The sequence below is a fragment of the Solea solea genome, chromosome 1 (assembly GCF_958295425.1).
Source record: "Solea solea chromosome 1, fSolSol10.1, whole genome shotgun sequence".
Taxonomy (NCBI): domain Eukaryota; kingdom Metazoa; phylum Chordata; class Actinopteri; order Pleuronectiformes; family Soleidae; genus Solea; species Solea solea.
Genome location: NC_081134.1, coordinates 30,126,931 through 30,271,109, shown reverse-complemented (window position 1 = coordinate 30,271,109; position 144,179 = coordinate 30,126,931). Strand labels below are relative to the sequence as shown.

Sequence of the window (144,179 nt, the reverse complement as noted above, 5' to 3'; positions counted from 1 at the left end):
CAGTTATTATAAGAGGTCGCATTGCAGATGTGTGTGTGTGTGTGTGTGTGTGAGTGAGTGAGTGTTAAATTATTGAGGCCAGGGATTGACACCTCACACCGGTCTGGAAACACTGCCATTGTGACAAGTTTTGCCAGTGACAGCCGCACTGGGAAACTTTGGTGATTTTCTTTTCTGTGCTTGATGAAATGATTCTGCCCGAGTTTGGTCTGCTCACATTCTACTCAGACATGATTGGTCAAATAACCTAAAAGACTTCACTTCTCCCGTCCCTGGTCGAAATAAAGAGAGACTGCAGTAGCAACAGACGCGGGGTTGCATCAATCAAACGTTGCACAGTACTCTGGAAGTGTCTGTATCAACGCTGCTGTGGTGTTTGTCAGCTGACGACCTGTGGAGAGGAGACCTGTCAAAGGGAATTTCAGGAGACGCTCCGTTACGGCACGACCGAGGGGAGGCCGTGTCATGTTTGAGGAATGCCGACAAAAACGCTGTTGTTGTTGTTCATAAAAAGGTCTCCTTCAGAAATAAATGGCCACAAAAAAGGCATTAAAAATTGTAAAGACACTCAGATAAAATAAGACCAAATTAAATGAATGGGTCTTAATTGCTGTTGAGTTTGTTGCTCTGGCATTTGACCCCCTTTTTTTTTTTTTTTCTTAAAAAGGTGATAATTTCACTCCCCACCCTTAATTATCAGATTGAGAGTTGGTAATTAAAACATCTGGACTTTTCACACATACATAAACACCACATGGGGACTGTAAATGACAGCAGAGGAGGAGGAAAAGCAGCGTTGATTGAATTGTCACTCTGCGTATTTCCTCTGTTTAAACAGATGACACCATTATTATTGTTTTTTTTTTATTGTTGGGTTTTTGTGTCTCACTTTTCCCCGCCGATACAAATCCATCACAGGGTTAGGTACCCTGTTTGCTGCAGCTCGTTCTACCTTTCCATTGCCCTTTTAAAGCCTGTCAAAATGGGCAGCGGGGAGACTGATCCCAATGATGGATAAATTAATCTCGACAACTTCCACATCAAAATCCCACGATCACAGGCACATGAAAGCCCAATGCGTGGTAATTTATGTGAGGGCTAAGCAAAGCTAAGAAAAACACAGTGCATTCATTATTCAGACATGCTGAATTGGTTAATCACGATGGCACACATCCATATCTGCCTTAATAATCTTGTACATAGCGTGTGTTATAATCAAAGTGTTTAGCAGGCGGACGCTTGTACGGTCGACGGTGCCGCTTTGCTTCTTCCCGCCGCGCGGTGGTGAAATATTTCCAATTAACGCGAGTTTCCCCCGTTTGAGTTGTCTGAATCAAACACCTGTTTCTTCCTCAAATTGGCTGCTGCGATCGCATCTGTCAGGAGGTTTGACGCGGACGCCGCCGTCGCTGATGGGATCCTGATGATGTATTAAAATCCAGCCTCACACGGCCGCACACGGAGCTAACAAGCAGTCTGTGACTGAGCAGTTCACACACCTGCACCGTGTATTGTTCTAGATCTTTGTTTTAGAGCTCTCCATCACTCTCCATTTAGTCTCCACAGGCATAGTTGTTACTAGTAGGTTGCTGGAAATGTGCGTGTGCGGGATTTTCTCCTGATGATTAATAACCAAAGCTGTTTAGTTCTTATTTTCACTGCTTTTATACATAAATACGTTGACATCCCATGTTTTCTCTATGACATCTTGCATGTTGTTGATGTAAATGCATCACAATATCCTACTTTTACAAGGAAAACAATACAATATTCGCAAATTACCTGCAATGGCCGGTGCAGATTTCATGTTTGCAGATCCATGTCTAAATTTGACATGGATTACAATTCTAATCCCATGTCCCATGACATTAAAGATTAATTTATTCGTACTGGTAATAATATAGTATTGTCAAATATTTTATAGAGTTGTAGAATTCTGGTACTTAGGCTCCATTAAATGGCTCAAAGGGTCCCTGGATTTAGCTTCAAGTTGGACGCTCCGCTCGGCTTTCTATAAACTCACCGCACTCTTTATAACGGAAGGACAAAAGAATTAGTGTTCAAGCCAAACCTGTGTGACAGACATAAATAAATAAATAGGAGACACAGCTTTTATTCATTGATTTTTCATCCAGCTTTTAATACAATTCACCCCCACATTTTAATGGAAGGGTTTGTCGAGCAATTTACGTCGTGGGCTGGATTTTAAATTTAACAAATAGGACACAAAGAGTGCAAGTCAGTGGAACATTGTCTCTGTCCTAGTCTTTATGGGAATATGTGTCACAGCAGCAGCAGCAGCAAGACAGACATAGATTAATTTTAAAATATGTCGACGACTCTGCTATCGTAAGGTTACTTCAAGGAAATGAAACAAAAGCCATGGCCCAGCCACCCTGGACTTTGTTGAATGGTGTGATAGAGCCTTATACTGCAGCTGAACAAAAGACATTGTTGGATTGGCTTCAGAAAAATGCCCCGGGCTCAGGAACCCACTGTCATAAAAGGGTCAGACCGTGTGGAGTGTGTGGAAAAATACAAATATCTTGGAACAACCACCGACAGTAAGATAACTTTAGAGGCAAACAGTGTATAAAAAGAGAAATCAGTATTTTTTTACTGGCTGAGAAAAGTGTCCTCTATTCACATCCATCCGTTGACCCTCTTATCGTTCATTTATTAAATGTATTTTTTTCTTTTAACTTGACGTCTTGGTACAGTAGCCAGAAGCCAACTCACTTCACTGCAAACCAAATCGGCCTTCGGGTATGACTAAAGTTTCCTTGACCTGAAAATCACATTAGCATGAGATGTCATTTTGTTTCCTCTCCAAGAAAACTAAAATTCAAGTGTAAGAGAGCTATAGTGAGAGTAATACACTTGAGCTACAAGATGAATTCAAGGAACCTCACAAATATCATTTGTGCTACAAAATCATTTCAAGTTGTTTGGTTTTGTATCATTTGAATAGTTATTGCACATTTCTGGAATAGACATGACTTTTAATGTGTAATAATGTGTAGTTTATATGGAGCAAGATCACCAGACGCTCGTTGTTATGTATGTAGACGTCAAAGCTGTCTTCATCAGCATTGTCTTAGGCTCATGTCCTGCTTCTACGATCGTACCCCTCTCTCATTCCTACATTTTAAAACTAAATGTTTTTCACATGTATAACAGCAAATAAGATTATGTGGAAAACAAACAGCTGCTCCTGTGTCTCTAAGCAGATGGCATGGCATGATCTCTGTTTCAGTTTAACTATAATTAAAGCCACTGCCCTCAAAACACCCTATACAATGTCTCCTCTTCTTCGTCCTTTCCTGGGATGTTTGAGGTCATTTGTGCAATTTGAACAATGGCTGTTTTCCATCAAAGTTTGTCTACGCCCACTTTTAAATCTGACTTCACGAGATTCACGTATACAGTATGAGCTGGAAGTCAGTCGATAAACACACACACACACTGATTCAGGTTGTTTTCTCACCTGATGAGGATCAGTTTGATTATTACAGCAACTGTATAATTATGTATCAGCATGGAAATAGTTTTTGATTAAAGCGGCGTTGATTGTGTCCATTTCCATCTGAATATCTAATTAGTGAGAGCTGATTTGTTGCGGTTTTCACTATAAATTCCCGAGAACAATAAGAGCCTCGGCTTTAAATTCATTTTCCGACCCCCACCTGGCTCACAGCCCTCTAATCAGAGGAGGACTGAGTTCACTGCGCTACTGAATTTCTGGACTCAAGAGGCCGACAGTTAGCCTTCCTGCCTCTCGACTCGATCTCCACCACATCTTCATTACCCATTGACTACAAAGGATTTTCTACTCTCTGGTGACTCACACCGCATGATCGCTCGCTCTTTCGTGGTCAGTGTTCCCCCTGCCCGTCCCTGTGCGAGTGTGTTTATGTCACAGCTTTATTGTCCTCATCGCTCATTAAAGCGCTCCCTCTGAGGGATGCGATGGCAATAAACACAGCAGCAGCCGTAGACAAAACGCTGGCCTTCCCACTGCCAGACACGGCGGTGATGGCGGGATCGATCGTCTCTGAGGCCCGGGGTGACGACCGCAGGCTCACTCATCACATCAGGCAGCTGATAACGTGGGAGGATGCAATTGTGGCTGCCTGAATGGGTTTTTAATTCATGCTTTTTATTGGAAGGACATGGTGGAATTGCCCTCCAGAAAATACCGACTGACCTTGGTTGCACGGAGGGGGGGGGGGGTGAAAGTTTCTTCCTCGACTCCTTTCCAATTCCCACAGAGCAGCTCGGGATGTACAGTAATTGTTTGCCTGGAACCACATTTACAGAATTGAAATTTTAGCTGCTGGCTCCACAGGGGTAGTGAGGAGGTGTGAGTGAACTCAGAAACAGTAAAAATGAAAGAAAAGAAAAAAAGAGAAACACAATGAAGGCAGATAGAGTGGGCCGGCCACTAATTGGAAAGTCTTTGGTTGGACTCCAGAAACACACTGAAGTGTCTTTGGGCAAGATATTAAACCACATTTCCCCTGATAATGCCAGCAGTGTATACATTGGGAGTGTTAGACCAAGCATTAGGTTTAGGTGCACCTGCTCTTTAACACAAATAACGCATTTAGGCGTGTAGACCAGGTCAAGATGAGCCATGCAAGGTCAAATCAAGCACAGGAATGAGGAGCAAAGGTCATTTGAGTGACCATGGTACGGTTGCTGGTGTCCGACAGGCTGATCTGGATTTTCATGCACAAAAATCACTGGATTTTACAGAGAATCCTGTTAATGGCAGGTCAGTGGCCACTTTATTAGGTACACATTGCTTTGAGTAGATGCTGAGACTAGAAAGGTATAAAAGAATATGAATGCAAACCTTTAAAAAAGGATTTTGTTGCATGTATAAATACAGGGAAAAATCAATCCGGAAAACCGTGCCAAAGAGGAGTCTGACATGTTGCCGCTGTGTTGACCTTTAATAAACTTTCCCCTATCGTTCTGACATGCTCACACCTTGTGTCAGCATGCAAAGTTATTTAAATTGGGTCCAAAGTTGCATTGAGAGGATTTCTCGAGGACCAGGACAACACTTTTTTTTTTACTAGACTGCAGGTTTACCAGCTGCTGTTAAGCCACAGCGAGGCTCTGAGGTAATTAAGGACCTATTTTAATTAAAGCTGTAGTAGGCGGGATGGCTTGAAAAAAAAAAAAAAGTTCTCATCTCAAGGCGGTTGTAAATTAATATTTAAGGAACAAGGCCACTTGTCCCAAGTCTGTCCCACCAGATGAGCATGGACCACCGCATATGCTCCATACATGACAACTGCAGTCTCTCTGATATGATCGATGTGATATGTTATACTGTACATATTTAGATTAACATAAAATGCCAATAATACACTTCAAAGGTAAATGGCTCAATGCATGAACAGCATGCTTAAACACTAATGCTTCTTTCTTCAAATATGAATGTTCCTTTTTAGATTGTATTGACTGCTATTGTTGGCCTTTGAGTGAAGTGTTACCAAAACTTTCCACATCTACATACAGTATATACTTATACTGTATGTAGATGTTTTGGAGGCACCCTTTCTCTTTGAACTGCCCTGGGACTGGTCAAAGTCTCCCATCAATGATCGTAGCTTCTCAGCCACAGCCCCTCTCACTTCTGGGGTCCCCCAAGGTTCCATCTCGGGCCCTATACACTTTTCCTTATATATACACACACTACTGCCACTAGGGTACATTTTTAAAAAACATAAAATCGCCTTTCGCTGCTTTGCAGATAATATTCAGATTTATTGTTCAGGCTCTGCTTGACTGTTTAACTGATGTCAAATCCTGGATGAACAGGAACTTTCAAAATCTGATGATGATAAAATGGAAATCATTATTTTTGGACACAAAGCCCCTGACTGTCCCTCTGGTCTTTTAGGCTCCTCTTTTCCTAACATCTAGTCATCAGTAAAAAACCTTAGTGTGACCTTTGACAATGCTTTTGAATTAGACAAAGTACAAGTACATATCTGTTAAACCACACAAATCAGCTCATATTTAAGGGAAGAGGAGCCAGGGAATATTAACTAAGTATTCTGCATCTATCCCTAAAAAAAAGAGGTATTTCTATTTGTAGCATCCGACAAGAAAGACTCCTCCTGAAAGAATCTGAAGGCAGTGATGATCTAAATCCCAGTGTAAGACTCCAAAATGAGATTATCTAACCCTTAAAAAGCCTTTTAAGGGAGTAGAGTCCAGATGCTTTTGCTTTCAGCACAATGTCACTCAGTAATTTGTTGACTCGTACCAGCAAGGACACAATGGAAATATACACGAGTGAAACTTGCAGCCGTTGCATAATCGTGAGTCGTGTGATTATGTATCTTCTCCAGCACGGTATAGCACAGTGGAATGGTGTATTCATAGCAGAACATAATTATGTAATTTTTAAATAATTAATTAACCAAAAAAATGATGCAACACATCATTTCACACAGTCCTTTAATGGCAAAGTCCCACTCAAAAAAAAAGAGACACTCCAGTGAGACGAACACAATTAGAAACCCTAGTCATCGTGTTTGCTGTCACTGCCCACAAGAAGAAGACATATGTGTGTTATCACCTGGAAGCCCAGATTAAGTTGCACAAAAAAATAAAGGTCTTTAGCCTGAAAAGAGCTTCTTTTGGTGCAGACATGGCGCTGCTGTGGAGTGAGCCAGCAACTAATTAATTACTGGTTTATCTTTCCAGCCACAAGCAACAGAGCACAGTCACTATTATTAGAATTTCTCCATTGTGTTGGGAAACAATCTTAACTTTTTCCTCCATCTTCTTACTGGCACGCTGAAGCAGAACTTCTACTAAAAGCTCCAGAATTTAACACAACTCAAAACAACGTGCGGTTTCACATTCTATTACATCACTAAAGCTTTTTTCTAGAAGAGATATGAACACTGGAAAATGTCCGTGGACACTTGGGTCTGAACATTTTCCAGAGTTCGTGTTTTCATGATTCATTTAAATTAGTAAGAGACACTCAATTCATAATTATCCAAGCGATGGTGCTAAGTGAATACTAATGGCCCTAATGGCACTAATTTTCCACTATGGTCCCAGCTCGACTTGCCACGGCACGGCCTGGATTAGGTAGGTTTTTCACTACAAAAATAGTACGTACTCAACGTGGGCGGAGCCATCACTGCACGGCTGCATGAAACTGCCGTGACTTTGTTTTACACACAAACGAGTGACTAGCGACTTGTACAGCAGTTGTTTCCAGTGTAACTGAATCATTAGAATCAGTTCATTGAAACTATTTGTTCAGTACTTCCTCCATGACCGGAGCACCTGCCGCTCGCTGTCGCTAAATACACCAGACTCCTCTGTTAAATATTGAGATTTTAGACATTTCCCTGGTAATTGTTGGAGATTCACCCACGTTTTTTTAGGATTGTTAAGTCTTTTGATCTACAGATCAGCTTGATTCTTGTGTCGGACGTCTCTACCCGTGCACTCTGACCAATCAGTGGCCGGCAGTCTCGTGATGTCACCTCAGCTCGCTTGAAACCTCTCCAGAGCAGGTCCTAAAAAAGTACCTGCTCCGGCACAAGTCCATGTGAAGCCCTGTGGACATGCTGGCTGCGTAACCAAACAATAATAGAACGGATATATTTTTTTTATTTGTTGTTTGAATCATGACTGAAAACAAAGAGACGCACCCAGTTGCTCCGCCCCCGCTCTGCTGTTGTATACACACAAACACTCCCTCAGTCAGGTCTGACAGTTTGGCCGGACAAAGCCATTTCTTAGCATACCACGAATGTCGCTGTCATTTCTGCTCACGCAAACCATTTTCCAAACATCTCAGCTGCCTCTGTACATTTAAAGAGTGCCGTCTTAATTGTCTGGAGGTGATTAAGCACTGTGAAAGACTTTCAAAATGCAGTCATCATGGCACATTCAAATTCAATCTACCAGCAGGCGGAGGGCTATTACAGCCAGCATGGATTTTGATTACTGATTATATGCTTTGATGACTTCAGACCTCTCGCCTGCACATTATACTCGGTACAACTGGGGTGGCTCAGTGGTTAAGACCGGTACCCTGTGTGCAGAAGCCATCATGGTCGCAAGTTTGACTCCACCCCTGTCTGATTGTACTCAATTCCATTGTAAGTCGCTTTGGATAAAAGTGTCTGCTAAATGACATGTAATGCATTACAATGCAGTCATTGTTGCCACTTCCTCATTCATCGGCTGGAGCAAAATCAAAGTTTTTGCGATAGTCCATTTAGGCCTCCCTTCCCTAATATGGGAGCAATCAAATCCTATGGTCCTGAGAAGCAGAGGGAAATTCAGATAGAAATGATCTAAGGAAAAAAAGGTTTGACAGGTAAATGTGATGATCACTGAGCTTATTACTTCGGATGCTGGCGCAACATAAACACAGCCATCATGGTCAGCTGTCGTCACACCATGGAGGGCAATAATTAAAAATAGATAAGTGGTTTTTTCACACTCCAAGAGTGTGCAATTCAAGTAACTCTCTCCAAGAGTCATTCTGTCAAAACGCCTCATTTAAGGACACATTTGATAAGCCCGACACGTCGACGCACACACGGACGCGGTTGCCCGTGTCAAAAAGGACTCTCACAATCGCAAAGTGTGTCAATTACATTATGATCTAATCGGGGGAGGAAGTGAGAGGATACCTTTCACTTGGCTCGATAACCTTCTTGGAAGGATACGCAGAGACGCGGCGTCTCGTATATCAGTCACATCGGGAACATGCTTCCCTCCAACTCTGTCGGTCATTGATGTGCTACAATGCGGAGGTCATGCTAATTCAAAATAACCCTCGTTCCTCTTCTCCAGTTTAAGGGTATTTGAGGCTGATTGTGATGGATGAAAGGAAAAGTGGACGATGACAAACGCCCCCGAATCGCATTGTACAGTATCTCAAGGAACTGTGGGTACTTGGGCAGATACCTTACTGTGCTATAGAGAGAAAAGAGGGATTTTTTTTTCTGTAGATCGAGGCCGCCAACACAGCCAGGCTCCAACCTCCAATAAGAAAGTGACCTATAATTATTGCCAATTTCTCCCGTCAGTGCGGACAATAAGTCCCAGTGACGGAAAGCTTGAAGGATCTATTGAAAGAATAGAGGTGGGTAATTATTTGCAGAAATGTGAATGCGTCCTAATCTCGTGTAATCTGCACTGCAGTGCTACACGGCGCTTTCTCTTTATCCCCCGGCTTTAGCGAGCCGCCGTATCGTGATGTCGGAACCACACAGAAACAGGGAATCGAGTGCGCGGAAGCTAATCCCATTTTTTTTTGCATTTAATTAGCCGCTACTTCGGAATCCTCAGTTCGCCCTGGCTGCAGAACTGTTAGCACTGCAAAAAAAAAAAAAAACACCTAAGAAGTCCAATACCGCTGTGGAGCACACACTCCCCGAGGGAGGAGGGCTAGGCTGAGCAATTGTTCATCTTCCTCACATACGCATCACATTAGCATATCTGGCTGCCTGCACAGACATTAAATGCAGGTGAAGCACAACCAGGGTATTAACACTTTGTTTATAACACAAAGGCACTGTGTGTGTGTGTGTGTGTGTGTGTGTGCATGCTCTTCCCCCTCACTTCATTTCCCACAGACAACACGAGGCAGTTTTGCTTCGCATATATGCATGTTTTTAATTGCTTTTCTCGAGTCCTAACATATCCTCTGTTTTACGGAGACATGCCGTCCTGAGGCCACAGAAAACAAGATCCATGTTTACGTGCCAGCGAGTCATGTTGACCTTTGTTGAAATCCGTTTTTTTAAAATGCCTTCATATACTGACAGCTTTCCCCAAACCAAGAGCATTTAGCCTGCGACACGGTAATGGTCTGTATTTGATGGCCACTCAAAACACTTTTACACTACTTCTTTATTAAAGCGCATCTAAATTCAGCACATTTCTGTCACATGATGTGGGAGAAATGTGTGAGTTAAGTCTCGAGTGAGGTGGCATGTCGATTTGGAAGATAACCGGTTGTACCACTGGAGCCATGGGTATAACATCAGTCTCATACCCCACCTGAACCCGTTTGGTCCAGATGGGGTTTGAGTTTAGGTCTGCTTTAGTGTTGTTGGCTCATTGTTAACGCATGAAAGATAGACGACTCTGATACAGGACTGAGCGTTATACTGGGATAGCATCAGTAAGATGATCTGTTGCACTTTTTTACTCCCCAAAATTGCTATTTTTTACTATTACAGACTCTAAATAAGAGTTTTTTTGTCCAGTAAGAAAAGTTGAAGGATGGGGACATTGTCAAATGGCCTCCTGCCCTCTAGTGGTTGTGAGGTGAAATACAACATAAAAACCACCGACAAAGATATTTGCATATCAATACAGTGCTCCAAAAAAAAAATCACAGCATACAATATTGTGATATTTTTTGTATATTGATACTAACTTGGGTTTGGTTACAGAAAAGTAAAATTCAATGTCTGTAATTGAACTTAAACCTCTTCAGTTTTTTACCGTCTGTCCGTCTTTTTGTATTTTCTTACTTATGTTTGTATGCAGAGCCAAAAACAACCTGATTTAATCTGGTCAGGTTGAACCTGGCCCTTCTCTTCGATTTGGAACATGAGCCACACTCTGTGTCCTGCAAGCAAATCGAGGAGAATCTTGAATGAATCTCCTTAAACTTAATCCAGTCCTTCACGTAACGACACAGGGAGGGAAATTCAGTTAGCTAGCTGTAAGATACCGTTCCAAAACAGCTTTTGTAGTCTTTTTTTGTGCATATTTCATACCTCCTTATTTGAATAAACCTGAAAAAGGGGGGGAGGAAGATTAAGACATGTTCACTATTTTTTCGACTCAGAATTGCAAACTACCTCTACAGACAACAAAAGGGCATTACAGATAGCAGTTTCATAGCATGGGTGGTTGTACATAGCCATCCAATTACTCAGCCAACAAAGTGAGGAAGAGCACTCAACTTGAGGAAGTTATTAATTCCGAGACCCAATTTGCAGGAGAGAGAGAGAGAGAGAGAGAGAGAGAAAAAAATTGGCTTGCAGACATCACGTCTGCTGAGAAGAGAGAAACAACTCCGCTGCTTCCCCTCTGCCTTCTCAAAAAACCAGCAAATATTCTTGATATAATCAGTGTGATTAGGCTATTTACAGTGGAAGGCAGAATTTACCAAGAGGGCTAAGCTGGGAACTTCTAATTAGCGGCGACACGCCTTAGCACATGGGCCGTGTGTGATAGCGGCCTGATTACTGCACCAATCCACACAGTTCAGTCAGGCTTCTCTAAAACCTGCTGCGTTCCATCACTTTTGACACTCACTTGATAATGCAATGAGTCATTTGTTCATTCACACTGCCTGCGAGCTCGTGTCAACACACACACACACACACACACACTCCTTCCTTCCTCACTTAAAGGTACAGTGTGTGTATATTGCTTGCATGTTGCTGCTGCTCCTCCGAAGTGTTTTAGAGAACTTAAGTTGCCTCCAGTTAGCATCACAACTTAAAATAAGGTGCAGTTTGTCCATTGTGGGATACTGTAACAGCTGACGTGACTCCTGACATACATGTAAGATATTAATTTAATCACACAATCAGGTGATTGTACACTTCTTAATCAAATTTTATTTGTTTCTGCCAAATTAAAGTCATTTCAGCTATATTAACCTTAAATCCTCATGCTGGGAATAATATACAACTCCTTATATGGACATCCATTTGTGTTTATAGTTCACATATTCAGGCTTTAAAAAACGTGTTTTTTTTCCGTCTTCTTATGTGTTGTTGAGTCAAAGTTATGATTCATTTTATATCACAATTTTTAGTCGGGATATAAAGTAGCAATAATTGTGCCGAAGTCACAAAATAGACGTGTTTTTCTTTTATATGTATTCATTAAAAACAAGCCAAGTGAACTTTGAATTGTGACATATTTCACAAATTCAATCTGATTTTAAACATTTTGAGTACTTTTTGCTCAGGTGTGTTTATATAATTGGTGAAAATTATTATATTTCTTCATCAGATTGCTCAAACAAAGGATGTAAGACACATTCTTGTATATACTGTATGTTTAATACATAGTAATGGAAAAAAGCAGCCGAAATGCTCTGTGTTGGGATTGTTTATTTTTTGAATATCTTGAATTCACCATATTCTATTTTTACTCATTTTACCTCATTTAACCTCCTTCAACACTTCGGGACAAGACAAGACGCTGGTTGTGCCCCTGAGCAAGGCACCCAAGGTTGGGTTAAAGGCACAGGTCAAATTTACTCTCATTAATTGGTGTTTGTGCAAAAAAAATTAAAAAAAATAACTAACTCACTCTCTCTTGATTTCTTACAGTTCTTTGTTGTTGTTTATAAATGTTTGAATTGAAACTGCTTTGTTTTGAGGCTTCAGGCTTGTACTGGGATCTGAAGGAGCAATTTTTGGATGTGAGGTAATAACTGAGAGCTTGTAAGAAGCGTGTTGCACCTCAGCAGATTGTCTCGGTGGATAGCGCTGCATAAAGAAAGACACAGTTGCTGTATTTTGTTGACGTTAGAGGGGAAAAATAGCAGCAGTTTTCAATCTTAATTTTGATTTTTGATGTTGTGTCCTGCATGTGGAGGTCAAATTAATCGTCAACTATTTAGATAATCGATTGATTGGTTTAAGTGATTTAAAAACCAGTTTCTCTGATTTTTCAGCTTCTTAAATGTGAACATTTTCTGGTTTGTTTGCTCCATAGGACAAAGAAATCATTCAAACTGAGTCATTTTGAGAACAAGAATTATCCACCATTACTCGACTAATCAAGAAAACAATCGCCAGATTAATAGACTATGTAAATATCCGTTAGCTGCATGAACACTGAAGCAGATTCTGCGTTTTCACACACTCTGGAGCATTGCGGCTGCGTTGCATCTCCCCCTTCCCTTGCTGCTCCCTCTTCTGTCAACATTATCCTTCCTTTCTCATTTTTCGCTTGGAGAAAGCGCACACACACACACAAAAAGAAGATTTAAACATTTCAGGAAGGATTAGTTTTTCAAGGCTGTTGTCAACCTGTCTGAAGAAAACGTTGGTGTCAGGAGGAAGAGAAAAAAAAGTGGATTGTATTAAAATCATGAGTAATAACCAGTCATCTGAACACACACACACACACACACACACACACAGAAGAACTGATTCCATTTTTCCTCTGCCTGAAAGAGACAGAGAGGATTTACTTACACCTGAAGTCTGCGTGTAATTTCATCTCGCGTGTGTGAGTGTGTCGTGTTGCGAGGGACGAATGCATGAAGATATGTGTCGGACATCATGGTAAACATTATCCACATACGTACATATACAAAGAGATTAATGACGTACCAGGCTTTTATTACTCTACAATACCTGCCTCTAATGTGGTTGCTGTCGCGACCTTGCTTGTATAGTATGTCCGTATAATGTGTGCACAATGCGTTTGTATAAATGTATTTGTATGCAAGGGATAACCAAGGTTTCTTTTGAGCATATATGAATGCTTTTACCTTTCACATGTCATTATTACTGCCTTTTAATCCCTCCTTCACTGACTGCATCTTGGGATATAATTTATCGTAAGTAAAGAGGCCGAATCAGAGCCAGGCGCAAACCCCAAAACACACAATTTTGGAGCCAGGAGAGACTTTGTGTCTTCCTGATTCTAATGAGGACAGATGATTATACTGTATGATGTCATCTTGAGGACGTGTCTTCAGAAATGGAGGCGGGGTCACGCTGTGTACATGCGTCAACAGCACAAACTCCCCAACGTCTACTGTTAAAACACGACATAGTAGTTTTTTTCCTTTTAATTGCGTCTTGTGAACCAAAATCAGTCCTAAATACCAGATATTCATTCATTCATTTGCATTTATATATTTTTTTTGTACATTAAAAGACCTGTATGCTCAATGAACTCTGGGAGACTTTCATCAACAGAAAATGCGTGTAGGTGTCATCGTTGTTAAAATCCAGTCTCCCATTGTTTTGTGAACAGCTGTTAGCAAACCTTGTTAAATCACCTTTTTCACTCTAAATGGGACCATAATTTATAAAATGGATGTCTGAAACTAGGGATTGAAATCATAAACTCCACAGGAAATTATAATCCAATTAAGAAAGAGTAACCCCTTGTTAAGAGTTGACCCCTTGTGGCCATTCCAGAGAATTCAGGTTTCAGGGATTAGCTTCACTTCCAAACCCGGACACTATGTTAATTATCTATAAAGTATATCTATATAAAGTATATATATATATATAAAAAAGGTACAATCTGGTCAAATCCAATAAACACCAGCGATCCTAAGACGATGACACGTAACGCTTAGGAGGTTTTCGTATCGTCAGACAAGACGCTAAAATAAATCGTCGGAAAGTCAAAAGCGACGTCATCTTTCAAACGGAAGGATGAAGGTCCGTTTCCCGGCTCCGCTATCTTTTAGTACACACACACCAATGTGCACCTGGCTGTATGAGCGCGTGAGTGAATGGATGAATGGCAAAGTGTAAAGTAACGCGGACCAAGACCACGTAATACCGACGTGATCGGCTCATCACCTGTGTGTGGAGACAAAGAGGTCAAACGTTGACATCTGAAACGCAGTATCAGCAACTACAGGCCTTAACTTTGTAACGTTTTTGTATTCAAATAATATTTTAATCATTGCTTACTGAATTGCAACCAAGGTTGAAGTAATTACACACGGCTAAATGGTTCCGCTGAATGAAAAATGTGGATTATTATTTATTTAATGTACTTCATGAAGAGAAAATTCGAATTTTTTTGCTAATGTGTGATTCACCCTGTGTATAACCAGTGGGTAAAAATAACCATTTGTGGTCAATGTACATTAAATTGCTCAATGGGGTGCATATTATTCAAAACCACAAGTACATACGTGAATATTTTGGTCATAGCAGCCTGTGCGTACACACACACACACACACGCACACACACCTCCGCACCCCCTTCATCTTGTCTGAATAACCTTATTGATCAGTTACACCGTGCGTGTCCTTGAGTATGGAGACAGAGATTCACCGTCTCGCCCACCTCTCAGCGCCGCAGCCTCTCCATCCATCAGCCACAGCGTGCATTCCCACCCAGGTATGCCATGTTTATCAATTACGCCTCAGATGGATAATGACTTATTTACAAAACCCAGTCACTGATGGTGGTGGTGGGGGGGGGTCCACGTTCATCCCAGATAAAGCAATTTGCCTTGATAGACCCTCACAAGCTGCTTGCGCATGCAAATGGCAGCATTCATTAACATGTGACTGCGTGGCACAGAGAGGCCATTACCACCAGACACTGGCTGCTATTACCAGACAGAAGGAAGTGAGATGAATAGACTCCTTTTCTTCACACTAGCCACGGTTGTTCTTGTTAATTTGGGGTCTTGCACGCGAGAGTGTCGCGTTTTTTGTTTTTTTTTTCTAACAAGCTCCGCCGCCGAGTTGTTAATTTGCCGGGGGCGTCCTTTTTGGCGTCCGTCCAGCGGACTGTGATGTTTGGACACTATGGTGAGCCACGCGTGGCGGGGGCGCTAGAAGTGCGAGCGCACACACGCAGCCGGTGTCACATGACACGAGCCCCACGAGACGCTTCCCCCAAGAAACTCAACGACTCATTAATCACGGCGCGTGCCGCGAGAGTGGGATGACAGGCGGTGAAGAGCGTACATGTTCAGAATCCACAGTGATGCAGCTCGAGTGCAAACAAGCCGGCGTCTGCTTGGCATCGTGAGCGCGATGCGGCGTTCGTTAGCATCGGGACGCGTCGTCGAGGAGGGTGGGATCAAGGAGTCATGCACTCACGACCAAACCAACCAGGAAAACCAAGCTACAATCACCTGAACGACAGAGATTGTCATTTTTGCCGGCACTAAAATGTCCTGATAGATTGTCCACTTCATCTCAGCCGTCTTTACGCAGCTACACGGTAGCAATACAGTTTTCAACAGATTAACTCCGCCATTAACCCTCATGATCCTGAAGAGAAAGAGCGAGCATTAGTCACTGATTGCATATACTGTAGTATAAAAGTTCTGTCTTCATTTACAGTCATTCACTGTCTACCACCTTTCCGTTCTCCAGCTGTGGTGCTTGTGCCACCAGTGGTACGCAAGCTGAATATAGCGTGGTATGTTCATTTTGACTGGAGTGCGTAGAAAAGATGAACTAATCACAAAAAGATAGTCATAAATTAAATAATAATAATAGAGTCACCTTATCTCTCGCTCCATCTCAATCTAATTTCACTATATCAATGTGTGAAGGATAATGGGAGGAAGAGGAGGATGATGAGAGCAAATTATTGCCTCCTGCATCTGATCATCACTGTAGATGCATTGTGTTTCACATATGGGTCATTCTAGAGCAGAGGTGTCAAACTGGCGGCCCATGGACCACGTGCGGCCCCCCTCAATCGATGACATGTGGCCCACCACTTATTATCATGCTATGATAAAAAAAAAACATTGGTCATGACCTTCTCATCCTTTAAACACAGCTTTTTATAATAGTAATTAGATATTTTTGGTTCTAATTATCACATTATATACTGTATGTATTACATATATATATATATAAGCTTGTTTGGTGTTTTAATTACAGTTGTCCATGTTATTATTTACTTTGTTTTTGATATAAATAGATTTATTTTGCATCATAGATGTCACTATTCTGAATTCTGCATGGTTCCATATCAGAACAAGTACTTTCACTTTGAAATTCAGTGAAATATCATCGTGTATATATTTATTACATCATAACGGGATAGTGTGTTGTCATTCTTTGTTTTTATATAAAATTGTTTTATAAACAGCCGTTTTTTCCTGGCCCCCCTCTTGACCAGACTAGATGCTCATGGCCACCCCCCCCAGGTCACATGTGTTTGACAGCACAGCAGCACAAAGTAAGGGCTTTACACTCAGCTGGTGACCGTGACTCATGAGGAGCCACAGACGAGGGACCCCTCCCCCAGGACGGACAGACCCCACAGTTGGTGTCACGAGTTGCTTGTTATTTCCCACTTTGAGGCTTTGTAATCCGTCTTGGTGGCAGGTTACAGGTTTTTGTCAGCAGGGGTGTGCCATAACAAATCTGACTGCGGCACCGCTAACTTTAGAGCTGCTGTCATTTACCTCCTCTGCTGCTGCTGCTGCTGCTGCTCAGGCTAATTAAGGCGGCATTAATCAAAAGTATGTTTGACCTTGGCTGATTTCCCTCTCTCTCAACCACAAGCTCAAAACTCACAAACAGTGAGGTTTTTAACATTTATTGTAATCACTCAACTGCCATTCTTAGAAATAAATCAATGCAGCTGAGCGAGGAGATTTTGCTGAAATACAGGATTAGTTGATTCATCATAAGCTGCTCGGAAACATGGTAAATGACAGTCGTTCCCTCCTCATATCCCCCACCCCCACCACCCCCACCACCACGCTGCATTTAATGCCAGAATATACAGTTACTGTAAAGTCAGCACCTGGAGGACTGTGCAGGTGGGGAGCCAGACAGCTTTGGCGGTGCAGGCAGGCAGGGTGATCAAGGACACCGAGGAAGAGGGAGGAGCGTGAGAGAGGAGGACGTGTTTGCATATAGGAGCGTCTTCACAGGAAGCCAGATGGTGTACACGCAGAAAAGAAGAGCCTGCAAAAACCAAACCAAAGGGAATAGACAACAGAAATGTTGTCAGAGAGTAAAATATGAAACATAATGAGGACAGATATTGAGTCGCTCAAGGTGCGGACGGGCCTCGAGCATCCGGAGAAAACAATGTCGCTATCGATGCGTTACGTTTACGTCGATTTAGTAACTAATGTTACTTTTAGAGGTCAATATTTTCCCAGGTGGCACTTTGGTGTAAAAAGTTTGAGAACCACTGCATGAGAGAAAAGAGGCTGCCCCCTAGTGGTGAGTTTAGTACACCACTTATTACTGCTCTCCACTGATGAGTTCAGGCGTCCTCAGCATTTCTTCACATCAGCGATAAGCAGTATTAGATATTATTGGAATCGATAATACTGCATATTGCTATATATATTTTGGGATGTAAGAGAAAAAAAAATAGAATGGTGAAACATCAGAGGGAAAACCAGAGCAGAGGGAGTTCAGGGGCTTGAGATAAAAGAGAGAATTGGTGTTCTCGAGAAGGTGACAGAGCCAGACCTTGTCACAGTGTGCAGATGTTACTTTGCACAAAAGGTCCCGGTCTCTCCTGATCTGGAACAGCTTGACTATGGGCTGCCACATCTCTCCACGGAGCGGTCAGCTGGTGCGAGCAAGAGAGAGAGACACGGATATAATGTGAGACGGGGCTGCGGCGAAATCCGCTAAAGGTCTAATGAGGCGTCGTGTTCCGACAAGCACACGTAAAGACAAAAACAATGGCACCTGTGCAGAGGTGGAACAGACTGTCGGAAATATTGAAGCGTGAAAACCTCTGCCCTTGAATATCAATAAGCATAGAATCAAAATAATAAAAAAAATACTCTTTAACATCCATCCTGAGCCGTCTAATCCCGTGATCGTTTGATGACACGAGTTGATGCTGTCATTTTCACAATGTTCTTTTTCACACCAATCAACACTCGTTGCCACAATATTAGCACTGATCACCACATGCTACACACAGTTAATTCATTTCCATTTTTCTTTTCTTAATTATCACTGATTATCACATTTATTTATGGCAGTTTTAGCCCCCCATATAAATTAGCCAGACAAGTACAAATGATATAATTAAATTGTAGCATAGAAATAATATATATATAAAAAAAAAAACTTTGGTGACATTTTTTCAAGTTTTGCATTCGCTAATTACATACATTTGGTAAAACTAGAACATATAAACAGAATCAACACTGTGTTTCCACCTGTAACTGTATTACCATGAATTTGTATGATGATTCACGAAATAAAAAAAAAATCCAAATCAAGCCCGCAAATTTAGTTTTCTGCTGCCATAAAAGAAACAGGGATGAGTTCAGGATTTGGCTTTCACGTGTATCTTCTTTATGTATTTGAATAAAGGGCTAGTGAAGCCAAATCTGATCTGATGTCATCAGAGAAGATGCATCCAAGTCCCATGTACGGTGGCCCTGAAGTGCAAAACAAACACAAAGCAGAAAAAGCTGACATCTAAAACTCCGGCCACCAAAGTAGATAAGAGGTTTAAGCTATAGAGCCTTTTATTGTCTATAAACATTTTAAGCTTAGCGAGAACGTTTACTTGTCAACGTGCTAGCCGGCCAGCAGGTAACTGTCATGCTCGGTTTGTCTTTCATTTTATTTTGAAAATACCTCTTGTTTTGATGTTTTCTTGTCCCTTGTCAGCGTGCACTTTACTTTTCCCCTCTTTGTTTACCCAAACCTAATTCACGTGTGTTTAACCCCGATTCCTGTATATTTAACCACACCCCCTTCCTTTGTCTTCGTTTGTCAAGTGCTTTACAAATAAAGTTGGATTGGATCATTTCAAAATATAAGTGCTTGTTTTATTATGAAACAATATTCACAATGAAAAAAACAACAACATATATATGATGCAAAATTAATCAATTAATTTAAAAAAAATAACAACGTACAGAAAGGACTTGTTACAACTTGATATTGTTTGGAGGGCCACATGAAATCGATTGGAGGGCCACATGTGGACCCCGGGCCGCAACTTTGAGACCACTGGTCTATAAGCTTCCTCATACATATGTGACAACACAAGTATGTATCTGCTAACGTTAGCTAACGCTAGTAGTCCGGACCGGGGATACGGGTTACGTCGTTAGCTTACTAGCGCTAACATTAACTCGTTTAAATTGTGTGAGAATGAGAACATTCTTTCTCCTGTCTGTCTGAACGCGAGCAGATCATTGAGGGAAACGTGTTAAAACCACATCTGAACATTGCCTGTGTGCGTATCACAGTGGTCCACTTGCAAAAAAAATTGAATATTATGAGCAGACTAAACTCACATCCTGCAGCTTTGTAATATTGGCAAACAAAAGCTGCTATTAGAGCATTAGGGTGTTTGGATTCACACAACTCAGCCCATCTGTATTTTCTTGTTTGCTGCCATGTGTGAGCAATATTATGGCCTGTGCTGCCAAGTGTTTTTGGTCATTGTATCACAATCCGGCTCCATTTTTTTTCTTTTTTTAAATGAAAAGAGAAGAGACATTTGTATGCTTCATGTTAGCAGATGAAAGGGCAGCGTTGGGGCTTGTGTGTGAAAATGGACATTCACACTCATGTTGTGCCATGTGGAGTTGTTCATTTGCAGGTCAAGGTTAAAACCCGCTCTAATGTGGTAGGCCCTCAGGTTAAACGGGACCTTGAACCAAGGACTTTACGCCAAAGACATTTTTAAAGTTGTCGGAGGTACAAATGCTGGAAAATTCACATTTGAACACCAGGGTTCTGCTCATTTTAAAAATATCAACCCAACTTTAAATAGATTTTAGATATACAGGAGGTGCAAAAGGTCTGCTCCTCTCCCTCAGATCATTTTGTTTTACATCACGCTGAAAAGGTCACCATTGCATCATTGATCAACAACACCGAACGTGCGATACCCATGCTTTGAAGAGGAGCTAATGTTAATCTGACATTTAAATTTGTCGACGTGCGTCTCATCGCCGAGCACACCTCGTGAATCCCCTTCCTTCAGATAAGCGCTAAATAATAACAATAATAACTTGGCCGCGCTCCAATGTTCTGCGATAAGGGGTGGATGGATGCTTCCAACGAAAACAAAAGAGGAACGGCGTGAAATTCATTATTTCCCTGTCCCTATCAAAGAGATCCTTATCGCAGGAATGTGAAAAACCTGGAGAGCGTGCGCCTACGAAAGGTGCACGGTGAAACGTGCTCCTGCATGCAGATCCCCGCCGTATGTGGGCGGTGTGATTTCTGCCAGCCGATGTGTGGGTGTGGGTGTGGGTGTGTGTGTGTGTGTGTGTGTGTGTGTGTGTAGGAACACAAATAACAGTGCAGGTAAACTATGTGTGATGAGTTCTGCCGTGTGATTTATATTATTCCTTTATCACATGTCAAGAAAGACAGCGGCGTGGCTGCAAAACGAGGAGAAATTTCTGCTTCCGGGTCGTATATTATGCAGTATATATCAAGCATGTGTGCGTATAAAGCATTCTAAATCATCAATAGTGCCGTATAATTATAGTATTAAGCACTTTATGAATAACAATCATGTCATTTTGATGCTGAAGTTTAATATGAACCCTTAGAACACAGAGCATTTTGCCTCCTTCTTTTCCTTTACTATGTTTAAACATTACAGTATATACAGAGGTTATAATAATGTGCAACATAGATTGTCTTATATAATTTTTTTTCAGCACAACCTAGAGGCAAAATGATGAAAAAATTGATAAATTTCACCAACTATATAAATAAACGGAGCTAAAAGTACTCGGTAATGTTTGGAAATAGGTCGTTTTTATGAACAAAAAGAAAAGAAAAAAATGGTCTAATTTACAGACTTCTGCACAATTATTGCTAATTTGTATCACGACTAAAAATGCAATATCAAACAAATCATAACTTTGACTCAACAACGCAGAAGATCAAAAAAAAAAAAAACCTGCATTTTTTTAAAGCCTGAATGTGACCTGTAAACAGGATGTCCATATAAGGAGTTGTGTATGATTCCCACGGCCGTGTGAGCACCAAGGATTAATGGTGAGCAAGATGCAATACTCACATGGACAGTAGGGGCAGTGTCGTGACCACGTACTCAACTCAACTTTATTTATAAAGCGCTTTAAAAACAGCCACTTCTGGAACAAATTGCTGTTCATAAATAATAATAATAATAATAATAATAATAATAAGTTATTGATTTACTCCAGTTCTCGAGTGTTTTTTGAACCTGCTCTTTTTGATACAATCGCTATACATGTTCTTTCTTATACCTTTTTAAGCTATGGAACAATGTGGCGCACCAGTTTATTATTATTATTAATTATGAGCCTATACTTGTGTTGTAATATGCGTTCAAATATATTTTATAGCAGTTGTCAAAAAGCTGACATAGTTATGGTTTAGGGCTCAGAGATCATGGAATATGCAAAGGTCATATTTTATTGAAATGCTTAAAGTTGTAATACATTTAATGTGATTATATAATTCACTGATTCAAGTGTCCACTGGGTTTTTTTAAGCCATTATTTCCTCATAATTGGAACAAATGAAACAAACTGCACAGATGTAGTTACAGTGTTTTCCTCCGTTTTCTCAGTGTATGGCCACAGATGGCCATATTTCTTGCGTGTCTCGTTCCATTTTCAAACGCACAGTGTGATCTGGGGTTTATTTACTTTCTCCAGGAGCCTCTAACAACATACTCCACTATGAACTGGCTGCGGGTGATCTCTCATGCCGTGATGATTCTGGCAACAGGGGCTCAAGTGATAAATGCTCCTCCACCGCCTCTCATCACAGCAGCACCATTAAGACGCTACAAGGTGCAAAGTGTGACCATAGGCCCTTTTTCCATTTACGTAAGTGCCGGGCGAGGAGTCACTACTGGTATTTTCAATTCTGCTGCGATGAGAGCCCATGGGTATTTGAACACATTAGTGCTTTAGAGGGGGAGGTCTAAGATGTTGCCATTCCACTGTGTTTGAACTCGGCAGAAGTGAGCTTTTCTTTTTCTGTAGTCCTCTCTCCTTGGATCAATTTTCTTTGTACGTATGCTAATATTCCTCAATGGCTCTGAACGCTGATGACTTCAAAGAGATGATGATGACGTGTAAAAAGGTAGAATACACACACACACACACACACACACACACACAGAGGTAAACTTGAAAAGCATATGAAACTATGTTTGATGTACGTAAGTTCATCAACGCAGGTGTCATTCACAGGGAACGGCAGTGTTTTAACTAGAGATAAACGTAGCGGCCTCACATGTCCTGTGTCCATGAGATGAAAAAGGATACCATGATATACAGTATCCACACCATGCCATACATGGACAGTAGGGGCAGTATAGTTCTTGTCAGGAGTTGTTGATTCCCCCTTTGAGAGAGTTTTCCATCCATCTGGATGAATATCTTGAAGTCTAAACCATTTCATTTCCTATAGCCGTCTTTCCCCCCCTCCCTTTATGGCTTTAATGCTTTTTGAAAAATTGTAAATCAGTCAGATTAGACCCAACACTGGAGGGAGGTTAAGGGACTGATACAGTATGCCCGTTATGGACTTGTGATTCGTTCTACTGCTGTGATCCCAGAGGTAACTCCAAGCTAATCTCCTCCACCATTATCACCATTACTGTCTACTACTGTATGCAAGGCACTATTATGTACAAGTACCCCATAACACCCCTGCTTCAAAACCATTGAACCAACTCTTTAAGGGAAAAAGGAAAAAGGAGCAGTTGGTCTGAAAAAGAACCACAAATACGAAAGTCATCCAACCCAACTAAAGTCTCTGTCCCGATTTAGTGCTCGTCCACATGGAAACAGAACTTTCCCTGTACAATCTTTCATTGTCCTTCTTGGTTTTCCATAAGGCATTGTTTCAAGATATGTCCCGTGAAAACCCCTAAATGTAATATACATGCCAGGATATTAAAAACAAAGGAGCATGTACATAAAGCTACAAACTCCAAATACTATAGGGTCATTGAGGTGCGCTGGCTGGCAAGAACAGGCAGCAAGGTGAGCAAAGGCTGCTGCTCAAGCAAAACAGGGGCAGTGGATGAGATGGGAGGGAGTTGAGAGAAGGAAGTTTTCTTGGAAGGAACTGTATGGAAGCATTTCACATCAACTTCATCTTGCGGGAAAAATATGTCCTGCCATCCAGTAACCTTAAACAATGGTACCGAGAAGACCTAACCCGCCCATCTCCAGTAAACCACAAACACATCCTGGTTGGCTGCAAGACCAGCCTGACTCAGTCGCCTGCAGAGGCCTTTTGGGACTCTCGATGAAAGGGGATGGACGCCACTCAAAATAGCATCCGTGGCACAGAAGGGCTAAAAAGATGAGGGGGGGCACATCTGGGGCACCAGGTGTTGCCGATGAGCCCTCTGGAAGTGTCGTGGGCCCGTCATCGAGACACCAGAGAAGGAGGGTAACCACCCAATGACCCCAATGAGGCCCTGAACCCTTAAAGGAGACATATTATACCCTATTTCTCCAAGTTAAAATAGTTCCCTCGTGTCCTAATGAACATGTCTATGACATGCTTTGGTCAAAACACCATAAGGATGAAGCACCATAGCAGTTCAATAACCCTGCCAAAAGTTTAATAACCCTGTGTGGTCCCTTTGCCTGTGTCTCATTTGCATGTAAACACACACCCACTTCTTCCAGGGGGTTTCTGATTTGTCCTTTTCACAGCACTCACTCGCTCAGCTCCTGTTCCCTCCGCTCCATTCCTCTCCCCCTCCCTCCACTAGTTCTCTGACAATATCAACATGGCAGCGTGCGCGGAAAACAGCCAGAGTGCCGTCACAGGAAGAGACGTCCAACACAAGGATCGAGCCGAACACTGCCAAACTGTAAATCCGTTAAAAACACTTAGGGACAGCACCGCTGATCGCCACCGCTGATTGCCAGCGGCGAGCTGCATAAACCTGCCGCTGTATGTGACTGTATCAGACTGAGTCTGTGCTCATGTCATGGAGGACGTTAATATTTTGAATTAGGACGTGTCAGAATGGTCAGTTATGAGCTCTATTTGACCTTTTCTTAAAAATGTGTGTGTTTGTACGTCGGTGAAATACGGTCGCTGACTAAATACAGCGACCGCTGGCCGCAGTCTAATGCGAAGTGGTGCGAACACACAAACACACGTTTGCTGACTTTATCCGGCACATTAGCTTCATATATAAAATCCTCTGAGGCTGGAAGTTTGTGTAAAACACTGTGCTCCACTGTGCAGCCACCAACAGCACACTTGTCCCTGCGCGTTGACATAATACCTCTCTTCCTCCCTCGCCTGCACTCTCGCATTTTATAGGGACAAGGTGGAGCTAAGGTGGAGCTAAGGTGGAGCTAGGGTGGAGCTAAGGTGGAGCTAAGGTGGAGCTCTCGAGGTAAACTCACTGGTGGGGTGGTAACATTTGCAGTGAAATGCGCATGCTGCCGTCATAAGCGCAGGGAATTCAACATTGCGTGTTTTATCGCCTGTACTTACACTAAGGGGACCACGAAAACATGACTGAGTATTCTTTTTCCACACTTTGGCGACTGGTAGGGCCTCCAGAGTCCCAAATATAAGTATTAAAATGGTTAAAAAGTTGATTTTGCATAATACGTCCCCTTTAAAGGTGACATAGAATGCTTGTATCACACATATATGTTAGTTATGGAGGTCTACTTACATATATTAACTTGTTTTCATGGTTAAAAACCTCCCAGTCGCTGCAAACGAGCCGATCAAAATATCTCCTCACTGACACTCTCGTCAGCCGCGCTGTTTCAGACCAAAATCACACCCCCAGAACGTGGACTGTGTTGTGATTGGCCAGCCAACGAGAGCTTTCCCACTGTCCTGTGATTGGCCAGGTACCTGGAAGTGACGTAATTGGTAGGCCAAATCTCAGATACACAGCTCCCCCTCTGGCACGGTGGATGCTCTGCATCTCAGCAGCTACAACGAGAGTAGTTCTTCTTCTTCTGCGGTTGAATGTACGCAACCGGATGTGCCCGGACTAGTGCCCGCACCAGGAGGCGCTACGGTGGTGAGAGGAGTGGTGAGGATTTCTGATGACGACATCAACATACGGAAGTGTCGATCCGCTTCGCAGAGCCCAGGAAAACAATACAACACTATTTTCTCAGCAGTGGCTGAACTGTTTGTTCTGAAACTTTAGGGTTTCATAAACGAGGTAATGACGCAGATACACACACAAACACAGCGTTAATTGGAGCTTCCGGTCTAGGTCGCCTTTAATGTCCCATAAACAGTACCCTGGCTCCTACCCTGGAAACCCTTCAGATGCCTGCTCCAACCCACCTCAGGAGTGCAAATCACTAAGGGATTGAGTCCTAAAACCGGAACAGAACAGAAATTGAGACTCTTCACTCAACTTGTAATTTGGTACGTTTGTTAACTTGGCACTTGGCAGCCTCAACACTGTGTCCGTTTGTCATGAAGAAGCTACAGTATAATTAAGAAAACTAGAGTCGTACAAATGCATTCACTGCACCACTTTGTATCTGCTTTTTGGGAAAAAAAAAAAAGACAATACCCACTTCAAAAAGAAGAAAAGGACCAATTTGTACTGAATATAAATATCAGAGGAAACACTCCAGTAAGTGCAGAGCCTCAGTGAAACATTATACATCCAAGCTTTACAGACCTACACTAAACTATTCTACTGGTTGAATAAACACAGTTTGTATTTCCGTGGTTTGATTGTTTCTCTGATGCATTTACCGAACCGTACGTACAGAACAGCCATCGCCGCTGAGCACCAGCTGTGAAAATGTGGATATTATTCATAAAGAGCAGATGGCGAAGGCATAGAATGCTACCAGTCTTACTTAATGAATGTTGGCGTTCATAAAGGAGTCGTGTTTATCGTGTTTTCCGCCCAAGGGGGGAAGTTTATCAATTTTCCAAAAGGAAACTGAACAAGACAAGCAAAATAAACGCGTGTAAACATTTACCGGTATCGGTTTCAGAGGGTGTGTGCGTGCACAAAGCATAGCTCACTTTACGTTTATTAGAAATGAGGGGAAAATGAGGTGAAATGTAATAAATCATCTATTCCGTTGAATCTTTTTTATCAATCTTGGTACAAATTATTAATACACAAATACGTTTGTTCTTGGCCTTCAAAAGTCTCAACATTTTAAATTTCCTCTTGCACCGTTTGGTTAAAGTCCATAATTATAAAGAGGTATTTACTCATTCATCTGCTGAATTGAAGAGCAGCTCAGTGTGGTGAGGAACATCAGATGGGGCGTTTTATGACATGTTCACAATCTAACAGGTGGAAATGTGTTTTTTTTTTCATTTTAAATGGGCTGTAAAAAAACATTTTAAACCCCTTTGCCCCCCCCCTCCCTCCCATCTATGAGCTATATTAAAAATCCTTCAAATAATCTGACACAACATAAAATTTTCTTTAACTTTCCCCAGTGTTTGGTCATATTGGGCGGCTTGTTATTGTCTGAAGATCCAACGATATCCTTCACACTAAGCACAGGAGCAATGAATTGGTAATACATTTGGTTTTCCAAGTCAAAAATGACTGCAATAGGAAATTAACAAGACCGTTCCCGCTGACTTTTAAATTCCCTACAGCTTATTTTTACCTTATTGCCTCACGACCAATATCCTCCACACTGAGCCCCTGAACAAATGCATATATTATCACCACGTTTATTGAATTCTAAGTGGTTCATTAAACTCATCGACTCCTTTAACCCTTTAATCCTTTAAAAATTGACCACCGTTTGCTCTAATCCGACCCGTTTATCTAAATATTGCTTTTCATCCTAAGGCCTCAAAATCTCAGGAGGATATCCGGAGATTTTACAGTTCCCTCCACAAGCTACCGAAAACATCAACTGTCAATCACCACTTTCAGTTCATGATGAGGTTTATTTTAAACTATGCAGGCTTTTTAGCCTAAATTAAAACAGCTTTGGAGTCATCGTGATGTCAAATGTCTTGTTGTCAGGAGATTGGGGGCCATAATCCAGCCTTGCAACATCAGGGCACACTCATATGAAACGGTTTATGGCTTCGTTTGAAAGTTCCATTAGACTTCTATACATCGCCCATTCCACACAGGTGGCTGGACTGAGCTGTATCCCAGTATGCAGGCCTGTATCTCCACGAGTTTGGTTCACACGCATTAACCTTGGACAGTTTTACAACATGTCTATGATAGAAGCCTGTAGGACAGTCCTGGATAAGGCTTGTTGAAGAACATACTTTCTGTATTGAATCATGTGCTGTATAGGATGAGGATGTTAGATGACCTTTTGCGGATGACACCCAGCTCTATGTCTCCACCAGGTCTTCTTCTACTGCTTAAAGGAAGTCCAATTCTGGAGATCTCTCTCTCTCTCCTCTTTGGTCTCACACACAAATCCCTCCAAAAGAGCCAACTGGTCCAAAACTCGGCAGCCCGCATCATCAGTAGAACCGCATCAAGGTGTGGTTCCATCATCTCACCACCAGGCCCGGTAAACAACACCTCATTTCAATCATAAGCCATGAAGAGAGTCCAAAATAAGACAGCACAGCCCCATGCCCGGAATGATTTGAATGTAACACAGGAAGTCCGTCTGACCAGACAAAGTTTTTTTCGCTGCAATATCAACTTTTGACGGAGAAACAAAAAGGTAAGAGGCAATTTACTTTCTTTACTCTTTGGCTTTAAGCTCCACGGTGCTTTGACGTACTGTATATCCCCAGAAGCCGTGGACTCTTCGCTTTCTCTCGATCTGTGTGGAGCGAGTTCTGGATAAAGTGTTGTCGCGTTGGATCCAGAAATGTGACGAGTGGGTTGACACAGCGGGTTGATATGTAGTAATTGAGTGGTTGTTTGAGCTGTGTTTGTCACATTTAAAATAGGTATTCCTCCGTGTTTAGTGCAGTATTGCGGACCTTCAGGGTTTAAAGGGCTACCTAGGTACTGGCCATAACCCTAACTATTTTCAAGGCAGTAATAGTGTTACTTTCGACATTCATCATTGCAAAAGCCGGCAAAAAACAAGCAGAGAAAATCTTTGTCAGAGGAAGTGACAAGTACCAAGCCAGGGGCCAAAAATTAGAAAATATCCGACTTTTTTTTCAGATTGCAGATTGCAGTTCCACTTAGCGTTGGTGTTTATAATAAACGGGTGAGATGATATCATGTTCTTCTAACAGATGGAAAACATTCCCATTAATGGCATCTTATTAAAAAAAAGGCATCCAAATCTCAACACTGATGAATTTTAATATCTTGTGCCTCGTACTTATTTCTCTCACATTGAATATTAAGTGTTGTGGCAGCCCTCCTCTCCCAAAGTCTAGATTTTTTTTTCCACATTAACTTCATTATGCTATGTGGTGAATGCTACAAATGTATGTTGTGTGGATTCATTTCAGGTTTGAAATGGTGAATAAAAGTCCTCAGGAAAATGACTTTGTGTGGGCTTTTATGAGCCGCCATTTCCCTGCTGATGTTCCCAAACATCTCTTGCTTTTTTCTTTTTTTTTATGCGAATGTTTCCGATGAAGGCAGGTGGCTCAGAGATATTTCCAGACTTTGTGTTGGCATTTCACTTCTCACATATTCAAACACTTTCCACCTTAATTTGCCTCTCTTTGGTCTGAATGGAGCGAGCGAGCGCGTGTGCTGCCTCCCCGCGTGTGCGTTTGATGGCACTCGATGAGGGATGAGTCGTCTCGCGTGTGGAGGATTCTGAGTGGGAGGCCTCCATCTTGCAGTGGAGGAACATCACGCAGCAGGGGAAAACGGCTCCACATCCTAATGAAGTAATCAAACCCAGCGGAGACGTTTATCACACAGCTGGAGGTCCAGTGAAAGGCAGCCAGATGTGCAGCGTGAAAAAAACCAAACATTTTAAGGCCATTTATACACGCACACTTTCATTTTCATAACATATTCACTTTAAAGAGGATAAAAACCTCAGCTATGTGTGCCCTTTTGTGTTGCTGCAAAGCAGGTATTGGAATGTTTTGAGAGCCGTTGTTGGAATATGAAATCAGGCTTTTGCTTCAGCATCAACTTCAACTTCAACGCCAAGTCATTTACAAAATCAGGTCCAAAAATAAGGTTTTGGTTAACTAGGGACACTAGAGTCGTTTTCACACCTAATAGTCTCCGCTAGACTCGCTACGATTGGGGGTTGCAAAATTCAGCAGGTCTGAGTTTCACACTTTCACACTTTCGTGAAACAAAACTTTTGAATAACGTATTTTGAATAAAGTCTTAAAAGTTAGGCCCGATTACAGCTCTAATGCTGGATGCCAACATGACCCACTTTCAGCTTGATAGAATAGGCATTTTCTGCTTGACCCATGATGTCACAGATATACAGTACTTAGGCCACCATTAGATTTGTTGTTTTAGCAAATGCTATAACAACAATAGAGGATCATTATTTCTATTTCACTTTACTGGAACACATCCAGAAAATATGTATGCAGTTTTTTGTTATTTAAAAAAAAAAGATCCTCTACAGGTATCAAGTATTTAGCGTGATCTACCCTTACACTTGAATAATAACACAGCTCTGTTAATACTGGAGTGGAACCTTAATTAATGTTACTGTCTTTGTCCTACTATTTCATTTAAAGAAAATTACGCCAGGTTTATTCAAGACATGCTTGAGCATTACATACATATGTTGCATGAGTGAAGCTGGCTAATATATAAGACCTGCTTTAAGTCGCATCACTTCATTCCAAATTCCAATGATCACAGAATTTGACAGACCAGAGCTGGTGGTGCCTAAAACTTTTGCAGTACTGTAGGTGACTGTTAGTCTGATGACCATGTCGAGTCCTCCGAGCCTCCATTCACGTCAAATTATTTAATTCTTAAACCTAGATTTTAACGTCTTCTTCTGTGTACCAATGCCTTCTTTCTTTCTGGGTGAAAACGTGGTGAACATGCACCATGAATCTACTCCCAGCTGCATTATCTGACACACATTTGATTCATTTCCGAACCCCTAACATCAGGTTTAAACATAGTGACTGAGACAGGATGGGCTGTTCACACCTAAGCGGCTCTATTTTCCCCCCCGTGGCGCACACACACACATTTTAAACACAACATTTAAATACATGGCACGCAGCTCTGGAGACTTGTTCTCTCTGCTGCCTTCAGTCATCTGAAGCTTCCACGTGCTCCTCCTTTTCAAGGGGAAGAGGGCGATCAGAGACAACCAGCAGCAGCTGTGTCGCTCAGCTCACCTGACGCTACATCTCCCCACACCTGCAGCAATCGCACCCACCGCTGCTAGTAACTCATAAATAAGTGCTATATCGTTTTATTTGTGCCTAGTTTATTAGTTATAATGACGGGGAGAGTGTGCAGCTTTGTGGCTGCACCAGATTTAGCTGTGGGCTAATGTTCCTGGTCAGGAAACAAAGAATAATCAAATATAATCCTCAAAAAAAAAAAATTAAAGTGTGACACATATTTTTTGCTTATTCAGCCATGAGAACATCATACATGGACCATATATGTTTATTTTAAAGTGATTTAAATTAGAGGCAAAGCCTCAGGGTTGGGGTTGAGTTGTGTGAACACAAACGAAATGTAAAGCTTTAGTTTGAGAATATTAAATGAGTTGTTTCCTTTTTGTACCCATTCTTGTTTTTGTGTGGTTGTACAAGAAGGAAATCTTGCCACTCATGCATGAAAATGCTAATAAAAGTGTTGTGATGCGGGGGGGTTTCATTTATTTGTTTACTCCTTCTCAAGCATCATATTAAATAAACGTCCCTCAGAGATTTGGCCGCGTCAGCTGGGACGAGACTGTGCTCTGAGGCGACGGAGACGGCGACGGCGCCGCAGCCTTCACATATTAGCTTTCGAGTAAGTGGGACAAAATGCAGCGCTGCCGTATGATTTCAATATGTCATCCAACACATGTGGGTCACAAACCATTTCCCCCGAGTGTTGGAGTCACAGAGCGGAGCGCGACGTACAACACACATGATGATGAAAATAATCTCGCTCACTCCTCCGCGGGGAAATCTTCCAACGAGCAGGAAAACTACAGTCTTCTTTCCTTCACTGTTTCCTTTCATATATATATATTTCTCCTTGACTACTTTCTTTTGCCTTTCATTCAGTTTTGGCAACAAAAATAGGAAGAAGAAAAAAAAGCTCAAAGAAATGAGACCTTGAAGTTGTTTGTGCGGCAAAAGAAGAGGGAAAAATGAAGCATTGAGGGGAAAGAAAATATGAGTTTGTAAACACTTTCGCTACCTGTTTGATGTTCCCTTTTAATCTCTTTTTTTTTTGCTCATTTTTGGAAACAGCGAAGAGTTGGAGTGTTAAACCTCCGTCCAACACACGAAGGGAACACGATCATCCCTCGAGGCTTTTCTCTCTTACATCGTCGTGAGACTGCAAAAAAACAGCGTTACCTCTGGCATGATGTTGCTTCTCCACGGATCTCCTTGCACTTCTCTGCAAATATCGCCATCTCAGCGCAAAAACACGGTCCATGCAGACGTTTGTCTTCATCAATAAGCCTGTTGCCAGCTGGGAAAACAGAGAAGTTCATTAATGATACACAAAAATGCCTCTAAAAAAAGTAAAAATAAAGTTTTAGTGTAGTTTAGTAGTATACTACATAGTTAGTACAAGGGGGAGAAGATAACCCTTTATTAGTTCCTTTTATGAGGAGCAAAGGTAGTGAAATGTCAAAACAAAACCTGTATCTTTCTGTTTTTCCACATTAGCAAGCAAAGTTTTCCCTAAAAAAAAAAAGGGCTTTTTATGAGATATTTTTCCAAAAAAAAAAAAAAAAGTACTACTTCAGCTCTATTTTCCCCTGAATTAGATATGAGCTATGACACAGCATGTCTGCTCATGTTTGGAATTGGGAATTTGAGAATTGACAAAAATCTGCCAAGTGCAACTAAATGCACTTTTCACAATTTGCATTTACTGCTATTTATAATAAAACGTTCTGAGTCATACTGGCTTACCTTACACCCTCCAGGTTTATGTATCTACATTATATGTATATATATATATATATATATATACATATACATATATGTATATATATATATATGTATATATATATACATATACATATACATATATGTATATATATATATGTATATATATATGTATATATATATATACATATATATATATGTATATATATATATATAAATGAACATGTGCCATGATGTCTCTTCCAGAGGGACTTGCCACCAATCAGAGAAAATGACAGGCAGCTGGTGGTGGAATCCATCCGGCTCACAGCTCCGCCCCCTTAATGACAGGGTGTGTGTGTGTGTGCTGCTCCTTGGGCTCGGCAGCCTGTTGTATCCTGCAGTCTCTCTCTCTTCTCACTGACTGGTCGGGTCCTGGGACACCAGGTGAAGGCAATCAACCGTTAACTAGCTGGCAGGACAAAAAACACACATCGCGCGCGTGTGTGTGCGTGTGTGCGCGTGCGTGTGTGCGCGCGCGAGAGAGAGAGTTTTGACAAAAATGTTTGTTTTCTCTGATTGTGTGTGTGTGTGTGTGTGTGTGTGTGTGTGTTGCTCAGTGAAGATCTCCAATGTCCTTTCACAGAGTTGCATTTTAGAGGGTTATTCCTCGACTGGAAGTGTGTGTTTTGTTTGTTATCCGGAGTGGGACTGTCCTCCTTTCACGTCAGTTTGAGGAAAAACTTTGGTCTATGGTGAGGGGGAGAAAAATAAATAAATAAATAAATCAAAGCGGGTTTATAAATAATCCGTCCCTCATTCAGCTGAATGTCAGAAACACTCATCGCCGTCTCCCCACAGACCTCATTATTATCCCCCCCCCCGCCCCCTTTTTTAATTTCCGATTTTTATTTCAAAGACAAACGAGTACACCTGGCATCTCCAGCAAACCTGTCAGTGGTGAACACGGGGAGACGTCTCCGCCTCTCCCCACCGGAGATAAATGGGCTCACAATCAAACCTTTTCTTTTTTTTCTTTTCCCATTCCAACTAGAATTCAAGGAGGACTCCTGTCTCATATCAGTGGTTTTTTGTTTTGTTTTTATTCATGCAAGCTAATGTGTGGCTGATGCAGAGGGAGGATCTCCCCGCTGTTTCTGAACGGGTCTGCAACACGGTCGTCCCTTTGCCCTCCACGCTCATGAGTTTGCCTATATATAAATTCACCATATATACGAGCGTTGTTCGTTTACGCTGCGTATAATCTGGCATGCTGCATCACAATTCACATGGCACCTATATTTATATTCCATGCATTGTTCACACCCGCTTCATCCGTTTAGCGATAATTACTGTTTCCATTCAAACAAGCAAGCTGTGAACAATACTGTGAATGTCTTTGCTGTTTTTATATTTAATCGGCCTGAAGCATAACAGAAAAGAGACTAAAGTAAAGTCAAATATGTCATAACTTTCTACCTCAGGCTGATAATAATAATAATAATAATAATGATGATAATATTAATAATAACTGAAACAGTTACTCTAATCGTTTTTTTTCATGATTTTAAAACAAGATTTCTGATCCAGCTTCTTAAATGTGACTATTCTTGGTTTCTTTGCTCCGTATGACAAAGAAATCATTGAAACTGAGTAATTTTGGTTTGTGGCCAGAACAAGACATTGGAGAACATCGTCATTTCCAGGTTTGACAAACACTGATCAATGTTGTCTGACATTTTATGGACCAAACAATCGGAGACGGCAGACTTCACCCCATTCACGCGACAAGCCTCTGGCGGCCTCTGTTGGTCGTAGTGGCAAGTGCGGAAGCCCAGACGGACACACAGAGCCACCAAAAACAATCCTTCGCTCCCATTCCGTGTGGGTGAAGTAATAATAATTTATCAAAGTGCTGAGCAGTCCAAGACTGGAGTAAAAGAAATAACAATTGATGAAAACAAATGAAAAATGAAACCAGATTATTATTTTTTCTCACTTCAGTCAGAATGCGGCCCTACATGAAGACAGGGTTTTGATGTAGCAGTGGTTCGCCTGTCCTGTTGTGCCTCTACGTGTCTGGATTAAACCGGTTGCTTAATAGAAAGCCATGTATGGATAAGGTTAATTCAAAGCTTATTTGGGGGGTAAAAAAAAAAAAAAAAGAAAAATAATCACCAATCTCTTAAGTGTTGTCTGCTGATTCCCTTTATGTAAAGTTTTAATGTCGCCACAAACCACAACAAGTGAAGTTATGGCTCCCCGGCCGTTCATTTAGATAACTGCCTGATTTTATTATAGTGTGGAATCGCTGCCCGGGGGTTTACACAAGGTGGCTGCAGAGTGTCGCGGACTCTCCTAGGACCAAAACATCTCCACGTTTTTTGCGTTATTTCTGGGTCATTTTCCTGTATCGAACGCGCATCTTATGGATATTCATGCAATTTTATTTCTGTAAAAGCATGTGCAGACCCCAGTTAAGTGAGTCCATTGGAGTCCTTTTTGCTCCGACCTCAAATAAATGCTCCTCGTTGAATTGTAAACCTGTAATCTTTCTTTTATTAGCGCAGAAATGTGTCCTTAAATATTGATTGCAAACGAGTGACTTTCAGGTGAGTGAAGTATACCAGAGAGGGAGGGGGGAGGAAAAAAAAAATCACTTATTCATTCCAAATGAATAATTCCTGGCTCAGCCTCAGGCTTTGAAACATCCATCAAACACCTGTGTAGATGTTGCTGATAATCCACTGTGTGAATTTACAGCATGTTTAATTCAAAGTTTACCTGACGACGGCCGCGCCAAGGAACTACTTTTGAGGAAGGCGTGGTGAGGAGGAGCTCTCGGGTTAAGTGAAAGGAACATTTGGTGTTAAGTCCCTTTTAAACACTAATTACACATGGACTCTCAAATTTTAAAACGACACATATTTGAGATCAGTGCAGTAAGATGTGATTTGTGTGTGTGTGGCTTGTTTCACACTAAATTATTTAACCTGTTTTGATTTGCGCCTGTCAGAACAGCGGGGAGAGAGTCTCTCGAGCGCTTTCGTGAATTGTTGATGCTTGTCTTGCACCCGGGAATCCACTTTGTGTTTGTTTGTGGCAAATAAGGTATGAACCACGCTCATTAGCAAAGAGAAGGGAAGTGACAATTGCTCACAGCTGCCGTCATTCATGAAACTCGCAGTTTTTCACATTTCATCTTTACCCTTTTAGGGCAGCCCGTAGCCAAGTGGAAAGGGAACTTGGCTTGTAACCGGAAGGGTCGCCGGTTCAGATCCCCACCCCGCCAAAAAGGGCTGGGGCAAGGTACCCAACCCCCAATGCTGCCCGGGCGCTACTCAGTGTGGCAGCCCACTGCTCCTAATTCTAGGATGGGTCAAATGCAGAGGAATACTTTCCCTAAGGGGATTAATAAAAATGTAATTCTTAAACACCGTTTGCACAAGCGCACTTTGTGTTGCCGTGACTACTTTGTGCTATCGGGGGAAAAACTCTGATGGTTTAGAAGTTGCACTTAAAAGCAAACGTGTGGTTATTACGGTAATTTCACTCGAGGCTGTTGAAGGAAGTCGGCGTCTTTGTCACCACAGAGGAGAGAGCTGGAAAAACACCGAATTTGGGACATTGAGACACAAACTCCAGCAAATTTAACATGCAAAATCTAGTGTTCATGTCAAACCACAACGTTGTACTACAAGTTATTCTAGAAAAATGGGCAAAAGCACTTAGTGACAGGACATTTTCTGGCCTTTTTTAAAAAAATTTAAATGGTTAAAATAAGCACAAAAAACGTCCAGATGGACATTTTGAGGCTTAGTCGTTTAAAGGGTTAAATGAACTGATCAAAACCATTGACATTTTAAAGGAGAAACATTCACAAGCTGATGCAAAAATGGGAGGAGATGAAGGGTAATGGTCAAGTTTGAAGGAAGTTGAGAAAACAGGGGTTTCAAATGTCGACATTTACTTTAACGGCTCGCTTTGATGCCAGAATATGCTGTAAAAACAACATTCACTTCAGTTTTTTTTAAATATTTAGTTCTATATTGTCACCCAAACTGCACTCACTTTATAAACAGGACAGAGCTACTACTGCGTCTGTTCGCCTCCATTCGTTTATAAACTCTGGAGAAAGTTTGCGATCAGTCTGCTCGCTTAAATGCCAACGTTACAGATCAAGAAATGAGTGGAAAACACAAAATCCTACAAAGAAATCAACAGAAAATGATGTGAATGGAAAGAAAAGTATGGGAATATAAAGGTAGCCAATAAACAAAATGATTAAAAGACGTTGTTTTATTACAATCCGAACTAAACGGGTACTGTAGGTCTCGAGTCTGCTTTCAGGAAAGGCTGTTCCACAGTCGTGGGCCACAGTTAAGGGTTCTTAATGGCTGATAATGGACTTTGTGATCCTTCTGATTTGCTTTTAAGATCTTTAAAAAGCAGCTGAATGCACCCAGGTGTCCTGTGAGGAGTGTTGATGAACGAAAATGAGAGAGAGGTCTGATTTTCCCTAGCAGCAGTGAAGATGTGTAAAAGCCTCAGAATGATGTAATTGTGTTCTGAGGAGACTCGTTTTTCAAAGCCAGCGTTCACAGACACCGTTTTTCCATAATGGCCTCAACAGCATCGGTGGGGGGGGGGGGGGAGAAAACCACTTACTTAAAGTTTAAAATTCAAACTTTTCTCTTCGCAAACAAACAAACAAAAACCTGCCGCTCCTCAAAAGTTTTGGGCTGAAACGACTTAATGATCCCAAAGCTCGGCATTTTGAAAGGAATTTTTGGGTCTCTTTTGATCTCCACTTCACCTCCGCGTTACTCTGGAGTCATGAACATTTTAGAATATGCAAAGCTTGCCCCCCCCCCCCATTAAGTCACACCACGTGAAGCCTTCAAACCTCCTTTAGAAGCTTCTGACCTCAAACGGTAGATGAAAAGCAAGAAGAAGAAGAAGCAGCTGCGTGTGTTGGCCCGACGGTTTTTAAAAATAATAATCATCATGAAAAAAGAAGAGTGGGGGGGAGAGGGGGGAGGAGAGAAACACACCTCAGTCTGCGATACACAAACAGAAATGCACATCCCTCCTTGACCTAATATGCAAACTGCAATTAGAGCTGTTTTGGTTGTTCTGTAAATACTCCGCTTGAAATGGGTCACATTCTTTTCTTTTTCTTTTTTCAAAAATAATCCATTCAGCCTCTTGACAAAAGATAAAAAAACCGTGGGAGCTGACACACACACACACACATCCCCTCGTACGACCTGTGAGCTATTACCCTCGCCTTATCTTTTGATAGATTGTGCCTACTATAGTGGTAGATTTTAATTTCTAATCCATGTAAACCTCAAGGTCTTACGATTCATCAACATTTCTTGGCTGAGTCTTGTTCTGTAAGCATCATGTATGTTTAATCACCCGCACGGTAAATAATTACCTCGAGTCAGGGATGGAAGAATTCCCCCCCTCACGTCCTCTCGCAGCGGATTTATCTTGTACACAAATTACCTGCCCGCAGATGAGATGAGAAGTGGCTGCTGCACAATGGATCGTTTAATGCAACCACTGAGGAAATGATGTCGACTTGGTGTCATCGGTGTGGAGCCATGTCACCGTGGGGTGGGGGCGGGGCGGGGGGGCGGGGGAAGTGCACAGACCACAGAATCGGCGTCTTCAAGTCGAATAGGATCCTTAATTACACGCGGTTATAAAAAAAGAACTGGTTCATCGTGCAGTTCGGTCGTCGAGTGGGAGCGAATGGATTCCTGCACCTGTCGGCTTGTGTTGAGGTTTTTAAAAATGAATTTGGTCCTTTTTTTAAAAAAAATAAATAAAAAATCATTGGAAAATAAAGCACGAAATGTAACTCTCTGAATCAGACATATTTAGGCTGTTGAGGAAAAATCCATAAACTAGGCCTAATTTGGCCCTGAAAACAAATATACCTCCATTCCTTGTATAATTCAAACAATTCTGACTCTTCATCTCAGAAATATAAAAAATAAAAAGTCCAGCTTGGAACAGAATATACTCAATTTTAGTCTGAGGAATTATCAGGATATGACTGGGAGTGAAGTATTGTTTTTAGTGTTTCTGCACTTGCCAATATGACCAACAGAGGCCGCCAGAGGCTTGTTACGTGAATGGGGTGAAGTCTGCCATCTCTGATTGGCTTGTTTATGCTGTATTGAACAGATTTAATGGTCTTTTTTTTTTTTTTTTTTTTTGTTCACATACACTTCCATAAAATGTTTTGCTTTAAAAACACCAGATACACATTAAAATGCAACGTAATACACTGATGCAATAAAACACGTAGATGTACTACTTAAAGTGCAGTAATTTAGGTGTTAAATGCTTCGACGAAATCTCTGGCATTTCATTTTTCATAGTTGACATTTTGACAAAAAAAAAAATCCATCTTGCCAAGTTTCAAAATTAGGATAATGGACAAAATAATAATAAAAATAAACTCTCTTGATGCTCTCCAGGGTGTGACTACAATTTCACAGAAACCAAAACAGTCATTTTTGAGTAAACCCAGTGTGAAAACATGACCTCCTGGGTGGATGTGGTGATTGCAGTGCACTGAAACGGGATAATTGCCGGTCTGCGTTTTTTTTCCCTTTTGTATCAAGAGCAACTACACACTTCTAATTTTTTTTCTTTTTTCTTCCCATCTCTACTCGTGTGCAAACGAATGTGGTTCCCCATGGCAACCGCACTAACGGGGTTTGTCAAAAGACTTCCCAGGCTAATATAAAATTAAAGATTTAGTTTTTTAATACATTTAAGTGGCTTGAAAGGCTTTAAACGTGGCAGGTTACTATTCACTAGTGCGTGCATTTGACAACTTTGGCAGTATTAGAAAAAGATTATTAATTAAGTATCTTGCTGAAAAAAAAAAAGCCGGTTCTGCCCCTTTTCACACAACTTGGCACCAACCGGATATTCCGTTCATCTGTCTGATTTGTGAAAATGCTCATTAAGTTTTAAAAAAAAATGAGTAGAAGTAGTTTTTGTGTAATCCTACTAAAAGCTAACAGACTAAAATGCTAGTGTGTGACATTTAGACAGGTTTCTGGACACCAAGAGGCGTAGAATCACTTTAAAATAAAGGTTGTCCGATACTTTGCATCCCAAAGTTTCTACAAACCAGCCGGAGTGTGGATTTCACCTTTTACTACGCAAGAGGAAAAAACATCCTTTCATGATACAAAGGCCACTGTAGTTTCCCTACATGAGTAGCAACGATGGAAGGGGGTGAGAAAAGTCAACATATTGGAGTCCCGCATTTGTTAAAACCTGCAGTCTCGCCACTAGATGTCACTAATTGTTACACACTGGGCTTTTAAAGGCAATGACCTCATTGCTCGATTTTAAAAACCCTAGCGTTGTTAGTGCAAGTGTCTGGTGCACACACCTACAGGATATGTTGTGCATCTAATTACCCTCGCACATGACCGGCATCGGCCTCGAAAGACGAGCGCACACACGCTCTACTGTCAGTGTTCTGGCAGTTACAGCAAAATAAATCAATAGCTTGCACTCTCAGCTCTAAGAGAATTATATAAGAAGTATGCTGAACGCCGGTCGACCGGGACTGTTATGAAACATGAAAAGTTTTAAAGAAGAATCGTTTTGTTCTTTAAGTCGTCCCCGCAGAGCGAGCTCTCGCCACCGCCACCCACATCCAGCAGCGTCGGCTCCATTACCTCGGCTGAATTGCATTACAGGAATCGTGAACGTTCCCATAACACTAAAAAAAAAAAAAAAACCTGTGTCCTGACGCGCATCATTTCTCCAGTGTCTGTTACTCCTGAATTAGTATGCAGTGCTGTAATCAAGACTGGGGTTTGCCGGCAGCATCTGAAACACTGCACACACGTACAGTGTCAGTGTTTTTTCCCCTTGTTGCAGAAAAGTGTCACGCACAAGCAAAACTAATGAACCAATGAGGAGAGAGAGAGAGAGCGGCTCAAATTGGAAATTTGACCTTGTGGGGGTGGAAAGTAAAAAACCCTGAGAAATTAAATCCGCGGTATGAACAAGACGAGATACATGACAACGCCTCATTGAGACGCGTTCAGAGTCAAACAAGCGGCACTTTACAACACTACATACATTTTGATCCAGAAGAAATGGGACTGAACCATCGAGGCATCCATTCTCTACCACTTTAGGGTCGCGGGGGGGGGGGGGGGGAGAACACCCCCCCCCCCCCCAAGCACAACTTGTCAGATCATTATTATATTATTATTATTATCATATACTGTGTCGATCAATCCGCCCGATTTCCTTCATCACAGCCTCCCGTAAACGGGCTGATTTGAGTCATAAATGACCATGAAAACAAACTCTGTGGTCAATACTGCATACATTCACATGGCTCCGCATCATCCTCTGCTCGGTGAATCACGAGGCACCTTTGGTAACGCCTCCCACCGCTATGATCCCCGACTACAGCACGCAGTGATCAATACTTGGGGGAAGAAGAAGACGAATGTACAATTCTCTCACATATCCACTCGTATGGATTTCAGGACTTTATTAAGCAATAAAAAATATACACCAAGGAAAATCTCATTTTTTTTCCTTTTCCCCCCATATTGTTGTTGGCCCATCTCCAAATCTGATTCAATACTTCCAGTTGAACGACCCATAATCCAAAGCGACAGATTGAAAAAAGGGGAGGAAAAAAAAAAAATATTGAGCGAGCGGTCTTTTTAGTTCAACAGTTGACGTTGCAAACCACCAGACCAATTTTTTGAAAGCATCGGTTTGTGTTTTTTATATTGTTGACTGGAAAAATTGAAAAACAGATTTGGTTTGAAACAGGAGTGAAAGCGCCACGATCTAGGCCGTCACTTCTGACTCTGCCTCTCCGTAGAGTTCTGCCAGTTTCTGGAACTCGGGCCCCCAGTCGTCCAGGTAGTTATAATCCTGCTCCGATTGTGTACCAGAGTCTAAAGGACTGATGGATCCCGTGGGTGAACCCTGACCCTCGTACGCGTAGGTCTGGAGAGAGTCATACGGCGGCACGCTGGTGTCCACGTCGGCCTCAAACAATCTCTGCTTGATGAACACTTGCACTTCCGCTTCGTCGAGCTCCACTGACGGACTCCGGTGGCTGCGCGGCGGTGGTGGTGGCAGCGGCGGCTGCTGCGTGCAGTGTTGCCTCGCCTCCGGGCGAACGTCCCGCCGGAACTTGAGCTCCTCTGCGGCGGCCGGGTTGCGGAGAGCTATGATGTCGAAGGCCTCAGTGTCCTCCTCGCCGCCGCCCTCGTCGTCGTAGGTGACCACGTTCTCTCTGATGTCCTCCTCGGAGATGATGAGGGGCTCTTTCTTGCTGCGCCTCAGTGTGATGAAGAGAACCACGATGGCTGGAAGACATGAGAAGAAAAATCTGACATGAAATTTTTAAACGGGCCCAAGATTTTTTGTTTTGTACGTAGATGAGATAAAATTAGAGATTCACTTCATCTTTCTTTGTCCCACACCAAGGAAATTCACGTGTTACAGCAGCGAAAAATGGTCAGAGGTGGGTGAGTGACCCTTGTTTGTATCAAGTACAAGATAAAGGGAAAGCTAATTACTTTATATAAAATTTAGAGGAAGCATTAGAAAGTCTATAAAAGGAAAATATTAATGTTTTCATGCTATGACCTGTCAATACGTGAAGTAAAATGCAGTGGCACAGAATTATTGCAGCATATATTTACCAGGATACAGGTGATGAAGATTTAGAATATTGACAGAATCTAACACTAAAACCCTCAATTTACTTTATTAGATATATTGCATTGCAACTTAAATTGTGTGTGTGTGTATATAAAATGCATTATTATACAATCTCTCTCTCTGTGTCCTCATCTTGCAGGTTGCAGGATCCAGATCCAGTTTTGACACTATTATCATCATTCGTATCATTACTATTAGGCTATAATTAAGGTTTATCAGTATAAATGTGTATCCAAAATCTCTCCTGCTGCTGCTTATATTATATTATACTTATACATTTTTTTTTTCTTTCACCCCAACCTGTCTTGGCAGATGGCCGCACATCAACTCAGCAGAACAACATCACCGCTGAATGGCATCACTTGATTCTATGCTAACACCGGTCACTGTGTACATCGCCCATGTTGTTGAATCTACAGCTCGTGGCACACAACCACATCGTGGTTCGTGAACAGGAAATGAACACGAGCCAGCTTTTATGTGCACATCTATCCAATTTTCCATCAGGACGCTCGCTACTAAAACTGTCCCGAGCGTCAGGGGGCGATGAATCAACAGCGGCATTAGCCGGTGTTAGCGCGCAGAGGCTGCGGCGGCTCTTTGGGAGTGCAAGCTGTTTTGAGATGATGACAATAATACGCGTTATCATCATTATCATTATCCCGCCTCATCCTGCATTAATGCAGCAGGCATATGGAGCCACGTCTCGTGTAATAATCACCTCATCTTTTAACGGAAGACGCGGGAAAACTGTGCCGTGACTTGCGCCACCACATCAAAGGAAATATGGGACATGATGCTGCAAAAAAAAAAAAAATCGATCTGCTGATGAGTGTGAGGAATCTGCTGCAACTGTTAATGAAACCACCAAGCCGAGTAATATTTGATGAGATCCTCTCGCTCGGAACTCGCTCCTACATGGCTAATGAGAGTTATGCTTCTTTGGGTTCATGATGACCTCTCTGCAAAGTTGTTAACACCAACATCCATTTAATAAAATGGTGTCAGCACTGAGGGAAGTACATTTATTTTTTTTTTTATTTTACGGCGGTGCAATATCTAAAAGGAAGTTCATTACGCCACATCAGCAGAGATGAGGAAGATAGATCAGCGTTCCCGCAGAGGGAGACGTCTGTATGCGTCGTAATGAAGTTGCACTAAATGTTGGCAGCGAGGGGGAAAAAAAAAGCAGATTAAAGTCAACATCCAACTGTTCCATTATATCTTCACTGTATAACCCCCGCAGATTTTAGCTCCAAGTGGACTTAAAACTAGAGATGTTCAGATACCATTTTTTCCCTCCCGATACCGATTCCGATACTTGTGCTGTGGGTATCGGCCAATACAGAGTACCGATACCAGTGTGTTATAAAAAAAATATATACATCATACTACGCCTGCATGACTGTGATGATTATCATTGGTGGTAAGGTTTGGCTCAGGTTAAACCCTCTGTAAAACATGAATGAATACAGCAAATGGACACCATTTATTTTTACCAGTGATATGTTATTTCGTTTTTCAGCTTGTACGTTTGTTTTGACTCTGGTCCAAACACCGCAGCACTGGCAGAGCTTCATGTTTCCATGACGACTGACCGGGAAAGGACGTGCGTGACATAGTTTTAACATGACTCCAAAATGAGTCTCTGAAGTAACGCTAAACTTTAAAAACAGAGGCATACATACGCAGGACACAGGTACGCTGGTTAGTTGTAACACTGCTCTTTTCGTTTAATAAACGGGCCGCTCCAGTTTGACTGTAGGCGCGCTAACGGAGCTAGCGCAGCTAACAACGCTAACGAAGCTAACTGGTAAATACTGCCAAACAGCCGACATGATAATAAATTACGTGGTATCGGATCGGTGCACGGACTCCAGTACTCGCCGATACCGGTATCGGAATCGGAACAACTCTACTTAAAACACGTTGTTTGCTGCCTCCGACACCTGGTCTCTGGTCTCCTGTCTCCGGGTTTTCTATTGTACACTCTCAGCTGTCAGCTGACCGGCCAACCGGTGAGCTAGCGACAGAAGGTTAATTTTAATATTGTTTGAAGTTGTTCACCTGTATTAAGAAGCCACAAATATCATATTCAAAACTCACTTTGTTTAAATACTTTTACTTTTGATACTTAAATACAGTAAATGTCAGGTACTTTAAGACTTTTACTCAAGAAATATTCTAAAAGGTGACTTTAACTTCTACCAAAGTCATTTTCTGGTAAGATACTTGTACTTTTACTCAAGTATCGCCTTCAAGTATTTTATTCAAGACTGGAAGGTGGTGGGGTAAGGGTGAAAGTTTCCCTCTACTTAACCACACAATCCTATTTTCTTTACACACGTGCTCTGGTGGCAGCTCTCAGCAGACTGTACGTCCATAAGTTCAAGCCTTAAAGTACACGCGCAGATTAAAGGTGCAACAAAATTGTTTGTGCAGCCGCCGAAGCCCGAGCTCCTCCGTCTCACTTGGTCGAGCGAGCGTGATCCAGTTCATACTGTGGAGGCATCGAATAAAACTGCAAAATATGTTCCAGCTCATCCAGATTTGTCACACCTGAGAATTCCAACCAGTGTCTGTGCATAAAGCTGTGTTTTTTTTTTTTTTTTTAAATCTAGTGCCTGGAATAAGGTGAGTTGGTCACTATGAGCAGAACGAATACATGTGGGAACTTAAAACGTCCTATTGAATAATACAAAGCAACACACTTGCAAATTCTTACTCGACTGTAGCCGACACTTGCCAGAGCTCATCAGCTCGGATTAGTATATTCCCATTCATTGTGCACACTTAATTGCACTGCACTCACTACATTAATGCTCCCTGAATGGTCCATTCAGGGTCATTTCATAAGCAAAGACTATTGTTCGCTGCAGTAGCCACTGCACAAATCTTATTTATGATCCAATCATTGAAGATTACAGTTGCACTCTAATCCAAATCTAATGTGTCTCATCCAAATAAGAGGCCGTCCCCAAGTGTTTTTTTTTGTTTTGTTTTTTTATGTTCTGTTCTGCATCACAAAACAAAATAAGTAAAGTTTTTCTAGGTCAAGACGAGAACAGAAATTTATGATAAAATTGCAAATTATATGAAAAACAACACGAGGGGGAAACAAACGGTGACAACTGCATTCTTTACTGTGATCAGTATCAATTTAATTAAATGCCATCCATCACCTGCAGTCACTTCTGAAATAACAGATGCGGTTTATATTTTTACAAATAACAGTCCCTGAAAAATGTTCTCCACACACAGTCAGACTGATGTTGGCAGTTTCCACTATACACTACTTTAAATTGGACAGAATCTAATGTGGACCTGCTGTGAAATATCATCCTCAGACTCGCCGAAATGTTCGAGGAAACATTTCCACACCCAGCAAATGTAATATTATGTACAATACGCTATAAATTCTACATCAACCAACTGCAGAAATGCCCAAATACACCTGTGTTATTCATGTCAATCCAGTGGAAAACATCTGTGCGATTTAGTTCAACACTACATTTGCATAACGGAACATTCCGTCTCATTTAGGCAAAGTGAAAACGGCCGACGTTATCAGTTTAGTGAGAGTCTCTGGTTTCTGCTGCGGGCTTAATTACGTCGGTGATAAAAACACGAACATTAATTGGGCAGAAGGGGAAAAAACGATCGGACGCAACAACAAATCACAGCGAGCAGAAAAGCCAAGCGTGAGTATAACAGACACTGATGTGCCACTTTAGTCTGAGTATCAACGCGCGAGTAGAAGACTTTTCTTCATGTTAAATGTTCATTTTAATCCAGAAGTGTGTTCATTTTGGATTTGGACACCCGTTTGTTTGTAAATATATCAATAAATGAATATAATCAAAAGTTTTGGGTCCTGGAGGAACTTGTGAACCTGAGCTACCATGCTGCTACCAATGTAAATTCAAAATGGCCGACTTCCTGTTGCGTTGAGGCCAGGGTTACGGTCGACTTTTTAGTTTGTCTTGGTCCATGACATCTTCCCACCAAGTTTCGGGAAGTTCGGTGGAACTCAATTTTGCCTGTTTTCACCTTGGGGGAGGACCTTGAGACCTTGAGACCTTGAGCAATGCACGGGTCCGGGCCTATGCCAATATCGCATTTTCTCCGGACCTGACCTCCATGCCAAGTTTCAAGAGTTTTTATGCACGTTAACGGCCTCAAAAATGACCGTAAAGCCACGGATATACTAATAATATGATAATAATCCGTGTCAGGAGCCATTTTGGCCCTAATAATAATAATAATAATAATAATAATAATACCTGTATAGAGGTAAGAAATATGTGTACACATCCTGTGATTAAAAAGGTAAACTTTCACGTAAATGACGGAAGTAAACTTTATCACTTAAGAAGAACCTTTTTCGATTAAACTTCGTTAAGTTTTAAAATGAGATTAAAAAGTAGCAGACTAAATGAAGTTCAATGTGGTGCACAAATTAAAAAAGCAGTTCACCTACTTTAAAATCAACTGTAATTGGGTTTTTTTTCTCCCTCCTCTTTCCTATTTGTATATGTAAAATTACTTTTAATACGACAAATTTCACTTTCCCACGACTCTGCCCCCGGTGATCTGCATTAAGCAAAACGCATTAAACCAAATTAAAGCAGGAATAAAACGCGTCTAGAATGCAGTTTTTTACAAATTCACACTGTTGGGTACAAAAAGAAAATCCCAGCGAAGCTCAATTGTTGCAGCAACTATTCTTTTCTCTTTTTTTTTGACTTTCCTGCATTGAGGACACAAGTCTGTCAGGAACCGCTCGACTCATTTGCATAAAAGATCTGTCATGAAACCACGTCCGCTGGACACGGAGGTCATTATACAGATGATCTGTCCAGATCACACGTCAAACAACGAGATCCTCACTAAATCTGGCAGAACGGAGAGAGAGAGAGAGAGAGAAATACCACGGGGAGAGAACAAAAGTCCCCAGAGGGCTTTTGACTGACTTTGCACTGCGGTTACTTATTGTGCATGTGACACCACCAGCGCACACACACAGACACACACACACACACACAATCAGCTTTTCCTTACACCTACTGTATGAGCAATGTAGGATTATGAAAAAATGACGCAGATAGGTCAAATAAATGCACTGGAATCTGATTTATTTTGACAGCTATGTGTCTCTCGGGGGGACGGGTTAGCAAACCACTGGCAGCTGAGTTGTGTGTCAAACGCCTCATTTGTAACTGGAAGTGTGAACCTGACGCAAAGGAGGTCTGAAATAAATACACTGTGTGTGTGTGTGTGTGTGTGTATATATAGATATATATCTGTGTGTGTATATCAGTGGCGATTGCTGAAAATGTCAAATATGTCCTGCGTTGTCTTTGCGTTTCAGAGCTAAACGTGCGCTAGAACGCGGTTAGAACGATTGTCACTAGTTCGTTGGGAAACGGCTGATTATCACCGATGACGGATCGTTTTTACGCGTTTTTTTTTTTTTTTTTTTCATAGCAGCTTGAACTGTTCTGTGATGACACATCATTGGTATTTTTGGACAAATGCAGCAAAAAATGTCACTTCCAGGTAAGCTTAGCTTCTCTCTGGGAGTCAGTGGCGCAGTGGGTGGGCGCGGATGCTGGGCTTCTGCACGATTGGAGGAACTGTCCGAAAGGGCGGAACCAGTTTTTGATTGACAGCGTTGCAGAGACCCTTTACTGCAAGGGTGGTCTGTAGACAAATAGCTGGTCGTTGCGTGTTATTTGCGGCAATATAGTAAATAAAAACACTATTATAGCATTTCAGTTTAACATAAATATTGTGAGGGCCACACGGTTGGTGTAGTGATTAGCACTGATTAGCAGTGTTTGCATGTTCTTCCCGTGTGTACATGGAGTTCTCTGGCTTCCTCCCACAGTCCAGAAACATGCAATATAGGGATTGGGTAACTCTAAATTGACTGTAGGTGACGTGTAGAGTGAAGCACCTCCCGCGACCCACATGTGGAGGATAAAGCGGTAGAATACGGATGGCTAAATATTGCGTTTTCTTGTTCTGTTGTTTGTTTTTCAGAATTTATGTAAGAATTTACATAAAGACAACAGGCCGTACTGCTCTGTCAGTTGCTATTACGCTCATCCACCACGGTCCTAACTGGGTGAGTGGCTCCAACAGATTCCACGAACGAGGACTTCTGAGACATCTCTGTCCTAGGAACCGCTATAGGATGCTGCTTAGAACCCTCAGGCTCCCGGGAGACACAAGCACTGCGAGTGGGGAATTTTACATAATGTACATGTATATGTGTGCGGTGAGCTTTTGTATCTACATGTTCATGTTCTCTCTCTCTCTCTCGCTCTCGCTCTGTCCTAACTAGGATAATGCCTGGTGCCGACGATTAAGCATTCGGAGCGCGTCTCTCACTCAAGCGCCAAACAGTGGTGATGGCCTTTTGTTCGCACTCAGCCAGAGGCTTTGTCGAGGCGGAGGCAGACAGCCAGTATGAATATGCATAACCTTCACGCGCTAATGTTCACAGACAATCGCTAAAGAGAGGGGAGAAAGGAGAGCAGTGACGCCGCAGAAGACATGTTACGAGGCAGTCCACGCGTTTCCGCCGCAGTTTTACGATCGCAGAGGAAGGAGTTTGGTTTGGAGTGCATTATATTTAAAGGTCCAGTGTGTAACAGTGTTTGTATGAGAGTACAATTTCTTTAAAATAAAATAGTTTGGTTTTTGAAGCCTCAGAATGAGCCTTCGATATGTACTAAAGGGAAGGGGTCTTGCTCTATGGAGGCGCCCTGTTTTCTACAGCATTTTCTATCGGAACTGTTTGCTGAAGTGCTGGAAAAATGGAGGGTTGAGTCGTTCATTTGTTGGATGTCACAAATTCTCACACATTTGGACCATGGGTCCGTTTTTGTCCAATAGGGACCAAAATCACTTGGATAGCGGTAAAATAAACACGTTAAATCCAATATGATCCAAAAACCTTAACATATTATGTAAACGGTTCACGTGAGTATGATATCGGTGGAAAATGTCTCCTTGGACACAAAGTTGATCAATTCAGCTTGTTTTATGTGACGCATAAAGTTAAATGTACATGTTAAAGTAACTGCGTGCGGTCACTTCCTAAACTGGCTGCCATAGTAACGAGGCATGCACGGTTTTGTGGGAGCTGCGGTGGCGGGGGCTGGCAACATAGAAAATAAGCCCCGTTGTGTGTTTTTTACTGTTTACATTTCTGACGGTGTGTGTGTGTGTTTCCTGTATTCGAGGTGCACAACACATCCGTCACACATGAAATCAACGAGAGCGGTTTCTGTGTTGGCTGTCACCACATTCCTCCACGCTTGTCCTCTGCTCCTGTAGTCACAACATACAATGTCAAACACTTGCCAGGCAGGAATGCGGGGGGGGGGAGGGAGAGGAGGGTTGAGGAGGAAGAGGAGGACGACGACTCTGCTGCATTGATATTAGGAGAGAACACTTAAAGCTGCAGTGCGTAACTTGGTTTATTGTTACTATTCTGCCTCTGTTTGGTCTTCGCGGACAGAAACGATGGAGCATCATTTGTACGACAGGTTCTTCATCTAGAGACCTGACTTGGAGGAGCGTTGATATGCATACAGCGGTAGCACCGGGGATCAAACCACGGCACTCCAACCTGTTTTGTGAGATGCAACAGCAACACTGAGCTAGTAAAGCATCTGCACACTGTGTATAATAATGGATGTGGCATCTCAGTCCTGCCGTGTAAGCTTTTGGAAGCAGAATATGCAAGCGGGCACCTATTTGGATGTTCGTGCGATTGACAGCCAGTATTGGCACTCGTGTGAAATGATTTATTTCCCATTTTCCTGTAAATGAGAACGTAATTGACAAAAGTTTTCCTAATCTTCCCCCGAAGAAGACCTGAAACTAGCGCATTTCTTCATAGACTTCCATTAAAACGTTGCTCTTTTTGCAACTAGTGGAGTCTGCTACAGTCAAGTATGCCTTACCTCCATCTGTCTTGACATAAAAACACATCACTTCCTGTGTGCAGTACAGGAATGTTGCTGTAACAGTGACACAAAATCTAAACGCGACGATGTGTAATGGACATTTGTTCCTATTTGAAATTATTCAATCAATTCATTTAAACTTGATTTATCAGGGACAATGCAGTGAGACATAGTGGACATTAAGTACTATGTATAAGTATATATACTTTTCTAGCTAGTTTGCACCTGTCTGGGCTTTTCAGAAATAAAGAGTATCACATGGACAGTAAAAATGACAATAATATAAGACGATATAAACACCAATGCACTACAGTTAAAACATTTGCTGATGTGTGCCCTCCCCAGGCACAGTGGGGTTACTCTCTGTATTCTTTCAGTTGCCGTCACCTCCTTCGTGACCCTGGAGTCTCACCATCTCCTTTCTAGTCACCTCTCCTTCTGTCTCTCTCTCTCTGTCCCTTCGTTGCCCTCTCCCCAACATTTACTGCTCTCATTCTGAATTCTCCTCACATGTCTATTCATCCCTCGCTCTCTCCCACCTCCTCTGCCCTTGTCCATCCCTCTCTGCTCCTCACTGTACATCTCCTCAATCCAAAGCCTTCAGGGCATTTGGCCCCCGGGCTGTTCAACCCATCACCCCCCCCCCACACACACACACACACAGAGGTTGGGCAGCAACTTACCCAGCAGGATGACGATACACAGCAGGATGGCGATCAAAGCCCCGGTGCTGAGTCCCGCCGAGGAGAGGAACGCCTCGCCTTGGCACATCCGGATCCTGCCGTGGCGCTGACACGGGCACACCCGCAGCGTCAGGGTGCTCGTGCCGCTCAGCGACGGCTCCCCGCCGTCCCACACCACGATCGGCAGCTCGTACAGCTCCTGGGTCAGGTGGTTGAAGCGCCTCCGCCTCCCGATGATGCTGGCTGTGCTGTCTATGATTTAAAAAATAAAAAAAATAAAAATAATAATGCTTTCTTTCATTGAAGCCTGCAATTACCTATTTATACAGACACTGTCAGATGAACTCGGAGAGAGAAAACATTTGCCACAATGAAAGGCTGCTGCTTCCACCGTAGCTGTGTCGCTAATTAATTTTGAAGGTGTTCATTTACTATTTCGGTGTGGAGCAGCTCACCTTGGCCTCTGCAGAAACGGCTCACTTCATGGAACATGTCATGCAGATGAAGTGGAAAAGGCTGACTCGACAGAGAAGGAGGGAAAACAAATAAACCAGGGCTCCTCGTGTTTGTATCTGTAACAAATGGCTTTGGTGAAATAAGCTTACTGTGTGTTTTATGCGCTCTTCAAAGTAGACGTTGATGAAAAAGACCAAGAACTGGATTTGCATCCTTCCAGACTGAGTGGTTTGTCAGGAGGGAAGGGTTTGTCAGGGAAACATTTACTGTTGTTATTTTATTAATGTTGGAGGCTCATAGACCATGTACTTAATGTAGTTTTCTAGCTGGCGAAGGAAATTTCATGTCAAACTTATGTGACACTGCACTGTAGAACTGACTGAAACGTGACTAAAACTAATAAGCGTTTTAGTCCAAAAGACTAAAACTAAGACTAAATCTAGAATGGCTTCCAAAAACAACACTGCACAGTACACCATCCAGAGAAACATCCATGGAAGAGAGGTGATGCTTGTCCATGAAAATAAACATCTTTACCACTACAGCACAGTTTCTCTTACTGCAAATTTGATTGGTCTTTGTATATTTGACTACTTATTAAACTATTCAATTTAATCAACACATTTAATTAAGATTTTCTGCAAAATGCAATAGCTTACAACATTTATCTTATTTGCTCTGTTTACATAGCAATGCTGAAACCTGTTGGTGATTTACTGGTACTACTGCCTTAACACTGACACTCTAAATAGTGTGACACTCACACTATAAGGATAATTTAATAGCATTTAATAGAGCCTTGTAGTAACGTATAAATATGGTAATAAAAATCAAAAAATAGTCTGATAGACTGTTTAATATACGACACATGACTTATTTTGGCATACAAAGAACCAACTCGTAACCAAAGACTACGCTATGTAAAATGTGAATTCACTTTTATTAGTAACTTTGGTAAGTTTCAGATTTCAATTCATAAATAACATCAATGGAGGGGGGCCCAAAAAATACAGTCTGCCTAGTATAGTCCATATATATATATATAGTCCATATTTTGTGAATTTCTCTGTGAGATGAATAAAGTATCTATCTATATATATATATATATATATATATATATAGGTCAACGTTAATCAATTGCAAGTACTATATACTAATACTACTACTACTACTATATACATATATATATATATATATATATATATATATATATATAATGAGCAGGCTCTGTAAAAATACTTAAAAATTGATTAACGTTGACCTGAATTCTTCAAAATAAACGTGGCCTCCTTGCATTGATGTGCAACTTGGCAACAGCCTGTGTTCTGCTTTACTTACGTCTTAATTATGAAACTTATGTAAGTTATTAATGTGTATATATATATATATGTGTGTGTATGTATGTATGTATGTATGTATGTATGTGTGTATACATATATATGTGTATGTATGTATGTATATATATATGTGTGTATGTATGTTTGTATGTATATATATATGTGTGTGTGTATATATGTATATAAGTATATGTATATGTATATATATATATGTGTTTGTGTATATATGTATATGTATATATGTATATGTATATGTATATGTATTTGTATATATATGAATACTGCATACTGCATGTGCTGAGTATGGACGAGAGAAAGTTTGCGTTATGACAAATCAAACTACACGGGTGGATGATTCACGTATAACCAGGATGACTAATTCCAGCCTACCTAGAAACAGGTGACATACTGCACACACACGCACACAGACACACACACACGCACACACACACACACACACTGATCTACACGGTATTTTAAGCTCCAAAAATGCTGAATCGTGCACAGGGCAAACCTTTTTTTATTTTTTCTTCCCACACCCAGCGTGTTTTAAAAAAAAATAAAATAAATCTCAGTCATGCTACTTTCACGCTGCTGCTCTGAGACCTCGCCTCCCACTCCAATCTCTCTGCTCCATCTCTGAATAATTATAATGATCGACAGTTGGAATGACAACGTGTACTTCAAGCTTTATTAAGTCAGACTCGCGGTTTCACTGCATCAGCAGGCGCGCGCGCGGCTTTCACGGGGAGAGTGAAGGATGCAAATAACGAGGGAGAGACGGGGGAGGCGGAGGAAGAGGGGGTGGAACTGTTTGTGTACATGTATTTGTTAACTCTTTAGGACCTCAAACACTGACCAGTCGTCCGAATTTCTGAGGAACTTGTCACGTTTAGGGCTAAGATTTGAATGTGGTGGTCATGGCTAAGGTGGCATTTACACGTCACCAAAAAGACGAGCAATTAGCATTAACTGTGCTTTAGTGACATTAGGTGACCGACGGGGGGGGGGGGGGAATGTGCTTTTAAGTGATTTTTCACAAATCACAAGCAAGCAAAATGTGAGAGAGTGTGTGTGTGTGTGTGTGTGTGTGTGTGTGTCTGCACGGCTTTGTGGAATTCCCAAAGCACTGGGTTCATTAGGCTAAAGCTGTCAGAGTGGAGCCACAGATGTGTCACAGGGACATCTTTGGGGTTGCCAAATACATTTGCATAACCCCCCCCCCCCCCCCAACATTTACAGTTTTCTGAAAAACATACTGTTGAAGCACGTCATACAACACAAATATATTTTATACTGTATCTTATGTCTTGGAAACATCTGGTTTACCTATGGAAAGTAAATACTGGAGTTCAATAAATGCCAAGTCTTGTCATGATTAATAATGTTTAAAAAGTATCTCAGCTAAAGAATGAACCACTACCTGACCTCACTTAATTTCGGCATGTCTGAATAGCTTTAAACTCTATATATCACAGCATATTCTTTTTCTCCTTTAGTGTTTTACAACAGTTGGCGTCCGCGGCGTTGCCTCCTTCTCAATTTAAATAACTCTTTTTCCTGAATCTCCTTTTTGCCTTTAACTTTAAAACTAGAAAATCCTATTTTCCCCCAAGCATACAGTTTTATACGTATAGTATAGCACTTTAAGGTATCAAATAAACCACTACTGACAGATGTGGAGAGAGAGGACGTGGGAACCGTTAGCCCTCCAGACTCGGAAGAGTCAGATTCTTGTATTTCAAATGTTCACAAGTTCATAAAACAGTCAAGCAAAACATCTTGTCATGTTTTTGTTTTTTTTTAAAGGGAAACAATTATAACTGCTGTCTGAAGGATCACATCCACTGGACATTAAAGTACTTATTTGTCCTGGATTACTCATCAGATTATCACAGATTATCTTGTTTTGTATGCAACCGGTGACCAAAGGCAGAGGTGTAACGAGTAAAAGAACCACTAAAATGATTGGGTCTACAAATGTACTCAAGTTAAAAGTAAAAACAGTAGCCTTTAAAATTTACTTTTTTTAACAGGGTTCTTTCTTGTGTTGTATTAAAAGGACAAGGGAACACAAATTTCACGTTAATTGTGTAAGTAATTAAAGGCAAACCTTTACAAATTAAAGTGGTGACAAAATAAAACATGTAAACACATAATGTATCAGTCAACCTGGGTCAAAGGTCAAAAATACTTTAACTTTCTCTTGTCGTCATCGGTCATTCACCTGTCCTCGTTGTTCACCTGTCCTCGTCATTCATCTATTTATCTTTTTTTAAATCTAGGCAGACTTATGTGATTTTAAACGTGGTGAAGTACAGTACTTCCAAAAAAGTAAAAAGAAAAATGACCATTTTAAAAAATACAAGTACACAAAAGCCTGCTCAGTTGCAGTAACACGAGTAAATGTAATTACCAAAGGTAATCTCTCTCTCTCTCTCTGCCAATATGGACACATTGATTTTTTTTCCTTTTCCAAGGATTCCTTGCAGCATAGGTGGTCCTTGAGCAGCTATATGTCCATAAGAAAATAAATCGGCACTAAACTGGGGGTTTTAACACATCTCTACATGCTTCACACGTGTGTGTTCATGCACTTAGCTGGATTCCCTGAGAACTCTGGTGTCACTGATGGGATTCAGCATGACTCTTGTCTCCACGTGCCGCCTATAGAGCGCCACATGCTGAGCGGCAGGATGGTTGGATACACTATACGCGCACTCACATTCACATTGCTTGTGTTTTTTATGTTTTTGGTTGTAATTACAGGTGGTTTAGGCATTTTAATTGATTCTTTATTCTTTATGTGTTATGTTGAAGTGCCATATTTAATTCCCTGTATCTTGTGTTGGTTATATTCTTTTTATTATTACATCCTTTTGCGAGCTCAAGGACGTTGACTAGCATTGACTGGTGCTAAGTGCAGCACGTGGTGGCAGGCACTCGACACTTCCTGCGACAGAAGAAGAAGAAGAAGCTATAGTTGTGTGTGTGTGTTTGCAGAGAAATGACGTGCATCGAAATTGGCCGAGCTGTGTCGACACGCAGTTTCCCTCCATTAGCATCTGCTGTCCGGCAGTTCAAAAACGCAAAATGCTGCCAAATACAGACAGGGTTTGGAAAACTGCACTGTTGATGACACGTGTGCCAAGATGCAGCCTGTAATTAGTCCACATTAGACTAAAAACCCCCTTTTAATTATTTAGTTGACCAAATGTTGTGCACCAAACGGAGCAGGGCTAATACCCACATACCACTACACCTTTAGGTGTTATTACCGAGTGGCTCTGAATATCGATTAAAGGCTCAGCGTTGTACAAATACTCAGGAATAATTTGGGCGTTTGCATGCAGAATCTCAAATTCAACGAGGATTAGTCCGACTCAGAAAGGCTTAGCTTAACTAATCAGATAGTCTGCTTTCTTTTCAGCACATTTACTCCACCACAGTATTATTGCACGTGTCCTTGATAAGGCTGTGATTTGTGTATTTGATGTAATTATGGGTTAGGGGGGGGCCGTGTGTGCGTCTGCACTCACAATCAAGGGCGAGTGGAGAGTGCTATTACCGCGGCTCTGACGTGGCACCTTAATGGTAGACGTACATGGTTGTTTTTTTTCCTCCTCTATAATCACCTGAATTCTGAAATGGAAAAAACTGGGATGTTTTTTCAGTGTTGTGTTAAAATGTGTCTCAATGTTTTTCTGCAGAAAGTCAATGTGAAGTGACTCACATTGACTTAAGCCCCTTTGCCGCCTATGGTCCCAGCTCGCCTCGCCTCTCCTCGGCACGGCACGGTTTAGGTTGGTTTTCCTATACGAAATGCTACCAACTCAACGTGGACGGAGTAAAGCAGTTGTGTTAGAAAATCAGTTCATGAAAACTAGTTCTTCTGTACGTCCTCCTCGACGACCGGAGCACAGACTCCGCCTCACACAATCACTGGACTGAAATACAGGATACAGTATTTAGGATCAGCAGTGCTCTCGCTAAATACACCAGACTCCTGTTAAATATTGAGATTTTAGACATTTGCCGGGTTATTGTTGGATGTTAACCCACGTTCTTTTAGGATTCTTAAGTCTTTTTAACTCATCTACAGTTTGGCATTGTTCGGCTTGATACTTGTGTCGGTCGTCTCTTCCTGCGACGTCACGCATAGTAAGAACCAGATACTATCGCTAGTGAAAAAGGCAAAATAACCGCGCCGTGCGGAGGCGGAAACATGGCATTACTTGTCGTGACCACGTCCAGTACAATTGGAGCTGCAGCTGCTGTTACTGGCACGTGCAGGCAGGTAGCCAGGTAGCTGCTCAGGCTGTGCTACCGTAACTTCCTCTTTCAATGTCGCACAATCAAGTTGGAGAGTTGCCAGGTTTGCGATCCTGATTAAAAAGGTGATTTGTAAAGTCCTCCTGAATGTTTTCGGCAGTCGAATCGACTTCTGAAGTCTCGCTTTACTCCCCCTCTGTGATGGGGTTTAATCGGCTGTGTTTAAACTAAGTTATCCACGGCAAAGAACTCTCTGTTGGACAAAATAAGTCTTATCGTGAAATGATTTGCTTTAATATCTGATTTTGCACATTGATTTTGCCATTTTATGTTTCAAAAGGTGGTTTACTTCGATTGCATTGACACTTGTTCAATTCCTAAATATCAATGGCAATTTATAAGACACCGTCCCCCCCGCGCCTACATCTACACTTCAATTTAGTCATCAATTTAGAGGACAGATCCTGTAAATTGGGGACTGGGAGTGGGGAAAACGTAGAGCTCTTGTCACCTGGACTTTACCTGAATAATAGACGATCTTGGCAAACACTTCGCTGTCAGACTGTGACACAGAGTTAAGTTTAGTAACACAGGCGGCCTCTCTTCACACGGATCAGCATTAGGGGACAATGAGCTGTTTAACACCCATTTGGAGTGAAGTGTGAATGACGTAAAACCTAATTAAATGTCTCGCATATCAATGACTTGACAGTTCTTCTTTTCGACGCGGCTGATTAACTGTAATATCATACGCTTCTCTGTGTGTGTGTGTGTGTGTGTGTGTGCGCGTTCACACTCGAAGACGGGAGACGCCTTAGAGGAAATCAATAGATCTATTTAAGGTGTGCGGTTTATTTACAGATCACAGCCATGCAGCGCTTTAATTGTCTTTTCTGGAAACAAATGGGCTTTTTGATTCTAAAGTGGAATAGTGTATATGTGACGTGTGGATTTGACCTGTATTTATTGCAGCGCTTTAATGTCAGCAGATGCAAAACGACAACAACCGTGATCTGATTTAGACGGTGAATCTGTGGTTACTTGATGGTAAATATCACTCACTTACTACACTGATCTGATAGTGTTTTTTTTTTTTTTTTGCCGGTCTCCATAAGAACACCGACTGTAACGAGATAATGGCTTTTAAAATAAAATCAGATATGTACTGTGAGAAGACAGAAAATCCCGACTTAATGGGTTCTCTCAAACGTCACGGTTATTGAATTACTCCGAGGGGGAAAAAAAATAGAGATTTTAACATAATATTGGTGTCCTGATCCAATTGTTGTGCTTCAAACTAAAATAGACCCGAGTTTAATGATCTCCTGTAAGCAAAGTGCAACTGAGGAGGAGAAGGAGGTTCACCGGAGAGTCGGATATGTGAGTAACTGGGAAGGTTTTTCATCAGTGGCACAACAGAGGGAGGTATTAGGTCCTGGCACGGAGCGGCGGTACCAACTGTTGCCGTGCTGGAACGAAGCTGCTTCAAGTGTGAAGAGCTTTACTTTAATTATCCGACACAGGATTCAGCAGCACGGTGTGCATTGTGTGGGTTTCCTCTCGCTCTCGAACACAGACGCAGTCGGACGGCGACACCTCTTGTGAGCACAAGTGTAAATGCAAGCGACGTGAACTGTGCATATAAATATAAATAAATATATATATATATAAAATTTAAGCGAAAAAACGTGTCTCTGTGATCGTCGGCGAAGGAAAGAAAATATCAAAGAAAAGTAAGAAAAACAGGACTTCAAATAGCAGGTCCTCAAAGGAGAAAATTGGACGGTGAAAACAGAGTTGCTTAATTAAAATTTCCATCCACTTTTGGTAACATAAAGAGGTAAAAGCAGCCACTTTTGTGCATCTTAGAAATGTTGTACTTTTCTATCTCTTTTATCTGAGGCTATTTTCATTCTCCTTTATTATTCCAGCACTTATTTCCAATCCCTCATGCTCAGCGTGATCCCTGTCAAAAATATGTAATTCCACGTATTGTTAAACGTATATTAAAGAGGTCAAATTAGATATATATTACCCGAAATGTGTATCATTTTGTATGTACTTCAGACAAGGGCCTTGCTTTACGGAGCTGCGTGTTTCCATGGCAGCTGGAAGGAACGGACTACCGACCCGACAAACGCAAAGGACGATAAATAACATTCGTTCTGACACTTTAAGTCCACGGCAGAGTTCCTGTATGTGTTTTCTAAAAGTAGGAGAGAGCCGAGGATTATATAAATACTGATTAAATAATTCTGTCTGTTTGTGCAGCTGCGTTTTCTGTGTTATTGTGACGTAAACGACTTGGGGGGGGGTAAAGAAAATGAGATAAACTCGAGTCTCGTTTGTCTGTTTCTGATCCTCCTCCTCCTTGTGGAAAATGTTGCACAAGCTGCCGTCTGTCTGTCTGTCTGTCTGTCTGTCTGTTTTTACCCCAATTCAGGACCACATGCCTCGTCTAACAGCAGGCTCGAGCGTGCCTCTGGCATTTAACTGCTCCAGTGGAGCAACTCTGCGGTCAGCAGAAGAAGTGAGAGGCTTTGCTGCCTCTTCTTTCCCCCGGACCAGCTAACCACCCGGGCTCTTGCTGTAAATCAGAACACGCTCTTGCTCTTTTCCTGGTTAAAGGGACCGGGGGAAAATACACGGGTCTCTTTGTGTGTTTGAGTGGTTTTCGGGTTTCAATACCACGTCTGTGTAAGCCCACAACGAGCACTATATGTCCTAATATGAATTATTTAGACTCCGTTTTCGTAAGCTCTTCTCCTCATCCCACGAGGTGGCTTTCATTGTGTACAAATCCCCTTTGTTTTTTTTTTTTGTTTTTTTAACATGATTAAAACATGAATCTGTATTTTCTATTTCCATGTCACGACACGTAATCGTCCCGTCCCACGTGGGGATTATTTCTCTGATACAGGGGGAAAAACAAGAGCCATTGAGATGGTACGCAGCAGGTGATAAAACCCAAATTGAAATGTACTACCCTACTCAAACAGCATGAATCAAATGACAAAATGGGAACAAAATAAAACTATTAATGCTGTAAGAAAGAAGGGTTTCGTTTTAGAATGCTTTGGGGAGATTTTGCAGCAGATGGCTTTGATTTATGTAATAAACAGAGGGAAATATCTTCAGATTTATCTTCTGGTTCTTTTAGTTTCAGACCAGTTCTCTCCTACCAACCTTTTACACAACAAGGAAGTACCACCGTCTGTAATGCACGATAAACATGCATGCATTAATGTATTCTATCTATAACTTTACCCAGGCCGCCCAATAACCACTTACAACACTTATATAAACGATTCTAAAGTCCCACAAACGTTATTATGACTGTGATTATGAAGCACAAACCAGATTATGATAGATTATAACTGTGAGTCAGTGTTACCGCAGACTTCATTGGCCATTTAAAAAAGAAAAAACAGCTGAAACGCTTCATGAAACAGTGATGTCATGAACGTCGTTGTGAAATATGAGCGATTGTGAAGTCAAATTATCAAAGAAATGTCAAAGAAAAAGATAAAGAAAGGACAGAAGAGGAGGAGGCAGCAATGCAACATTACGAATATTAACTGTCTGGATTCTTCTTCTTCTTTGGTGTCAGAAATGCAACATTATGGAGGCCAATGGCAACAAGCATCCGAGAAGAAAGCTCCAAAGGAAAAGACAAATCTAGAAGACTGCCATCAAACACGCATGAAGAAGAATCCAGAGGGAAGAAAAAAATCATACAAATCCGCTATAACACACCAAAACTAATGGCACTGGACACTGGACAAAAAATATGTATAAACTGTTATATAGCATCATGTATAGTTCTATATGCATTGTAGACATGGGTTAAGATTCCATGAACAAAAACCATGGCCATGTAAGGATCAAACTGTCTTGAATCTACTTCTGTATGACACATGCAACCGTCTGCACCTTCACCTCGAGTAAACTCCTGCCCTTTATTTGCATCTGAAACACACCTCGTATTCACTGAACGGTCCCACTATAGATGGACTGTGTCACTGTGAGCAGCAATGCTGCTGCTTAACACAAGTAGCTTTTTATATTATCTCCCCACACTGTGATTCCCCGACGCAGCATATGGCAAAGCAGCGAGAGATGTTTTGCTGGTTGTAATGTACCTTGTTGTGAGTCTCCGACAACGATTAGGGTTTTTTTTTGTTTTTTTTTAACACAAATGCAATTTTATTTACTTCTGAATGGAGACACCAAAACACAAAAAAGGGGTTGCACTGTAAGCGCTAACACCGGGTTAGGGTTAGGATTCGGAGCTCCGAATCTTTTAGAAGATGTCAATTAGTCTTTGGCTCCTCTGAGAAATTAGAACAGAAAGTAAAAGATCTAAGCAAAAATGTACGATTAATTATCAAGCACGGGAAAAGGGAAATATATTCTGTTCCCGTTGCCATAAAAAAACAACCACACTACTTCAATTTTGCCATCTTCACCAGGTCTGCTGGCGTGATATGCTTCAGCACGTATGTGACGCAGACCGCTGCCCCGACGTGGAGCTGCGATCTGCTCCTTATGTGATTCATCTCACCCCTGGGAGTGAATGTACACAGGAAGTGAGCAGCATCTCTAAAGTGCCACTTCAAATGGAAGCTGCCAAACATGCAGGAAGGAGGAAAGGGGAGGATAGTGGTGGCGACGTAACTGGAATAAAGGCTAAACTGATTATCTCTTGTAATCAGTGTTTTCCCTGCCTCTCTCTCTTTGCTCTGAACTGCTCTCTTCTCAGTGGGCAACTTTTGAGATCTTCTGGCTGAGAGCTTTTTTTTTAAAAAAAAAGTCCCGTGATTGCAACCAAAACAACCTAGGGCTAGGTATCCACCTGAGACTGAGGCGGTTGCCGTGGTAACGCCCACTGTTGCTCATGCGCCCGGCACAAGATAAAGCACTCAAAACAGGGGGGGAAATGGGGGAAGCACCAAAGCGGAATGCACAAACATGCTCAAACTCTATGACTCTTATGTGTCAAGGAACCCCCCGGGTGGCATTTGAGATTCAGCACGTGCACAGTCGACGGAGGAGCACACATGTCTATTGCACCTCCGAGGTACGAAGAAAGAAATCACTCGAGCTTATTGGATCACGGAGTGTGAGCAGTGAGGATGGAAAACCCTGCCCCCCGTCCCCCTCCCCCCGCAGGTGGAGCGGGAAAAAAAAAAAAACTCATGAGAAATGCAAACAAACATATTGATCATGTTAATTACCTCCATTGTCCTTCAGGGTGAAGTTGGGATTAACCGGGAGTTGGCTCGGCAACGCGAAGGAGAACCGCTGTCCGTTGGCAAAGTCGTCCTTATCCACAGCTGTGACGGTCTGGATCACCTGTTGTCCCGGAGACAAGAGGGTGAATTACTCCCCCAGAAGATGACACCTGCAACAGCTGCTGCTCCGGTTATAATCAATTTACCCTCTGGAGCCGTAGTTGTTGTTTTTACCCAATAACATTTGTCTGCAGTGAGAATGAACACAGGGTTTTTAAATTGGCTCAGATCAGCAGTGATGTAAACATGGCGCCTGGGTGAGTCCTTCTGCTGCTATAGTTTTTGGTGTAGGCCAGATGCTGAGTCAGCACCTTTTTTTTTTTACCACGCAACATGTCATCTTGCTATCTAAAACTATCCACCTCAATCCCCCGTGATACTGTGCATAATATATGGGCACAACTTCAGCTGTTTCCCGTCTCTGAAGTGGAACCTGCGTTTTCCATGGTGACTACACTACGTACTTGTGGTTCCTTGTTAGAGCAGAATGGGAGGCAGAGCCTTCAGTTATCAGGCTCCTCTCATGTGGAACCAGCTCCCAATGACAGTTCGGGAGGGGGACACTCTCTGTATTTAAAGTACGACTTTAAATACCTTCCTTTATGATAAAGCTTGAAAAAGAGCTAGCTCAGGGAAACCTGGACCATCTCTTAGTTAGGCTCCTATAGACCTAGACTGCTGGGGGAATTTCCTGTGGTGCTCTCACACCCAGGTTATGAATATGACTTCATTATATGTCATTAACCTTGTTCTCTCTCTCCTTAGTTTGTGTCTTTCCTTCCTTCCTTTCCCCTCTCTCACTCTCTCTCTCTCTCTCTCTCTCTCTCCCTCTCTGTGTCCTCATCTTTCAGGTTGCAGGATCCAGATCCAGTTTCAAGGCTATTATTATCATTTATATAATAGCCTCGCTATAATTAAAAGTCCATATCAGTATAATTTTTTATCAACAATTGCTGCTGCTGATTATATAAATTACATTGTAGTTCTATAAACATGTCATCACTGACTCACTGTCTTGTCTAAACTTATAACTTGATACAATTGTTGTGCAATTGTTGTGCTTATTATTCTTAGAATTCTGCATGATGGGATGTTTGGGGGAAAAAAAAGACTGAAAGCAATACAATGCGATTGCTTTTTTGCAAGAAAAGGTACAATTACTATCTTTATTCAACACATAATTATTCCCATTTCATCCGAGAAACCTAAAAACACAGGTACCGCTTTTAAACGTTGATGGTATTTTTGGAAACGATTCAAAATAAATGGATTTAGATTGTGTATTCTCAGCCTTTCCGCCATCATTTTCCAGCTGCTGATTGCTCTATATCTCAAAAAAATCTCTTAATTTGAGCGATTCAAAAACGACTGAGAGCAAATTGGAATGAGCCTCGATTTAGGGCTTCTCGCGCTTTACTGATGAGATACTCGGTTTTTTTTTTGAAAGAGGGAAGATTAAGCGGCTCGTTCTCGTGCCTTTGCTGTCTGTTACGACTCGGCTCTCAGACATCTTTTTACAAACTGCTGAGGGGAGACAATAGCTGACTTGTGAATGTGTGTATTCAACACTTCTGTGCAGTGTGTGGTGCTGCACAGTTTTCTAGGACTCACCTGTCCCGGCCTTGAGCTCTCGCACACAATGACCTCCTCGTCCGTAGCTATTTCTGGCGGATTGTCGTTCACGTCCAGGACCTGGACGGTGACGGGAACGTGACTGAAGAGGCTGGGGTTGTCTGTGGAGAGCATGTGACGGAGAAGATGAAAGTCAAATGTAACCCTCTCATAACAAAGGAGAGCATTTTTTTTTTAAGTGGGGCACACTGTGCTCCATATGCTGGGCTTTGTCTTATACGCTGTGTCACTGTAGAAGCACTGGAGGATGCAGTGTTGCAGGAGGTGATTTTCTGGATTAAAAGCCCAGCTGAACGTCTCTGTGCCGCCTTGTGTTGTCCCAGTTGGCGCGCGTGCGCTTATGACACATTATTTAACGAATATACTGCAGAAGTCAGTCAGTCACGAAGCATGGGAAACATATGCCATTTTATTTTTCATAAATGTGTCTACCGTGTATATTCTGCATTCCTTCAAGTGCAGTCGTTTACAGCCAGTGCCGGTCAAGTTACGCTTTTCCGGGTTCTTTTAGGGTCAAACATACGGCACACGGGCCAATCCGGCCCGGAGGATGAATTTGTGAATCTAATCATAATGTGATTGTTTTCAGTTCCATATACCCGTGACTAACTGTTTTGTGCCTCTGTAGATCCACTGTGATCTGTAAGTTGTAATGGTGAACTCTATGTTTTTTGTAAAAAGATGCTTCATTGAATGTAAAACAAAGGGAAACATTTGTTTTTTTAGAGGTTATTATACCATTATTTTAGTGGTACGGCCCACGTGAGATCAAATTGCGTCGTCTGTGACTCATGAACTAAAATGAGTTTGGCAACCCTGCCATAGACTCTCTCTCGTTTTAGTGAGAGCGCACACAGACACGCCCCTTGCAATGTAAAAGATAGGAAAACTCAATGTAGACTGCCCAAAGACATCTTACTCCGGTAAGTACCAGGAGTGCGGGACCTGCTGTCAGCGTCAGTGTGGACACACAGCTTCTCCACAGCAGGTTTTTTCCCTATCACAGCTACGCCGATGACACCCAACTCATTCTCTCTTTTCAGAAAAACACACATAACAGAACGGATCTCTGCTTGTCTGACTGACATCTCTCAGTGGATGTCTGTCCATCACCTGAAACTCAATCTCGACAAGACCGAGTTTCTTTTTCTCCCAGGAAAGGGCTCTCCCACCACAGACCTGACCATCACTCTCGACAACGCAAGGAACCTGGGTGTGCCAACATTGCTGCAACAGCTCGATCTTGCAGATACATGTTGCACAACAACAGAAGGATATGTTCTCTACTAACCCAGAAGGCGGCACAGGTTCTGGTCCAGGCTCCTACTCAAAATGCTTGTTTTTGGCATTAAGTACAACAAAAAAGTGTCTCCAGCACAACCTTGTTGATCAGAGGGGAAGGGAAACCCTTGGATGTGGTGATACAGTATTGTGTAGAACCAGAGGTTCTCTAGAGGCTCTCAGTCCATGTTCTCCACTTCGACAGTCATCAAATTCACCTGGCTCATCTACATCGTCCACATCAGCGACATATTCGGCCAAAACTCTTTTCTCTCACTCACAGTTAGAATGTCACAGTGAAGCGGCCCAACCTTGACCAGTTCTCAAAGATTTACTATCATACTCCCAATTAACACTGCCTTGCATTATGCTTTTAATCGTTCACGCGATCTGTCCCTGGTTCCAGAGATAATCTCCCGTACTCTTGACCCCTCTGCTTGGCCGTTAACACTCACCACGTGGGCAACCTCGGCCCCCAGCAGATGAGGATTAGATTTACTGGATAGCTTCCAGGTGCAAGTATATTTTACAGTTTTGACTGTGTTGCAGAACAACGCTGACAAATAGCATGCTCACTCAGCAAGGCCTTCCTTGAATAGAAAAGCAGACATGCAGGTGCAGCAGTCTTTCCATTAAATTAATATTGCAGGGTTTTTTTTTTTGTTTTATATTTATTTACATCATCTTGTGCAAACACTGCAGGTCAAAAAGTTTCACAAAGACATTTTTAAACCCCAAACAAATTTGTCTGTTCCTGCTAACGTTGTGCACTTGCAGGCTGATTTGATTTCACCTTGTCTCCAGTTCCTCCTCCGCACAGTTTAAGTCGGGAGACTGCGCTGCTCTTCCATCATGTGGAACTCCCATTTGTCTTCCCTGCTAATGTTTTTGGGTCATTGTCTTGCAGCAGAACAAAAAAAAACCTTGACCAACATCTGTCTTTTTCATGGTGTCACCATTACGATGCCTGCACTTCCTGCAGGTACAGTGCATTGTGCTAATAATGTGGACACACTTTTGGTTTGGGAGTAAAAAAATTGTAAGTTTATCCCTCAATAAATACAAAAAAAACCGTCTGACTTTGACGTTGTTTGGCTGAGAAATGCAAGAAAACAGGTAATGGTAAGAATGTGTTGAGTTTGTTGGGCTTACTCCAAAGTAAGGGAAAGGGAAATTGAAAGTGGCCAAAATTGCGTTAAATGCTAAATTAGTTTTTTTCTATCGTGTCTAAGTCGCACATAGTTGTTCCGATTTTAACCAAAGTTCCTAAACTCGTTGCTCTCATGATTCCAAACAAATTTCCAATGTACTTCCATTAGCTCCGCCCACCCAGAAGTCGGCCATAAAATACAAAAATGGTGTGGCCTCAAAGATGAAAAGTTGACGAAAGGTTTTGCGGATTGTCGTTTTGGCGAATTTCGACCATCCGCCACAAAACAGGAAATGCCCTATAACTTCGGCATACATTAAGTTCCACCTAATTTCCCCAAACTTGGTGGGCAGATGTCATAGACCAAGACGAACAAAAAAGTAGACCGTAACCATGGCCTCAACTCAACAGGAAGTCGGCCATTTTGAATTTTTGCATCCACCCTACATAAATGATCTAGACACATCAAAGGCGAAAAGTTGTTAATAATAATATCTGAATGAAAGGCAGTTAATCAAATTATTAATTGAAAGACCCGTTTTTTTACATAAATATACATGTTTTTCCAAGTTTGACACCCTAACCTTTTATCTTAGGGGATTTGCTATTTATAAAAATATAATATGAATAAAAATGGGGAAAACAATAAGGTTTTGTGATATCTATTAAAAATACCAAGGTGTTCCAACTTTCCATCTCATTCATCATTTAATTCACTCCCTTTGATTTCTACTAGTGATCATTATACTCATGTCAGTATGAAGTCTGTGCAGGGAGTTCTTTTTCTTCAGCTGTGCATTTGAGCGCCTTTTGTGTCCTTGTTCATTCAAAAGTGTCGTTTGATGTTGTCTGGGCGTGAAAACGTAGCCTTGAATACTGAAGAGAAGCAAAGAGATAAAATAAAAACTATTAGCATGCGGCTACCGATTTGCCTAATTGTGATCACAAATTGCCCGAGCTACCTGATAGCAATTCTTAAAAGTCAGCGCGACCTGCATTGATTTTAATTAATTTCCAATGTAAGGGAGGACATCGGAACAATTGGGGCTAATTTGATTTTTCTAAGCTAATAAGGAAAATACACTAACCTATTTGAATACATTTCTAATCAACATGCAAATGAACTCATTCATCCGCGTTTTCTACAGACAATTAATTCCCACTATTAACTCACCTGATTGTTGTTGTGTTTATTACCGTGTCGGTCGGTTAATTATGCTATTAAAATATGTTGTCGCTCTGAAAAGCGGTCGTGTAGAAATGTAAAAAAAAAAAACTACTGAAAATTGAACGCGTTGATTAATAAAATGTCATTAAAACACGGGTTCACTTGTTGGAAACGCTGTCTTACAGAGGGACGTTGTACGACGCGACGCAAACGCGACATAACAAAGAGTATTTTATTCACTAAATTAAAGCAAATAGGTGTAATCCGACTACTTCCTGATATGCAATGTGGGTAATATATTGTATATTACACTTATATCTGAAAGAGCTGTAGGCGATAGCTATAGATAGTAGTTTTTGTGCAGTTGTCTACGATCAAGACACCGAATTGAATCTGTGAATAAATGCGCTGCCGAATTTACTCTGTAGGTAACGGGAGAGGCTCACATGGTTTTGGTGCGTGTGTTGATATTGATTTTGACTCCAGTTTTACGCTCCATGAATTTGAAACTGCACTCTTTGGACAGACTATATGACCGCCCCCCCCCATGGTGTCTTATTATCTCACAGAGAGAGGAAAAAAACAAACATCTGGGGCTTAACAACGGCACTCTGTGCCTCTATTTCAGCTTCTCAGTATTCCGAGTGTCAGTCATTGGAGACATATTGCTATATTTAAGTCGGCAAAGTGATGAGGATGGAGTTCTCCATGCATTATTAAATATTTAAAAAGCAAGTTTGAACATTAAAGGCTCTAAATCGACATATGCGTTCACCTTCAGACCCTCCTTATGTTTGAAGCCTGAGCAGAAAATTGCTTCTTTCTCTGACACAAGAGCAAACAGGCACAGCGTGAGCATTCATCTGCCCACTTTGTACACACACATTGGAGTTATGGAGATTAGCTCGGGTACCTACCAACCTCCGATGCCATCACAGTGATGTTATGCCACGGCATGTCTTCCCTGTCCAGAGGCTGCGTGGTCCGCACGACGCCGGTGCTCTCGTCAATTCTGAAGTACCTCGTTCCTTCGTCTTTGCTGTCCATGAAATACCTGAAAAAATAGTAGATTGTCATTTCGGACGCATTCAAAAAGTCTGTTGGACACTCTCTGCAAGTGTTATTCTTTTAAAAGGCCAAACAGATCCGAGGCTCTTTTTTAGTTTCGGTCCTGATTCTCAACTCGATTTGAAGCATTTGATAACAAAGTTCATGCCATCCCGGATTAGATGGAATAGAGGGAATGAATTTGTGCCTCTGTGCTTTTAAAAGTACTCTAAAGAACATGGAGCGAATAATCCCAACTGGCCGTAAATGGACACGAGGTTCTGAAATACATATTTCTGTGTCAAGAGCAATTACACTCAATATTTAATGACAAAAGGCGTTATCAAACTCAAACGTGAAGCAGCTGTAGAATACAAAACAGAAATAGCTGACCTGCCTCCTTTTTAGAGTTCAAGCAGAAAATGAGCATTGACGGCATTTCCCCCTAATTTATCTCTTAATGACATATTTACACCTTTTAATCCGGCATTCGCTCTCCTGAGCGACGCAGGGGTGTAAATAGTACGACGATATTCACGCCAGGATTGCATTTATTTAAAGTAACGAGCTAATTCTTTAAGCGTGGATTGATTGCAAGTTTGTAGAGCGAGGCTGTCATGATTTATTAAATGCTCAAGTGTATAAGAGCAGAAGGTTTTGTTTTTCTGTTGTTGTTTTTTTAGGTGCTGGGCTCTTTGCCTAGAAGAAAATCATGTTATTTTCCGGCTCCACTGAAAACAACTTCAATCGTTAATTACTGCTATTGGTGGGAGAAAAAAAAGGGAGTGTTTTGTTGTTTTGAAGGTGTATTTTCATGATCATGGAGGTAACTACTCAGAGTATAGAATCATTATATCTTTAGTGTCCTGCTGCAAAGTCGTGACGTCACAATCGCGTGCCTTTAAAGTGGCCATAGCATGGTCCTATCTCACTTATATGTGAGATATGGAGGTTAATCAGCCAGCACTGAGACATTCCCCCTCTGGAAAGGCAGATGCACCGCTAGCAATTATCAAAACATTGAGCAATGCCGCGATCCCTTTCGCATTTGATCCGGAGTCTGACCCAGAGTCAGAAGACACTGTGACAAGTGAAAGACTGCTGTAGGACGCCTGTAGCTTGGATAACGTTGTGGTTACCGAGATGATAAACACACATGCAGATGAAACACGAGTGTAGCGTGTAGCATGTAGCTTAGCCTGTAGCCGGCTATCGCTAATGCTAAACGACAAAACAAGCACACAAAGACAGTTATATACGTATTGTTGGCACTGCTCCTTCCTTTAGGTGAAGTTTGGTGTCCTGCTTTATATTGCTACTTTCAACCGTAGAAGAAGAAGAAGAAGAAGAACTACTCTTGTTGTAGCTGCTGGGCGTATCGGTTGAGTAGATATTAAACATTGTGATCAACTCTAAAATCCTGCGAAGCTTGGAGTAATTACATTCTTTTTTCTTTTTTCTTAACTTGCCGGTGATGATGAAGTTGAACTGTTACTTCTTTGGCAGAAAAGTAAATACAAATACAACCTATGTTTGGCGTGTTTCCACCAGCTCGACCATGGCACGGCACGGTTAAGTTGCGAGCTGAGGCGTGACGTCATCATAGTGATGTCACAGGCTGAACAAGCCGAACTGTAGATAGTTATGTAGTGAAGAAGACGTAACAATCCTAAAAAATGAGGGTTAATCTCCAACAATTACCAGGGAAATGTCCAATATCTGTTGGATTTAGCGACAGCTCTGCTGATTGCCAGCGATCCAGTGACTGAGTCTGTGCTCCGGTCATGGAGGAAGAACTGAATAAATCGTTTTAGCAAACATGTTTTAGCAGAAAAAGTACAGTTTTAAATTCATGTAAGTCAGATGTGGTACAACAGGGAGCCAGTATAGAAGTTAAAACTGAATCCAGCTGTCATTCATTTGTTGATTTACACTTATGACCTGAAACTTGTTTAATATACAAATCAGGGGGTTGTGCCATGTAGCGGTCGCTTAAACACTCAAACACGTTTCAAGAACTTACGTTCAAACATGCGTGTATTGTACGTGTATATGAGGATTAGGGTCCGTACCACATTATGTACCCACTGTGTGACAGGTTGCTTTACAGGAAGCAGAGCGAGGACTTTCTAACTGTTCCCGGTGATTGTGATCATGTCTGAGAGCAAACAGAGGTAATGAGCCGTCAAGTCGTTGATTGGCTATTTAGATGTCAATTTCACGCCGTCATCTGACATGTCACTTCAATGATATGTTTATTCCAACACATGCGACTGAGGCCCCGACTTTTGATGATCAAAGGGAGACGAGTACAGATCCCTGCTGCATTCCGATACAGTGGCTCAGTCCTTTTTTTTCCCCGAGTTCAAGTGGATGTCGTTGAAGTACCTCCTGGTGCTTTCTCCTTTATGTGCTGAGCATTGAGAGTGATGTTCTGCAGGGATGGACAGAGGAGGTATACCACATGGAGAGAGAGGGGGGGAAACTCTTTCATATGTAGATTACGTCGTGTTTACTATAAATATTTCAGAAAGTCTTGAGAGGCCATATGTCTAACTGTCATTTCACATTGTATATCGTTAATGAAGAAGTGCAGCACTCGCCTCTCCTAAAATCATACAATAGTCTGTTAATTCTCGGTGCTTGAAGCTCTTCAGCCTGGACTTTAAAGCCCCTGCTCACCTAGAGAACAGTGTTTTGGAAAGTATGAAATGGTGGCTAAGGTTGGGGAAACACTGAAAGAACTCACCGTTTTTACATATAATGATACATGTGACACTGGTATGGGCAAAACAAGTCAGTGAAGTGACATAGAAACGATGTGCACGTCACATCAGTCGTGTTGAACATGTCCTCCAAAGCTGGCAAGCAACTGGCTTCGGTTACATCTCATCTCTAATCAGTCAAAGTAATTAAAACAAAAAATATGCGGGCAATGCAAGGGCCGTTCAAATTTGATCCGATAGCATGTAATAATACATTAGCATTGGCTGTCATCTCACGCGGGGTTTCGTTTCAAATGAACACAAGCTGTTCATAGCTGCTCGAGTGTAAAGTGATGAAACGATGCACCTGTGCAGAGCAAAAACCTGAGATTAGTCCAGTGCCTGAGGCTAATATCAGTCTCTTTTTTTCCCCCTTTTTCTCAGCAGTACACAAGCATGTGTTTTAAAGAGCATACAGATGTGCTAAGTTGTTATATCACCTCGGGCTATGCCACTACACACTCTGTTATTCATGTAAAAAAAAAAAATTGGCTTGCGGACAAAAACAACACAAACAAGCTTCTAATTCTAGAGACAATGGAAAAACACAATTAAGAGCAACAGTTTATATTTTGTATGTTGATTAATTTACATTACATAACTGTAATATTAGTGTCTCTCTCTCTCTCTTTTGCGAGGATATTTCTTCTCAGGAAACACCGGAGAATTGTCGTCTCCGCGCAATTATGCATAACCAAATGAGACAGCGCTCCGACAGACCAGCTTTACTCTGTCATATTTGTCATCATTTGATTTTGTAATTTGAATATATATACGTACATAGCAGTTAGCGTCTTACCTGACGGGACTGTTCCTGCTGTCTGGATCTCGAGCCGTCAGAGTTCCCACCTCGGTGCCACTCGGCGAGTTCTCGTACACGTCCATGATGTAGTAATCCATAGAAAAGACGGGGGCCTCGTCCACGTCGCCGACGGTTATTTTAAGGGTGGTGGAATCTTTGAAAGAGCCCAGGTAGGAATAACGAGGATCCACGTGTGTGTTCATCCCCTCAATATGGAGAGTGTAGGTCTTCTTTCGCTCATAGTTTAGAGGCTGAAAGGGAGTGTATACAAGGGCATAGTGTTAGCAAAGCAGCTTTTACTCTACGATGGTTTTTTTGTGTAGACAGAAGGAAAAATCATCACATGTGCATCATCAAAACCTTTGTCTTTAAGGAACCAGTGACACTTGGTCACTTGAAACTGCAACGCTTTTTAGACCTACTCGTAGTGGGGCGGGACCTCATTCCCAGGATGTAAACAGCCCAGGATGTAAACAGCTTCCCAAATTGGGAAGCCCAATTTTTAAAAAATACTACCCCTATTCTAGAAACACAAAGCTAAATGCAAGTCAGTGAAGTATTCCTTTAAGCATCTACTACTGATAAAACATCCACATTCACCTTTTTAAAGCCTCTTTCACGCTAAAATTAGCAGGTATACCGGGGAACTTTACACCGCGGTGAATAACCCACTGATCTGCACTTTCTTGACCCAAATATTTATGAATAGTGACCTCACAAATGTACCGCAAGAATAAGACGGCAACAAGATGGAACGTAAAAATAAGCTTGATATACGAAATGATTGACCACGGTCAAAGTTGTTTGAAATTAATTCATGGCTAACGGCTAAAATGTGAATGCAGATTTGTGTAATCTTCACCTGGGTCTTGTGTTTAGCACAGGAGTGACGGCCAATTATACACATCCCCACTGGTCAAAAACTAATTTAAATCCAGGTTTAAACTTCAAACCACTTGGAATGTTCACCAAGAACATTGCTGTACCTTTTAGTCTGCCTCTAAAAGCCAATATGTCCCTGCAGATGCTTCTCAAAGAAAATGACCAAAGGTCCCTTTTCTCTGTGTCGAGTGCGTTTACCTTTTTGAGGCTGATGATTCCCTCTCTGGTGTCCCTGTCCGTGGATATGGAGAACATGTTGGTGCCCTCCGAGTTGATGATGCTGTACTTGATGTCCGCGTTGACGCCGAGGTCCGCGTCATTGGCTTTGATCTTCCCCACTGGTTTGCCGACTTGAGCTGATTCGGGGACGTAGAGCTGGTAATTTTCTGCGGATGGACGTGCAACCATTTAGACTCGAACCACATTTATGTCCGAATGTGATCCTATCAGTGACTTAGTTTGGCAATTTGAATCTGTCACCCCTTTTGTTCCTGAGGGAATGTCATTAAAAATGACACTGCAGTGGTTCTGCTGATGCTGAATGCGAGATAGTGCTGCGATGGAGCACATCAAACGCTGAGGCAGTTGATTATTAGGAAAACATAGACGGCTGTGTATTAGTTTTCTTTTTTCCACTGTAGCACCAAATGAAAAAAAGTCACGGCTGAAAAGCGGGGGGGGGGGGGGGGGGGTTGTGTTTGATGAGGCACTTTCAAAAGGCAAAGAACCACAACTACATCATGACTTAAATTTATCATTTAAATTGTGTGGGGGAGGAAATGCAGACTGCAAAACACAGGGCTGGGATGAATGCTTGTCTAATTTTGCTAATTCAACTGCAATATTAAACCGACTGAGCCACACGGTAATGAAGTCTAATACATCACAGCGAGGAACGCTGAGTCGGTCGGGGAGAGGAAGACTCAATAAGCCATGATTTACTCCTCCAAACCAACTAAGACTGATCTATGGTTAATCAATGCCTGCATGGAAAGGAAAAAAAAAAAAAAGATTAAAATGATTTGTTATCTGCAACTAGCACACTTTTTTTGTATCATACTGTACCGTGAAAAATGGAAGTGAACACTGAGCACACATGATGACACAGTGGCTTCCGATATTGCCACACAGCAAGAAGGGTTGCCCTGTTTGAATCCCGGTTATACTGAATACGGAGGCTCTTATATTTTCAACCAATCCGTATTTTTGCTGATGTGACATTGAAAGTATCCAATTAAGCAAACAGGTCCTTCCTCAAATCTCCAAACTGTGTGACAGTCATTTTAAAATCCCTCCTGAGGGGATGAAGTGGTAAAGTTTAAGTTCCTTGGCGCCCTTTTGATATATTTGCTGTTGTGTCTGGCTTGGAAGTGGACCGATAATGCTTCTGAATTCAGAATTTTGGGCTTTATTTGTGTCACTGGTGATGTGCAGAGGCCTTTAGAATGGGGGCACCCAATGGAGAGCCCAACTGGTGAAGCATTGAGCAAAATTTGTGCAGAAACTAACCATTTCCATTGGTTTTTAACGTGTAATCGGAAAAGCCACCTTCATACATACTTTGGGGGAACATGGGCGGGTTGTCGTTGACGTCGGTCAGAGTGATGTTGATGGTGGCGGAGCCAGAGAGGCCTCCGACCTGGCCTGCCATGTCTTTGGCTTGAATAACAACCGTGTAGTGTTCTCTGGCTTCCCGGTCCATATCTGATAAGGCAGTCCTGATGATTCCTGCAAGGTAGGGAAATAGAGACAACACCGTTGCTTGGACCTTAGAATAGTGACAACCCGACTCTCCCGATACATTTCCCTCACCAGAGTCTACAGTCATTCACCAAAACATTAGAATTTCCTTTAAAGAGACACAAAATCAAAATATGTGTCTCTCATCTTTGAATCTCCTTCTCTCCCGCCACCAAGGTTAGCCTTTACTCGCATTTAAAAATGACGAAGCAACCTTGGCTCAGGAGGACGGAATGCAACTTTTTCAGTCAGCCACACTCAATCAAATTTATTACTACAACAACACGGCAAACACAGCCATGAACTTTCACTCTGGTAACTCGGTGATATACGACTCCACCGGAGCACAGGTAAATTGTGACACAGTAACAAGCTTAAAAGGGGAAGGTATAGTGTTTGCTTCCTGTGTTGCTGTGTGGTAGATGATTTATGGAACACATTCGGTGCACCTTTTTTCTGCCTGTGTGTGTGTGTGTCTTAACATGCCTGTTAGTCCAAATTAGCTTTGTGTGGTGCGCTATGTCTTTATCTGTGCTCAGGGCTTAAATTGCCATTTTAGCTCCTAAAACCACATCAGCACATGGAGCCCTGATTTAATATGTCCCACCAGTAACGGCAGTGTTTAGCCAATCTTGCTTTTTCCCCAGAGCCAAGACCCTCAGGCAAACGTTGAACTTGTGTCCCTGTGAACTTGTGAACCCTGCAATAAGACACGGTGGCTGAATGGGAACAGTGAGACCCAGGAGGGCACGGTGTGGCGCTGATCGTGACAGGAAAAGGACCTTCCTGTTGTAAGAGGAAATCATGGCTTTAGTGGAGTGGCTATAGGAAATGAATCTTTCTTTTTCCTTTTACTGTGAACATGGCATTGTTTCATATATACCAGTCCTGTATGTGTAATGCTGCCACAGAAATACACAAAACATCAAAAGGAGGGAAAGTAAAGGCACATAAAAAAGCCACGTTGTGTACAAACACCAAACACAAGACGAAGAAGGCGACAACAACATTTTGCTTATTGGTTGTATAATGCAAAGGGTTCACTCGGCGAGACGTTCCTTTACGGATTCCCTTAAACCTGTTTCCCTGTGTACGGAAGCTAAGCTGATGGAAAGGGACTCAAATTTCACGTCGCCACTTCAAAGAGACTCGAATGAATCAATTCACATCGTTCACTTTACCGTTGAAATATTTGAAGTATAGAGCAAAAGATTCAAGTGGCAAAGTCATGACAGACGACGGATAGAGTGGCGGAAAGAAGGCTCCTCCTTGACTCTCTTTCCAGAACAGATAATGGTGAATCGTAGTAAACAAGTTAAGAACACAAGACAAGACAATTTTAATGAACCTAACGCCAAAACTGGATAAGTAAGACAATTCAAAAATGCATTTCTGCGCCTTCCAACTGCGCTACTTGCACCAGATCATTGGCTGAGACGAAAACCTACGCTAAAAGGAAAACACCCACAAACAAATACTAACTTTTAAGCAGTTGATAAGTTCAAATCAAATTAAATGGTGACGTATGAAAGTGATATTCTTGATTGATTTTCATTCAAAAGTCAACAACAACCCAATCCCAAAGTTGTTTTTTAAGTTTATGTGGCTGTTTCCCTATTGGTATTGAATCACAACATCTTAAATTTGACAAAGCTCCACGTTGTAGGCAGCTATAGTGTTGTTATACACGAGCTAATTTGTCTCTTTCTGTCTTTCTTTCTTCACGACGCTGTAGACAGAAAGTTAATCCACTGGCCTCTGGTGGGTCATGGAGCAAAGCAGCCAACAGTATTAAGATCCAACGAGATCACAGGTTACACAGCCATCTGTTTCATGATCCGCCACTCGTCAGCCGTAAATCCATAAAAAGAATGTACATTTTAAAACAATGTCAGACTTTTAATGAACTCCTATGATGGAGGATAAAAATGTGATGAAAACAGAAGACGAATCTGCCAGCGAATCTGGCAAAGACACCGTGTTTGCGCAACTACAAAATCTCCCATCCTGACCAATCACAAATGTTTTTGTTTTTTTCCCATAGCACGATGGCGTCGTCTAGCAGCAACCAAAGAGCAGTTGTCTTTCGCTTCGCCACTACTAGAAAACAACAACACGTGTTCTTTCACTCGATAATCACGATAATTGTCTGATTGGCTCTAGCCAGGCATTTTGATCTCTGTCCTTTGGTCACTCCTCTTGGGAGTGGGAGGTGACTCCTTTGACCGGCCTTTCTTGACTCAAACGCCATTGAAAAATGAGATTGAGATGCAGAAGCTTCACATAAAAATAAGTTGCACTGTCAGAAGCAGATGGAATTGTATATTTCCCCCCCAAATTGTTCTGCCCTACTAACAAACATTTCTCCTGTTCATATAGCAGCTGATATCTCTGGTCTTGTTTCCCCCCATAACGAATACAGAAACATTTTTTTTACGCTTCTACAAACTTCACTAAACAAACTAAGATGATGGAGGATAGGCTTATGGGTTTATGGTGTAACAGGAGATGAATCTGCTTCATCTTGCAAGGAAGTCGTGTTTGACCGAAGACACAATCTCCTATCCTGACCAATCACAAATGTTTTGGGGAGTTTTTTGGAGGCGGGCTTAACACGACGGCGACGCCTAGCATCTTTTGTATAAATCCAACATGGCAGCAACCAAAGAGCAGCTGTCGCCATCGCTTCTAGAAAACTACAACAAGCACGTTTGTCAACACTTCACTCTGTATATTGGTTGGTTAATTGGTTGTAGAGCTGCAACTAAAGATTATTTTCATAATCGATTTATCTGTCGATTATTTTCTCGATTAATCGATGGATATCAGAAAACCTTAAAAATTGTTGATCGGTGTTCGTCAAACCAAGAATTGATGATGTTCTCAAATGTCTTTTTTTGTCCACAAACCAAAATGATTCACTCTTAATGATTTCTTTGTTATCCAGAGCAAAGAAATTAAGAAAATACTCACATTTAAGAAGCTTAAACAATCGAAAATCTTGTTTAAATCATGAAAAAAAGCTTTGAACCGTTTAATCCATTACCCAAATAGTTGTCGATTAATTTAGTAATCGATGAATAATCGGTTCATCGATTAATTGTTTCAGCTCTAATTGGTTGTATGTGTCATGACCAAGAAAGCTGTTGGTGTTCAGTTGTTGACTTTTTTTTGTTTTGTTGTTTGACTGCCAGTCTGATTGCCTGCCCCGCCCTGATTGTTTCCACCTGTTCCCCCATTACCGCGTGTGTATATTATGGTCTGCGTCTCCCTTTGTCTGTTGCCAGTTTGTCTTGGCTTGTGAACCAGAGTAACTCCTGTGCCTCTGTCTTGTCAGGAGTGATCAGTATTTGCTCCACGCCACTGTCTCGTCAGGTTTTTGTACTTTTGGTTTGCTGCTTTGTCAAGCCCTTGTTTTTCTCTCAGAGTTTGTATTGCATATCAAATCACTTGTCAGATGGAATTGTATATTCCCCCCCCCAAAAAAAATGTGTTCACTAACAAACATATTGATTTTTCCTGTTCATGTTTGTATAGCAGCTGATATTTTTTTCTGCTCCCATTACAAACACAGAAACAATTTACACTTCCACAAACTTAAAGCTCGACAGAAATGCAACTTGTTAAAAGTTGCGAGGAAAAGTAAAATTAGATTTAGACCTACTTCTTTTTTATTCTCTCCACTATATTAAGGTGGTGGTGGTTGAGTGTGTTTAACGCAGCGGCTCAGTGAGTCTCTGCTGCTACTATACTGTGGTGTCATTTTATGCGAATTAGTTCTGCTCAGGAAAAGGAACAATGGTTAAGTGGGGCAGCGAGCTTGACAGACGCTAATGCTTTGCAGGGCTTTTATATCAAAGCAAAATTTGAGTGTCAGGATTTAAAAATAGGCTCTGTCATTGCTGCGTTTACGTGCTCTTCACTCGACTTTATTTGTTTGATATTAGAATGTACTCATACAGTGTATGATAAAGCTAATTCTGGTTGATTGATTACCCTTATTAAGTGGGAGTTAACTGACCTTTGAGATTTATTTTAGTACATTTTGCCTCAAAGCCTGAGTTGATGAGACATATTTGCTGCCGTGTTTGAATCCATGTTGGCACTGTGATTCAAATGCACATTTTTTTGGGTTATTCTTTTAATATTAAGATTCTCTGTGATTTGAAAATTGCCACTTTAAAATACAATATAGTTTCTCCTTAGGAAAAAGTCATAAAAGCAATTTCCCGGGAATGCTTATGAACACAAACACAACTTCAATCATCAACTTCAAACAGCCTTGTTTATTTCACTCACACAAAGCTGACCTATTACAAATAGGAAAACACAGACTTGGGCAAAGCCTGAAGGAATATATCTGTATTTCAGTCCATAAACTCCACACAAGCTCAATAAAAGATTTCTCAAGAATCAGAACACAAGCGATTCCACCCCCACCACGTTCTCTTCAAATGTCAGGTCTCAGTGTGATTCTGCTGCTTTCCTTGCTCTCAATGCTCATCAAAGTGCTCGCAGCTACTTCTCCCCATAATGACGCCGTCTCTGCAAACTCCACGAAAAGTTCTTTGTTATTAACGGCAGTCTCTGCATCACTTATCAAACGGTGTCCTGGAAACACGCAGGCCTTTTAGCAAACGGCTACAATTCTCCGTTAAAAACAACACTACGAAACTGACCTTTCAGGGTCTCTTATTAGCCCCCATTCACACGTGAGGAATCACCACGCCTGGCCTCTCTATTCTACGGTGCACTTAAAACAGAGTGTTTTTTAATAAAAACAATATAAAGATGTAACAAAAAAACTAAATTACATCACGAAACAGGTTGTCAAAAAACCTTAATTTGCTATTGTCTAAAAAAAATGGTTTTGGTGTGAACTTGGATAAATAAGAAATAATTGTCCCACTAATTAAGCATTAATTGTTAAATCAAACTTTTCAACGGTAGAGAAAAAGCCCCCCCATGGGTATATTTTGGGATGTGCTAGTACCTGACAGATATGTCACATCTCTTTCTTGACCAGTCCTGAGCCATAACACCTCCGTTAATCTCTACTAAATCTCTGCGGAGCCCTTCGGTTAATTTAGAAAATAATTGAGAAAGAGCCGACTTCTTTGAACCTGGGCCCATTTGACACAGCGAGGTGGGTTTGGCCTTTTCCTCAACCTCCCCAGTCTATTAGAGTTGATACCATCGCACTACCCGGCTCTTTGTCTGGCGAGAAACTTCTAAAGGAGGACAATCTCCTGGGTGAACAAAAGGGATTATAGGAGATTACTAAAGCACTGTTCAATCTCCACCTTCAGGAATCTCGTTTTGTTGGCCTCTTTCATACGATGTTATCCCCTCATGTCTGCACTCTGACAGCATATTCCGGATCAAAAAAAAGGGAAGATTACATCAATGGCGGCGGCAATAATATAAGTGTATGTCTTCTACGTTTTCAAAAGATCTGCCCCTTTTATATATTGGATTTTTAATCTGATTGTGAATAATTGGTTGGACTGCCCGAGGCTACAGCGCAGCTGATTGACACGAGTGACAGCTTCCCCCCCCTTGTTCTACCAAAGACTTAATCCACAAACTGCTACAACATCTTGATCTGTGTCAGCTCCTTCAATAAAACTCTCCCAAATCCCAGATCAGCAGAGAAATTAGCCTATTTAGGATTGGAAAAGGCTTCTGTAGCATGTGAGTGCAAGTGCAGATGTGAGATAGTGGCGTGGTGGTGTGTGGAGAAAGACCCTCAGAGTCTCTGCGGGTATAAGTGACAGATGCGCAGCAGCGGCGGGAAGGACAGGTGTTATGACCCGACTATAAAAAGGATAAATGCAGCCATCGGTCTGCGATGTGCTTTTGCTGAGATATAGAAAGCTCTTATTAAATTTGCTGGCTTGCAGTTTTGAAATTTGCAAACCATGTAATCAAATCCACCGCAGTGAAAATCCTCAACGCAGTTATTAGCGTGTCACTCAGCTTGCTGCATAACCACACTACTTATACTTCCTAATATTATAAGAACACTAAATCAGGGAGGTGCACGTCCACTTGCGACTTGTCCTGTGGGATTAGCATTCAGCAGATAAAGGGTTTTGTCCTTCTGCTCTCCTGGTTTCAGTCCAACATGAGCAGCAGTTATAGGTAAGTTCAGTACAGTAAATTAGTAAATTGACACAATGAAAGCTTTTTTTTTGACAAATGATAAACATTTTAAAACTTCACCCAAGTATGGTCTTCTTAAATGCTGGTAAGAATCGACCCACTGATGACCTCAAAAACTACATTTTCAAACATGCCTCTCTTTTACTGGGTGGATACGGTCATCCTGCATAATATAGCAGACAACACTGATCTGACCATGGTTGAATTTAAAGTAATCTGCCATACTGGTGAGATAGTGTGTCCTTTCTTTGCTTTCAGCACTCATTCTCGCCTCCTCACTCGATTTTCACATGCTGTTTTGTGAGTGAGACATGAGGAAGAGGATGGCACAACCAAACATCACTGTTCAGTGATTGGCTGTTTTGACTGCCACTCCAGAGGCTCTGACCTCTCTACAGTTTGCAAGCATGGTTGCCACTTGGTTTACGAGAGAGGGAGCTTAGTTTGTTCGTCTATTTTTCTTGCGCTTTTCTCCTTTTTTTTCCTAACAAAGTTGAGTGACTCGAACGTTTTTTCTATTGATATCAGGGAAGTGTCTATCGCGATACATATTGTTATCTTATTATCGCTCAACCCTACATCAATATCATCAGATTTGAATGGAATTTTGTACGCGTATGCAGGATCCAGATTATGAATTTGGTATGTGTATGCAGGATCCAGATCATGGATTTGATATGTTTATGCAGGATCCAGATCATGAATTTGATATGTGTATGCAGGATCCAGATCATGGATTTGATATGTGTATGCAGGACCCAGATCATGGATTTGATATGTGTATGCAGGACCCAGATCATGGATTTGATATGTGTATGCAGGATCCAGATCATGGATTTGATATGTGTATGCAGGATCCAGATCATGGATTTGGTATGTGTATGCAGGATCCAGATCATGGATTTGATATGTGTATGCAGAATCCAGATCATGGATTTGATAAGTGTATGCAGAATCCAGATCATGGATTTGATATGTGTATGCAGGATCCAGATCATGGATTTGATATGTGTATGCAGGATCCAGATCATGGATTTGATGTGTATGCAGAATCCAGATCATGGATTTGATATGTGTAGGCAGGATCCAGATTATGGATTTGGAGGTCATATAAATTAATCATGGTTCAGTCCCATTTAACAAAGTTCAGATGTGTATAACTCTTAACAGATCAGGATGCATTTTGTCACGCTTATGTAAAATGGTAAAAGCTGATAAGCAGCAAGCAAGTAATATAAAAATCTAGAAACTCTTCTGGATCCAGTGAATGAAAATTTAAAACGCTGGTGACAAAGTGTTTAAGCCGTGGCAGTTCTGCACTCGTCTGTGTGCCCCTGATTTCAATATAATCCCAGTTCTTTGTCTGATTTATTTTTGAAACGACTAGAACTGTGGCTATTAAGGAAAATTCCTTTACTCATGAGAGTGTTTGTGATTGAAACCTCTTTTAAATCATGAATGTGTCTGCTCCTTCTCCCGCTCTGCTCCGAGTCAGACCATCTCTGCAAGTAACAAATTTTGGTTCCTAAATTCATAAATAGTCATTAAATCAACACCTATGCTTTGGCATTTATTCTTCACCTGAACAGAATGGTTCTGACAGCAATACAAATCTTGGAAACCCCGATGTATGTGCACAGCAACAACACTGTCGGGGCTAACCTTATTAGCTGCACAAATGTCAGTGTTATACATGTATTTGCAGACAACTTCACGAGTTTATTGACAATGTTGAGACGAAGAAATCCCGGAAAAGGCTGCACAGAATATACTGCAGAGTTAAATTATTATTATAACGTACTGCACATTTGTTTCCTTTTGTTTGCACAGTCTCCCCTCAGCCCTTTCATCATTATCTGTTGTATAAGTTTAACAGTCTGTGCCGTGCTTTGAGCTCGATATAATCCTTAATTGTTATCGCTCCTTATTTTGCATACTGCATGACACCCTCATAGATAAGTTGGGCAAAGTTTTACATCCATGACTAAATCTCATTTCCAGCAGAGAAGAGCAGCAGCTTTAATCTCCTTCTTAATTAGTCGGTAAAGATGTTTAACTTCCTGAGTGAGATATTAATAGATCTGTCGTACTTGTCTGACTTTGAAAATGGAAAAATGTCAAATGGAATTTCCCCACAGTTTGGTAAAAATGTGGAAATGGGACTGCTGGTTTAGTTAGTGGCATTTTGCAGCTGGGAAATGGAGCTCATCCTCGTTTTTGAGGAGACTCTGATTAAAAATGTCAAGTTATATCTCAAAATAGGCTTCTGCTAAGAAAATGACTATAAATATTTTAACGAGTTTTTGGGGAGTGCACTGCGTTTAGAGCTCAGTGTGATGTGGAAATGCTAGAAATCACAGATGCAACCAAAAGAAAATGATATCCAGGGATGGACATGAAAAATGTAATGATTCGATTAATAAAGTCTAAAAATGTATTCATGGAAAAATAACTTTCTACTCCCGACGCAATCCGCAGTGCAACCATTACCTCAAGGTGGCAGCGAGCAGCAAGCATTTAGTTAGTGTTTGCAGAAGTGATGAAGTTTACAAGGTTTCTTGAATGCATCTTGTGGCCGCTCCTCTAAGCTCGACATCATTTGCAACAAGTGTAATTAAAGTATTAACGTATAAATTATGAAAGTTAATGTACAATTCTGTAATTTTACTCCACGCTCTCCAGTAGTTACTGTCTTGCTTTTTGCTGCTCTTGTAGATTTTAATATAACCCCATATAATTGGGTCCTTTCTTATCAAATAAACCCACTGTGATTCTATGTAACACCAGTTTCTACACCGTGTCTTGGGTCTTAATGGGTTAAGCAATACATGCTTTTAAAAAAGTCACAGCGCCGCGTGAACACACATCATTTTTCACAATAAACATACTTATCTCTTGATGTGGCTATGTAGTGGTCACACGGCCACTCAATTTTTCTTTAGGTCACCGAAAGGCATTAAGCCATAACACATTGCAGCAATCATCACAGATGTTCTTCAGTTTGTTTAGGGTAATTAAAAACAGAGCGTTTTCATTTCCACAGCTGCAAGGCAACAAGAGTGGAGCTAATTGAGTGTTTGATAAAAGTTCCACAAGTTCACGATTGCTTTGCTGAGGCCACCGCCTGTTTCTTTGGCTTAGAAGCGCTATGTAACTGTACTGTAAACCGGGTCAATTAACAACGTCACGCCAGTTTCCAAACAGTCACACAAGTCCTGGCAGTTTGAAGACGACGTTATGAAACACACTATGCCACAAAAGGGGATTTGGGTGAAGTCCTTTGGGGGTTTCATTCAATACCATATGTCCAGGTCAAATGCAGTCATTACCCTCGCCTTTCCGTCTGAACTCATGGGTCATAAAATCCGTCAGTGCTGTAGGAGGCCGCCGCCCCCCGGCTTAAATGTGAAGAAGTGGCTGTATTCATATGTGTGTGTGTGTGTTTTAATCCTGCTAAAAACAGAAAGACGGCATGTATTCACAGTTCAGGCGTTCAGGGCTGTCAGCATAACTGCAAATGTTAAATGTGTGTAGGTGCAAGGCCACGGCAGAGGATGACGAGCTACCGCCACAACCGCACGCATATGTCACCTTGTATTCAGAGCGGGTTCATTTCAAATTTAAAGGTCGCTCGTTTCAGCTCCTCTTCAATAGAACATGTTCATTTTGCACATCACGTGTTCACATGTACAGTAGATGGAAAGTAGACAATAGAGCACAACGCATGAGGACGCCGGCGTGATTGACGGCTCGTATCATCCAGCAGGTGACGTCTGTGAATTTCCGGCGCAGAAACTGATGAAACTGAAATCTCATTTAAAAGCAGACCTATTGGAACCTGTTGGCGACCCTAGCTAATGACACACCGAAGGAGAAGATATTAGAAAATGAAAGAAACAAATCAAAAACAAGGGCATCTCTTCTGCTATGTACAGCCAGGGGGCCTCGATAGTGCTGGCGTTAAGGCACTCTCAATAACCGTGGTGGAGATTCCTGCAGTCTGAGCATGGCGGGAGCCAGGTGTATGTGGATATCCACTGTGAGACCGATTCACCAGAAGCTTCCCAGAGTGGTGAACAAATATGGCAGCGCGCCAACACAACTGCTTTAAGTCTCTGCATAATAAAGACCCCGACGCTGGTACGGCTCCCTCCGTTTCCCATTTTTCCCATTGACCACCGGAGTTCCCCGTCCTAATCCGCCTGTGGCGAAAACAACAGCCAACTTGTATAAATTGGAATGTGTGGGTGGAATTGCACTGTGTGTGTGTGTGTGTGTGTGTGTGTGTGTGTGTGTGTGTGTGTGCAGCTGGCTAGGACTTCGATCACGTCCCCCACTCCTCTGCACGCCCCGCACTGAATTACAATGCAGACAAGATGCTGAGTCAGCTCGGGCAAAACAAGCCATCTCATGTGTCTAATAGCACCGTGCGCTGGAGGAAAATCCCATTAGAATAACATCTTTAGCAGTCAAAATGTGATTTAAAATTAACTTCATATTATTTGGCTGGAAAACAAACAAAAAAAAACAAACAAAAAACGTGCTTGAGGCTACAGTCACCAACACCGCTGTGAAATTGCGTCATCAATCCCCCACCGCCCCTTTTACCTCCTCGAGGTGAAGTCAAAATATTCCCTGCAATTCATTTGTGTCGCTTGTTCGGTGAAGACTTTGTGTTTTACATGGGAGTGGTGTGGCCTCAGAGGGGCCGCACAGTTGTTCCAGACAGCGGTGACTCAATCCATACAAGTGGATCGTTGTTCGTGTAAGAGAAAGCAGCAGGAGGCAAGTGAGCAAAGCCTCGGACGAGTACGAGTGCACACTCATGGAAACCCATAAGTACAAACGCTTACTTTTTACATGCACTTAAGAAGCTTTATTAACATTTAATAGATCCAATAGTGGACACAAACACAAAAATAGGATTTTGAAAACGCAGAGCACTCCCTATTATTATGCCCACTTCCTCTCTCTGAAGCTAGGAAAACAATGGGTTTCCTAAAGACCCCTTGACCAACGCCTCCTCCGACCCCCTGAGGAGTTAGTTATGGTCCACGCAGTAAGAGTGGATCGCGCACTCGACAGAGCAACGGTCCTACGAGGGGTCCGAGCTGGGGCTGCTTCGGCTTTTATGAGCGCTGACGTGCTGCAATAACAGAACAGGATGTTTCGCAGCGAGAAACATACGCCTGGGCAGATCTGACAGCCTGATATACACATCACTTCAGGGGGAAACAACAACACGGATTATGGCAGAGTTATTTACACCCATATAAAAAAAAACAAAAAAAATGAGCGTAATGTACTCAAAGCATGCCGTATTCACACACCTGTTTTGGGGTCCACGGAGAAATATGGCTGTCCTTGTAGAATACTGTAGACTATTCTGGCGCTGTTTCCGTAGGTGGGGTCGTCGGCGTCGGTCGCGGTCACTTGCAACACCGACGTGCCTGCGAAGGAACACAAACAATGTTATTTCTCCCGGTAATCGCTATCTCTGCTAAAGGTTTTTGAATTGCTAATGTGGAGTGTATTGACGGAATTGAATTGCATAATGGCGGTGGTGTGTTAAACATCATCCAGGGAGAATCGCTGTGCACAAAATGTGGATGTGAGATTGGTATGCACGACACGTCTTGAGTAGAGAAAAAAAAGCACACCGTCTTTCAGTTTTCCACTGGTACTATGTATTATTTAGGATGGGTTACTGGCAGAAATTGAATGTACTGCCCATATAAGCAAAGTGTTGCGACACAAAGAAGAGCAATATCCTTTTTTTGGTTTGCAAAGGCCACCATAGTCTTTCCCTTGTTGCTGTAATCTGCAGTCTCACCAGTAGATGTCCCCAATTCACACACATTGGACAAAGCGATCAACAAACAGCTTCCTTACAAATGTGCTCATGCATTACACTTTCATCACCGCGGCCTACCTCAGTGACAGTTTCTTTCTTCTATGTAAACACCAAATCAGTCACATGTGATTATGTTCGAGCCGCCATCAAACATAAATAATACACTCGTAATTCACCGGCTCCGAGGTGAAGTTATGTCACATGACAGGAGAACTGCCGGACATGATGTTAAGATAGGGCTTAAAGGGGGGAAAAAAAAAATATCGTTTTAAATGACAATGAATGCATTATTTACAAAAAAAACCCATAACAACCTGCGTAAGTTCATTGTGGTTCAATTTAACGCATCAAGCGCTGCTCAAACAGCATCACAGGCTTCATTAACCCATTATAATTGCATGATGAGTGCACTGTAATTGCACTACACGTCTATATAATGGATTAGTACATCTAAAAGGAGAGGAGACATACATTTTTTCCAGCAAATCACCAGGATTTGTTGTTTTTCTACTGGGAATTAAATTAAATTAAAACTCACTCCACTGTGTCTCACAAGATATGACTCTTTCTTTTTTTTTTTTCCTCTCACGGAAAACCTGAAGGAGCGGAGTGAAAATGTCAGCCGTAATGAACCATGTACTCCACAGAATCTCTGTCGACCTTGCACTGGGAATTATTTGGACTAAATTAATTCTGAGATAGAGTTTGGATGGTGAGTGAGCTGTCTGGGAAAAAAAACAAAAAACCCCTGTAAAGACAGCACATAATTCATTTGACAAACTTTAAATTGATATTTCATTAAGTCTCTCAGTGACTAGTAAATGTTCACGGTTGACCTTTGACCGCTATATATATTTATATTTGTCAAGAGATTACAGCCACATTCTCTTTGCATCTTGGGAGATACGACAAAAAAGATTCTCCTTTTATTATGATCATGATTAGGACTATTCATACTGATACCGCACTCATCAAGCACTCCTCTCAACGACGTGCAGTGCCCTTGTCATAATTGTCCGACAGGATCCGACTGAAGTGTTTGTCATTTTCAGAACTATTAAATAGGCCTAATGTTTCCTAGACATTAAGGAGTGAGCACTCAATACTCCACATCGACCTCGAAATTAGAGCACTTTCATGAATGCAAGCGCGACCTCCACCTAATTTCTGGCAACAAAAAAAACAAACAATAACGTCTATTAGTTGGTAACCCATGATCCCAATAAAGGAGCTGGTGCTTTTAACGACGTAACCCTTCTTGATATGGAATCGTTAAAGTTAAACCGACATTGACATTGACTACATTTGCTGTTTAAACCCTCGTAATGAATTTGACCTCACATTATTGACGCGGCAGACGAGCTTTAAAGGCGAGCTGTACGCCATACATTAAACCTGGCTTTCAATCGTAGTAAGAAACTGATGTATTCAACACAGCAAATGATTAGTCGGTGGTAAAAGAAAACATTATAAACTTTATTATTCCTGGCCATGTCACATACTGTGTCTCATTTATGTTGCATGGATACGTGATTACATTTTTGGAGAGAATCCACCCACTGATAAAACGTCAAATTTCACAAGAAATTCCTAATGTCTCAAATCTCATCAGATCAGGATCAGTCACTCAACCATCGGACCCAGAGGACCGATTTGGTGGCAATTTAAATGTAACATGGCAAGTCCCAACAAGTTCGGATGTATTTATTTCAGGGACATCATGGAGATCGCGCTTACGTAACATGGTCATAGCGAGACTGTCCTCCAATAAAACGTGCATATAGGTCGTATGCAGGAATTACGACCTATGTTTACGTTTTCAAAACATGCGCCCCTAGCGGTTGTATACATAACAGCAACCACTTCCGCCTTAGACGCCGTATCTAGTGGCTTCGCCGATGTCGGCACCGGCAGTCGGCTCAGTAGCGAGAGCGCTGCGCCGGAGCACGGTCAACAATGGTTCGGTCCCTAACTATACCACCTATTTAATATTTTTTTTTTTTTACTACCTAACCCTGTCTTTTTTGCCCTAACCCTACCCTCAGTAACATCTGTGCATATTCGAGTTGGAAAATACTACCTTTACGTCGCATTCAGGGGTTTGAAAAAAACGACCCACAGTCAGGTTTTCAGAAAACGACCTATATGTACGTTTTCAGGGGTTGAAAAAACGACCTATATGTACGTTTCAGTTGGAGGACAGGTTGTCATAGCTATAAAAAAAGACAATTATACCAGGATGAAAATGTAGAATATCCACGTGACAACGAGGTCTGCGCTCGCTGAGTGCTCTTTCCTTATCTTCTTAAAGTTTCCATCAATGGATGACTGATAGGGAATGGTATCCTTAGGACTTTATACAGTGATATCAGTGTTTATCTACACATTTATTCCTAGCTGCCACTTGACTCCCATTTTCTCTGCGATTCTTTGGCACATAAAGTGGACAATTATGTCAACAGCAGCCGATGCTGGTGGTCAGCCTTCTTCTGACACAGCTCTGACCTAAGCTTTGCTAAGTGCTAGCTTTGGGAACTAGCTTAGGGGAACTAGCTCAGGGGAACTAGCTCAGGGGAACTAGCTCAGGGGAACTAGCTTAGGGGAACTAGCTTAGGGGAACGACAATGCCAGCTAACTCTCGAGCTGTTCTGTGAGTATCCTATTTGATTCAGCCCCATAAAATGAAAAGCAATTTCTGTAATAAGTACATTTTTTTATAAAAATGCAGACATATGTGGGTACAAAAGAAAATTTGATTTGGGTTTGATGACAGAAAACAGAGGAGAACAAACTCATGATAAATCTGTGTTGTGCCCTGTGTACGTAACCCCAAAATCTCCATTTGTGTACATTTAGAAAAAGGTTCAGCGCTTATCCGTGTGTGCAACCAGCTCAATTTTTCTACATTAGCTCCAGTGACACTCAATTATTCATAACTCATCATCTAAACAAGCCACCGCGTCGGCCTCGGGGTAGTGAAACCACAATTAAACACTGGTTTTCCCAGAAGTGAAGTAAGTTGACAGGAAGACGGCGCTTACTCAACCATTTTCCACTCCAAACATCTCAACTGGGAGACAGCTGAGTTTTCCCGAGCACTCAAAAACATACGATTATGAGAACGATACCGATCTGAACATGGGATTACCTGGCACACACCCAGCTCATCAATTTAGACAGAAAAAAAATAAATAAATAAGAAAATAAGATAACCAATTAGCTGCCACACTCCCAGACAGCCTCTCCCTGCACTTGGGAGCGCCGGTATTGACGAATACTGGGGGGATTAGTGCTTCGGAGTGTGAGGACAGTTGATTGTTACAGCCGATTTGACGCCACAGACCCCCGAACCGAGAGTGGAATTACTTTAATGGACACGAGCAAAAGAGGGGGGCGGGAGAAAAAGGCTAATTATTTTCCCCTTCACAGTCGTTGATTTCCTCCCCTGGGTCATCAATGGTGATTGATTTCTTTTTTCTTTCTTTTTTTTGTGCAAATCATGAGAAAGTTTGCAGCAAAAACAGGAACTTTTGAAATGAGCCGTCGTGCGAAGGATGGTGTTTCTTTAATAACCCTGTTACTACTCTTACATTAAAAGCTATAGCAACAGAGTTAAGTAATAATATGTAATAATCCAAAGCACTGAAACGACCTGAGGAATATATCTAATTGTGATTTGTTTTGACCGATATCACAATTGCAATTTACATTTGCCGTATAGTTTTAAGATTCTGTTCATAATTACAAGGTATAAAAAGTGATGACACATCCACAATCCATTAATCTGAGTATTTCTCAATTAATCGAGTAATCGTTTGGTCCATAAAATGTCAGAATCTGTGGTTTCATGATTCAGTTTTAATGATTTCTATCTCATGTGGAGCAAAGAAATCGGAAAATATTCACATTTAAGCAGCTAAAACCATCAGAAATCTCGTTTTCATGATGAAAAAACCCTCGAACCGGTTCATTGCAGCATTGCAGCGTGAGATGCCATCAGAATCCTTTATGAGAATGAAACCTTAAAACATGATTTGCTCCCAACATGCACTGTACACAGCAACAATAAAAGAACAATAAAACATTTGCAGCCTACGCAATTTGCAAAATTGAACTGCGTCCAGTTGCGATTTCGATTGCAAAATGAGTAATTAATCAGCCGTACTTTGCAGGGGCAAACGTTATCCTCCACAACCGCAGACATTCACAGTCCCCGAGGAGGTGAAGTCACGTATCTGACACATCCAACTTGGAAAACAAACAGACTGAAAGTTGTATTACGTGTCAGGCTTGTCTGTTCATGCATATTCATGTTTTCCACTGTGGAGATATTGACTGTTTATAAAGGGGGGCGCCTACAGGCCCATTGGGGTTTGCATATTTAATAGGCCTTTGCACATTTCTCATCCCTGCACTGCAAGTAACCGATGAAGCTGTTTATTTTAACAAGTATTTCCACAGTTTTCCAGCAGCCCGAAGAAGGAATGATTCCACACAGAAGGATATAAAATTCAGTGTTTTCAACAAACTGTCCGCTCCACAAATTTACCGTCTCTGAGTGGATTTGAGGCAGAATCAAATCGACAGCAGTTTGACCACACATTTGGACGACCGACATATTTGGAGGGAGCGCTGTGAAATATCTGAGCGTCCAAACTTTTGAGCTACGCCGCTGTGAGGCAGAATCCAGCGGACTGAGCCAGAGAGTGCCCTCTGTTCACTCGGGCTGAAAACAGAGCGGCAGAATCAAAGAATGAAAAATAGATGTTTGCAACGCGATGCCGGGCCGCGGTTGTCTCAGAGGAGGGGGGAGAATAGAGGCTTTATCTTTCCGCCACGATGCCGAGGAGTCTTCACTCTCAATGGCAGGGATCGCTGCGGAGGCATTATCGAGTGCTTTATAAAGACCTGCCCACTTGGGAAAACCATCACAGCAGCAGAGAAAACAAAAGATGAAAAAAAGGGACGACTCTGCTGGCTTACAGAAGATCAACCACTCTGGAGAACATCATTACAGACAGGACAAACCCGAGCGCCGTGCAGGTTAATAACATGTTTGATCCCGGTTTTCAATACTAATGCCTTCTTCTGAGGCGTCTCTATTTCAAACATACTGTACACAAGACGGAAAGTCACCGGTCTTACAAAACTATCTCCCTCTGTACTGGGGGGGAGAATAAAAGATCATAAACATGAATTCTATTTAAAGTCGGCAAAAATAGCCCTCAATCTTAGAAACTCTTTCTTCATCTTTCAGTGCACCGCTGCTGCTGAGAGTGGCGCGCAATCATCTGAAGGTCTATTTCATATTGTCGTGCGTCGTCTACTCACCGACTTCAGACAACTCAGGCACCGTCGCTACAAAGGGTCCGCCTGGAAATTTGGGCGCATTGTCATTGATGTCCTGCACTTTGATGATGAATTCCGACTTTGGTTCCAGGGCCTCCTCTGTGTGGCGGTCCAAGGCCTGCGCGTGCAGAACATAATGCCCTTTCCGCTCCCGATCCAGGCTCTTGGTGGCATGAATATCTCCCGTCACTTCGTCGATGATAAATATAGTCCCGGCTCCTTCGCCGCTCAGAATGTACCGGACGGATCCGTCGCCTTTATCGGAATTTGAGTGAAGCTGCGGAGAGGGAGATGAGAAAGAGGTTATGAGAAGACAGAGGGAAGAACGGTGTTAAAGTGGGCTCTGAGGGCTGTTTTTGATTTTGCAGATTCACCGAGACATGGACGTAGTTTCTAACTCTATGTCCACGTGATTGCTAAAACAATTGGTGATTTCACTAACAGTGTAAATCATTGTTTTTGAAGTAGCATCTGGTTCAGATGTGCATCTGGTCCTAAGCCTGCATTTTTTCAGGCTTAGGTTGGGCTGTGTTCACATTGCAAGCCACATTTTTCAAATCCACTTAACCCAGACGTAAAGCAGGTAATGGATCCAAAATGGAAGCCATCACAGTGCGAGGGTGCGAGTTAGACCTGGATAACAACACTCTCCTTCATTGTTTACTGGCTTTGCCATGCCGAGCACAGGCATATAGGAGTCAGACCATTCTTACCCATGGCCACAAATCAGTATCGCTGTAGTGCTCTTGATCAAATATTGGCCACAATCATGGGGTCAGATATTGCTAAAAACAAATAAATCTGATCTTAAATCTGTACTTGTACTGAGAGATAATTACCAGTAAGAAACTGATTGATAACCCTTACCCTATAATATTGGATTTCTGTGCCCTTTCACAACATTCATATATGAGTCACATTAATGAGAAACAATGGTGCATGAGTTACTCCGGCCTGGTAACGACACAATCTTACAAGACGTACGATTAGATTACTCATAGATCAAGAAAGTAATTAATGGATTTTATCATTGATTTTATCACCACTAGCATGGAACTGTAGATCAGTTAAAAAGACGTAACAGTCCTAAAAAAACGTGGGTTCATCTCCAACAATTACCAAGGAAATGTCTACAATCTCATCATTTAACAGAGGAGTCTGGTGTATTTAGCCACAGCACTGCTGAAAGTGAGAGCGGCATCACAAGCCCTGCGGAGTCTGTGTTTTACGGTCATGGAGCAAGTACTGAACAAATATTTTAAATGAACCGATTCCTCATGATTCAGTTCCACTGAAAACAACCGAGTTACCAACACAACCAAAACCGTGTGGAGTCATCACTCGGGTTTTTAGTTTCACCTGAGTCAAGGTGAGATGAAGCCCTTTTTGACCGCACTCCCACTTAAAAAAAACAAAACAAAAACATGCTTGTGGGGCCGTGATGCAATCAGCCTACAGGTTGCAGCCTCCCAAGGAAACGGCAGTCCCTGGATTGAAACGCAGCTCATGCGAAGGCTTTGGTCTAGACGTTGATGCACCATTACTGAATGTTGAATAGTGAGTGCCTTGGCAATCCTCAGATGTTGGTAGTTGTCTGAAGCTCAAACGTGGCCTTAGTCAGATATTACTTTATTCAATATTCCGCTCTGCCGCTTGACTGTACCCGAGCATCGCCCGGAGAAATGCGTCGTTACAGATGAAGGTTTTTTTTTTTTTTCTTCTTTGGTGGAGAATGCTTGTAAGACTGTTGAAGACCTCGTGTCTCACCAGGAGAGAGGAATAATAAAGGCAAAGCCAGACACTTTTTTCAGCCATAATTGATACCAAGAGGATAACAACTTTCACGCCAATTGCTCAGCTGCATTGCAGTTTTGAACTTTTTTTCTCAATACGAGCGTATTTTCAAGCCAGAGCGCCACTCGCTAACATCATCATTTAAACTATTTCATTTTTCAGCCATGAATAAAACATGTTGGAAATCAGGTTTTGTATCCCCCCCCTTAGGGAAATGTCAGCGCTGAACAAGACAGAACAATCCATTTTTCAATGTACATCGGCATCTCCTTACTCAATTGAGTTTTTTCTCCCCCTGTGTTTCATATTTGCAAATATGCACATCCATGAGCTTTGAATTCCAAAGCACTCGTCAGTCTCGTCTCAAGCATGAGACGCGCATAAATAATTCAGTGCTTGTATGTAGATAATATGTGACTCTCTTTCTCCAATTACACAGTATAGTCTGGATAAAATAAGACCTGACGACATAGAGGGGGATTATGTTTTGGAATGGGTAAAAAGTAAAAGTTGTAAAAACAGAGAAACCACAGTCACACGTTCCTGGTGTCAGGTTTGCAAAAAACAGTGTTTGCAGAGTAATCCTTAATCCCAGGATCGGCTTCGCCTCAACTTTCAACAACACTCAGATCTCATTAAAGTTGGAATGTGTTGATTGTGGAATAAATTCACACATAGCAAAGGTTTATTTGTGGTTTTAATATGATTTTTTTTTTTTACACCAAATTTCCTCAGTGACTTGTTGAGGTTCTATTTTTCCAACTCATGTTGCTGGTAATTAATTAGACGTCCTGTAGGCTCTATTGTCCCAGTGAACCGCATGAGGCTCAATAAATCATCACAACACAGTTGAGAAAACCCTTTCCTGAACAACACATGGTCACATGATATAATGTGTGGTTTCAATTTAAAAAAAGAAATTATATTTGCAATATAGCAGCAATTATCAAGTTTCTGAGAATAAAACATCAGTTTATAGCCAGCCCATTAATAAGTAATGACTGTTCTACACTAAACCAATTGACCAAAAGGCATCATGCTTTGTTTTCTGTTCGTACGTTACATAATTAATCACCTTGTCAACACATCAGAGAACTCTGGGAAATCTGACACGACGAGAGAGCGCATGTTCATGTATGAAGTCCATTAGGACGCGTGCACAGTGGGGGAAAATCACTAAATTAGCTTGTGGCTCTCTGAGTTTGTTTCCCCTACAACCGAGGACTCACAAAGTCCAATGACGCGAAACCCCCATCGGTATTTCCTTCCTGCATCTAAAATGAGGAAAGTTATTTAACAAGTTGAATGGTGGAGGTTGTCGGGGTCACATCTAATCAAAGTCTGGGGAAAGAGAAAACACATTAATAGAGCGGCTGCTGATTGCAAGCCCGGTTCTTGATGAGCCTGGACTGTCCGTTGCGCGGTAAACACTAAGCCCGTAACTGCGCGAAGAGTCAAAGATCCCGTCTGAATCAGGCGGTTAATCAGGCGCTGAAACAGAACCATCATCGCAGAGAAATCAGACTGTGCTTAATCGAGGTAGTCCAATTAATCTGGCTGATATTTGCCATTAGAAATTTCATGTATTCAGATATTTAGTTCATACATTAGACCAGGGGTGTCAAACATACGGCCCGGGGGCCAGAACCAGCCCGCTAGAGGGTCCAATCCGGCCCACAGGATGAATTTGTTAAAATTTCCCACTACGATTACAATCTAAACGTAATGTTAAAATGCAATATTTTTCACTTCCAGATACCTGTGACTAAATGTTTGTGCCTTTATAGATCCAGTGTACTGTGTAAATAGCAAATTCAGGCATGATATTGTTGAAATTGCACTAATATTTCTCAAGAAATGTTATGTTTTGTAAAAAATATCCTTCATTAAATGTAAGACAAAAGGAGAAAAAACAAAGGAGTTCTTGTTGTTAGGTTATTATGCTGGTTTCATTATGCTATTTTACTGGTCCGGCCCACTTGAGATCAAATTGTGCTGTATGTAGCCCCTGAACAAAAATTAGTTTGACACCCCTGCATTAGACACAACATGTGGATTGGAGAGACAAAGCATTGGTGTCGTCTGTCAACTCATAACTGAAGTCTTTCATTAAACGGTAATCATTTTCAGATGAAGGAGAAAAAACGGGGTTTGGTTACATAGAGCTACACTTTTTTGACAGATATTAGGATATGATTCGTAATTGGTATACGAGTCGTCATTTTTGCTTTTAGACTGTCGTTCTTAACAAATGTTTTTGAATCAGAATCATAAAAGTGTGCCATTTTTTGGAGTCTGTCAATGATTTCGGGCCATTAAATGGCTGCAGAATTTCATCATAATGCAGAATTTCCATCCATTTTCTACCGCTTTGGGTGCTGTGTCAATCTCAGCTGACATAGAGCGAAAGGCGAGGTCACACCCTGGGGCCAAACAGCCATTCTCACACCTTGTGAAAGTATCTTTTCACAAAACTAGCGCAATTTCAACAACATTATGCCTAAATTTACCATTTACACATCACAGTGGATCTATAAAGGCACAAACACTAAGTCACAGGTATCTGGAAGTGAAAAATATAGTAGTTTCACATCATGATTAGATTCTAATTCATAACAAATTAGTCCTGTGGGCCAGATAGGACCCTCTGGTGGGCCGGTTCTGGCCCACGCGCCATATGTTTGACACCCCTGATTTAGACGAAGATAACTCGGGATGTAGGTTATGGCTTAAGGACTCCATGATTTATTTTTTGGGTTGTGATCCAGATCCAGATGCTTTACAAGCATGATCGAAGGCTATGTGGACACTACGGTCAATTCAGAGTGTCCAATTTACCCAATCCCCATATTGCATGTTTTTGGACTGTGGGTGGAAGCTGCAGAACTCCGAGAAAACCCACGCACACACAGGGAGAACATGCAGAACTCCATGCAGAAAGGCCCTCGTTCCAACCGGGGCTTTAACCCGGGATCTTCTTGCCAACCGCGTGCCACGCAGCATTTCATTTTAATCCAACTGCAGCGTCACAATTTTCAGTTGTTTTGCGATGAATTGTGTGGCCCCCGTTGGCGGCGCCGCCCCGTACTTTGAAAATCAAACTCGATTCATTTAGAAAAAGGAAAAACAAGGGTAATTACTTCGGGGCAGTTCATTTCCTCAACTCCTGCACGGCTATATCCAGTTCCATCCGGCAGCAATTCTACATCTCCTGCACATAAGTGGAATTTTTCGCCTGTGGGCAGAGCGCTAATTTAGCCATCGCCTTGCTTTGTGGGAGCCGATAAATCAAGATCCGGGCAAAGTGCAAACCAATGATGCATACCCGCCGACCGCTGCCTTCCAAAATCTATGGGTGATAAAAGTGTCAACAGGTTGCGGGCCATTACACAAACATCACAGGCCGAACGGAGCGGCAGTGTCCGGCCAGCTGAGAGAGCATTTGACAGTAGAGAAGGTTCAAATCAGACAGTTATTAAGCGACGAGTGCTTGCACACGCGAGTGTTTTAGGTGTTCTCTGAGAGTTAGGGGAGTGTAATTTATTCTAAAAATGAACCTTTTTTTTCTTCTTTTACATCCAGTGTAGTTATTAGGGCTGCGGTACAGAAATGTCTTCACAAGACGGCGGCCACTGTAAAGCATGGCTCTTGTGGAGATTTAATTTGGAACATAAGTCTTTATTCTGAGGCTGCAAAGTGAATATAGACTTGTAAAAACATACGTGTAGGTAGTATATTCAATTCCCACAGCTTTCACACAACCAGCTTGAACACGTTTCTTCACCTCTTCTCCACAATCTCTACAACAGAGCAGTGGAGATTGTGGAAAAGAGGTGAAGAAACGTGTTCAAGCTGGTTGGAATGGGTGGAGAAAAGAGTATCAGCCAGAATGAAAGGAAAGATATACAAGACAGTGGTGAGACCAGCGATGCTGTATGGTCTAGAGACAGTGGCACTGAGGAAAAGACAGGAAGCAGAGCTGGAGGTAGCAGAGATGAAGATGTTGAGGTTCTCTTTGGGAGTGACAGCACATGTTAGATGTTTTGGAGATAAGGTCAGAGAGGCCAGAATGAGATGGTTTGGTCATGTACAGAGGAGGGAGAGTGAGTATGATGGTAGAAGGATGCTGGGGTTGGAACTGCCAGGCAGGAGGTCTAGAGGAAGACCAAAGAGAAGGTTTATGGATGTCGTGAAAGAGGACATGAAGTAACTTGGTGTGAGAGAGATGGATACAGAGAACAGGGTGAGATGGAGGAGGTTGATTCGCTGTGGCGACCCCTGAAGGGAGCAGCCGAAAGGTAAAATAAGAAGTATATTCAATTTCTGCCACTGAACCCCTCTGAAAGCGACACCCTGGACCTTTGGAAGAAGTAATAAACTGGTAATCGGGGGGGAATAAATGATTTGTGTTGTTTTGTCACCATTTTATATTCTTTCCAAATCACTCATTTTGGTTCCCATTGAAACAGAATTGATTGAGTGTATATATGAGTACAGTTTGTGTTCTTTGTATGCCCCTGACTTCGAGTAAATCAACTCTGACAGTATATTAACAAACCATCTGTGAGTGTTCAATGCCAAAGAGATGAGAAGAGAGAGAGAAAAAAGCAAAGCCTCAGTTAGACAGAAGCCTCCCCTCGCTGCTGTTTAAGTTTCCATTTCACTTATTTCTCCACGAGATCAAAGAAGATTCTACAGAAACAGGCACATGAGTACATTTCTATCACATGATTTTAAAGACACCACGAACCTCAATTTCCCCCTGATTAACTTTAAAAAAAAAGAACAACAACTACATTTCTCCACAGAGGCTGCTGCCACGGCATTTCAGCGATATTTTATTTATACTTCATTAATTTTGATCACACGGAAAATTTAATGCTTGCCCGCCTCAATATGATGTGAGTTAATTTAGTTAAAGTGCAGTGCACGCGGGATGTGGGCTTGATGTGGGGTTTCCAAAGAGGAGGGGGAGAAAAAAAAAAGAAGTGCTGTCAGTGTCGCGTGCGTTAAATAAATAATAATAAATGGAAATGCAGCAAATGGGAGCTTTCACGGAGTTTGATCGGCGGAAAAAATCAAGGAAAAGGTGAACTGACGACCTCGTGTTTGTCATCTTCCCCTCCGTCGGACATCAAAACAAGGGATTGTGGTTTTATCTCTCCGTCTCTACGGGAGACTTTATTAAAGACTCGTGGAATATAGATGCTGCCGATGCCTTTCCTGAGGAGTTTTAAAGAGATCAGCCGAGTCTGGGGCTTTAAAGTAGTCGCTGGCGCAAAATAAACATCCGGCGCACAATCCCCAAGCACTTGTAATTTCATCATCGAGCGGCATTGGAGGTTTATCTTTCACTTTCTTTTGTCAGCGAACAGAATGGGCGCTGTATCCTCGTCATCAAGAGCAGAGACGATAGCTTTAGAATTTAATCAATACTGATACTTTTTTATTACTTTTTAATAATTTGGTGCTACTTTTGGAGCTGGTGACACCTGAAAATGAATATCCCCTTTAACAGCGAGCGTATCGCAGACGCCGCATTCGCACAAGTGCACTTTGCGTTACCGTAATTACGCAGCAGTTCGGAAAAAAAAAAAAAAATCTTTCTGAAAGCTGAGAAGTTGCACGTCAAAGCCAACGTGTTGTGGTTTTTTACGGTAATTTCACTCACGTCATTGCAGGTCATTTGCCAATATGTCCAACAGAGGCCGACAGAGGCTTGTTGCGTGAATGAGGTGAAGTCTGCCGTCTCTGATTGCCTTGTTTTAAATATGTTTTATACTCAAAGTTGCGCCACATGTGGCCCTCCAATCGATTTCATGTGGCCCTCCAAACAATATCAAGTTGTAACAAGTCCTTTCTGTATGTTCTTTTTTTTTTTTTTTTAATTATTAGATTAATTTGGCATCATAAATATTTTGTTATTTTATTGTAAATATTGTTCCACATAACAAGCACTTGTACTTTGAAATGATCCAATCCAACTTTATTTGTAAAGCACTTTAAAACAAACACAGTGGACCAAAGTGCTGTACAGAATAATGGATAAAAGACAGAAGAGGTAAAAGACAGAAAAGCTCACATGAAGCAATAGAGTACATGTAAAAAAAAGGAATCAATGCGGCATATTGATATTTCATTTTGAGCTCATATCGTCCACTGCTGGGCTTTTTTTTTTTTTTTACTTGACTGGCCCCCGGCTGACCACACGAGACAGTCAGTAGCCCACAGGTCATTTGAGTTTGAGACCCCTGTTTTATACTGTTCCCATTTCAAATTTAACATGCAAAATCTGGTGTTCATGTACGACTACATTTAAAACAACATTCTAAATTGTGAATACTGAGGTTAGGAAGCACATTTTTTCAAAAATACTAGCCCTATTCTAGTAATACAAAGCTAAATGCAAATCGGTGAAGTATTCCTTTAACTCACGGGACATTTTCTGGCCCTTTTCATGGTTAAAATAAGCAGGAAAATTCAGACTGTCATTTTTGAGGCTTATAGGTGTTAAAGGGTTAACATTCCCTCGTCTGTGACTGCCGCTCAAGCGACGTCTTTGATAAAAGTGATGTATATGAGTTTTAAGTTGAGTGTTTATCCATCTACGGCTGGATGAAAATGGCAACTGCATGCAAGCGCTGTGCAACGCACGTTTGCATACGCTCGCGGCAACACTTTGAATGCGTTCGCTCGTCTACAGAGAGACGTCAAACCCAAGTGTGACAATTGACAGCGCGAGGAGGAGGAGGAGGAGTCGGGTTAGTCTGTTTTTCAGTGACAAGAAAAGCTATTCTTTTAAGGTTTGACAGAACCGATTCTAGCCTAGAAGGCAAACACTTTTTTCTTTTTAGCCAGTAAATGAACGGTGTGTTTAAATGCTGTTGAAAAGCTGTGCCATTCGTTCAGCTTTTGCATTTCCCGAGACTCAAGAAGATCTGTAAATGGTGAATTATTAAACTATAGCTCTGACGCTGATTTATGGCATTTTCTACAGTGTAAAATAAACCAGAACAACCTGCAAAACAGTAGCGGTACTGGTTCTCGATACCCTGACGCAAATCCACATGCACAGAATGTGACTCATGCAACACCAGAGCTGGGTAATATAATAAAGTCGAAGGGTCACGAATGTAATCAAGCCAGAAACTGCAACAAGTGATTATAGTTATTAAGACTCTCATCTGCTGACTTGAATGGAAAATGAGAAGTCGCATTTATTTTGTGTGTGAAAGTGGCGCCGAGGAATAAGGAGGAAAATTGACCCGTTTCACTCGATAATTAGCACTTTTCTACGTCGCCTGGAACAGCGGGGCCCTTGTTTAATTAGCTGTGTTGCCACATACGAGCTTCTTATTTAGATGAATCTGCGATAATTGTTACATTAGAGTAAGACGATCGTCCGACAATAAGTCGCATTATCCGTCTAACTGATTAAAACTTGTATGCAATAACGTCAAAGAATTGACTTCTCATTTCTCACTCGCATGTGTTTCTCTCTGCTGCGGTGTACGTGTTTAGTGTTTTTCTACCTGAACTGCTACGTAAAGAGGTGGAACTTGCTTCCTCCAGCCTATAGCGTCTCAGTACTGCGTAGTTCCACCAATCACAATAGAATAAACCTGACGGACACGTAATTCAACATATTAACTTGACATGACCTAGTTAGGGGAACCTTAAAGTGGCATCCGCATAACATTACGTACCTTTACGCAGTAGCGTACCGTGGGGTTTCAGTCAGGGCCTTCAGTAAAAAAAAAAAAACACGCACAAACACAACCACATACAAAACACACTATTATGCACTATATTCACGAGACAGTTGATCTGCAACAACCATAGCGCACACGCACACCACTGCGCATCTATAGGCTACTGCATCATTACCACCACATCTTCCGTTAAGTCACTCAGCAACCGCAATTTCACAAGCCACTATATGACACAAAAACAAGCTTCCACATAAGCATAGGCGTCAGCTACGCGGGGAACACGTCCACGGCACTATTTATGATCAACAGTTTTGTCCTCACCACTTCTAAAAAAAATTATCAATGTATCATTAACACTCGAACTACCGTAAATGATGTACCTCTTCGGTGTAGGTCTTCCTCTTGAAATAATTTCCTTCTTTTCTCCAAACGATCGCCGTGAAAAGTGCACACGAAGGAGATCAGAAACATGATGGATCTGTGGTGTTAATGCAGTGGCCATAGCTTACTTCAAAACCCGCCAAAGGTTCAAACGTCGTTGATGACAACAGCGGGGGCTAGCACCAGACACATCACTGGGCCTGGGCCGTTCTGTCACTATGCATCACATTTTGATTGGCTGACGACACACGTCAGTCAAAGTTATAACCAAATAGGAAATGGCAGCTTCAACGAAAGGCCAGCAATACTACTAGAGCAGGTCCACGGAGCTATGATGCGTTTAATGACATCCAGGAAAATCCAGCTCAGCTTATAATCATAACATACTGAAAAAATTATTGAATTCAGACACGTTCAGACACACATTAATTTGATTATTAAAAAAAAAATAATAATAATAATAACATTAATAATAATAAAAAAAATACTTTTTTGATATTGTCAGGGCCCTGACAGCCCACCACTGCCTTTACGTGTCATATCTAGAAAGTTGTGTTAAGTTATGTTTAGTTTTTTGCCTTCTATTTTTTGTCTTGTGACTTCCTGTTTTATTTTGACATCTCTCTTTCCTCTTGTTTTAGCTAACTTGCCCTTCCCCTGTAGTTTTCCCGCCAGTCTGATTATCTTCCCCGCCCTGATTGTTTCCACCTGTTCCCCATTACTTTGAGTTCACATATAGCCTGTGCTTCCCTTTGCCCTGTGCCAGTTCGTCTTGTCTGTCATGCCAGAGAACCCACGCCAATCCATGCCACGTCAATTGTTTGTAAGGTTTTTGCTTTTCTTAGTTGCTACTTTGTTTTGTCCCTTTTTGAGCCATCAGAGTTTTTTCCTCGTCAAGAGTGATTTTGATTTGGCACCTTGCCCAGACCTTTTGTCTCCTCCCAGTGAGTGATTATAATTTGTTATTTTTGCCTTTTGCTTATCTAGCGATTCCTCGATAGAGTGATTTTCTGTTGATACTTTTCCTCCTTTGAGAGTGATTTTTATTTGTTACTTTGTCCAATAAATTGGAATATTTTTTGAAGTTGTCTCTGAGTCGTGCTATTGGGTTCAAGTCCTTGTTCGGTTGTGACATTATGTCATGTGATTCAGTAACAATAAAAAATTCCGCTACAATAACAATAAGCCCATTGTGCAGGACCGTGTTCAGGCGCTTTACGTGAATGTCTCACTCAATCTTTTGTTCATAAACACAAACATTTCCATTTGTGACAAAAATCGTGCCAGAGAATCGTGATCTCAATTATGAGCCAAAAAAAGAATCGCCCTTCACGTTTTGCCCAGAATCGTGAGTCAAATAGGCAGAAAATCTGCGTCATTTTTGACACCAGTGCATCAATATTCATATCTGTAAATATAATTCCATATGAAAATGTTGCCCTGGCCCCGTGACTCAGCAGGATATTTTTAATCCAATACCTACGCCAGAAGAACAACATGCATCATTACAGCATGGATTAACTGTTTAGATCATACAGTCGCAGCCACGTTAATCATCCTGTCCCTGTCATGATGTTTGTGGCTGATTGGCCACACGGTGAACTGCTTAACTGCTGCAGTTCAAATCACTAGGAAAGGAAAAGGGAAAACAGTGCAGGCACGATCCTCCGTAATTATGCAGCAACAGTGGGTGGATTTGCTCCGGTGAGCGCCGTCCCTGATACGAGATTAGTTGCAACACACAGCTTGACCTTCATCTCTACTTGTTTTCTATTCTTTAAATGGGTTTTTCTTGTACAGATCCTGATAATGTATGTGTCTGGTTGGATTGCATTATGGCCGCACGCCCTCTGTAACAGCTCGGTCATATCTCGCACACATAACGATCCACATAATGCATGTGCCTCGCTCTCCTCTGTGGTCGTCTCATTATGAGTAAAACCTCACAGTCTGCAGGACGCGTTCCTATACCGTCTATAAATAGCCCCTCAAGGTCAGCGTCTTTGTTGATCTGTTGTGGCCGTGGTTGTGATTTCACAAACTCCTGCAATCACAGCGGGACAAACACAGGTGACATTTACTCAGTGTTCGTTTCCTGAGAGATTCATCGGAAACGGCGTCACTTTGGTGTCGAGAGCACGTCTCGCCGACGCATAAAGGCCGGAGGAGCGCTTTCCATCAACTGTTTGCTTGGCAGAAGGAAGGAAGGAAGGAAGGAAATAGAGGGTGAAGAGAAGGAGAAATGAGCATGTAGCTGACGATCAGAGCCTTGGCTTCATATTTGTAATTAGTGAAGGAGGAGTGGGTTGGGTTTTTTTTTTTTTTTTGATTAAATCTCAGGCTCTTATACTTCACTCAAGAGGACTTAATCACTTTTTATGTGACCATGCTTGATTGTGTGATTATCACCACATATCACTGATCAACTCCTCCGCACCCGCCCCGCCCCCTCTCTCTTGGATTGATTTGTAACAGTCACGGTGTAAAACCCTGACGATGGAACGGCAGCCTAATGACCGCACATCAGCCGACAGTGATGAGGGGAGTGCTGCAGATGTACCGTCGAGTCCCCCCGCCCCCCAGCCCCGCCCTCCGCCCCTAATCGCCGTCCTCTATTTTGACATCTGCGGGGAAAGACGGGGGAGAATGAATCGTTGTCTCCCCAGCAGGATGGTTGACTTCTTGACGTACAGTAATGAGATTATTAGAGGCCGCGGAAGAAACTCTGACACTCGTTTAATGGCTTTTGCCGCTGCTAAAAAAATGTAATATTTGAATCAGACGAGACTGAGACCATCTGCGGGTCGGCTTTGGAAAAACATGACTTGCCTGTCTCCTGCGAGTCAGGGCAAATGGTTTAGTCTCAAGTTTCTAAATGGTGATAATATGTTCAAGTGTCAGACAGGAGAAAGCACTCCGGAAAGCAGTGCGTGTCCACACAGACAGTCGACCCCGCCCTGGAACTGTGGTTCCTTTTCTTTCTTTCTTTTTTCGAAGAAGAAACCGACATTAAACAGTATTTTAAATATTTAAATGACCTTCTGTTGGGGAATACACGACATATACAGTATATTCTCCACCGAACAACAATGAGCCTTCACAAACAAACACTGATGATCTAACACAGGTGAAAGGAAAGCAGTGAATTCCTTCTGTTGTGTTTGTGCTTTTACATTTGAGAAAATTTAGACCTTCAGATCTTTTACATTAGCTTATGTTTTGGTTTTTACCTGCGGGGATGCACCAGATTGGTAATTTGGATTATTTGGTGCGAAGAACTGACACTTATTTTGGTCTCTAAATAATAGTTGGTCAATTCTGGCAACCAATTCTGGCTACTATGTTTGCCGATATCCGACGACACCATTTAACGACTTTAACGAATTATCGGCCGATATCGTGCCAATAATATCACGTGTCATCCCTACACATAGACACAAACAATGACCCAACATGACTCAATCGTCATAGATTTTCCATGGAATACTGCCCATCACGGCTTCAATCCGACTTCTTTTTCGGGTCGTAAGCAGAACTAGAAACCAGAAACTACAGCTGGCGAACACAGTCGAGCCACAGGGTCCCATATTTTACCGAAGCACAATTAAAACACCAGTAATTCAAGTGGATCGAGTTATTTGCAGCCTGAATAAATGCAACAAATGTTATGAATATAATATCCTTTACTTTAACTAATGGTGTAAAAGGCATGAGGCATGAAGTTTGTATCATCTGTTTGTCCTGTAAGTGTTTCTGCTCCTCTGTGGGCTTTGAAACTGCACAGCTCTAAAAATACCACATGGCTTGTGTTCAGATATCCTTCAGCGCGTTCGCGAGACGAGGCCTCAGATCTTCTGTCTTCTCTTTCTTTCTGTGGTTTTTTTCGTTGCTCGCGCTCACGTGGTCCCTTTGCCAGATTGCTGATACTGACCTTGACTCTGTCGGAGATAAAGATCGGCTTTTTTTTTCTTTCTTTTTCTTTATGGAGGGATTGAGCCGAGCTACATTATGAAAGGACGAGCGCGGCGTTGATTTGCAGATACTCGGAATCTGCGAATCATCTCGAAACCGACGGGTTTCAACAGGTGCGCGCTGACGTTGCATCATCAGATGTCACAGACTCTTACACGCTGGCGGAGAAAGGTTGCAGTCATCTCCATGACAACCAATCACACACTACCCTCCCGCCGACCTTTTGTATCGTCCCCCGTCCGCTAATCCTTGCGTCCACTCGTTTGCGTCTATATTTGTGCCGCTTTTGTTTGTTTTGATCACGGATGGATTGGACGGCGTTGTTGTTGATAACACTGTAACAGAGGAGGAGGAGGAGGACTTCATTTATTTATAGCACAGGAAACGGAGGGCGATCAGGGTGACAATCCAGGGAGCAAGTATTTCAGTTGTCGTCGTCTCCAAATGGAGGAGATGACAACTTCTCTGTCCGTTTCTGTCACTCTACACATTCACAAGTGCTGAGCAATGAAGTGCAAATTAGGCTTCACCATGGAGGACACAAAAACCAGACGCCTCACACGACCACCATCATATATCCGTGTGCCCTACAATACATTCGCAGCAGTGCAGGAAGCATGCGCGTGAAGATTTGAATATCTGCTATAATATAATATTGCCATCTTCATGCACTTTGCTTCCCTTCCCATTGCAGCAAATCTTGTCAGGAAGCAATTTTACGTGTGAACACTTCACTTTCATTATATCCCGTTACCGTTGCAACTGTTAACTGTAAAGTCGCCAGATTCTGTCACAGTACAATCGGTTTTTAGACGCATGCATAAAACATGAAGGCGCACCTTTTCCTAGAGGTTGAAACTTTGTTCTGCAAAGAAATTAACGCAGGATCGTCCGGGCCTGTAAACCTGCCACAGTCTTCCCCTCAAAGCGCCAACACTGAGCTGACTGACATGAAGGCATTCACAGCACCTCCCACTGAGAGACAGTGTAGCTGTCTCCTGTCTCTTATTTGGACGAGTCCTGTCCCCTTAGCAAGCGTCTGCATCTCGCTCGTGTGCAAAAGCTGTCATTACCCAGATGCATTTAGTTCTCTTGTCTCTCCAGAAAGGTGTCACTGAGGATTATGGGACACCTTAGAGGGGGGGATTAAAAGTGTTCTGGTCTATTCATCTATCTCCAAAAGTTACTCTTTCTGTCCACTGCACGAGACGTAAAATAGAAATATGAATAGCTGTATAACGTGGTCTCATATGACGGCTCATATCACAGCTTTGAGTATTTTTTTACTTCTTTTAAACAACATTGTTACCATCTAGCTATAAGCAGCCGAAATTGGAGTCCTCACACGATGGTTGTGAGGAGAAATTGGGCTTTTTTTCCAATATTCGATCCATACATTTATTCAAAAATAAATGCATGTGTGCTTTATAAATTGCACATGGTCTTTATAACTCGCACACACAAAATAATAAGTCGCATGCACACTTTATAACTCGCACGCACACTTTACAGTATATAACTCGCACAGGCTCTTTCGCACGCACGCTTTATATAACTCGCACGCGCGCTTTATATAACTCCCACACGCTCTTTATAACTCGCACACACGCTTTATATAACTTGCACGCGCTCTTTATAACTCGCACGCGCTCTTTATAACTCGCACGCGCTCTTTATAACTCGCACGCGCTCTTTATAACTTGCATGCACACTTTATAACTCGCATGCACACTTTATAACTCGCACACACGCTTTATATAACTTGCACGTGCTCTTTATAACTCGCACGCACAAAATAATAAGTCGCATGCACGCTTTATAACTCGCACGCACACTTTACAGTATGTAACTCGCACAGGCTCTTTCGCACGCACGCTTTATATAACTCGCACGCACACTTTATAACTCGCACGCACACTTTATAACTTGCATGCACTCTTTATAACTCGCTAACACGCTTTATATAACTCGCACATGCTCTTTATGACTCGCACGCACGCTTTATATAACTCGCATGCACACTTTATAACTCGCTAACACGCTTTATATAACTCGCTTGCACACTTTATATAACTCCCACACGCTCTTTATAACTCGCACACGCGCTTTATATAACTCGCACAAGCTCTTTATAACTCGCACACACGCTTTATATAACTCCCACACGCTCTTTATAACTCACACACACGCTTTATATAACTCGCACACGCTCTTTATAACTCGCACGCACGCTTTAAATAACTCGCAGGCACACTTTATAACTCGCACGTGCTCTTTATAACTTGCACGCACGCTTTATATAACTCGCATGCACACGTTATATAACTCGCACACACTCTTTATAACTCGCACACACTCTTTATAACTCGCATGCACACTTTATATAACTCGCACATGCTCTTTATGACTCGCACGCACGCTTTATATAACTCGCATGCACACTTTATAACTCGCTAACACGCTTTATATAACTCGCTTGCACACTTTATATAACTCCCACACGCTCTTTATAACTCGCACACACGCTTTATATAACTCGCACAAGCTCTTTATAACTCGCACACACGCTTTATATAACTCCCACACGCTCTTTATAACTCACACACACGCTTTATATAACTCGCACACGCTCTTTATAACTCGCACGCACGCTTTAAATAACTCGCAGGCACACTTTATAACTCGCACGTGCTCTTTATAACTTGCACGCACGCTTTATATAACTCGCATGCACACGTTATATAACTCGCACACACTCTTTATAACTCGCACACACTCTTTATAACTCGCATGCACACTTTATATAACTCGCACACACTCTTTATAACTCGCACGTGCTCTTTATTGGGCTGAGACCAACACCAAGTATCACAGTAGCTCATCCTCAGTGTTATGTTTGACCGTGTCGTGTGATAATTACAATTTCCACTTTTATTTTCCTTTTTTTTAAATCTCATCTCATATCAAGAAACATCCATTTTAAAAATATATCATTGTATTTTTTTTCTTTTCTTTTCTTTGATGAAAGCATTTATCAAATGCTGGCAATTCCCTGTGGTGGAAATGCTAATTTGCTGCCCACTAATGTCCAGAGTTTTTAATCAAGCAACGATAAAAAGAACAAAACACAGTGCACACTGTATGCTGGGTACATTAATCGTCCTCTTTCTCCTCCTCCTCCTCCTCCTCCTCCTCCTCTCCTGTCTTGGTCTAATTAAGGGTCATTCTGCTCCCAGCCACATTAGGACACAGCACACCAGTCCCAACCCACATAATTAAATGTTTTTTTTGTGCTAACCATCTGGAGACCTCATCTCTTTAAACATGCATGTCAAATTGATTCCTTAATAATGTTTACGTTCTCCTCAGTGCTTTATTATCATCCAGGATTAGCTGTTTGTGTTTACTTTGCATTTGTTATTATCGCCACACACACACACACATAGAGAACAACAACGGCCCTAAGGTAGGAGGAGAGTTCAACCAACCAGCAAAACCAAACAGTCTGAACTTTACAGCACCGGGTGAATTTAATGTTAGACTAACCACGTCTCGGTGCAGTTTCTGCCTCGGCGAACTGACGCTGCGAATATGCTGCAAGAAAATCTTTGGTCTGTTGTGTAACACTCGGAACACAAAGGACGTCTCACAAAAACACTGAGGGATTGTGGGTTTTTTTTTTGTCAGCGCCGTGGGATTTAACGGTTCACTCATGCATCAAATAATATTAGCAAAAACATGCTTCACCAATAAATAGCCTTTCTTTGCCTCTTTGTCATGAGGACATTTGTGATTAAAAACCCAAGTTTATCGAAACAACAACAACAACCCATACACATTTGTGTCTGAAAGTGATATTTTTTCCTTCATCCCAAGCTTGTCATTCTATTTTTTGCCCCCTTTCTTCTTCCCCCTACTTCAAACAGTTGCTGTTGTTGAAAATACAGACATGTGTGCAGTCACAGGAGCGTCCTGCCTTTCTCATATTCTTCCCTTTTGCAATGCAGTTGAGAGGATTAGCCTGTGCCTGAGTGCCTAGAATAATGATCACTGCAGCGGAGAAATACATTTTCACATTTCAGGAGATAAGGGGCAGGCAATCTGCAAGCAGAGGACTTAACCAGCTCCCTGTGGCTTATTGTGGAGCAAACATAAATGTCACCGGCAACCGCCCAACAACCACACTCCTCCTAAACCCCCGAACGAGCGGGAGGAACACCCACTAGGACTGTCACGTCTTCTTTTTTTATCTTGAAATACAGATATCCGCTCAAACTTGGTGGGGAAAAAAAAGTTCAAACTTGAACCTTACAAAAACGGGTTTGAGCTCAGAATACACAGCCTAGAAGTGCATCATGGTCCAGCAGAGGGCACCATGTCATTAGGTCCACTTTGAATCCAACAAATAATGTTTTTTTCCGCAGTGAAAATGGGGAACACGAGACGAACAGTGAGAGTCAAATAATATCTTTGAAGGAACAGGATATAATATATCATATAACATTCATTTGGATTTGATTGCTGTAAAAAGGTGACAGCCCCTAACGCCCATCACTATCTTTTCCACTGAAGGTGCCATCACTCACTCGGAAATGACACTGAAATTACATTCATAAAATTCTCTAACTATGAGACACTTTGTCCCCATTGGACGACTCTTCGATTTCTTACCGCGCCGCTCCATTTCTCACAAAGAGATCAAATCTGGGATTATTGCCCGCAGAGACAACCAAATGTAATATTTCTGTTCAAAGACGGCTCCGTGTAAGGGGGCGACTCTCACTTTCAAACTCACTGCACTCTTGCTTTGCTGACGTCCCGGAGTGACCGCCATGCTGAGAAGTGCTCCTTAATTACAGAGAATCAAAGACTTTTTTTTTTTGGGCATTATCATGAGAGGAAATCGGTCAGACTTGTGATGATAGGAAAGAAGGCGCACACACAAATGAGAATTTCATCTCCACATCAGAAGAAGGAAAAGCATGTGCACTGCCAATGTGGCAAACTACCTTCTCCTGTTCTAACCCATTTCTCAATAAACAAGACAACAAAGGGGGGTCAAAGCTCAGAAAAGTACCTACCTTTCCCACATACTGCGCATCTGGTCCCATGTGTTCTTCTAAAACAAAGAACTGATTCCAGATCCAGCCACGTTTAGGTCTGTGGTGCACCTCCGTCTCGCCATTAGCCAATTTGGTCTGGTTCTTGGAGAGCACTTTAGAGGAAGCATGGTGGCTCGCACCATAGCACCTCTGGATGAAGCAGAGGCAGACCAGAAAGGGACAAATACAGGAGGTGGTGGATATCCTCATGGCGATGTGTGCTTTTGTAAAGTTATCCCCGTTTTATTCCAAAGTAGCAAGGTCCTCCGCTGCCGCCACCGCCACTGCCGCCGCCGCTGCAGCCGCCGCCACCACTACTAGCCACCGCTGCGGGCTCGTGAAGTAGTCCAGGCAAAAGAGGGAATCTAAATCCAAACGAAGGAAACAGTGGTCCTGGTAGCTCCTCTAAGGTTCATGGCTCGAAGCCGAGAGGTTTAGTAAAAACATCAAGAGACCAAGACGCGTTTACATTATGGAATTTCCCAGGCTGTGAGATGCTGCACACATGGACGTGAAGTTCTCCGTGTTTCTACCGAGAGTAGAGGTTAATCCCTGAAGCCATTCTGGATTTCCTGAGGGAGAGAGGAACACAGAGTTAGCGATAAAGCAGCTAAATGTCCATTAATTCCCTCCAATTAAATTGCAGGTTGTACACGCCGACATTATGCAGACGACACAAATATATTTCCAAGTGCTTTGACTGAAAGATTTCTGGCAGATATCTGACTGTGATCTTTCTGGCAGATCGCAATTTGGTGAGCAAGGTTGAAAAACAGTTTTAAAACAGGGTGGAGCATGAGAACTTGAAATACCAGGACACAAGGATTAGAACTTAAAGATACAGGTAAATGAAAACCACTGACAATAAGGTATAGAATCAGATGGGTCAGATTGTGATCGTTGTAGCCTTCTTGCGATTTGCTGACTGCATTGTTTCCAATTGTTAATCTATAGTAGTAGAAGTAGATCATGTGACCATTCTCCTCTGCAGCTGTTTGCTTGGTTTTATAAAGTACGACTCACGGAAAACAGGGACATTTGTTCAGGAGCTTTTCCAGATTTTGTACACAGCTGACAGTAGAGTTGCAGTTGACAAGAACCAAAACGGTGTCATCGTTTATAAAGTTCTAAAGGCCTAAAACACAGTCCTGGCTAAAGGCCTTGGTAATGTAGACGATGGGCTTACTTCTGCCTTGTAAAATAAGAAGGGCGTCGTAAGGATGAAGCCTCAGAGTACGATTAAAAGGCTGTCCATGCCAATAAGGTCACTTGGTGAGTGATGCTGGCATATGAGGTCAGACTCGTGTATCAGAGGCGTGCAGCGCTCCCCTTCCCTCCCCCTGCAAAAACTCAAAGGATTCATTAAAACATATCTGGAAAAAAAAGGTGGGATTTGGATGTTTTAACACGAGCCAGGCAGACTGCGAGGCTTAGTGTGTGCCTCGGCGAGATGAATAATAAGTGTGGTGGGAAGAAATACATTTACTATGATAAGGGCAGACATCAATGCACTCAGACGTGGAGCGGGGGGGTGATTTTTAGAAGGCACTGAAATGGAAAAGACAGAGGGAAACAGTTTTTCCAAATCAAAACTGTATATTGAAGGTGGCACTGAAGTGATAAAAAAAATATATATATATATATATATATAACTGCAAGTGATGTTGAATTTCTGTGTTAGCAAGCACTGGAGTGGAGCACTCATGTTATCGTTGCATGAATGTGCATCACGCAGCTCTGTTGTCTTTGACGAGTAGGCATCACGGAGAGTTAGATAGTTATTTAAGTGCCACTGAAGCATGAAATCGTTCCTCCCAGCTCGCATTATTTGATGAAAGAAAAATTGCGTCGTTTGACCTTGCTGATGATGCAAGATGCCCTTCAGTGTGATTTCAGTGTGAAAAAATCTCATTGAAGTTGCTTTACAATAAGATGAAGTAATATTTGTGACTCCTACTAACTAAATTATTACCCCCCTTCCTTTCCAAAATAGCACGGTCAGCTGAGATTTTCCATGAACATTCATCCCATTCTTGCCTCTGAGATTGTGAATTGTGAATTCTTATTTTATTCGTATTCTTGTAACTTTGTAATTTTATTCTTTGTTTTATTCTTACTTATTCTTATAGTTTTTGACTTTGTAATTTTCAAAATTGCTGCTATAAGATTCGTTTCTGCTATAACATTCGTTACCTTTGTACACTGGAGCGCTGTGACGAAAGAATTTCCCGCAAGGGATTAATAAAGTATATTCAATTCAATTTCAATTAAATTCAATTGTACTTCTGGGGACAGGTTGGTCCTAAAAAAAAGTGAGCTTTTGTGACGTTAAACCTTTTATTTTAACATGTCTATCGCCGTGAACGCCAGTCCATCACAGGGCCACATAGACACAACCAACCGTTCACTCTCACACTCAATTTAGAGTGTCCAATTTGCCTAATCCCCAAATCTGCTCGTTTTAGACTGTGGGAGGAAACCCGAAAATCTGGAGGAAACCCACACACGCACGGGGAGAACATGCAAACTCCTATACCTACTCATACTTATAAGATAAAAGAGAAAAAAGCCAAAAACAGAGTTTGTTTTGTACAAACACGATTGCACTGAAATGGTATCAGGAAGATTCTGAACGATCCTTTATAAAGATGCTTGCAGGAAGTACACCAAAAAGGACTGGGATCCTTATCAGTGTCAGCAACACAGTCCTGGAAACCAGTCTGGTTCAGTTGTCACGATATGAAGTAGGGCTACCACAAACGATTATTTTGATAGTCGACTAATCCCCGACTATTTTTTCCGATTAGTCGACTAATCGGATCATACGGAAATTGAATGTATAACATACAGTTTATCGCACCAGCATGCAGCTGCTCTTATATAACAAGCATTAGCTTTCAGCTTGAAGTGTTTAAGGTATATGCTAACTAAAAATAAAGACAATTAAGATGATAGTTCATTAAACCTTTAATGAAATATGCTTGTAGCAACAAACAATTGTAGCATAAAGTGCAAACAGCTAAGTAAACCGATAAGGCACTGGCCTAAACAACACAAAAATAAATAGGCCTACTTTTCTTTAATTTTTCTTTGGCATCAAACATAGCTACAATGAGGTAGGCAACTAAGGAATTATTAAAATTTTGGTCTCACTGACTCAAATTTAACAAAAGTGCATTTTGCGCTCAGTGCTCACAACTGTATTCAACTTTACTACACTGTTATAACGTTAAAGAAAACACATGAAATACGTCTGCTAAGGCTAATGAATCGAATCGCCATCGCTAATGTTAACGTTTACAGCTATCAATATGAGTAAGTCGTAAGTTAGCTCTCTGCTTACGCTAATGTTAGCAGCTAACTAGCCAGTTAGCTTCCGAGACGACGGTCCCTCTTCATCGTCGTTGTCAGCCACAACGTGCTTCCTTTTCGGGTTCTGTTTTCTTTTGTTTTCTTAAAATGCTCCCACACTTTTGAGCTCCGTCACCGCCGGGTAGCCATACGTGTCGACTATTAAAATTAGTCGACACGTAAAACATAATCGTGACTAGTCGACTAAACGTGGCAGCCCTAATATGAAGGCAACTTTTATGATGAATTTAAAAGAGAAATGTGCGTCAACACTTTGGTAAAAAAAAAAAAAACACCCCCCCCCCGTCAAATGCAGACGAGTTGGTCCAATGCACTATAGCAGCTTTGCTGCCGATTACTGCGAGGAGAAAACACGCGTACTTGATATTTAATAGGATACAGGAGCTGACACACTTCAAAAGCTGCCGCTGCTCTCCCGTCCTTTACAATGCGTGTGACAACATTAGAGACAGAATGAGACATTAATGCAACGTACGGCTGTCACACACTTTTCGGGATAATCGCTGAATTTCCTCTTTTTTAAATGAATATAAATAATTCCACATATATGTGGATTAGGAGACTTAGAGGAAGTGCCCGACTAATCCCCATGTTTTTATGTGCATATATATATATATATAACATATCTGCAGTACAAATTATGCAGCTCATCTCTCTTTGTTGGTGATGTTGACTTGGTACCTACTGCTCGGCAAAGTCGCTTCCACGTCTACTCGGATTAAAGCAGCAGAGACGCTAAACATGTGTAATCTGGGAGAAGATTCTCATCTCCATGCGTGCAGCCACTCCTGGATCCCGCTTTCCCCTTTGTAGCTTAGGAAAAGATAGGGATTTTAAAGCTTTTCCTCTTTGTTGCTCACAATTCAATCCTTCCAAAGACAGTTGTGGTACCTGAATGCAGGCGATATGATGTCACAATGAGAATGTCTTTTCCACTGGTTTCACTTTCACCTCCCGGGGCTTCCCTTCAATCAGTTCCCTAATTGTCTGATTATCATGCTGATTCGAAGCATCTCAGGAAAGCCGTGAAATCAGCAGCATCTGTGGCTCCATCGATGGAAATGATTTGCCGCTTTTATGTCGATGATATTGTTCTGAGCTGCCTCCTGCCTGCGGCGTGTTTATATGTGTGTGTGTGCAGCTTTTAACAGGATGGGTTATGCACAGTGGCAGCCACTCAGAGTTTGGCGGGTTCAACATAAGGCAGATACTTTTGTAAATCAGTTTGATCTGGTTCTGTTCCTGCTGTGGGTGTTTTGCTGTGGCTTGACTAAGTTCACAACCAGATTGTGGAAAACGTCATTATTCTATGGCTGCATTTCCCAAACGTTCTATATTGGGACCAAATCATAAAGAAAAAATGTGTGCATCGTTTAGCAACTTAGAGATGCAACGAAAATTCAGCCACCAGAAACTTTTATCACCGAAACAGTTGTGATGACGCATGGATGCAAAAACTGCGGCCAGCACACGGTGGAACAGCACCTACTAAAAGGTGGAAAGTCTCTTTCATAATTGATTTATTCTTTGAAGCATGAATATTAATCTATACAATTCGGTGAGGTAAGAACACACAGTCCCAGCCAGAACAGCACAATTAAATTTTTTTTAAAAACAATGGGACAGAATTGGCATAATCATTTCTTTTGGTGTTACAGTTTCGGTTTTCAGCCAACTGCTTCCTGATTTTTTTGGTTTTCGGTTTCGGCCGACAATGTGTTTGGGTAGCCCCTGGAAATATTAGTGATAGGAAGTTCGACTCTTTTTAATGACTCGGATCTTTTATATTCGGACAGTAAATTGAACTAACTTTTACAGTCGGTGGCGCTGTAGCCCTCTTGTGGGCGTTGTAAAAAAGACCGCGGTTCTCAAACACTTAACACTGAAGGCAACATGGTTTGCTTCAGCTGACAAAGTATAATAAACAAAATGCCACAAGCTATTCAACCCATATGAAACCCTAGGAAAGCAAATACACACCACAATAAAGTGACTTGTGTCCTGTTTCCTCCCTGCCATTGTTGTTTAACAGCGCGACGGTGACGATGTAGCTGAGTTGAGGGAGTCCTGAACTAATCATTTCTGTTTCCTGTCCTGCTGACTGAACTCATGCAGCTGCCTGCCATGTGGCGAAGGAAGGTACTGCATGAAAATGAACGAATCACTCACTGAGACGACTCATTACTCCTGAGTCATACAAAAGTTTAGTTCATTTTGAACGAATCGTTCACGAACGACACATCACTAGGAAATATCTCCCACCAATCTCCCAATTACCCACGACCAGTTTTTGGGAATCGCTCTTCTTGGACACTGTAGCTGGCAATAGTCAAATGACAAATCCGGTAAAAAGAACAAAGCCATCAGGGATGTGATCAATTGTGATATAATGTCTCACTGCAACCTTTAAGTCAGGCTTCCTTCCATTATTTACTGTGTTATTGAGTCAAAACTGAACGACTCTACTGTAACGCAAGGACGAAAACTTTCAGTTTTCAGCCGGTGATGAGACTGCACGGGGGAGAAAAAAAAAACCCTGAAAGATAAAGTGACATGTTGAGCACGCAGTTCAGTCTGAGGGAAGGAAAGTAAGACAACATGCTCCTGCCACTCGGCGCTAAGAGCTAATGTTTTGGCCTCCCGCTGAAAGCTCACCCCGCTGCATTCAATTTCACAGCATCAGCTTTGTACTGATGTCAAACACCAGATCAGGAAAGACTGGGGCCCAGGTCAAAACACATATCACTGAACCGCGGTCTGTCAGGAGGAGGAGGAGGAGGAACGCGGCGCTAAGAGTCTGTTGACTGGAAAGAGAACAAACACTTCATTTCACACATTTACCATGTCTGCTTGTCGCGTGTAGTCCTGGGTAATGTTTCACTGAGCTCAGGTTAGTAAACAAGAGGATTACAGCGAATACAGGAGAGCACAAACCGCAGAGGAGGAAATTAGTGACACAGCAAAAAAAAAAAAAAATGTGTTGTGTTTGTGTCTGTAACAAGGCTGTGAAATGTTTCTCTGAGGCCCGGGCGGGAATTTATGTTTTCTTTTCTCTTGTTTCTGCTGAATCAGACGGAGCTTTTTAGAAACACACATCCTGTGTGTTCCCAATCTCTTCTACAGAAGAAAGACGTTTTTCGGGTTTATTTATGTGGCTATTGTGAATTTCACGGCTTCTTCGCCGATCACAGTGAGCTGGAAAATTCGACAACGTCATGAACTTTCATCCAGGGGTCTGGTCTAACCTGAGCGGATTCAGAGAGCAAATGGATCATAATTTGTTTTTATCGTACTCCCTCAAGATGTCGCGACGTCCTCCACAGTGAACATCTGAACAAACACCACGTTTAGGAAATGATTGGGTGTAAAACCCAATCGTTGTGGTTTAATAGTTTGTGACAGAGTACTTCCAGTGTTGATTTACGTCGCTGTGTAAAAGCAATGCACGCCACGAACACCGGAATAAGAAGAGGTTCAAGGAACACCGAATAAAGGTGGAGTCACATGACTCATCTTGTCCTTTATCTTGCTGGATTAGCCACATAACTGATTATGTAATCAGATTATAAAACCGGAGTGGCTTCCTCCTTGGGAATTCACTTTGACAGTTTTGGATTAACCCTGCAGACAGAAGACAAACCAGTAAATAAAGTAAAAAAGAGCTCCAGGAGAGCCAAAGTCCGTAATAAATATTCATGGTATTCATTTTATCTGGTTATAATACGTGCTCTGTGAATGAATGCTCGGTGACAGCGACAGTCAGTGCTGTCAGAACTGCAAAGGGAAAAAAAAAATGGATTGATCTGCACCTGTTTTGTCAATAAGCTTATTTTTTCTTTTTCCCCCTGCAGTGAATCAGGGCAAACTGACCCAGTTTGTTGTTGGGTGAAAGGAAGCAGATTAGTCTGATCAGGTTCGCGAGCGAGGCAATCCCCCCCCTGACTGTGTGGCACACCCTCGAGGTTCCAACCGAAATTGGAGGAGACAAATAGGTTAGAGAGAGGTGCCAGCAATGCTGGGCTTTATCCAAGCTGACTGCTGTGTTTCCGCATGTTACTCGAAAAACAAACGAGGAGGGAATCCCGGCTGAGTGAGTTAAAAACGGTCCAAGCTTGTGACACCTTTTCCAACTCTACTCCATCCATCAACTATCACCCAAACCCGATTTAGGACTGTTATTAACATTTTAGGGATTGTTTATGGATTATTCCGAGTAGCGCTGAACAATTACGTCTGCAACAACTCATCGAGTAAATCAATTCAAAGATAGGTGGATAATGGATGAATGGATGGATGGAAAATCGATTATTAAAATCGAACTAATCTAATAATCGATTAGTTGGGTCTACGTTATTATAAGTACAGTTGCTACCCCCTAATGTGGGGCAGTAAGCGCCATTAAGCTGGATGCAGACCGCGGTAAAAGAAGAAGAAGAAGAAAAGAACCAATGCCACGCCTTGTGTAGCTCACGTGACGGGGAGCGCTTTACATTAACAACGCCTTCAGGTGCAAAATCACCTGAAGAGGAAACATGTCGGAGCCACGGGTAAAGGAGATTCACGGTAAGTTCATAGAAAGTTCATTTATCACTTATCCATCGACAAGGCTGGAGAAAACAGAGGGTTTTTTCTGTTCATTGAGTTTGTTTTCGTTTGATTTGGCCCTGAAAACCAATGCAATACAAATCCGCAGAAAAAAGGAGGATACATTTGACTATAATTAGCGACTTTGTGCAGTTTTTACGCAATTATTCAGAGACAGTTTAATGTGAATCCTTTGTTTCTTCATAACAGAAACTTAAGCAATATGTCCCTTTTGTTGAGAGAGTGTGTACGTTTTTTTTTTCCATTTTAATCCGATTAATAATCGATTAACCGAAAAAATAATTGTTAGTTGCAGCCCTAATGCCACTTAAAAACACAATACATAAACATAAGAAATGACTAATATATTGAAGTTCCCATCCTTACTTTTGAGTAAATATTGCGGCCGCAACAATGAAATTACATGAATGATGAATATTTCAGTGTTAGAACATGATCATACTGAGGTTTGGGAAACGCTCTTTTCCCACATTCATCCCTCCTGTTCTTTACCAAAGATCGCTCTCATTCATTCTCTCCTCCCTCCCTTGTTCACTCTCTCATGGGGGCGTGGCTTATCATAGAGACATTGAGCAAAGCAGAGGGAGGTGAATTGAAAAAGCTGCCGTGTGCAAATCCTTCCACTCTTTGTCAAATAAATAAATATAAAACGATGTCTATCAGCACATCGTTTTATATCAAGACAAGACGGAAACTGAAGTATTGGGATATCATAATCACCCAACCCTTTACCAACTACTGTCATGCACACAACAGACAAAATGCTCCAAACTTTCCATCTCAGTCTCTTCCAATACACTTGTGGGTAATTAAAAGCAATAAGCAGCAGGGTTTTTTAAACACAGATTAGGTCTGGAGGTAATTAGGCCCAGTGCAATAATGACTCCCACTGAGTCGTGTGGGCAGGATGGTGTGCGTCAGTCACCTCCTCCCACCATGTATCCAAAAGTCAACGGCAACTCGTCGTTCCAGTCAGCTGCCCTCCGAACAACCATCTGTCTTCACGCTCAGCTTTGATTATCGCGGAAAAACCTGAAACCCCCGCCGCACCCGGCGCAGCTTTGCAGGGGGCAAAGGTTCCGCGAGACGTGAGCCACCGGGTGGGTTCATCTCTCCTCGAGTTAAACATCCTTAATTACATTTGCCAAAGAGGAGTCCATCCTCTGTCTTCTTTACGGTGTCAAATTTGAAGACGTGCCAGCTCTCGTCGTCCCCGCTATATGTTGTTTGACTGCTTAATGAGAGCTGGCTGGGAGAAGGAGAGTGTCCCATCTGCTGTGTGTTTAATGGTTGAAATCTTTGAGCTCTCGTCACAGAGGATGGAGCAGACAGCGCCCATCTGCTGGCCGCTGTAGGGGAAAACGCAGCCGCTGTTTTTTCATCATCTCCGTCAAATGCAACCATAGCGCTGCAGACACATGTCCGTCAAAGAAAAGCCTGGGAAAATGCTTCGATGATGAGGATTCGGCCCGTGATTATTCATGGTTTATTGAGTAAATCTGTTGTTTTCCTGATTAATCAATTACTTGAGTCAGGGGTGGTTGTAAATATAAAAACGAAACATGTGATTGACTTTATACTGATATAAGGTCAATGCACTGTGCAAACGCACGCTTCAGCAAACCTTTAGATTTTGAGTTTATTGTCAGTTTATTCAACGTTCACTCCTGAGCCTGTAATTACGTGGCATTTTATTGCAATAATTATCTATATCAACTGAGCTGAAACCTGTTTTTTTTATATCATAATTACCTGTTTGGTCACATTAGCTATTAGGCTAATTTGACTTTATGAAATGTAATGGAATAAATGAACAAAATTGCAGGATTGAGTCAACAAATAATAAATCCATTCATTTATGACATAAAATGATGGAAGAAACCAGTAATGTGTTACTTTTTTTGAACCAATCACTAGATATTAGAATTCAATGATAAAAAGTTCACTTCTAAAAAGTATTGTTGGGTAACTTTTTCATTACTGGTTAACAGAATACTGGTTTTCTTAAGACAGTCAGGCCAAGGCCTCTCATATTGATTGAAAGCTTGTGAAGAGTGAAATTATTCCGACTTCTGAGGGCATTGTCAAGGACATTGTGATGTGGTTGCAGGGCGTGTTTACCTTAGAAGACACAAAGTCATTTTATTAGCACTATAAAAATTTAATTTAAGAAGCGTATTGTCTTTAAAAAAAAAATGACTTCAGGGATTTATGAGTTTTAAGTGTGAACAAATTTCTGCTAATCAATTAATTGACTAAACATTTCAGCACCACTTGGGCGAGCCGCTAATGCTTTTGGGATTGAAGTCATTCTGTGCCTAATGGAACAAGAGAAAACACAAGAGGGGAAGGTGGCTCCGGAACGCAAATGTATTCACATCCCCTGCAGCTACTTTGGTTCTCTTTGTGTCTGAGGAGTCTAAATTCAGGCTGAGGCTGCTGGAGTTTGGCAGTTCTCCACCGGTTTTTTTCCCACACACACACAGAGCAGGTGGGTTTTACAGTGAGGATGGGTGCTCTCATCCACGTAGTGGGGGCCGGGGCGATTCACATTAGCATTTCATACGCAGAGACGCTCGCTGTTTCCCGCTGCCAGGTCGATTTCTCTCACGAGAGGTTGAAAGTGCAGGAGAGTCGCAGATGCTCGCCACGCCGCTCCTCGGGTGCCAACGCACACTTGTGGCGCCCGGGAGGCGGAGATGCCACCTCGCCGCGCAATTAACGAACAAGCTGGTGATGTAGACGGCAGAGACGGATGGGGGGGGGGGGGGGGGGGGTTAACGGTGTGTTGTGTAGGCTGAGCTCAGTCGTGATTTCACACTCATGTTACTTTCTCTTTGCACATACGACACAAACACTGTTCAAATCTGAAACGATCGCGTTGCCATGAAAAAGACAAAGACGTTTGTTTGTTTTCGGAGCATTTTCCTGACCAAACGTGAAAATCACGAGTTTCTCACTTGTGAGATTATGGCTCACTCACAATTTTTGTTCCACCGGTGGGGATTCCATCGTTATTTTGTTAGTTCAAGGCTTGTTCTTTTACTCTGCCACTTTAAGAGACCATTATAACCCCTTATTTAAGGGTTAAGCCTTTCGTTATGTCTATTTGAATGTTAAGTCCTTCGTTATTTTTGCTATTTTATTGTGTACCTCAAGCCGGGAATCTCTGCAAAAAATTCATTATGTCCTCATAATGACAATAAAAACTTCTTGAATCTTGAATCTTGAGTCAATTTTGAGAATAAATGACCATTTGCCCACTTTTTTGGAGTGTGTCATTTGTTCATATTTAGCAGCGTTCACTGCAGCGGCCGTTTTCTTGGACTTTTGCCATAGAAATGTGATGAATGCCGCCCTGTGTGTAAGCACTGCTACAATCAAGTACTTTCACATTAATTAACCCAGCGTTTAACGTCCTGATTAATTAATGAAAGAAAATCCCCATCTAGGACGACGTTGACCTAATGTTTTCACAAACTGAAGGATGTTTGCTTTGGCGTTGAGCTCCAGGCGACATTTGACTTGTGAACAGCCGTTTTATTGTACAAGAAATAGGTGAGTTTGACTTGTTTATGGACTTTTAAATGGACTTGTAAATTACTACATGTGCCTCTGCGGTGTTGGACTCTGTTGGCCGGTGATTGGCTGACTCACTGTTGTAAATCCTTGTGTGTTTTATCTCTTTGTGATGTTTGTATTTTGGGATTGCTTTTCTGTGTAGGAAGTCTGTCTGCTGAGCGTTTTGTTTGTGGGTTCAACGTCTTGGAAAACTGTTCGGACAAATGTAGTGTCTCGTATTGACCTCCACTGGACTGCAAAATCCCAGTGCCAAATTGTTTTAAGGATTTCCCACCTTTGGGATCGATGCAGAACATCTACACCAAGTGTCTACCAATCCATCTTGGCAAACCAATCCAAGCACTATGATGACTCGATACTAAATTTCTGTGTCTGCAACTTTGAATTCCTACTCAGTCCATTATAGACTTTTACTTTTAAGTAAGACATCTCATGGTAGCAGGCATCAGTCTTAACAGCATCTACGTCATAATCAGGGTTTACAGATCATATAGGATTTAATGTTTTTTATGATGATATCCAAATCATTAACTTTGACCAGTATCAAACCAATACTGATACCAAGTATTGTAAAAAAAAAAATAAAGCTGCAGGTTGGGTTATGATAACTGATGATGCTCATTAGGTTTGACACCCCATCAAACCTAGAACAAGAAAATAATCTGGATTTTAATTCAATTTAGGAGTTGGAGCCAAAAATGAATATCAAGGAGATGGAGGGAGGCTTGCTTTAACCCAGTTGATCTACTGCTTATTGCAAATCTAACAAAGTGAACGGCTCCATCACAGAAAATCTGCTCGCACTCTACACAACCCAGCTGGAATATGTGAGAAAGGGACACTGTGTTTACACTATTCTCTTTGCTGTGCTTACTCAGATCCACACACCCTCCACGTCGGACGTTGAAACAGAATAATATACGTCTTTAGGTCAAACACTGTTGCTTGTTAATGGCATTCAGTATTGACTTTCAAGTAGAGGTTTACCAAAGTGGTTTCTTGAGTCGAGTGAACACAGTCACTCAGAGCTCGGCTCTAATCCACCTCAGACCTGTGAGTCAGTAGGGAGGCCCTGTCCACCCACTCCCCCACCCCCACCCTCACTCTCCCTATCACTATCAAGAAATCGCTGGCACGGTCCAATTAACATCCATCTCACATTTCCATGTCCAAGCAACGCATGTGAAGGCTGAGCAGGACTGACAGGCGCACAGCACGCCCACGTTTTTGATCAGCGCGACGCCTCGAGGTTACTCACTGGCCGACCAGGTGGCGTCGCTCATCAGCTACTACATAGCTTCTGTATTGGAATCTATGTAGCGAAATCATTTAAAATATGGTGAATGTCCGGGCGCAGCGGTTTCATTCTCTGGTCAAGACAAGAATTCTGATACGATTGGTGGATTTGTCTAAAAAGTATTGGAAGAGCCGATACAATACTCAGTGGAGGTATGATATGGATACTGGTCCAATGCTTTCTTAATACTAGGAATCACTGGATTGGATATTGGAAAAAACAAACATAAAATTTGAAACTAGAGCTGCAACTAACGATTATTTTCATAATCGATTAATCTGTCGATTATTTTCTCGATTAATCGATTAATCGTTTGGTGTTCAGAATATCAGAACACCTTAAAAAATGTTGATCGGTGTTCGTCAAACCAGGACATGATGATGTTCTCAAATGTCTTGTTTTGTCCACAAACCAAAATGATTGACTTTTAATGATTTCTTTGTTATCCAGAGCAAAGAATTGAAGAAAATATTCATATTTAAGAAGCTTAAACAATCGGAAATCTTGTTTTAATCATGAAAAAAGCTTCAAACCGATTATTCGATTATCAAAATAGTTGTCGATTAATAATCGATTAATCGATTAATCGTTTCAGCTCTATTTGAAACTGATTTGAATTTGAAATGATCCCCTAAAAAATTGCATAAATGTTTCACAGCACAGATTGTAAAAATGGAAATAAGAGAAATAGGATTCCCACACGGGTCCATGAAATCCTTGAAAGTCTGTGAATTTGAAAGAAAATTAGACCTAAATAGACATGGGTCATTGAAAGTGCTTGACAAGAAAGAAGTTGATATTTAGGTAAATGTCTCCCTTGTTTGTTTACGACGCCACCTACTGTCTCATGCCCTGCGTTGCTTGACGTAAGGAGACGAGGCCTCCGCGGGACAAACGTTGAGTTGATGTGAGATTCCAGAACAATGAGCGAGTAACATTCTGCAAGAGAGTGCAAATGACGACGTTACAACCACCAGTTTGTCCAAAATCCAAAAAGGACAATCACTTGTCCAGATGCAGAGCGTTCTGCAAATCAATAAAAGTGGACGCCATCGTGGACGAAGCGGCTCTTACAAGTTGCCCTCCGCATCTCAAGCTGTGTCAGCACATTCAAGTCCTTGAATTTGAAGGAATTGGTCCTGGAAAGGCCTTGAAAAGCCATTGAATTTGATGTCAAGAAAGGTGTGGGCACCCTGCTTTTATTTATTTATGGTTAACAGAATATTTGCTAGTCATGCTGGAGCACTAGGTTTTTGAAATCCTTGCTTATGGCTATGTTGTGATGCAAAAATAATGGTATCACTCCATCACTAGTTATTAACGACTTGATATGTAAAGGAATCAGATACCTTTTCTTTTTTTTTTAGAAGTATTTGTTATAAGAGAGTACTTTTCTTTTTGTACCATCAGAATAAATGCCAGAGACGCTGTCTCAACAGACAGACTTAAATCTCCATGTCTGTCTGTCATTACACTGTGTGTACGTCGGGTATGAAAGTGCCAGTGAAATGCCTAAAGCATCGAGTGTAAATCTAGAGGGAAATAAGCGTGATAAAGGCTGCGCCCAGGTGTATAAAATAGACACTTTCCCTTGAAGAAGCTGAAACCTCCGGAATGTGACCAAACGGCACTTCCACCAACCCCGACGCTTTTAAGCAGAGAACAAAATAAAATACTCAGAGGCAGCCTCCAGGATCCCATGCAGAAACGCAGAGCGCTTACACAATGACAGTTCATCCTTAAAAGCTGGGTTTTTTTTATGTTTTTTTTTAAAGTAGAAAAATCCTCTGTGCAAACTCACAAGTGTGACATGGAAAATCCACCATTCACTGTTCAGGCATCATATTGGCAATCAAACGACTTATTCTTTGCAGAGATTGGGAATATTCCCGTCTACATTTCCCTGCAGCAGCATTTGTTCTCTTTAAAGTCCCTGCATCTCTTTCCTCAACTAGTTGAAGGCAAACATCAAGTAAGCTAAACAATCCGAGGAAAATATCCGAGAGCAACGTTTCACAGTGAGCATTTTGATGACTTAGAGGTTTGGGGGACGAACACAACACGCTGCGCTGTCCCCGCACGAACGACAGCAGGAAACTATCAAGGCGGTTATGAATATGCGTAAATCACGCCCATTCCTAACGTATGATACACGATCAAACCTTAAAAAACGTGACAAACGAGCCTCCACGAACAAAAAAAAAATAAACGATGACGAATTAAGATTAATGTAATGAAGACAAATGTATCGTTACTTGTGTTCTCCTGAAGTCAACGTTGCACTAATGCTCTGCTGTGCATTAACTTTCCCTTTTAACGCTTTGCCGCCCATTCGTCACTGCCAGCGCAGGCAGACGGATGAATCACTCTAATGTGTTGCTCTCGCTCGTCCTGAGGAAACTCTGGGTGCAATAATGTGATTCAGACTGCTCCGTGTCACACTGTAAGCAATGAAAGCCAAAAATCAAAATAAGGCCAGAAATCATGAAGCCTCTCTTTTACTGTTGGCATTGCTGAGCTTTGCTTTGTATGAGTTCAATCATTTCCTCTCTTCCCCCCCCCCCCGTTCAAAATAAGACAGGCAGAATGCCTGCAAGGTGTCATCAGTTTCAGATTGATTACCATGTGACCTGCCAGGTGATCATGAGTAAATTGAAAACACCCGCTGGCTCTTGCCACGTGTCTCCTGATTGGCTCGTACCATTTGTTTGGCAGTCTATTTAAGTCAGCACAACCATATGGCTTGTAGAGCCGCTCTCAGGCTGCCAGCGCAAATGGGTGGGTTTTTGGGGGAGGGGTCACATGCAAACTGTTCTCCCTTTTTATCCGGATGGCGAATGAGTGAAATGTGCTTCACCTCCACATTTGGAGGTGGTTTGAACATGGACGCGCCCCGGTCTGGACGCTCGAATCAGATTCTGTGTGCTTTTGAGCTCCACAACGCAACAACAGAGTTAAGACAGAAATCCTTCCTGTGCAAAGAGACCAGATGGCAACAATGGAAGATTACCAGCGGGGGGGCTTTTTAATAGAGAATGTGTATCAAGAAAAAGAAAGTGTCGACGGTTGTGTGGATGAAATTTGACAGGAAAATGTAAGAAAGGTGGGTTTTGTTTGTATGAAAACTCTACCAGGAGTTGAGTCATTTCACTTGAATACACATAATACAGATCAATTCACTGATAAGTGTCTCGCAGATGAGGACTGGAAATGTGCTCAATAACATCATTTACCTGGTCATGTCCTGACAGCAGAGAACTGAGGGCATTAGCGACATGGAAACACAACTGTGATCTTTTCCTTTGTCTTTACACATCACACACAAAAAAACAACACAAAAAGCAGAGCAAATACAAATGCTGTATATGTACCACTGGAATACAATAAAAGCGGAAAGGAAGTATTAGCGTTAAATTACATAACATCTAACAGTGCTAAGGGTTGGGTTAGAGAGCAGAGGCTATTTGTCGTTGCAACTCTGAATATCTATGATCGAGCTTGGAAACCAGGAGCAACCTCATCAACTCTGACATCATTTTGCCAGACTTTGAAAATGCAAGGGTGGTATTTCCCAAAAGCACGGGGTCCGTATGGATAAAAAAAAGTCCCTGAATGTTAACTTTAGGACAAAAGTTTCCAAATTGGATGTTTTCCCCTTTTAATTTTGCTGCACATTGTTCATTTTTTGCTATTGTGTGTATTTGAGAACATACACATTCCCCACCAGAGAAGCATATCTGATGGGATTCAATGCATTATTTACCCCACCCGACTGCATCACAGCGACTCCAAAACTGGCGCATGAGAAGCAGGGGGATTATTCGTTTTTGAACTCTTCCTGGATTGGGAGGAAGATGAGACTGATCAACGCCTTCCTTCCAAAGCTGTAATTCTCACGCTTGCAGAAAACCTCATGAATTGGCAAAGCGTCGTCTGGCAGACAGGGCCGCGGTGACTGACCGGCCTTTTGTGTTTGCTATCCGTGAAGAGACTGTTAATGTTTGGTGGAAAGGATGATTTATCTTTTGAATGGCTCCTTTGACTGCACTATTGGGGACAATAATCCTCCTGCACTCGTTTCTGTCTAGACTGCCAGTGATACATTTATAAACATTATGGCAGCCATCGCCCTGCAGCCACCTGCAGTGAACCATTTCTGCATGGGCCATGACTTGTTGATGGAACTCGCTTGATTTTAAAGGCTGATGGGGCACAATGTGCACAAAAGCTTTAAAAGCAAGAAGTTCTAAAAACAATTCAGTATTACGCATCAATATAAGTGTAGAACTGATTAGTGCAGATCAATTTTAAGCGTCCGTGATGCCTCACTAATGGCGGGAATTGCAAGGGAACTCGTACAAGACTCAATAAGTGGCTTACAATAGCGATAATGTCACCATTGAGTGCGTCCGCGATAAACAATTTCATATTGCAAAAGAGACCTTTTGGAACGCAAGCTGTAAATTAGTGAGCAACTAATGCAGAGTTCCATACTAATAGTGATACTGGTATCTAACAATTATTGTTATCAGTGCAATACATTTGTTTTTGTTTTGCTTTTCCTCTTCTATCTTAAAATAAATCCACATGGCACACATGATCACTGCAGCCTGGCAGGCATGTGCTCTGATCACCATCTGCTGAGTAAAGCATTTATGTGGGGGAAAAAGAGTTTTTATTTTAGTCTTTCTGGTATTCAGTTCAGTCATTCCGTCCATTGACAGAGTGATAAGAACAATACTGAATAGCGAATTGACAAAGTGACCAGTACTGTAGAAGAATAAGTGATTGCACGTTCAAGACAACTCAGAATTTACAATTTGCTTTCCCCACTTCCTACATTTAAAAAACGACAAATATTGGGAGTTCCTACATGTAAATTGTCTACTAGAACTGCAGCTAGTGAAGAAATGTTTTTAGTGGCTCTGTGTGTCTGTCTGTTTGTGTTTCCGCACTTGCCAATATGACCAACAGAGGCCGACAGAGGTTTGTTGTGAGAACGGGGTCTGTCGTCTGCCGTCTCCGGTTGCCATGTTTTCATAATCGATTCATCTGTCGATTATATTCCCGATGAACCGAGTAAGCGTTAAAGAACGTTGACCAGTCAAACCTGGACCGTGTTCTCCAATGTCCTGTTTCTGTCCACAAACCAAAAATGATTCACTTTAAATGACTTCTTTGTTATCTGGAGCGAAGAAACGACGAATATATTCACATTTAAGAAGCTGAAAACAATCAGAAATCTGGTTTTAGTCATGAAAAAAGCTTCAAAGCGATTAATCGACTATCAAAATAGTTGACATTCAGTTAAAATCGAGTAACTGTTTGAGCTCTACTGTAGTAGTATACAGTAAAAAATTGAGTACAATGCAATGCACTTGTTTGGATGTAATGAAAATAATGCTTAAATGACATCATAAAACAAATTCTGCATGAAACGTGGTGTAAAACTATGTCGCAAATATATCAATATCAATTAAATGCACACTGTACTCATCGGAGAAAAAAAAGGCCTAGTTTCCAGATTTACTATCTTACGTATTTGCTGAGTTATCTGGAATGGAACCTGCAGAGAGCCACATCCTCCGTTTTAAAACGTCCCCTCCGCTGCAAGCGTGCTGTAATAAGTGACTGATGATTGCAGTTGTTCACAGTCGACACACAACACTTCAGGGTCGGGTTTTTTGCGCAACTGGTGTCGAATCGTGGGGGTGGGGGGGGGGGGTATGTAATGGAGTGATTAACACGTACAGTTTGGCCTTTCTGCTGCTACTGCGACGTCTGCATCACGCAGTGATATTCAAAGAGCAGAGTCTGTGAAATGTTCCTCTGAACGTCTGTCTCTTCATTGGGATTAATAATGGCGTAATTAGCTCAGTGCCCTTTTCAAACAAGAGAACACCCACAGGCCTGGACAAACACACACGTACTATTACTTCAAAGAGAGTCTGAAAAGGTTGTGGGTCCACCTTATTTACTGTTTCTTTAATCCTTTCAGAACCTTCTGCAGCTACCTCACCTTTTAATCTGTTCAGATTACATAATTAGCAGATCAAGTCCATTTTAGTACCAACAGAAGCACAAGGTTTTTACTCTGTGGGTACGATTGACTTGTTGGGTTTCAATGATTAATTGATATTTAGCCAATTACTAAATAAATTACTACTTTCAGAATTAACTTGTACATTTTTTTTTTTACAATTCATTCACTTAAATGTGAATATATTTCACTCTGCACAAATCTGAATATCTTGCACAGTTTACCCCCCCCCCCCCCCCCCTGTCTCTACCACTTTGGGTTGGTTTTTCCACTTTTCTCACAAAATCATCAATTGCATCTACATTTAGGTGTTTTCTATCCTTGTGTCCACTTGTCTATGGAACTGCTTCCCTATCGTTGCCATGAAGAAACTGAAGGTTCAAGTCAGTTGCCAGGTTGCTGTGACGTCACACCACCTTACACATATAATTAAAAAAAGTGAGTGATAATTGCTTCTATATCTGGGAATCATTTACCACCAGAAGATGAAATTGACATGATGGGTTTCCTGCAGAGGGAACGTCTGTGGCTGCTTTCCAAGGAAGTCCATTATGCATCAATAATATGTGTCAGTTAAAGTCCCAATGTTAAGTCTGGAGGTGTAACTAATCACACATGCCTCAAATTGATCTTTTACCTTTTCAATCAAGCAAAAAAAAAAAAAAACAAGATTTATGGCAAAAATGGTTAAGGCTGTGATTTGGCTCTTTTGGGAAAAATTATCTTCCATTGATTCTGGAACATTGTGATGGACAGAACAACCTTGGTAACTAATTACCTGATGTGCAAGTGAAAGATTAACTGATAATGAGAAATAACCACTTGACTTCCCCCAGTTCCATCCACTGCATAAATTAGGGCCATATCTCCAAACCCAAGAAAAAATGGGAACAGTCGAGTCCCCAGGCCCCAATTACAGGAGGAGGAAAAGCATGACAACTTCCTGCATTTGGCACAGTTTACATCAAACATGTAAATAATGTTTACATGTCGCCAGCATCACTGTCAAGGGACAAACAGCTGACACATGGTTAGTGGAGCCATGATGGAAAATACACAGCAGCATCACAGCTTCTCCCTATCTCTCTCACTCCCTCACTCTCCCTCTCCAGCAACAACATGACTCTTTGACATCTTTCTCTCCAACATTTCGCAAACACATCGAACGGTGTGAGCACCTTGCAACGCTCACAGACTGGCAGCCTTCCACAAATTCTCCTTGTGCTCACCAGAAGCCAATCAATGCCACATTAACAGGGACAGCTGAGCATCTGGCACTTGGCTGAGCTCACACAGCCACAAAACACAACTGTCAAAGCATTCCAGAGAATGACAGGACTGAGGCTTTCATTCAAACGCCTCAGTGTGTGTGTGTGTGTGTGTTTCTACAGAGAGCTGAGATGTGGAGCTGTGAGAGGCAAAAAGCTCCACTTGTACGGAGAAGGGACTGCAGTCAATGAGTGGACTCCTGTTTCCTGCAGTGCGCGTAAATTTCAGTCTGGCTACACTAGTGCGGCACACGCAGACGCGGAGGGATCGGATAGCCTGCCCCTTAACTCCCAATCCGTTTTACCACAGCACGTCTGTCAAGTCTTAACTCCAAACCAAAGGCGCCGCCGTGCGCAACAACAACAATTCCAGAAGGGGCAAAAGCAAACTGACGCGCGCCACAGCCAAAAAAAAAACAAACCAAAAACCTGCAGTCGTTAAAGGCGTGAGAGATGACTGAGTGCAAGTGCGCGCACTCTGGTGCCAAATTTTACGCAGATGCGCGCACAATCCTACTCGACTCACACGGACGCGAGCGCGCGCACGTGCGCAACACTCATAATGTGTGTGTTTACCACTTCAATCAATGCATCCAACTTAGACCTTTTTTTAAATAAGCCAGGACCGTGCAAGTGTGCAGGGAAAACTGCGCGCGGACGCGGACATCGGCAGCACGAACTAACTTATCTGTCTTACCTGTCCTCGTGCGCTCCCCTGCACAGACGTGACATTGCCGCCTAACGGTGTAAAACAGGCACGTGGCTTGAGTTTTTCCCTCATTTTCTATCTTCTTTTCCGCCTCTTTTAGTTTCCTCTCCCTGCGCCGCTGTCATCCTCCTCTCCACAGCAGAGCTGGACTGTCTGCGCGGCTTTCCGAGAGCCGCTACTCCCCCCCTGTCTCCCCGTGCATGTGTGTGAGTGTGTGTGTGTGTGTGTGAGAGAGAGAGAGACAGAGAGGGGGGGCGAGCCAGCCGAGCCGAGCCCCAGTGCGTGTGCGCGGATCTCTCTCCTCCGAACCTTCCCTCCAATCCCGCCCGACTACTGCGGCGGCTCAGGCCGAGGAGAGCAGCGGATTGGTCTGTTGGCACATCAATCTAATGCCCTGCGTCTCCTCCTTCACACCTTCCTCTCCATTATCTCCCTCTCCTCCTCTTTCTCTGCTCCTGTCTTTCTCTGTTAACACGTGATTATATAAGATAGTGATCAGGAAGCGATATGTTGTCCCTGTCTCATTTTCTTACACACACACAAGCTTCTTGCCCCAGCAGTCCCAGTAGGATTGGCTATAAAGCAACAGTGACTGAAGGAAACTGCAGCACTGGAGGACAAAAGGTGCTTCAGAACCCAAACATGGAGGAATTTACCATCGATTAACTTTGGAAGGTTACCGACCGTTTCTCACGTTTGACTCTGGAGCGAACTCTGGACCGCAAATCCACCGTTAAAGCTGCACACGACTGTACATTTTGCTCTAATTTCAGCAGTAGAACTTGGACGAAGTGTTTCAAAACACGTTTGAGAGTTTTTTTTGTGTGTGTGTGTGTGGAACACAATTCGGGACGGGTATTTCCAGCCAAAACAATATTTGAATATACATAACTTGAGCGCATGAAAGCTAGTGAAAGTAGCGCAGAGGAGCAGCTACAAGATGCATTCAAGAGATCTCATGAACTTGGGTAGTAATTGGAGTGGATGTATTCGTGCTAATGCTAAAAAAAATAATGTTTTGTATGTTTTTACAGTAAGTGATCGACTTTTAAGGTCTCAACAACTTCACTGATTTGAATATTCTGTTTTCCTTTTACCCCTTTTGCGTGCACATTTTAAAACACCTGACACAAAAAAAGTGATTGTCTCTTGTTGCCAGAGGATACGCTTTCTTTTCCTTATTTTACTTCTCTAAACTCTCTTCGTAAACAACCAAACCGCCAGCCCTGCAACACAACAGAGGAATGCACCATGGAGAGCTCTGACAGTGTCACAGTGGTTACTCTGCGATAGATCTCCCACTTCAGTGAGCGCTTTTATACTCGGCGGCGACTGAGCGACTGTAGATTGCATCATGACATCACACGCGTGACAGAAAATAACCTCGCAAAAGAACTACGGTTACTTTTTCCGATATTCGGCAATTACAGTACTTTTATTGTTTCCTGTACCTTTTTTTTTCTTTCTTTTTTTTTTGCCACAAGAAAAGATAATCTGTCATTTTCTGTTTCTCATACTGGTTGACAGGCAGACGGACACATGTCCCACAGCTGTGTCCTCCAGCCCCGAGACAACAGGTAACTTTTAATTAGGCTAAAGCTGCCACTTCAAGGACAATCAACAGGCTTTTCAGCGGACGACATGTGGAGGAGTTACTACATTTCAACTGTGCGGAGTTTCCAGCTTTCTTTAAGATTACAAGCAAAATCCTTTTGGACACGAAACAACGACGGAAAAGCAGCCGACAGAAAATGATTTCCACCACAGCAGCCCCTCATCGACGACTAACAATACAAGTTTTGCATCTGTCTTTCTAATTCGCATAAAAACTGAGCGAAAGAGACGGATCCCGGTGAGAAAGAGGTACTGTGAAATCTCTCAAACGCTAACATTGTGCGGTTGAATGGTTCCTTTCAAAAGTAACGTTTCCCAACACTTAACATCACATCGGAAAAGGCAAAATGAAGACGTAAATGGTATAATGACCGTTTTCTCCTGGGCGCCATGTTTACAACAGGTTCCATGTTGGTCTGCCATTCCAAACATGCATCCTTTATTCCATATTCCAACTGCAGTACATGAGAAACAACACATTTTGGGCATCCATCTGCATTGGTTCCCACTAAAGCGTGTTTGTGTCTGTGTGTTTGGGTGGTTCCTCTAGTGGACACATCCCGGAACTTTATTCACCGAAAACCAGAAGTTGCTGCCAATTAATTGCTGGGATCAGTGCGCGTAACGCTGTAATTATTTGGCCCCTTCACGTGTCTCTGTGATGTTAAAACGGATTGCAATTGTGATTGAAAATTCCGTTTCACTTGAGGCACAGAGGGACTGCAATACTCTGTATCCAAAGCAATGCAGAGAATTGCAGGCCCCCACGATGACTACAATTCCTTTGTTCCTTTTTTATTATGACACAAGAAGGTACAAAAGTAAAGCGGCAATTTGAAGAACTGTCAAATATTCATAAAAGAAACGCTTGTGTTCATTAAGGTTTAGTTGGCCGTTGCTTTGGAGTGGGTGGATGAAGCGTTGAGTTGTCTTGAACCTTTCTGCTTTTCCACTCTCTCTGAATGTAAATGTAAAGCTGTATCTGCAGCCTTGTATGCGTCTGGTGTCACTGACGGGCTGTCGCAGGGTCCGTTCCCCCCCGAGGCGTCGCAATGATTTTTCAGTGTCCGACCATAATCTGACTGGGGGAAACGAAAAAGGCACAGAGTCACAACCGTCGCACTGTTGTGCGGACAAGCGACACAGACTGCAGACTACTTTCCCACCTTCATTTAAAAACGACAGAATAAATGAGTTACGATGACGTGCATCAACTACATCTGATCTGAGAGACGCATCACTTCTCTGCTACAATTACGTCTAATCCCATGTCAGAATCGGAAACTACTCTTCTTAGCTCAAAGACATCTGGCACGATTAATGGCAGATGTCTTTTGTATCATTGAAAATTAAGTATGCAGCAGAGTGTGGGAGTATTAGACGCTTGCAATACAATATTCCGTAGCAGGAATAGCAGGTCGAAACCACTCATTCCCAGAGACTCGATCTTCCGGGTTTCTTCACGGAAGTCAATGGGGAAGCAAAGATATATTATATGTCCACCTGGCGGTGACTCCACTTGCAGCAAAAAGAACTTGGGTTGAATGGAAGTCTATGGGAAAATGACCCACAGTTGTGTTAGGGAAGATTTAACAAAGTTTTCCAACTTTTTTTACTTAAGGACAAAGCATAAAAGTTAAGGTATTTGTCATTTATCTATTGGAAAATTCAAAATATTGTTAACCATGACAGAAACTGCAGTAGAAAGAGGCTGAAACGTTATTTTATCCACAATGTATACACAATATTCTAGACCACGATGGCCAAACCCAAATAAGACTGGTAGGGATTCTCCTTCCAACTTCCAACCTTTCGTCTTGCTGGTTTATCCTTGAGATGGTGCAACATTTTAATATATACGTAAATGTTATCACAAAAATTGAAGTTTTTTTTTTTTTTTTTTTAAGTTCACTTGAGTTGACGCCTGCTATTTAATGTACAAAGTTTATTCTTTCCTATATCCCTTGGTTGCTCAGAGATGCAGGGCTGCGTTTGAAGGACAGCCTGGTGGTGGTGCTGTGATGCAATCGACCTTCGATGTTGCCTCTAATGGAGCATTTATGTCTGGAAAAGCACCATTTTTTCCACACAAAATTGCCACTGCTTTTAAAGGTGTCTCAGGTTCAAATGTGTTTTCAAATGAGACCTAATTATGTTCAGTGTTGGGATTCGATCGGGATGTTTAAATGAATGCGGTTGTACAGTAAGGGATCGGGGGGGGGGGTGATCTATATACTTCACATTTGCACTCACGTCAGCTGACAGCAAATGAAGTGAAAATAATAATGGAACAATCCATTCTAAATGTACACTGACGCTAATCACAGCAAGCGATGTAGAGTTGCTCGCACACTTTTTTCTCTGTCAACTCCACTTCCTCGTGCATCGGTTTTTTTCACACATTAGTCGTGTTTTAAGACATGGTGACATTCACACGCAGTCTCCTGCATCCTGTATCGCTCCAGTCCACGCAATGTCACTTTTTTTTCACGTTGGCGACACCTACAATGATTCTGAAATGCAGACACCTTCTTCAAGCAGCGCCTCTGCGCTCGGCCCGCTCTGCATTTCCGGGTTTCCGGGCCCCAATTACGCTGTTTTGAAACTTGTCTAATTTCTTTTCTGACTTCCACTACCTTCCCTTGCCTCTTTTTTTTGTTTTTTTTTTGTTTCTGTCAATCAATTAGAAAGCCTGTCACTCTCTCCTCCTCCACACCCAGGTATGCACAATCGCTCAGGTAGCCTGGGGCCGGCTGTTGAGTCTGCCTATTCAGCCATGCTTTGGCTCTCTCTGGATCCAAAGGGAGACTTGATGAATAATGAACAGAGTAGTGAAAGAGGCTGGCGGGGGTGGAGGATGGAAGAGATGGGTAGCACAGTAGCGAAAGGCAGAGAGCAAGAGAGAGAGAGAGAGAGAGAGAGAGAGGCCCTTCAGGACCAGGACACGATGGAGAGATGGAGGGAGGGCAACTTGTTAGTGTTCACCCATCAATTAGGCCACAGAGGAGACATGAGGAGAATGGAGGGCAATGCGTCATAGATGAGGGGAGGAGGAGAAATACTTGGAGGTCCATAAACTGAAGTGTGCCTGCTAAGGAGACAGATTAGGCGTTGGGAGGCGAGTCAGAGGGGAGCGGACGCGCGGAGGCCGGGGTCTCGGAGACGTCAGCATCTCCTCAGCACGCATACTTCCTGCTTCATATATCATCCGGGCCTACTGCTAACCTGCCAACACAACTGCTTCTCTGCAACGGTCTAGAACGCAGAGCTTCAAAAACAAAGAGTGTGCTCAGCATGGGAAAAAGTAATGAAAGTGCAGACATGATATATTTTCATTCCTGGCTCGAAAAATCACACTTATTAAAATACAGATTTGACGTACTTCATTTGTGCAGATTTAGACAAAGGTGCCCCTGAAAAATATTCTTAATTTCTGTGCAAGAAAATCAAGATAAGTGCATTATGTGCCCCCCCCCCCCCCTTTTTTTTGTATTGCATTACATTTTAAAAACTTACTTAAAAAGTAAGAATTGTAACTTTTTTTGAATTTTGACTTTAATCTCCTGACTTTTTTCTCAAAGTCTGAATTCTCAAAGTCTATTCACATGTGGCCTTAATCCTCTTAACCATCATTTATCAACTCTGATATGTGTTGATTGGATTTACTGAGTGGGATTTAAGAAGCAGCACTGCGCCCAAAACACAGTAATCCACGTTGTACAATATTTAGTGAATCACATTGTATTGTTAAATGTCTTGATTTTAAACTCCCCAATCAGGTTTTCACGCCAATTCTCAAAATCATTGCTCTAAGGCAGGGGTGTCCAACTCATTTTCGTTCAGGGGCTACATACAGCACAATTTGATCTCAAGTGGGCTGGACCAGTAAAATAAAGCATAATAAACCAGCATAATAACCTATGAACAACAAGAACTCCTTTGTTTTTCTCCTATTGTCTTACATTTAATGAAGGATATTTTTACAAAACATAACATTTCTTGAGAAATATTAGTGCAATTTCAACAATATCATGCCTAAATTTGCTATTTACACAGCACACTGGATCTATAAGGGCACAAACATTTAGTCACAGGTATCTGGAAGTGAAAAATATTGCATTTGACATTACGTTTAGATTGTAATCGTAGTGTGAAATTTTAACAAATTCATCCTGTGGGCCGGATTGGACCCTCTGGCGGGCCGGTTCTGGCCCCCGGGCCGTATGTTTGACACCCCTGCTCTAAGGGGAACTCATTGGCTTCTATTCATTTTTGCACTTAAGTAAAAAAAGTCAACCAGATTGCTGCAAAATCAGTGCCCTAAAAGCAATATCTGTTATTCATGTGGCTGCTTATTTTCCTCAAACATTAACCGGGTATATTTCCTTTCCAAATGGTGACCATAATATTAGCCAAACCACAGCACCATGTGCCAATGACTTGAACCTTCCAAAAACAGCGTTAAGTTGCTATAAAATGAAGAAATATTGAGAGGACTATTGGTAAATGTGTTGAAGGCAAAGACTCTGTCATACTGATCACGTCAGTTTTGCTATAAATGTGACTTTATCACATATATATTGTATCTTTTTAGATATTTGTTGGATATTTGATTGCTAAATTTGGAATCAAACATTTGCTGAGGGAGGTCTTGGGGAATGATGAAGGAAGGAGAATCCAAAGGCCAACTGCCTTTTGGTAGCACCGGGACATTTTTGTTGGCCTAGCGTGAGCTGTTGACCAGCAGCGATAAAACAGTCTCAAATGAATTGACAAACCTCTAAATAGTGTTAACTTTCCAAGTCAGGAGTTTGGTATTTTGTGCCATGGCAGCCTGGAAGGAGTCAAAGCCCCCACTCTTGTCTCGGATACTGTGCAAACATCTTGGTTGTTTCAAACACGTCTTCCCTGTGGTTACCAGCACTTAACCGATGCACAGGCTGTTTATCTGTGTTCAGAGCGGAGATATCTGGTTTCCGAAAGCCTGCGTGTATTGTCATGGAAACATCAGATAAAGACGGAAGACAAAACCTTGTTCTAATAGCTGACGTCCTTTTGTGCCTCCTGCCAATTACTCACTATCATCTTTATTTTTCCTCTTTTAATAGCTGGAAGAGCCTTTTCGTAGTAAAACACAGAGTAAACAGCTTATAAAGCTGCTGGTGCAGAATGCATAGATTGTCACTGATGGTTTATTAATTACGGAGGCTGAGTGTGGAGCTCTGTAAACACAAATGCTTCTCCCTCAACAACAAGCTTGCGCAGCGCTCGAAGGGTTACTCTGGTATTGATCCAGAGGCCATTTCTCTGCGTGATGTCCGTTTCCTTGACGGCTTTTTAATGACAGGTCAGTAAATCATTTTGCCAGGGGGGGCTAATTGTGGCGAAGCCTTAAATGATACACTGAGATTACAGTGTGTTCTCGGGACAGGCTTGCAAGTGGTTAATTTGTGGGGACATCTTTGCACTGGGCCAGTGTGGGGTTGTCATGACCTTGGTTGTGGAAAAAAAAAAACAGGAGAAGGGCCCCGTAATATATACATTATGAAAGATTTCTGTATATTTTGTTGTATTTACAAGTGCCAAAACGTTTTTTAAACTCTTCGAAATCCATAGAAATCCACATTTAAAGTAATAGACTGCTTCATTTTGGTGATCCTTTCTGTCTCTTCTTTATTGCGACGTGATGGATGTTTTGTTTTGCCACCGACGCTCTAAAACGCACGGGGAAACCAAAAGGGAGACAAGACAAGCAATTCCTGTGATCCGCTGCCGCTTCCCGACGTCATCAAACGACGGCCTTATTCATACAGAAACAGAACTTTCCTTGCGGGATTTTTTTCAGACGTTTTCTGTGTTAGCACAGAGCGGTTTGAAGAAACGGAAAAAGGACCCAGAGCGACCCAGAATCACAGAAACGGTGACTGAATGAGCCGTGCCAGAAGGACTAAGGACAGTTTAACTAAGTAAGTAAAAGTTAACATAAAACAAATAGACCAAACAAGCTCCAAACACAAGAAAAAGACTATGAAAAAGCCCGAATATTAGGTTTCATGTGGATACATTTGAGCAGAAATGACGTACTGTGTGTTTATGAAAAGACATTTATTCAATAACTATCAGGTAAAGTGCGACACACAAGTGTTTTTGTTCCTAAATGATGCACACTGGTTCCGTGGATTGTCCGTGTATAAGAGGCGTTTGGTCAATTAATCACAGCTAAGCAGAATTGAGGGATTATGCACTTGACTGAATCTCATTTCAAGCTGCTGGTTTGGGTGTGTGTGTGTGTGTGGACCGGAACTGCTGTGGACACAGACAAATGGTGGAGGCGGCGGGTTAGATGGACTCAAATCGGAGGGGGTAAGTTAGTTTGCCTCCTGCAACACGTCTAATTTATGTGGCTGATGAGCATCAAGGCTGCGCCCGGGCCCTGCCGTTAAAAATCTATACGGCACTCTTCTCTCTGCGGAGACGCCTGTGAGTACAGTTATCCCCGAGCACTTACCCAACCAAAATAAATTGCTGCTCAGGAATCAAACAAAGAGTTGCTTTCGCCGCCGCCGCCGACTCTACACACGTACCGTTTCCTCGTTAGCATGCGCCGGGCATCTCGCAGAGGAATATGCAGCCCTCTCAGAGGCTGATAGTGTGTCTCACGCTCAATGGTTTATGAAGTTGTTATACTCTTAAAGGGTAACAAAGAGCACTTTCAATCTTAAGACATTTGGTTTAATCCGCAGTAACAGCAGAGAGAGAGAGGACGCATGTGCTGCATGTTTGCATTTGCACGGTAAACTGCGGAAGTGTTCCTCGTCAAAATGAAAACTTTATATCCTCATTAATTATGGATTCACTGGATCTGATTTACAATCCAAACAGAGGCAGCGCTGGGTGAGATGGGGAGGGGGAAATGTCAAGCCTGAAACCTCTTTTTTGTACACGAGAGGGAAGTTAACATGAAACCTATTTACAACCCGGCACGCGAAATAGCGAAAAAAAAATTAGAGCAACTGCAGGTAACGGCGAATAGCACTTGACATGAAAAATAAGCTTTGGAAGTGTAATGACTCGCCTTTGTGCCGGCACCATGTGGCTCGGCTCGTGGCCACTGAGCGATGACTTAACGCAGGAAATGGTGTAAGTGGAGAGACACTGTCGAGAGTTATGATTCTTAATGGACCAAGTGCACTTTGACTGAGTGATGGAGCGGCCGCTAATGAAAATAAGAGGTACGGTTATTTCAGAAGCAATTTGAGACATTTCAATCACCATCAAAGTATGGGGGAAAAAAAAGAAGTCCTTTTTCAAGAAGGAACCGCTGATTTGTTAGGACCTCAGCTGCAAATGAAAGGAAAGTGGGCATTGCTACTACTATTGCTGTTCCCGCCTATATTTTTTTAATTTATCCAAACATTAGAACACAAACATTCTGAGATCTATCCCTTTTTCCTGATATTTTTCCATTAAAAATCATTTAATCTGAACTATTATGGGGAGTTGGGAACCAAATTATAGCAAAACGGGGAAATGTTATTTGGGAATTGCTTACAGTTTGAGTTTGGGACTAAAAGGGAAAATAAACCGCAGTAAAACAATGCTTGGTTCTCAGGAAATGCACACGTTCTTGTCAGTTACTGACTATTATGTGCAGCACAGTAGAGCTGAAAGAATTAATCGACAACTACTTTGCCAATCGATTAATCGGTTTGAAGCTTTTTTTTCATGATTAAAACAACATTTCCGATTGTCTAAGCTTCTTGAATGTGACTATTTTCTTCATTTCTTTGCTCTGGATAACAAAGAAATCATTAAAAGTGAATCATTTTGGTTTGTGGACAAAAACCAGACATTTGAGAACATCATCATTTCCAGGTTTGACGAACACCACTCAACGTTTTCTGATGTTTTATGGACCAAACGATTCATCGAGAAAATAATCGACAGATTAATCGATTATGAAAATAATCGTTAGTTGCAGCTCTACAGCCGACACATTCCCAACAAACTCTGCATGTGAGTCTCTCTGCTTCACATATGTGACTCTCTCAGAATAGCAGTGCTTAGATCACGTGTCGCCTATTGTACACAAGAAGTGATTTGTCTTGTCAAGACGGGGGGAGGGGAGGCAACAGCAACGCTGTGCTAATGACGCAGGGCGACGGCAAACACAAGGACGCGTCGACAAAATGTTCAAAGATTCCCGACTGCCCCTGCTCTGCTGCTGTATACACACAAACGCTCCCTCGGTCAGGTTCTCAGATGACGAAGGGCGCAGCGAAATGTCACATCCTCTCTGTTCATTTGGACCTAACAGAAGCAGAATAATAAGAAAACACCAAAAGTTACACACTGCAGCTTTAATTGCCACTAAAGATAATCAATTACCTTCCAAGTAACAGCCAGAACTCTCAAAACACAGCATCCCAAACCATTTCAGTAATGCATACATTTTATTTTCAGGACACAAACATGAAGGAAAACCAGCATCCAAGGCATTTTCCAAATTGCTTGTTTGTCCAAAAACCAAATGATATTCAGTTTACTCACATATGAGACAGAGAGAGAGAGAGAGAGAGAGGAAAAGAAAATGATTACATAGTGTCTGTAGAAGCCAGTGATTTTACTTTGATAATACACTAAGTGATTTATCATGACTCATTTTTCAGTCTGAGGTTTGTTTACTCAAGTGTTGATGCTACCAGGCAACACTATGCAGAACACAACGAGGGGAGGAAACGGAGACTATTGATGTTTTACAGTGACCTTGAAACACACACATACTCACACAATCACATCACCTGAAGGCTTACCCACTGGGTCAAAGGTTCATCTGCAGGGATTCTTAGCAACACGATGACAACCTTAATGAAAGGGTCTCCGAGCTGCAAAAGAACAGCAGATATTCCCGGTACGCTATTCTTGTCCTCCCCCCCCCTCACCTCACCTCATCCAATGAGAGGGAGAAATCGAGGGAGGCTTTTTCACATCTAGTTAAGCTCCAATCAGTGGGTGACTTTGTGAAGAATTGACATTGCAGACACTGTTATTTTCATCTACAGTTTAAAGAGCCGTCTCTGCCGCATGTCTGCACACAGAGTGCGGGCGGAGATCATGACCAAATTGCAGGATTGTGAATTGGAAATGAGAATCCCACCGGTCACACGTGACGCATTGCTGATTTACAGTTGTTACAGGGGCTGATTTACATGGATTCATAGTTCTGGTCTGTAATAGAATTGTTAATGCAACAGCTTATAATGACCTTTTTAGACAACAGTGTGCTTCCAAAGTCGTCCCTCGACTGGTGCAACACCGAAATTGTTTTCCCCCCCGTGTTGTGCTCGCACTCGAGCTCAAGCTGAGCTCCGGCAAACACATTTTGAATGAGTTGAATTGCCAGCTGGGAGATAGTCCTCACCGGGGGCCAATCTGACTAATGCTTCAGTGACTGAATGGGAGTAAATCCCCGCAGCCAGGTTTTACAATCCTGTGAGGAGACTTCCGAGAATAGTGCCGACAGTTATATGGGGCACTTTGACACATTCAGCACATCACATTTGGATGTGATGCATTTACCTCCGCCAAGAGGAGGGTATGCTTTGGCGTCGGTTTGTCTGTAAAGTTTGTTCTTCTGTAAGCAACTTCCTTTTTTTTTACCAATCAATTTGTTGGGTAGGCAAGTATCCATCCATCCATCCATGCTGTGCCAATCTCAGCTGATCCTTCAACCTTTCTACCATTCACTCTCACACCTACAGTCAATTTAGAAAGTCCAATTGACCTAATCCCCCATATTGCATGTTTTTGGACTGTGGGAGGAACCTGGAGAAAACCCACACACACACGAACATGCAAACTCCATGCAGGAAGGAATCTTGTTCAAACTGGGGCTCGAACCCTGGGTTTTAAATGTTGGTCCCTGAATCTCTATCTCCTATAATACCTCTGTCAAAACTCCATTGAGAATCAGGCACAGATCAGATTCTCAATGGATCAGGACTGGTTTTCTCATGCTTATGTAAGCTGGCAATAGCTATAAGCAGGTAAAGTTCTGCACACATCCAGAAAGGTTGGTTATCCGTTTACCCAAAGGTACAAGTGTGTAGCGTTTTGCAGTATTTTTTTGTTGCAGAATGAATGTCTGTCGCCTCACTTTTCCCTTCCAGGTGTGTTGGAGAAATGTAGCCTTCAGTTAGCATCAAAGTCCATTGTGGGCTACTGTAAAAATAAAACAAAAAAAAAAAAACATGGTGGTCCAAAATAGCTGCCTCTGTGGAGCTGAATGCTGTAGAGACGTCTCTCTGTGCTACTGAAAAACAACAATTCAACTTTATCAACATAAGGGAAATAAATTAGGATCCGCGCTCTTCTGATTAATTATTGTGTTCCGAAAGCGTACGCAGTTTGGTTGTTGTTTTTCGGTTTCTCACCCGTGAATGAGAGGTCACATTGT

The 144,179-nt window shown here is 42.0% G+C and overlaps 1 protein-coding gene across 1 annotated transcript; it reads right to left on the bottom strand.

The window, feature by feature from the left end:
• Nucleotides 1-41,192: 41,192 nt before the first annotated feature.
• On the bottom strand, nt 41,193-132,335 carry LOC131472976 (cadherin-18). The gene is made up of 12 exons (XM_058650487.1): nt 132,098-132,335; nt 111,216-111,808; nt 92,258-92,552; nt 86,403-86,522; nt 74,728-74,895; nt 73,366-73,553; nt 72,283-72,536; nt 68,589-68,725; nt 64,052-64,173; nt 62,384-62,501; nt 51,082-51,333; nt 41,193-42,058 (listed from the first exon to the last, which is right to left on the bottom strand). Exons 2-12 carry the CDS (start codon nt 111,444-111,446, stop codon nt 41,532-41,534), a joined length of 2,412 nt encoding a protein of 803 aa, XP_058506470.1. The 5' UTR covers nt 111,447-111,808; nt 132,098-132,335; the 3' UTR covers nt 41,193-41,531.
• Between the last annotated feature and the right edge of the window lie 11,844 nt (nt 132,336-144,179).

Coding starts and splice junctions, on each gene's coding strand:
- LOC131472976 (XM_058650487.1), bottom strand. CDS start 111,446: ATGAGGATATCCACCACCTCCTGTATTTGTCCCTTTCTGGTCTGCCTC. Junction 92,553..111,215: donor ATGCGCAGTATGTGGGAAAG/GTAGGTACTTTT, acceptor CCCTCTCCGCAG/CTTCACTCAAATTCCGATAA. Junction 42,059..51,081: donor GTGTATCGTCATCCTGCTGG/GTAAGTTGCTGC, acceptor CATGTCTTCCAG/CCATCGTGGTTCTCTTCATC.